Raw genomic sequence first — 111,021 nt, 5'->3', positions numbered from 1 at the left:
CCAGATGTCGACCAGGCCTGGGTTTCCGCTGTGGGGCTCAGGATCACGCGAGGGACTCACAGACGAGCAGGTATCCTGTACCCTAACCTCCTCCTGGCCCTTCCAGGGGGCCCGTCTACACCAGAGGCCCCTCGGCTCCCAGACATGAGCCTCCGGCAAAGACCGTCCTCATCCCTCTGCTGGCGAGCAGCGTCTCTCCCCGGGCACCTGCCCGCTCCGGGGCCTCCCCCTGGGCAAGGCTCCTGCGGCCCCCGCCCCTGTCCCTACCCCCATCTGAGTGGTGCGAGCCCCTCCTCCCTCTCCCTCGTCATCGGGATGCACACTACCCCCCACAGCACATTCTCTATGTGGACCCCTCAGGTCTCCATCCCACCCCCCCGCCCCAGCTAGAACGCACGTGCCGGGAGGGCGAAATGCTGTTTGGGGCATGACTTTATGCCCACAGCCCAGGGTGCGCGCACGCAGTAAACACTTAATAAATCTTGAGTGGAAGGAGATTAATCGGCACAGAACTTCACCAACACACAAGTGGCCTCCATGAGGGACAGGGAACTAGAATTTAGTTCCGCTGCCCAGCTAATAATGGTGGCTGGGCTGAGGACGTCGGCCAGGGCGGAGACTGGAGGTTGGGGGCGAGGGGCCAGGAAGTCTGAGGTCTCCTCCCCTATCCGCCACCCCCCCCCTGCTCACTACTGATGTGACCAGGTGTCCGCCCCAGAGTCAGGAAGGAGAGCCGGCCAGAGGTGACAATAGGGCTCCTGTGCGGCGGGCGGCGGGGAGGGCAGGGACTCAGGCAAATGAGCGGGGCGCGCAGATATAAAGGCGTGTGGGCGGTCTGCACTCTGCTTCCACGGGGTGCTGGCCACGATGGAGGGCGGCCTGAAGCAGCCCGGCCAGGGGAAGGGGCCCAAAGAGGTGGGGGACAGCCAGGCCCTGGCCAAGCTACAGGAGCTGGCCTGGACGTGGTTCATGGAGACCCAGGCGCCCCTCCTTCTGCACGACGGAGCCCTGCCCCCCTGGTTTCACGGATTCGTCACCCGCAAGTAAGGCTGCCCCGTCCACACGCCCAGCAAGATCCACAGCCCCTTGGGGCCACGAGAGTGGTCTGGGGGCCCTGGGACAAGCCTGGCTCCTGGGTCCGCTCGTGGGGGCAGGGCGGGGGGCACGCCGGCCCCCACTCTGACCGAGAGGGCAGGCAGGCGCAGGGTGAGTGCAGACCGGGCCCGGAGAACCGGGTGAGTGACCGGGGACCGTGTCACCCGTCCCCCAACCAGAACACTGCTCATAAGGAGGCCGACAGAGCCATTTGGGGTGGGGGTCGTCCTGGGCAAACCTGGACGTGCACTCACTCCAGAACAAAGGCTGCGGTGTGGGATCTGCAAGCTGCCAGAGCAGGAGAGGAGGGACAGCAGTCCAGGCTGGCCGCCCCACAGCACACACCGGCCAGCAGCCCTCGGGGGTCCCGCGCTCAACTTAGCCCTCTGCGGTCCCCGTCTTGAGATGCTTACTTTTTGAACAAGGGGATCCACACTTTCTTTTTTAATTTTTTGAAATGTTTATTTTTGAGAGAGAGAGAGACAGAGCGTGAGCAGGGGAGGGGCAGGGAGAGGGAGACACAGAATCCGAAGCGGGCTCCAGGCTCCGAGCTGTCAGCACAGAGCCCGACGCGAGGCTTGAACTCACAAACCGTGAGATCGTGACCTGAGCCGTCGTCGGATGCTTAACTGACGGAGCCCCCAGGCACCCCGGGGCCCCGCATTTTCATTCAGTGCTGGGCCGGGTAAAGCCTGCAGTAGGCCTTCACAGAGTAGGCACTCAGTGTCTGGGGAGCAAGTGGTCTACCTACTGCCAAGACAGAAGTTGCTGGAATTTTCCACCACGTCTCCAAAATACTTGGCACCATTCAGGAATACCCAGAGCTGCCTAGGACTGGAAGGGACATGCAGGGGAGACGAGGACCTAGGGGTTGCTGTTGTGACCGGGCTCCAGACATAATAGCACCTCCTCCCTGCAGAAACTTCTTGTGTAGTGCACAACGTGCACAACTGTACAGAGTGGTCCTGTGGCAGGGAGCTCCCCGAAACTAAAGATCTCTAGCTATATGGATTCATTCTTACCACAGAGCCATTCAGGTGGAGAGTGGGTGGCCAGGGTCAGCGGCTATTGTTGCCAGTGAGGCTGCAGTGGAGGGTGGTGCATGGCGGTGGGGGCGGTGGGGGCGGGACTCCAACCCAGCCCAAGAGTAAGGCTTGAGTTTGCCTGACTGAGCCGGGACAGAGCTCAGTCCCGGCCGAAGGTCTGAGAGAGCCTTCTACAGAGGGTTGGAGGGGTGTGCACGGGGTCTGGAGCCCAAGGATGGCCAGCAGGGACTCTGAGGCAGGCCCGGGGCCAGCCAGCTGGAAGGGCACAGGCCCCGGTTAACTGCACATCCTCTGCCCAGGCAGACGGAGAAGCTGCTTGGGGACAAAGCTCTGGGCTCCTTCCTCATCCGCCTCAGCGACCGGGCCACCAGCTACATCTTGTCCTACAGGTAGGAGAGGAGCCGTCTGTGAGGCCCCCGCAATGTGGCCATGCGGATAATCACAGGGGCCCGACAGGCCACAGGGCTCGGCTTTCCCTGGGCGCGGGTCTCCCATCCCGTCCGCCGATCACAGGCTCAGCGGACGTTTCCTGAGCAGCACTGGCCCTAGGAGGCAGCCCCAGCCTTCAAAGGGAGCGGACTGGGAGCGGGAGAGAGCGTCCCCGGGGGGGGGGGGGGGGGGGGGGGCTAAGGGGCTTCCCGGAAGTGAAGCTTGATGAAAGAGGGTACGATGGGAGTCCAGGAGGGCCTTTCCAGCCGATGGGGCCGCACGTGCAAAGGTGCAGGGGAAGGGGAGACTGTGGGCTTGGGGGAGGCGCGGTGGCCGGGGTGGCGGGCTCCTGTGGAGGGGGGCTCGCACGGTTCGAGGGCTCTCCGGCCAGCCTGCGCAGGGAGGCCCAAGCGCCCTGTGAGATGACGAGGGCTGGGCTACGGTACAGGAGAGGGGGCAGGACAGCCAGGACGGAGCGGAGATGGTGACATCAGACCCGGTCCGGAGAGGAGGTTGGGTGGGGGAAGGCAGGAAGAGAGAAGTCCCCTCCCCCGGTCAGGAAGGGGGGCCGGGGCACCAGGGCCAACCTCAGAGGCCTGGGATCAGATTCAAAATTATCGCCTGCTCAGACCGCTGCACCTCAGATCCTAACCTTGCCTCCGCGCCTCTGTTTCTTCATCTGTAAAATGGGAACATCGTAGTATCTTCTTTGTAGGATTGCCGAACGTGTTGGATGCGTTTATACGTTGAACAGTGCTTGGAACATCGTAAGGACTAAATAAACATCAGTCGTTATTCAGACACTATTATTCTACGTGCCCAGTACTACGCTGAGTACTTTGAAACACGTGAGCTCAGCAGTTTTCAAATGTCTTTTCAGCATCAGGGCTCTTTTTTCCAAACATGATCTTTGGTGGACTACTGCTCGGCTCTGGCAACGGATCGATCCGTGGAGCACCACCCGGTCCAGAAACAGTCCCACACATTCGGTCGCCCGATGTACAGCAGTTCTGTGGGGAAGGCAGTAAGTGGTGGGGAAGCAACTACATATCCAGCCGGAAAGCAAGGGCCCGCCCATCCCACACCGCATGCAAAAACTAATTCTAGACGGACCACAGACCCCGGTGAGAAAAGCAAAATAGTACATTTCTCTTTTTTCTAAGTTTATTTATTTATTTTGAGAGAAAGAGCTTGTGTGAGCGAGCAGGGGAGGGGCAGAGGGAGAGAGAGAGAGAGAGAGAGAGAGAGAGAGAGAGAATCCCAAGCAGGCTCCATGATTTCAACACAGAGCCCAACATGGGGCTCAAACTCACAAACCATGAGATCATGACCTGAGCCCAAATCACGAGTTGGACGCTCAACCGACTGAGCCACCCAGGTGCCCCAAAACAGTACAATCCTAAAAGAAAATGGGAAAGTTTTTCAAGACTTTGAGAAAGGCAAACAATTCTTAAGACACAAACCTACTAACCATAAAAGAGAAGGCTGATACATCTGATTTCTTTAAAACTGAGTCTTTTGTTAATCAAAAGATGTCATCAAGCGAATAAAGGGACAAACCAGAGTGTTGGAGAAGTTATGTATTGTAATACATGTATCTAACAAAGGACTCGTACCAGAATATGTCAAGAGCTCCCGCAAATCAATAAGACAAAGACAATATGATAAAGGCAAAAGACTTGACAGGCACTTCACAAAAGAGGATACGCCAAGGACCGTAATATGTCGGCATTCGGCAGCATCAGTGACAGGGAGATACAAATGGAACCCACAACAAAGGGCTACAAGGGAAGGACGGGGGTGCTGGCCCCACCAGCATACTCCTTGGTGTATTCCCAGCATAAGTGAGCGCACACGTTCGCCAAAACACACGTACAACAATGTCCACGGCAGCTGTATTTATAGCACCCCCCCAATCTGGAAAGGACCCAAACGTCCACCAGCATAATGGGTAGATTGTGGATCTTTTCATTAAATGGAATACTACACATCGGTGGGGGAGGAAGGAAGCTAATTCCACGCCGACAGGAATCAATCTCAAAGATACAATGTTGAGTCAAAGAAGAAAAACTGACACGCCGACAGGAATCAATCTCAAAGATACAATGTTGAGTCAAAGAAGAAAAACTGATTCCATTTACGTGAAGAGTCACCACCCGCAAACTGATCTCTGACGGCGGGGTCGGGGCCCAGGCTGGAAGGGGGCAGGAGGGGGTCTTTGGGGAGCTGGGACGTGTTTCCGGTTTTGCTCTGGGTGCCGGTCCCTTGGCGTGTTCATGTGTGGAAATCCGTCGCCGCCCACGGTTGGGACGTGTGTGTGTGTCGCTGTAGAATTATCCTTCCATGAAAGAGGACAGGAGGGGGGCAGGGTCTTACAGGCTGGATTGGGGGTGGGGCCGGAGCCCCATCTTTACAGCGGGGATGGGGGTGGGGGGGACGGACAAGTGAGGCTGAGTGTGTGTGTGCCCAGGGTCGGACCTTGTCTTGTTTTGAGACTTTGTCCATCACAGAACTTCTGGTATTGATTTTAATTTTCTAGAATATTGCCTTACTGGTTGTTTTGATTATGGAGCTTTGTGGTGACTCTTCAAATTCTGCACCCCAGTGAGTGCCCGCCCCCCCCCCTCCCCCCCGCTGCTGGAGCAGGCTCAGGCACTCTCCAGGGGTGCAGACCCTGCACGGCCACCTGCCAGGCTGGGCAGTCTGTGCTGGAGCCCCCGCCCCGCACCCTCGGGGGCCCCGAGTCCCGGCCCTGAAGCCCCCACCCTGCGCCCTCCCGGCCCACAGCCCCAGGCCACATGTGCTTGTGTTGCAGGGGCGGTGACCGCTGTCGGCACTTTGTCATCAACCAGCTCCCCGACCGGCGCTACCTGGTCTCGGGGGACACGTGCAGCCACGGCACGCTGGCCGAGCTGGTGCGCCATTACCAGGAGGTCCAGTTTGAGCCTTTCGGGGAGACCCTGTCTGCTGCCTGCCCCCGGGTACGCACCCCTCTCCTCCTGAGTGGGGGTGGTGGGGCAGGGCGCCCAGGCCTGGGGTGTCCACCGCGGGGACGCACGACTGCCCTCGCCTTCCCCGCTCACCGCCATCCAGGGGCACTCGGTGCCGGCTCGGGGTCCCTATTTGGAAAGGGGAGACCGAGGCAGCATCCCGCCTGAGGTCAGGGGCCTGGTGGGCACATGGCAATCTCCGGCAGGAGGCTGGAGGCCGGCCGGGGGTGCGTGACCACACGCTTGCTGTGCCCCAGCCGGAGGACAGCGATCTGTACGATGCCATCACCCCTGGCCTGGAAAACCCGCCTGCCACGGCGTCCGCCCCGGGGGGCCCAGTCGAGGCTGCCAGCCCCTGCCCCTGTCCAAAGCCACCCGTGTCCTTCCTCCACACAAAGAAGAACCTGGACGCGAGTTCCTGCAGCTTCTCTGAGGACGAATGCATGGCGGTGAGGAGCCTCTCGGGGCGGGGCTGTGCCCGTGTCCCCAGGCCCGGCCCTTGGGCTGCGGGGTGTGAGAGCCAGGCCTGGAGCGGTGCGGGCTCACCCACGCCAGGGCCTGCCTCCGGCCAGCCGGATGTGTTCAAGCCTCGGCTGGGTCTTTCTAGCTGTGTGCCTCAGTTTACCATTCCTAAGGTCCCCTGACGCTTGAATGAGAAAATGAGTAAGAAATGCCCGAAAGGAGGCCCCTGGGGGGCTCAGTCAGTTGAGCATCTGACTTCAGCTCAGGCCGTGATCTCACGGTTGGTGGGTTTTCGAGCCCCGCCTCTGGCCCTGTGCTGTCAGTGCAGAACCTGCTTGGGATCCTCTCTCTCTCTCTCTCTCTCCCTCTCTCTCTGCCCTTCCCTCTCCCCTCTCTCTCGAAATTTTTAAAAATTTGTATACAAAAAAAAAAAATGCCTGAAAATTCCTCTAAACTGTAGGGGAGGTGCCTTCACCTCCTGAGAAGGGCTCAGGGAGATTTTCCTCCTACACAGATCACAGCACACCCCAGGCCTGAGGCCTTCCCCAGGGTCCGTGGGGGCTTCAGCAGGGCTCCTGCACCCCCTCCCTTCTCACTCTTGTCCAGCCTCACGGGCCTGTGGATCTTCCCCGATCACACCAACCTCGCTCCTACCTCAGGGCCTTTGCACTTGCTGTGCCCTTGCTGCAATGTCCTTCCTGCAGATGCCTGCAGCTCGCACTCCATTCCCTGCTTGCATGCCATCTTTCCAGAAAGCCCAGAGGCTGCCCTGCCCACCCGTCATTGTGTCCATCCCATTACCCTGCCTCACTCTTCGTCCCACCGATCCTGACCCGACAGTCAATCACCTCGTGGCCTGTGATCGTGAGTCAGTCGTATTAGATGACGTAACAGGGTGGGTCGTTGCCCGTCTCCCAGCTTAGAGTGGCAATGCTCCCCACGCAGTCCTTGGCACCTGGGACAGTGTGTGGCACACAGTTTGCTCAGTAAACGTTGGTGGAATAAATACCCAAATGACGGACTCGGGGGTGGTCTGTTCTAGAGGGAGGGAGCGGCGCGTGAGTGGGCTCTGGGGCTCTGAGGGACCAGTGGACCACTGTGCAGGGAGGACAGGGCAGGACGAGTCTGGGCGTCGACGGCAGGCCTCGGATGCCAAGGCAGAGGCCAGACTCGGGAGTACGGGGGCGGCAGGGACCGGAATGGCAACGAATGCCGACACACAGCGGGTAGACAGAGCCAGCGCGGGGCTCTCAGCTTGTCCGAGACAGTCTTCCGCTCACCTGAGGGCATCTTAGCGACAAGGCCACCTGCGAGACGCCCAGTTTCTTTCCTGTCTCCCCAGGTCCCTGTCAGGGTGCCTCCCCTCCCTGACAGGAGCGCCCTCCTTCTGGCTGAGTCTTTCGGAAGCCCCAACGACATCATCTACTCAGACCTGAGGAAGATGAACCAGGCACGGCCAGGCCTGGGCGCGGAGGTGTCCAGCAGGCACGGCCTGGGCCCAGTGGGCAGCCTGGCTTGCTCCCCAGGCAAGGGGCCCCCGAGGAGACGCTCGGATGGAGGCCGGGACAGGCCTGACGGCCCAGGGCCCGCCCTCTCTGGGGTGAGCCCAGACCAGGGTCCTGTGGTGCCTCCCGCTTCCCGGGGCTACCTCTCGGCCCCCCTTTCTGAGGCCCTAGGATCCTCTGCCGCCACCTGGAGCCAGGCGTCTCCAAAGCTGAGCCACAGGGCTCAGCCCTGCTCCCAGGACAGCCCGGCAGACGCCTACGAGCTCCTGCAGACGGCAGGTCCCCCACCAGAGCCCGGCGACGTGCCAGACCAAGAAGGCGGCACCTGGGCCCCGGCCCCAGTTTGCTGGGGCAGCTCAGCCGGGCCCCCGTATCCTGGAACAGGCGCCCCGTCCAGCAAGCTGCCAGGATCCACAGTCTACGGTTACGAGAGCCCCTCGGGGGCCCCGGGGCTCCCCGAGCCCAGAAACACCTATGAACAAATCCCAGCAGCCGGGAGCAAGGAGACCGGACGGACACACAAGGTGGGCTCCGTGGTGGGAGGGGGTGGCCGCCAGCCCCTGCTGGTGAGAGGGACCTGTGGCCCTCATGCGTGAGCAGCTCGGGTCACTGCTACTGCCCGGAGGGACCCAGAGTTTTCCAGCTTTGTCATATGCTCACAGGTGCTCGTTTTGAATGTAAGGTGGGGGGTCTCTGGGCCCTTCCGAGGTCCTCCTCTACACACCAGGTTTCCCTGTCCAGGCCACTGCCGGGGTCTCAGAGCCCGTGAGACGCAGATTGGGAGCTGTGCCCCCCACCCCCACCCCACATATCCTGGGACCCAGGTCACCCAGGGCGGGGCCCTGACTCTCCCGGGACCGCAGACCCTGCCTGTGGGCAGGCCCTCTAGGAACCCCGTGGCAGCTCCCCCCACCCCTGTAAAGCCCCTCACCCTCTCTGGCCCCTGTTGGTGCCACGGACACCCCCACCCTACCCCCACCCCCCGGGTACCGGCCCGGCCGCACCCCGGCTCTGGGAGACCCCTTCCTCCCCTCAGCCACGAGGGACAGACCCTTCCTCCAGAACCGGGGACTGGAGGCGGGATTCGGGGCACCGTGCGGCCTTCCCTGGGCTGGGGCCCCAGTCTGCAATCGGCAGGCCGTGCCGGGCCTGCCCCTGTCCAGGGGCCCCGGGCTCCAGCATCTTCTCCCTCCTTGCAGCCCGACAAGCACCGGAGGATCTTCTTCACGGACAAGAAGCCCAGAGCCTGAGGAGTGCCTGCCGGGGGGCCTCCTGGGGAGCCCGCGGCCCACCCCCGCCTCCCCAGTGCCCCCCACTGGCCCCAAGAGGGGTGGAGGCCCGGGAGGTGGGGGACTGGCCACAGGTAGGGTCGGCACCCCCCTCCCCAAGGTGAGCACCCTGAGGCCTGGTCTCGCTGACCGGCCCGCCCCTCCCCCCCACCCCACTGACCGCCACCGAGCACGCGGCCAGCCCGGCGCTAGGGCGGCCGTTCTGTCGGGCTGGGCAAGGCCACGCGGTTGTTCCTGAGACCCAAGCTGGTTCCCTCCTGTGGCCCCGTCAGCAGAAAGGGGCGGCCGGCCGGAGCCCTGGCCTGAGGCAACAGTTCTGACCCTGGAGGGCCGGGCTCCTGGGGACAGCCCCCCTTGGCCCTTCTCTGCCCCCCGCCCATCCCAGCCGGATCATGCAGGCCGGGCAGCCCTGACCCAAGCCCTTCCTGGCGCGGACGGGAAATTCCAGGCCCGGAGGGGAGCGGGAAGCTGCCTGACATGACGCTGACAGCCTGCACACACAGCCCCGTAAAGCAGGCCGGGCCCGGCTGGCTGCGGGGCTCAGCCCGGGTGCACGCCTGGGCCACCCTCACCTGCCCTCTGCCTCCGGCCGGTCTTGGCCTCTCCGGCTAGTTCCAGACCTCTCCCCTGAGACCCAGACCCGACGGGTGGCCCGACCGGGCGATCGGCTCTGGACGCAGGCGCTCCTGTCTCCTGCTCTCCCTGGGTCCCCGCCCACAGGGACCCTCTTGCCCACGTGTCCCCCTCGTGTAAGACTGAGCAGGCGGTGGAGGCAGAAAGCCGACTGACCGTCCCCAGAGGGAGTGCCGTGGCCCCCGCCAGTGTCCCCGAGCTGGCTCAGGCCACGCCTGTGGACTGTGGCGGCCTGTGCCGCTGAGAGGCCCCCTCCAGGGGCCTTGTAGGACAAGGGTACAGCCAGCAGCCCCATTCAGACACATGGTTAGCAAACGCTCCATAAATTGTCACTGGAACGACCACGGTCATGAGGGCAATGGACACGGTTGTCACCTTGGGGATCTGGGGCACCAATGTGTTTTCCTCCCAAAGGCACAAAGGTTGAAATAAAAGTTCGTGCCCAAAGCCGGAGGGCAACACTTGACCCTGAGGTGACGCGCTGGCCGTGGGATTTCAAGGGTCAGGAGAAAGGGGCCACTGAGCACGTCCTAATGATGGCAGGCAGAGCACAGGGACGCAAAAGTGCTTTACTCCCAGAAGTTCACCAGTGTGTGGACAGCACGCACCAGTGAGGGTTCTGTCTCGGGGAATTCTGTCTCGGCGCCCAGAGCCGGGGACAGGGATGGAGCCCTCTGCCCAGCGTCCACACAGCTTCGCACTGGGTTCTGGAGAAAAGACCGCGCAGCTCATAAAACCTTGGTCTCTTTCATTTTTCACTTTGCCCTGGGCGACCAGGACGCCTGCCCAGCACCGGGACGCGTCCGTATCCCCTGCCCCGCGAGGCCTGTGCCTTCCCCCCTCGGGGCAGCCATTTCCGGTGGGGAGAGGATGAGGGTCTGGGGAGCTCGGGGGGGGGGGAACGGAGGAGGGCCTGTGGTGGGGTCTGGGGTCTGGGAAGGGCCCTGCCCTCACACCCCCCTTCCCTGGTTAAGGATTTTTTGCTGAAAGGGCCAAGGAAATGTTGGTATGACCCCAGAGGCCACGGCGTCTTTTCCGGGCAGCTTGGAGGTCACTCGTGTAGACAGCAGAGCCAGAGGGTCAGCTTCTGGGCCCGCGCCCTCAGCAGTGTCCTCAGATCCGGATGTGGAAGGTGCTAGAAAGAGAGGAGGGCTGTCTGGGTGAGGGCCCCTCGGTGGAACGCCAACAGGCCCCTGGCCCGTGCTGGACGGTCCCTTAGGGAGGGTGCAGAGGATACAACTGAGCAACTCCAAGGACAGGCAGAAAGCTGGACACCCAGCTGTCCCCGGGACCCCAGCCCCCAGCCACGGCCGCAGGGCCACACCTGAGGAAGTCGGGGGCCTTGGCGATCATGTCCTCAAAGTCGGCGAAGCCCAGCTTGCCGTCCCCATCCAGGTCGGCCTCCTCGATGACCTTGTCGCACACGAGCACCACCTCATCCTCGTCCAGCTCAGACTTGGTGAGCCGGGCCAGCGTCCGCGTTAGGTCCTCCTTGCAGATGAAGTTGTCTGTGTTGAAGTCTGGGGGCGGGTGGAGGTGCTCAGGCCAGGGGTCCCGCCCGGCACCCCACGGCCCTCAGCCCGTTCACACTCCGGGGCCCCCGGACCCTGTGCCCAGCCGACGGGGGCCAAGGGGGCACAAGACGAACACCACATCCGCCAAGTCGACATCTATGACCCTGTTGAGTCCCCACAATGTCCACAGGTACAAACCTGGTCTGAGACACTTCAGAGTCTGAATCTGAGGCTTGTGGGGACACCAGGACCTCCCGGCCGCACCCCACAGCGGGCCCTGTGCCCCCCCCCCCCCGCCCCGGAGCGGAGGAAACTGAGGCCCAGAAAGGCCAAGTGACCGAATCCAGGTCTGAGGGTGGCTTGGAGGGGGAACCGGCCGCCAGCCGAGCCTGTTGGCCAGTAAGCACACCCTTCCCTAAACTGCACCCTGCAGCCTCCCGCGGGTGCCCCGCCCCCCGCCCCCCTGCACCGCCCGGCACCACGGGCATCAGGACTCAGAAGCCCTTCGGAGGGAGGCCCAGGCCGGCCATTGTGCACAGAGCCGGGCACATGGTTTGATTCTGCTGCCCGCAGCACAGCCGCACAGCTCAGAGAGGCATGTGATCACGGCAGTGACCCCGACACGTGCCCCAGTCTCCAGCCTAGCTCCCAGATGTCTGCCCTTCTTCCGCCCAGACTGGCCCCCGCTGGTCTGTCCTGCAAATTCCTGTTGGTCCTTCAAGTTTCAGCTCAAACGCCACCTTCGGGGGGCTTTCTAGACCTCCGGGCTCCTCCTGCTGAGCCCCCTGCACGGGCCGCACCCAGACGCTGACAGCAATGAAGAGTGTGGCTGCTGGGGGGACATCGCGTGTTCCGCCTCATGCCCCCCTCACCCCCCACCAAACACAAGCTGATTGGCAGGTCCAGCAGAGTCCCCATTGTGCAAGGATGAAGCATTGGGGTCCTGCAGTGACATCCCTGGTCAGCACTGGACCCCAGCGTCTCGCCACGTGCCCACAGCACCGCCTCCGGGACAGGCGGGGGTGGGACTCATCTCTGCCCCACAGGGGCGCCCAGCAAGCCCTGTGCAGATGTGCGGGCTGCTGGCTGGGTTCCTGTGCCCATTTCACGTGCACAGGCTGAGGCGGGGGGGGGGGGGGGTGACCCTCGCTGGAAGTCAGGTCCTGATTCTCCCCAGCACCAAACCCCCTCTGTCCAGAAGCAGGACAGCAAGGGGCCTGCCCCTCCTGCCCAGCTGCACCCCCGCCCCCCGGCTGGCAGACAACAGCCTTCCCCGGGAGCAATGTCGGGGCCCTGGGACTGGAGGGTAGACCAGCTGCTGTCTTTCTGATGTGCGCACACAGGGGTGCATGCGTGGACCCAGACCGGGCCTCTGAAATGGACAAGCTGACTACAACAAAGTGAAAAAGCCTGAGAGGCCCGGGAGCCACCAGCTGATCAAAGGTGCTGAGACAGGAGGTCTGCCCACGGCTCCTCTGGTCCACGATGGGTCCCAGCCCCTCCCTGGGCCTAGGTGTTCCCACTGAGGACCACCGGCCCTGGCAGGCCCAGCTCATGAGGTTCTCTCCCCTGGGGGTCCAGCGCCCTCTGGTGGCCGTGTGACCACTGTCATAGGCTGGGCTGGGGTGAGAAGTCAGGCCGCCCACCTCCCCCTCCAGGGGGTGGGTGGGAGGGCCTGGGAACCTCTCTGCCTGGCAGAGGCGCCCTCCCCTGCCCCTGGTCTCCAGTTCACACCTCTAGGACGCCCAGTGACCTCTCCAGAGCCCAGAACTGTCCTGACCTACCTGGAACCCTGCAGTGGACCCGTAGTCCTGGGCACCAGATTCAAACTCCTTGGCTGGCTCCTCACAGCCTGTCCTGTGACCTCCCTGGGCTCACACCACCTGGGTGCGTCTCACCTCCTCAAGCCTGGCACGTCCTTGTCATTCCCTCCACTGGGCACGCCCACCCCCACTTGTCCTATCCAGGGACACCCCCCCGCCCCCAGGGAGCCAGGACCTCCCTCCCCCCCAGGACCCCTGGTGTCCTCACACACTATCTGTCCCCACAGGTCAGGCACTCTCCCGGGTGCCTGAGCACCCCACCTGAGCACCCCACCACCAGCAGCGCACAGCCCGAGGGGAGCACCCAACCACCAGCACGCAGCCCCTGAGGGGAGTACCACCACCACCAGCATGCAGCCCCTGAGGGGAGCACCCCCAGTACCAGAAGCCCCCAAGGGAAGCACCCCCACCACCAGCACTCAGCCCAAGGGGAGCACCCCCACCACCAGCACTCAGCCCGAGGGGAGCACCCCCACCACCAGCACGCAGCCCCTGAGGGGAGCACCCCCACCACCAGCACGCAGCCCCTGAGGGGAGCACCCCCACCACCAGCACTCAGCCCGAGGGGAGCACGCCCCCACCAGCACGCAGTCCCTGAGGGGAGCACCCCCACCACCAGCACTCAGCCCGAGGGGAGCACCCTCCATACCAGCAGCCCCGAGGGGAGCACCCCCAATACCAGCAGCCCCCAAGGGGAGCATCCCCACCACCAGCACACAGCCCCCGAGGGGAGCACCCCCACCACCAGCACGCAGCCCCTGAGGGGAGCACCCCCACCACCAGCACGCAGCCCCTGAGGGGAGCACCCCCACCACTAGCACGCAGCCCGAGGGGAGCACCCCCTCACCAGCACGCAGTCCCTGAGGGGAGCACCCCCACCACCAGCACTCAGCCCGAGGGGAGCACCCTCCACACCAGCAGCCCCGAGGGGAGCACCCCCAATACCAGCAGCCCCCAAGGGGAGCATCCCCACCACCAGCACACAGCCCCCGAGGGGAGCACCCCCACCACCAGCACGCAGCCCCTGAGGGGAGCACCCCCACCACCAGCATGCAGCCCCTGAGGGGAGCACCCCCACCACCAGCACGCAGCCCCTGAGGGGAGCACCCCCACCACCAGCACTCAGCCCGAGGGGAGCACCCCCCCACCAGCACACAGTCCCTGAGGGGAGCACCACCACCACCAGCACGCAGTCCCTGAGGGGAGCACCCCCACCACCAGCACTCAGTCCGAGGGGAGCACCCCAACCACCAACACGCAGCCCCCGAGGGGAGCACCCCCACCACCAGCACGCAGCCCCCGAGGGGAGCACCCCCACCACCAGCACGCAGCCCCTGAGGGGAGCACCCCCACCACCAGCACTCAGCCCGAGGGGAGCACCCCCACCACCAGCACTCAGCCCGAGGGGAGCACCCTCCACACCAGCAGCCCCGAGGGGAGCACCCCCAATACCAGCAGCCCCCAAGGGGAGCACCCCCACCACCAGCACACAGTCCCCGAGGGGAGCACCCCCAACAGCCGCAGCCGCCGAGGGGAGCACCCCCACCACCAGCACGCAGCCCGAGGGCCCTACCGTAGATCTTGAAGGCATAGTTTGCCTTGAGCTCGCGGGGAGCCGACTCACAGAGCACGGAGAACATGTCCACAAAGTCGTTGAAGGTGAGGTTGCCCTCACCATCCTCTGAAAAAGCCTCTACGATCCTTTCCTTGAAGGGGTTCTCCTGGAGGAAACAGCCACAGTGGTTGTGTGGGTGCAGGGTGACCCCGGACGAGTGACCTGACCCCGAGCAACCCTCCACCCCGTCCCACCCGCAAAGTGGGAATCACCACACCTGCGTGACTGGTTTGTGAGGGCAGACAAAGCACGGGAGGTGTGGATGCCAGTCCAGGCACCGCACTTCGTGTCCCACCCGTCGCTCAGACCTGCACGGAGCAGGGCCAAGGTGTGCTCCCCACTGCCCCAAGGGGTACACAGGGCTGCCTGCCGCCATGGGGAGGAGAAGAGGAGGCCCAGGGCGCAGGCAGCCCTTGGCTCTGCGAGGTCAGGCCAGGGTCCTGCCGGGCAGAAGTGGGGCCCCAAAGGCTCGGACAAATGAGCCCGGACAAGCAGTCAGACCCCGGGCCTCGATCAGCTCCAGGGGGCCCCTCCTCCGGGGAGCCACACCCGACTCCTCCCTCTGATCCCAGGTCTCTGGGGGCTCATGTTTCCTGGAGCCCCCACCCTAGCCCCCACTCTGTGCCGAGCCCAGGAGGCTCTGGAACAGCCGAGGGGCTGCTGCCAGACTGCCCACCCCTCCAGGTACCCTCTGAGCCGTGGCCAGGCCGGTGCCTCACTACCCCTTGGGACAGAGGCGCCGGAGTGGATGCCACGTGGTGCCCTGACCCCGGGAACACACACCCAAGGGCTGGCAGGGGGCTGCTGGCAGAGTTGCACAGCTGTGTGGAGTTGTGCCCCGAAAGCCAACCTTCCCTACTGCGGGACTGCCCTCAACGTACTACAGGCAAGGAGCTCGTGAAATGAAACCTTCGTGTCAAATACCCATGTGGTGTGGCATCCAGCAGTTACAGCCTCACCTAGGAACATGCTGCAAAACAGAATCTTAGTGCCCACCTGCTGGCCCAGACCGGCTGACCTTGACCTGCCGGCCCTGACCTGCTGACCCACACATGCTGGCTCTGACCTGCTGGCCCTGACCCTGAATTCTTGACCCAGACCTGCTGACCCTGACCCTGACCTCCTGACATTGACCTGCTGGCCCAGACCTCCTAGCCCTGACCTGCTGACCCACACCTGCTGGCTCAGACCTGCTGACCCACACATGCTGGCTCTGACCTGCTGGCCCTGACCCTGACCTCCTGACCTTGACCTGCTGCCCCAGACATGCTGACCTTGACCTGCTGACCCATACCTGGTGGCTCTGACCTGCTGACCCTGACCCTGACCTCCTGACATTGACCTGCTGGCCCAGACGTGCTGACCCACACCTGCTGGCTCTGACCTGCTGGCTCAGACCTGCTGGCCCTGACCTCCTGACCTTGACCTGCTGACCCACACCTGCTGGCTCTGACCTGATGGCCCTGACACTGACCTCCTGGCCCAGACCTGCTGACCTTGACTTGCTGGCTCAGACCTGCTGACCCTGACCTGCTGGCCTTGACCTGTTGGCCCTGACCTGCTCACCCAGACCTGCTGGCCCAGACCTTCCGACCTTGACCCGCTGACCCTGACCTCCTGGCCCAGACCTGCTGGCCCTGACAAGATCTGCAGGCAGCCCTGTGCACGTTCAAGTCTGAGAAGTGATGGTGTGGATAGCCGTGCTAGAGAGGCTAATGCCAGACAGGGAGACAGAGGAATCTAGAAAAGCAGACATAAGGTCGGCCATGCACAGACGACCAGCCGTGTCACAAAGGGGCAAGCAGGTGACACAGACTATAGGGCAGCACTGACCACCCGTATGCAGTCCCCACACGTGTGGCTCACTTATTCAGAGAGTACAGGGGAGGAAACAGGCACAGAGAGGTCCAGTGATCCTCTCAGGACCACACAGCCACCAAGGGCAGAGCCGGCTTCCACCAGGTCTGGGTGCCTCCGCTGCCTGCCCCCCAGCCCACCTGCCCAGCAGCAGCGGCCTCTGTCGTACCCGGAGCTCTGGCATCTGGATGATGAGGCTCATGGGCACGTGGACGATGGGGCTCTTCCTATAGTCCATGGGGACGAGGTTGGGGGCCAGCTCGTAGAACCGTGCGTGCAACCTGCGAGGGAGGCAGAGGGAAAGAGCTGGGCGGGGGGGGGGTGGGGGTGTGTGTGCATCCCCTGAGTCCCCCTCGGCCGATGCTGCCCCACCTGCACCCAGCCCCCCCGCTCCGCACAGGCCCCCTTGCCTTGCTCTGTGTGCAGGAAGTGGGGCCTGGGGGGGGGGGCAGCAGGCCCCCATGCTGATAACCGGGTCGTGTCCCCCACCCCCAGGTCTCTGTGTTCCCTCTCTGGGCCCCATAAAGGCCTTCTGTATGCCAGCGGTGTCGCCCCATTAATTCTGCCCCTGGCTGTGCACACAGGTGAGCTGCGCCCCCAGCTCTCAGCGTGGCAAACCGAGGCCTGAAGAGGTTAAGAGCCGTCTGTCCAGGGCCACACAACTGGAAGTACGAGGGACGTGGCTGGAACGAAGGCCTGGAGATCCAGGGCATTTACCCCTCCTCCCCAGTCCTTAAGCTGTCGAGCCCCGGCCGCTTGCTGCTGGGTCCCACGCAGGCTCCGAGGGTTGGGTCTCTGGAATAGCCACCGGCAGCCCTCACGCCCACAGGCAGGCCCTGCCAGGGCCCCAGTCACTCCCACCTCCCGCCCTGCCGGCAGCCCGGTCAGTGCTCAGGTGGCCCCAGGACACAAGCTGGCCTGAACGACCTGAGGACCCTCCAGGGTGTGGGACCTCCTGCCGCTAGCTCACGGGGAGGCCCATCCTCCATTCTTCAGTCCTCTTCTGCCCCTAACATCCGGGAGAATAGCCCCCAAGTCCCGCCCCACACAAATGCAGCTCAGGTCAGATGAAATCGTGTCCAAGACGCGCTGCCAGATGGGGGGACGAGTTCAGGGGGCACCGACCAGGGGCTGAGGCGGGTGACCCACCCAAGGGGGGCCTCGGACTCTTGGGAATTGGACCAAAGCACCCCCAGAGCCCCCGCCCTGCCTGGCCCACTCCCCTAGAGCCAGTGTTCTAAGTGGCTGGCCCACGGACACGGCCCAGGCCTCCGCAACAGGCCCGCAGCCCCCTCCGGCCAAGCACTTTACTACCCGCCCGGCGCACACGTAACACCAGCCCCGTTTAGCGAGTCCTCACTCTGTGCCAGGCTCTGGGTCGATTCCCCCGTGTGGATGACTCCGTTTAATCCCTCAACCACCCTGGGAGGTGGATGCTGGTGTCTCTATCAGGCCGCCCTGGCTCCGCACCGGCGGGGTGAACGCAGAGCAAAACGCCATGAGGCCACTCCCCCAGCCACAAGTCCCCACGACCGTCCGGAATCGCACAGAAGCGCCACCACTGGGAAACACAGGGCTGGAGGGAAATCCCAAAGCCCGGCCCTCGTCAGCAGATACCCGAGTGACAGCATGGGGCCAGGACTCTCCGCCAGGGGCATTCAAGGGCTATCTTCGCTCTCGCTCTCCGAGTTGAGGAAAAACCTGTCCTTGTTTACTGTCCCCAAACACAGAACCAGCACTTGCATATCACGATTTACACAGCTGGCTTCGCGTTCTTGACAGACATGCTAAACTTCTGTTGCATTTCACCCTGCCCTTGACCTTTGACATGTGGGGTGTGATGCTGGGTGCCGTGGGCATTGCCCTCCACCTCCAAAGGCATGCAGGGTGGCCGCAGCACGAGCCGCACGGCAGACTGAGGTCGGACCCCCACGGACCTCCCTATCAGCGAATGGGGGCTGTCCTGCTGTCCTCACACTTGCGGGGTCAGGGAGGATGGCATTAGCAAGGCCACCTGGCCCTCAGCTGCCTGCCTGCCAGGGGCACCCCACCAGGGAGGTGGGGAGAGGGCCGAGCGCTGGCAGACTGGGGTGTCCCCTGGGGCGGGAGGGCCGACTCCTGCCCTGACGCCAGGACTAAGGTGACCCTGCTAGTTTATTTACTTATTTTGTCTAAGGCAAACTCAGAGAGAATTTGGAAGGCTGGATCACTGTGGGGAAACCGAACAGTCACCCCGTCCCAGTACAGGGCATGCTGGCCCTGTCCTAAGAGCCCGGGGCGGAAGTCACACCTGTGCTGCTTCAACTCCCCGGAGCACGGAGCAGTCGGGGAGGCGCCTCCCCGTTCATTTTAGAAACTGAGTAAGAACCTCGCTCGCTGAACCCGGTGGGTGGCATCCGAAAGGGACCAACGATGCGCACACAGATGCAAAACTCTTATGAAATATTGGTCAATCGAGTCCCACGGTATTGAGAGAGTGACACATTCAGGCCGTGTAGGATTTAAGCCAGGAATACGCCGTTGGACTAACCCTTCGAAAATCTGTGACTACGAATCCTATTAGTCGGCAAAACAATTGTCTTGTCAAGTTGGTAGCTACACTTATGACCTGATGGGTGTACGGACACAGGAAAAAAAGGCCAAAATACGCACCACACATTTACACTGTTGGCCCCTGCGAGGTGGGGGCAGGTAGGAGCGAGAAGAAGGGGCCAGCTTTCACTTGTCACTTCACCTGCTCCCAAACTGCTTGAATTTTTAAAGGGGTCACTAAAATATAAATATTTTTAAGTAGTAAGTTTATCAATAATAAAGCTTAAAATCCTCAGTAAAACAGAAACAAAGGGATGCTCTACCCCAAATCAACCCCCAGCACCACACCAGAGCCATCCCCAGAAAAGCCGGAGGCCGCCTATCACCACCGCTACACGGCATCGCCCCGTGACCGCTGGCCACGGTGGTCAGTGCGGGAAGAGACGGTATATTTAAATATTGGAAAGGAGGAGAATTATTATTTGCCAGAAAACCAAAAATAATCAGTTAAAAAACTATTTGAATGAGAAAGGGCTCAGTAGCCCTTCTGCACAAAATAGTTTTCTTTTTTTTAATGTTTTATTTATTTTTGAGACAGAGACAGAGCATGAGTCCGGGGACGGGCACAGAGAGAGGGAGACACAGAATCCGAAGCAGGCTCCAGGCTCTGAGTTGTCAGCACAGAACCCAACAAGGGGCTCGAACCCACGAACCATGAGGTCATGACCGGAGCTGAAGTCAGATGCTTAACCGACTCTGCCATGCAGGCACCCTTTAGTGTTTATTTTTGAGAGAGAGAGAGAGAGACAGAGCACGAGTGGGAGAGGGGCAGAGAGAGAGGGAGACACAGAATCCGAAGCAGGCTCCAGGCTCTGAGTTGTCAGCACAGAACCCAACAAGGGGCTCGAACCCACGAACCATGAGGTCATGACCGGAGCTGAAGTCAGATGCTTAACCGACTCTGCCATGCAGGCACCCTTTAGTGTTTATTTTTGAGAGAGAGAGAGAGAGACAGAGCACGAGTGGGAGAGGGGCAGAGAGAGAGGGAGACACAGAATCCGAAGCAGGCTCCAGGCTCTGAGTTGTCAGCACAGAACCCAACAAGGGGCTCGAACCCACGAACCATGAGGTCATGACCGGAGCTGAAGTCAGATGCTTAACCGACTCTGCCATGCAGGCACCCTTTAGTGTTTATTTTTGAGAGAGAGAGAGAGAGACAGAGCACGAGTGGGAGAGGGGCAGAGAGAGAGGGAGACACAGAATCCGAAGCAGGCTCCAGGCTCTGAGTTGTCAGCACAGAACCCAATAAGGGACTCGAACCCACGAACCATGAGGTCATGACCGGAGCCGAAGTCAGCTACTTAACTGACCGAGCCACCCAGATGCCCTCAAAATAGTTTTCTATGTACCAGCATCAGCCTATTTGAAAATAAGATATAAAAGAACTAAATCACAATAGGAAAAAAAAAAATCACCCCCCCCCCCAACAACAACAAAGTATGAAAACCAAGTGTGTAAAAAGATGTCAAGTGTCTATCTGGGTGGCAAGGCGAGTGCCTCTATTTCCCGTCTCCACATTTCTGCCAAATGAAGACGATCCTAACCGAAACCTGCAGCAGTTTGTTTGAGAACTTGCTGACCACAATCAAAAAGAATGAAATCTTGGGGCGCCTGGGTGGCGCAGTCGGTTGAGCGTCTGACTTCAGCCAGGTCACGATCTCGCGGTCCGTGAGTTCGAGCCCCGCGTCGGGCTCTGGGCTGATGGCTCAGAGCCTGGAGCCTGTTTCCGATTCTGTGTCTCCCTCTCTCTCTGCCCCTCCCCCGTTCATGCTCTGTCTCTCTCTGTCCCAAAAATAAATAAACGTTGAAAAAAAAAAAAAAAAGAATGAAATCGTGCCATTTGCAACTACGTGGATGGAACTGGGGGGACTATGCTAGTCAGTCAGCGAAAGACAAACATCATATGACTTCACTCATATGAGGACTTTAAGAGACAAGACAGATGAACAGAAGGGAAGGGAAGCAAAAATAATATACAAACAGGGAGGGGGACAAAACAGAAGAGGTTCATAAGTATGGGAAACAAACTGAGGGTTACTAGAGGGATTGTGGGAGGGGGGATGGGCTAAATGGGGAAGGGGCATTAAGGAATCTACTCCTGAAATCATTGCTTCGCTATGTACTAACTTGGATGTAAATTTAAAAAAATAATTAAATCAGAAAACGAAGCAAAGAACTTGCCGACCAGATTCAAAAGTCTGTGTGAAAGCACCTGTGTGGGCGGGGGAGGGGGGGCCTGAAAGAGGGTACCCGGGGGGGCGGGGGGGGCGTCTGCCCCTCAGCTGTGACAGCAGAGTCTGAGGGGACAGCCGGTCACCTCGCGGACCAGAGCGGCACAGACACGGCGCAGCACGGGTGTGAGGACAGTCCACGACAAAGAGCATTTGAAATCACTGGGAGAAGCGGATTCTTCTGGAAGTCGCAGTCTGGTTGGTGGTCCACATTTGGGCTCAGCGCTCACGTACATATAATGAAATTAAGTTGAGACAGTAATCCAAACTTTGGTTGCCAAAACTTACAAATGAAAACAGGACACGAAAAGTCTGGACTGGCCCGGGCCAATGAGCGGCGGTTCCTGCAGAGTCCCCCTAAAGCCACCACCGTGCGGGTGGGCCCGACTGGGGGCTAGAACCCCGGGGCAGTCAGTAAATGACTGGGGGAACGGAAGACGAAGACGCAACGGCCAGCGTGACTGAGGAAGGAGGGAGATGGGACCTCACGCAGGGCAGCTGGCAGAGCAGATGGTTCAAAAGCTCTCTCAGGGGTGGGGGGCAATTTAGCAGTGAAAATCAAAAGCCTTAAGAATGTCTATACCAAGAAAGAAAGAAAGAGAGAGAGAGAGAGAGAGAGAGAGAGAGAGAAGAGAGAGAGAGAAAGAAAGAAAGAAAGAAAAGAAAGAAAGAAAGAAAGAAAGAAAGAAAGAAATGTCTATACCTTTCAATTCAGAAATCTGTTAGGAACTTATCCCGGGGTGCCCGGGTGGCTCAGTCAGTTAAGCGGCCAACTTCTGCTTAGGTCATGGTCTCACGGTTCGTAGGTTCGAGGCCCCCCGTCGGCCTCTGTGCTGACAGCTCAGAGCCTGGAGCCTGTTTCCGATTCTGTGTCTCCCTCTCTCTCCGTACCTCCCCCACTCATACTCTGTCTCTCTTTCTCTCAAAAATAAATAAACGTTAAAAAAAAGTTTAAAACAAAAAGAAGAAAAAAGAAATTTACCGCAGGGGTGTGGGGCACAGCCGTGCTGTCACAAGACTAATTACAATGGTCAAGTGCTGAAAACCTACACGTCCAGCCAAATGAATTAAGGATGTGGCAAGATCATGTTTTTAAACCTATTTTTACAGTTTGCTTAAGGAAAAGCAATTTTAAGCACATTATAAAACCACATGAGACACATTTTTGATAAACACACACAGAGGAAAAATACTGACACGATACACAGCAAAACATCAACGCTCATCACCGCCAAGTGACGGGGTTACAGGTAATTTTTGTCTTCTCTCGACTGGCTTCATTTCTGATTTTCTTTTAATGTTTATTTACTTACTTTGAGAGAGAGAGAGAGTGAGCAGGGAGGGGCAGAGAGATGGAGAGAGAGAATCCCAAGCAGGATCCGCACTGTCAGCACAGAGCCCGACACGGGGCTCGAACTCATGAACCGTGAGATCACGCCCTGAGACAAAACCGAGAGTCAGATGCTCACCCGACTGAGCCCCCCAGGCGCCTCTGTCTTCCAATTTCTCTATGGTCATCACGTATCACATATGAAATAAAAAGCTTAAAGTAATTAAACCAGAGCCCACAGAGTCTTCAGCACATTGAGAAACCAAGGTACGAAACACTGGCGCAGGGAAACACTCTGCGGTGCTAGCTGGAGGGCCTCTCTGCACCGGGGGGCAAGGACGCGGGTCCCCTCACCGAGGAGCACAGGCCCACGGGGGGCAGAGGGCAGTCAGAGTGCCACCTGGGACCTGCCAGGAAGAGGGCTCCGCATGAGGGTGGAAAAGGTGCATGTGGGCAACTGGATCCACCTGGCGGTGGCCGGGGGGGGGGGACCGCCGATGGCTATCTGTGACCCAGGGCCGCTGTAAGGAGAACCTGTGCTCGGGTTTCCTCCGCACCACCCACCAGACGGCCTGCTGCACGCTGCCGAGCTGGGCTCCGGGCCTCGGTTGCCCTGCCTGGACCTGAGGTGTGAACGGCGGAGAGGGCTCACCTGGCAGGGGTGGTCAGTCCCTGGTAGGTTTCACTGGCCCTCGCTGGGGCCCAGAGAGAAGGTTGGAGAAAAGAGAAGGGGCCAAAATGGAACGGAGCTATCGTGGTTCCTGCAGGGGCCACAATCCCGCGTGCTGCCTGCTCTCACCACCCCTGCCGAGGATGCACGGGTGGGCCATAAAACCCCAAGCGGCCCCGTGTTGTGCTGAACACAGGGGCCTGCTGGGGGCGGGGGGACAGTGCAGAGACAGGGAATGACCCACAGCAGGCGCTCCATCCCCCGCCCCCTCCCCCTGACATGACCACTTTGCAGAAAAAGCACCGGGTCTGCTCCCTTGGGTCCCCAGTGAGTGTTAACACAGTGGCAGAGCCTGAATGAACCAGGGACGGGACAAGCAGGAAGGGGCATCCAGCTGCCAGAAGGGACCCCAGGCCCGGCCTGGCCTCTGGGTCGAGCTACAGAGGCTGGGGTGCTGAAGGGTTCAGAGTTGGGCAGGCCAGGACTGCGGGGCATCCCCCCATCTGCCTGGGGCTCGTCACTTGCCAGGGGACAAGGGACACCCCAAAGACCTACCATGTTTAGTCTAATGCCTGGCCTTCGGGCCACGTGCCCGGACCATGGGCAACCTTGCTGCTCTCAGTGAGACCACTGGAGGTAGGCATGGGGTGAAGCAGGCCTGTGTCCTTGGCCCTGCTGCTCCTAGCCTGGAATGTTCTCTCACGGCCTTCCTCACCCGCGTGGTCTTCAAGCGCTCACTGGGGGCTACCAGGTGCTGTGCCCAATTACGGGGCAGGGAGGCTGGGGCCCGGCTGACCGCGACTTCAGGGGGAGCCAAGCACATGAGCCAGGAGCCCCTGGAGCATCCAGGACACTATACGAGCAGTGACACAGGGGACACGAGCAGGACACATGAGCTGGGGTGGCACGGACGACCACGGAGGTGGGTCTGGAAGGGGGCACGGGAACGAGGTGGGTACCAGAGGTGAAGAAGGGGCCGCCGGGCAGCGGAGACAAGCTTTCGCTGCCAGAGCAGGAATGGGCACGGGCCTCGGAGGACGAGCAGCCGGGGTGTGGCCTCTCCAGAGGCGGGGGCCCTGCACAGAGGATGAGCGCGGTGAGGCTTGAGTGAGGGTCTGTGCCCGGGACGCCACCGGCAACGGCTGTCGTTACGGCTCTGAGGGCCACCCCGTCCAGACGGGGACCCCACCCCACACATCATTCAAGTCACAGACCAAATCCCACTGTGCCAACGCCGCGCCCTGGTGCTCCCGCCTCTCAGCCCTGCCATGAGGTAAGTGTCACCGCCCCCACTTTACAGAAGAAGCGAGGCTCGAAGCTTGCCCGGGGCCACAGAGCTAGGACGCGGGAGTAGGGCCCAGGTCTGCTGATGCCACAGCCGGGGCTCTGCCCGTCACCCCGCCTCTCCGAGGTGGAGAAGTGGGGACCCCTGTCTACCCGGGGGCAGGCTGAAGAGTGTCCGGGGCAGAGGGGAAAGGCGGAGGGAGCTGCCCGTGTGAGCGGAGTGGTCAGGACAGTGACAAAGCACAGCTCGCCTGGGAAGCTGCTGCAGGCTGTAGCCCCAGCCAGCCCATCGGCCTCCGGGGAAAGCGGTCCTGTGACCTCGCCGGCTTTTAACGCCACCTGGTAGCTCAGGCACAGGGCCCGTGAGGGGCCGGGCCCGGCATCCTGTGGGTCGTGCTCACTGCCTGGGCCTGGGGCTCCAAGGCCGCCAACCCCGTTCATCTCTTCCCTCAGAGCCCGCCTCCTCCATCCCAAAGAAAGGAGTTGTCCCGGAAAGGGAAGAGCCCCTGGCAGGCAGCTGAGGCATGCTGGGGGCATGCAGGCCAGGCCCTTGACTTCTGGGCCTCCCAGGGCAGAGGGACACCAGGGCTGGAGCCAGAGGGCATTTCAGGGACCCCGAGTCTGACAGATCTCCGGACACGGTCAAATAAACAGCAAGGGGCCTGGAGTCAGAGGCCAGGTCTTCAGGCCCCACAGCCAAGTAGGGACAAAAGGTTTTCCCGTTACAAGGTCGCAGGGAGGATAAAATGAAAACGTGCCTGAAACGGCCCCCCCAAAGAGCCGGGCACGCGAGACGGACACACTTGATTCCTGGCAGAAGGGTCTGGGCGCCGGGCGGGGTGGGAAGTTCTCCAGTTCACAGCGGCCTGCGCTTGGCTCCCGACAGGCAGATGCCCCCCTCGGTCCCAGCCCGTGCAGCCAGCCCACGCGAGGTGCCCGGCCCAGCTCCAGCGGGCGAACCGCAGGCCACACTTACTTGAGGATGTCCTTCTTATTGAAGAAGGTGCAGTCCTGTGAAGGGAAAACACACACACACAGTCCGCTGCAGGGCCCACGCCCCGCTTTCCCTCGGGACCTCTCGGGAACCGCCTCGGCCTGGGCAGAGAGCAGCCTGGTGGCCCGAAGCCACCTCCTGAAGCTGTGGCCTGGCCCAGGGAACTGCGGCATGGTGTGGGGGTCTGTGGGGCAGCCTTGGGGGCGTGCACGCACAGGCGGGGGGGACGAGCCGGAGGTGGATGGCACTGACTTGTGGTCTGCTCTGTGGGACGGCGGGGAAAGGGGCTGGGAGACCAGTCAGGAGGTAAGGCCGGCAGGGTCTCAGCTGCAGGGGGCGCCATCCACACTGCAGCGCGAGATCGGTGCCCCGCGTCGTGTGCCGTGTGTCCCAGGCACAGAGATGGAAGGTCCCGGGCACACAGGCTGGGGAAACACCGGCATCTACGTGGCATCTGAAGCCACAGGAATAGAGGGGGTCACACGGGGAGGCGGTGGAGGCCAGGTGAGCGGAAGCGAGGGGAGGAGGAGGCAGGGGGCAGCGGCTAGGACCCTCAGGGTGGGGGCAGCGCTCGGGTCCTAAGGTCGCCCAGTTATAAACTGGTCTCCGGTGTCCTGCCTTGTCTGTGTGACCTGCCTCTGTCCACGGGCGGGCCTGCCTGGTGGCGGTGGCTGTGGTGCCTGGCCACGGTGCGACGTATGGAGGCAAAAACACCCCAGGGATGAAGGGCTTTTGTGCTTATCCTGGCCCTGGCCCCCCGGCCCTCGCCGCCGTTGCCCCTGGGGATGTGCTGACCAGGGGCTCACAGCCGCGGCCCAGGCTTGCAGCCAGCCAGGCCTGCCCCGCGTGAGACCCGGAGTCCCTGGGCACCGGAGCAGCTGTGCCGCACAATCAGGAAGCCCAGAGAGGAGGCGCCTGTGGGAGGGCTGGAAAGGGGGAGCCGGTGGGAACTTCCGGGTCCCCTGTCACCCAGTCTGCCGCCCAGGAGTTAGGTCAAAGGCCCGCAGGCCGCCCTGCCCTTCTCGGACCCCAGGGACTTGTCCTAGGGGGCTAGGCTTTGCCCTAGGCAATAGCTCCTCTGCCCCCACCCTCACCAAGCTCGGAGTCCCTGTCTCCGACTCGGGCGGGGACGGATTTCCTGAAGACCCTGGAGCAGGCCCCAACGGCAGCCTAGCTGAGTCTTCAGGCACAGACCCTCCTCGGCCCCTCCCAACCTGCCTGGTGGGGGTGTCGGCATAACCAGGGACAGGGAGAGGCCCTGGCCTCCCCGCTTCCCCTCTGCTCTCCTTTCTCCCATGCCCTGGGTTGAAAAGGAAATATCTGGGTCCTGACCCAAAGGCCCTACGAGCGAAAGGACCCTGGTCCCTTATCACAACCACTTACACCTGTCTACATCAACCGTCCTCAAGGTGTGGTTCCAGGACTGGCCGCACCAGTATCACCTGGGGACTCAGTGCAAATGCAGGTTCTCAGGCTCCACTCCAGCCTGCTGCACCAGAAATTCTGGGGGTGGGGCCCAGGAATCCGAATCTTTCCAAGATCCTCCACCGGCAGCGATGCTGTTGCTAAAACGAGGGCCTCAGCTCTGGAGCAGAATCACCTGGGGTGGAGCCCGGCATCAGAGTTTGCAGAGACATTCCATGACTGCAACGTGCAGCCCAGGCTGAGAACCACACCCCACCCCGTCCGTGATCACCCCAGGCCTGGTCCGTGGGGGCTCTGGTTATCCAATTTTGTTCAACCCTCGTCCCTAGCCTATGGTGGGGGGGGAGGGGGGGAAGGCAGGCAGGCATTATCTCCCCACTCTACAGATGGGAAAACCGAGGTTCGGTGAAGTTGAATAGCTTGCTCTAAGTCGCACACGCAGCCCAGAGGGCTGACTGCAACCTGGGGCTTTTGCTTCTGTAGAGTCCAGCCATGACCACGTCCACTGACCGCTTCATGTCCTGCCCCGGCCGCGTACTCCACACCCAGCGCCATGGGTGCTCGACACAGGGCTCTGGGACGAGGAACAGGTCTTCCCATGTAAGCCCTCCACACGCTTCACTGGCTGCAGGATGTCTCACAACAGGCATTGGCCCTGCTTAACCGAACTTTCTCCTCGTCCTGAACACGTGGCAGCAGCTGTTTGTAGGTTTTCAGCATTACCACCAAACTGCCACGAACCTGCTCACCCACTAACGTTTTGCTTTTTCTTCTGTTGACCTTGCCTGGACCTCATCCCAGGGAGGCAGCTCCTGGGGGGTGAGCGTGGCAAGTACCGTAAAGGCTTCTCAGGATTCTGGCAGTGTTGGCAGAGAATAAGGTTTTGTACTCGGATTCTAAGTGTCTTGTCTTGCCTTGGATCCTTGGGTGGAGACAGAGGAGGGGGTCCCCAGGTGAGTTACAGGGCTTGCTCTTAACTGAAAATGTGGGCTGCCTGTGAGACTTGAATGGCCAGAGGAGCAGTGGTGGGTTCTGGGGGAGGCTGGGAGCCCTGCTCTGCAGTTTGAGGGGTCTGGGAGATTGATCTGGAGGGCAGAGAAGTCTGGAAAGAAACCTGAACTTGGGAATCACTGGCACCTGAGGACTGAGGAAAGGGGGCCGTAACTGGGAGCCTGGCAGGCGTGGGGCTGGATGGAGCGCAGAGGGCGGGAGACTGGGCCTCTCGGGTTTCGTCAGCTCTCGTTCCTCCCACCCTGCCTGGCTCTGGTGGAGGATCGCAACCCAGCACTGGGACTGGCTCCCAAGTGTAACCCAACGCTAGGCTGGTGTGAGCGGAAACTCAGGCTCCCCACCCCCCATGGGGCTATGCTTCACTTCTGGGCAGGGTCCGCCTGCTTGCCTGTGCCGCCCCCCAGCCTTCACCCACGTGCTCCCCTCCACCCAGACGCCTCCTTCTGGGCCTGCGGGGGCCTACCTTTCAAAGGCCCTGCTCAAGCACTGCATTCTCTCTGAATCTTGCAGAGCAAAAGTTCCCCTTCCCCCCCGGGCCTTCCACGGACCACTAGTACCCTCCTTCCCTGGAGCGCATCGTACTCTCACGAGGCCACGGTTGACCTCTCCGGGACAAAGAGCACACACAGGCCCTGCCCCCAAACAAAAGCAGTGAGCCTTGGATTAAAGGATTCAAATTCCAGTTTGAGCCTGGACTGTGCCAGGCACTGAGTGGCTCCTCGGCCTTTGTCTACTCTTCTGGGAAATGGGGCTGATAATCCGCCCCATCGTGAGGATCCTAGAGGGTATCCGTTCCAATGCCTGGCACACAGCAGTGCTCCATGAACGTGGCTTCCTGGTCCTTCTCAGGGCCTCACATGGAGCTGATAACCATTATTTAGACGGCCAGCGTTTCCGAGGAGAAGGGGCCTCAGAGGACTCACGCTTCAGGCCCATTACGAAAAGAAATATTCATGAAGGCAACAGGCAGCCACAGGAGACACTGCCGATGTGCCTCTCTCCCACAGCACACTCCAAGCAGGCCCCCTCTGCCCAGGGGAGTCGGGCAGAGGCGTCCCAGTTGGGCCTTGAAGGATGAGGGAAATCTGAAGGGGCGTCCCAGAGCATGGGCAAAGGGAGGGAGGAAGGAGGCCAGCGACAGCCCAGGGGTGGCTGCCGCACACAGGGCAGGGAAGGAGCCCCGGAGGCTGGCCAGGGCCCCAGCAAGTCAGGGCGCTGGGCTTCATCCTGCAACCACACAAACCTCCCCATGGCAGAAGGGCTTCGGGGCCTCGGATCTGGGCAGTTTCCCGGCTCTGGAGGCAGCAGGTGCTAGGAGGGTCTTAGCAGGTGGCTGCTGGGGGCTGAGGGACCTTGCAGGGGGGCGTGGGAACTGGCACATGGCCTGCCTTCTTGCTCCAATTATTTCCATGCTGGGGCCAGAGGTAGAGACCCCAAACGGGTAAACAGGACACCTCCAACTTAAATCTGACTTGGGGGCTGATACACCTCACTCCCCACCCAGACAGGCCCCCAGGTCATTTCTGCTCTGCAGAGACTCATTCTCCTGGGCTGATTCCTGGGATCGGGGACCCTCCCTGCAGCCCACGTTTCATGACCCTCCAACTCCGTGCCAAGGTGGGCGCTGGGACAGGTGTCTGGGGAGAGGTTCGAGGCCAGCGAGGGGCCAAGAGTAAGGAGGCTAAACGGGGATGAAAAGGAACGGCTACCGCGAGGAAAGCGCTCTCAACGCAAGGGTGGGGAAACTGAGGCTGCAAGTCACATCCCAAGGTCACGCTCCTACCTGAAGGCAGGGGCAGAGTCTGAACCCAGTAACTGGCTTTGGGGGCCTCGGCACGCGGCCAAAAGCAGGGGAGGGCGGGCGCCGGCTCACCTGGTAGTTGTCCAGCTGCTCCTCCGTGAAGATGGTCTGCTTGTTGCCCATGGCGGTCGCCGCGCCGTCGTCCGGGCGCCGAGCCCGAGCCCGCGGCCACCCGGAGGCGGGAGTGCGACCGGAGCCGGGCGGGGAGAGGCCGGGCGACCCCGCCCCGCGGTGCGGTGCGCCCACCCCGTCAGGGGGCGGCCCCTTCCCTCCGCGGGAGGTGCTGCCCGGCCTCTCCCCGCCTCACTTCCGGCTGGGCGGGGCCAGGATTGGGGCAGGGCGCAGCCGGGACCTCCAGCTGGGCGGGGCCAGAACTCCCTGCTGGGCGGGGCCAGGACCCCCGGCTGGGCGGGGCCAGGACTCCTGGCTCGGCGGGCCGGCCCTCCGCTGCAAAGGATGGGTCAGTGAGTTGGCCTTTCTTTGCAGGGGAGCGGACCTCTGGCCGCTGCGCGGGGCGGGGAGGGGTGTGTGCATCTCGGGCCCTCTGGGTTCCTTAGCGGGACAGGATTCACTAGCCTTTCTTTGCATCTTTGGCTGCACACGAGAGCGAGAAGGATTTACAGGACTTACCGTGTCCAGAGAAGTGTGACAAAGGCCAGGAACTTTTAAAATCTTTATTTGTTTTAGAGAGAGAGCGCGTGCGCGAGCAGGAGAGGGGGACAGAGGGAGAGAGAATCCCAAGCTGACTCTAGGCTCAGTGCAGATGGTCACTGGGCTCCATCCCACAATCCTGGGATCATGGCCTGAGCCGAAATCAAGAGGGTTCCTACACCGACTGAGCCACCCAGGCGCCTCACCTGGGAGTTCTAAGCAAATGCCAAAGACCACAGCAAACAGAGCCACTGCTAAGTCCTTCCAGGAATCCCACCCATACATGTGTTATTTCCAACCCCAGGAGAGTTGATTCTACTGGCATTATCTGCATTTTATAAGTGGGGAAACAGGCTGAGAGAGGATCAGTAACACTCCAGGTCCTACAGCTGGGAAGCAGCGGGACGGGGCTGGACTCAGGTGCTGACTCAGCCTGCTGTTCCACACCTGGACTTCCAGGAACTCAGCATGTTATGCTTTAAAAATAGATGGTTCCTTTCTTTAAGCACGTGGGAGGCTCCACCCCCAGAGTTTCTGACCTAGTATGTCTGGGACCGCCCAGAATGTGGGGGTCTAACAAGATCCCAGGTGTTGCTGGTGCTGCTGGCCCCGACCGCACTTTGAGAATCATCGCTGGAGGTTAGAGACTCCAAGTTTGGCAGAGTTCCCAGGTGTTTCTACATGTTCCTTTTACCTGAGGTTCCTGTTTGGGGTTTACCTAACATTTTGCCACCTTCAGGTGAGAGCAGCAGCTGTCAGCTAAACAGACAAGCCACCCTGTTCAAATCCAAAGAGTCGCGAGAGGCGATCAGAAGGGCAGGAAGCAATCCAGAAGACGTGTGATGGGGTCTCGGCCGTGGGAAAGAAGGCAGGCTATGTGACCAGTAATTCAGAGACTGTGGAACTTTAGAGCAGAGACACCTTTGTAAGAGTCTCTCTGCACCTCCCTTTTCTCCCGTGTGAGAGAGCTGGGGAGACGGGAGCCCCCTTAGACCACACAGCCACTGTTACATGTTTCCTTCTCGTCATCTTCAACGCCACACTGCCCATGAGCAGGCCGGAATTCAGTGTTCAGATCCCGCCCGCTTGCGTATTTGTGTGACATGCGCTCCATGCAGAGAAGCCAGAACCTCTGTGAAGAAGACTAGGTTTTCAGTTCTGTGGTTCTGTCTTCACACCCCTGTGAAAGTTCCCTTAAAACGTCCGTGATCACTATTGCAATGGCAATAGTGGAGGAGGCCCTGTGTCCTAAACCTATTACAGCCGTGCCGTGAGGAGGGCAAGTTACATTCCCATGTTACAGTTGAGAAAGCCTGGGCTCAGAGAGGCAGAGTCACCTGCCTGGAGCCACCCAGCAAGGAGGGGGCAACACAAAACATTTTATCCACGCCTCTTAAGCCTGTAGAGTTGGCCTTATTGCCCATTTCACAGATGAAGCAACAGTCTCAGAGAAGAGCTGCTCAGTTGGTAACAGGTGGATTTAAGTCTTGATTACACGACGATGGGAACACGGGGTTACCACTGCTTCCGGGAGCTCGACTCCTAGTCAGCGGCCGTCTTATAAATGACACGCCCCGAGAAGGTATGCCGAGAGGGAGCTGAGGGTCCCATGGTGGCGCCCGGCGCTTTGCAAGCACTCACTGAACGTTGGCTTTTTCCATTTCTGACTCCTTCCATAAAGTTTAAAAGTTGGACGGAAAACGCGAGGGATCAAAACCCAAGGAGTGAACTTACACAACGAAACACGAATCTCTATCCCTCTTCCCTGTCCTTCCTCCTGCACTAGTTGCCATTCTTTGTGATGAAACGTCCTTGGTCTGCAAGTAGTCTTCTACGACTTGGAGACTGAGGGGACCTCTATGATGGGGACGGAGACGCTGTCCCGGGCCGAGGCCTGGGCGGGATGTCTTCTACGATGAAGACGCCTCCAGCAGACCCGGCCTTTGCTGTCCCGCCTCAGGGCTCCTCCTGGAACATGCTACCACTATCTCGGCTTCTCTATCTTAGTGGCCATTCAAACCTCATTCCTCCCGGAAGTCTTATCTCTGTGCACAGAGCACTGGTCATCTTGGCCTCTCCCAAGCTGCAATTTATATTCTGGGAGCGGTTACTGGGTCCACCTCAATCTCATACACACACCCCTGCAACCGCCCATTTAACCTAACTCAGTCCTAGCACTGGACAGTTTGTCTCCTCATTTCCCCGTATCTCCAGCATTTCGCACATAGATCTTACTACTTTGGGACGGATGCATACACAGCCTGGGGCTGTGTCTTTTGGAGGGGGCAGGTGTTGTTTCCTCTCCAACACTAGGGTTCAGGACGGCTGCAGCACATCTTATCTGGCTCTATCCCCAGGGTCGTCTAGGACACGGTCTTGGTAAATAGCGAATCAACATTCTTTAAAAGCCTGCATTTCCTGGGCCTGTTCACACGTTGAATCAAGTAACTCCCCAAATATTCTGACGTGGAGAAGGTTTTCCTGCTGGAGGTTAGTGCACGGCAAATGAGGTGAGCCCACCTTCTCCCCGAATGGCCCCTGTGGGCCTGTTCCGGACCCTCTGCCAGAAGACATTCTGGATGTGGGAGGCTCCCAGGTGCTTGAGAACGGGACCAACCTGATGGTGACTTCCTGCAAACTGTCCTTTCGGGTGCCTTTAAAATCCTCGGGGAGGGGCGCCTGGGTGGCGCAGTCGGTTAAGCGTCCGACTTCAGCCAGGTCACAATCTCACGGTCCGTGAGTTCGAGCCCCGCGTCAGGCTCTGGGCTGATGGCTCAGAGCCTGGAGCCTGTTTCCGATTCTGTGTCTCCCTCTCTCGTTGCCCCTCCCCCGTTCATGCTCTGTGTCTCTCTGTCCCAAAAATAAATAAACGTTGAAAAAAAAAAAAAAAAGTAAAATCCTCGGGGACATCTGTGACCCCCTCCTTCCCTACCCGTACTCACCCCTCAGCACAGCCTGCTCCAGCCAGAGCCCCTACCTGTAGCACTGTATCCCCATCACTCTGGGATCACTGTGGTGTGTCTGTCAGGAAATGACCAGGGCGGGGCACTCACCACCGGACTCAGTTTTGCCGTGGATCTGACTCAGCTCCAGTGGCGAGCGGCAGACGAGCGGAGCTTTGCTGTTGGAGCGGGGTGGCTGAGACGACACAAGAAGTCTCAGGCTCAATTCTGCGCTGTGGACCGTCACCTATTAGCAAGGAGGTCCTCGGCGGCTACGTAACCTGCTCGGTGAGCACAGCGGACTCCATACCTGTCCTTTTAGGTGTCATAACAGGCGCTGACTCAGTCCAAAGCAGAAGCAACGGTATTCAAGGATCAGGATCCACACAACCTTCGACTCGGGATCAGGTCACTGTGCCCTCGCTCAGCAGCCTGACCCCGAGGCCACGTGGTCCTTTAAGACCAGAGCCCATGGAGTCTCGTGCTCTGTCCGTGGGAGAGGAGAGGCCCGTGGGCGGCACCTAACACACTTGGGGCACCGCTGTCTGAGCCAGGCCAGGTGCTTTGCCCATCCGTTTTGCTAATGAGCGGATCCTCCACTGCTGGGATGGCTTCACACCTCGGAGGCATTGGAGGACGAGCCTCTGGAGTGTGGGCTTCTGGGGAAAGTCTGCCCGCCTCCAGGCAGCTGCCCTCCAAGCACGGTCCCCGGGATCTTTACAGAAGGTCTGTGAGGTCAGCATTATTATTTCCACAATGGAAACCATCGTTCACTGTTTTCACTCTCATCTTCTCACAAGTGCACAGCGGAATTCTCCAGAAGTTTCATGCACGGTGCTGCGGCAGGCTGAACGAAGCAGCAGACACGAGAATCCAGCTGCCTTCCGCTAAATTAAGCCAGGCTTTAAAGACATTGGCAAACATGTGAAACAACGCCACTCTTCTCACTAAATGTTTACGTCTTTAAAAATATTATTTTCCATAGAAATACGTGCACTAAGCTAGCACATAGCGGGTTTATTGTTATAATTGTTTAAAACATATTTTTAAAATAGCTATTGGGGGTTATGTGCAGCTTTAACTTCTAATACGATAAATATTAATAATCTGTATTACCAAAGTTTGGGTCCTCAAATTTTAAGAATAGTCTTGAGACCAAAATGTCTGAGCATCATTACTGTGTGGTTCAGTGAGCCTTTTCTGTTTGGGCCAGATGGGAAAGAGTTCAGGCTTTGCTGGCCCCACAGCCACGGCCTCTGGTACATCTACTCCCCTCTACTGCGGATGCGGCCACCAAACACATGGGCTTGGCGGTGTTCCAGCAAGACATTACTTAGCGACACTGCAACTCCAATTTATATAATTGAAGTCTCACAAAGTGTTACCGACTTTTATGACCTTGTTGATTTTATACACTTTTAAAAGTGTAAGTGTGAAAGCAATTCCGTAACTCCTTAGCTTAGAGGAGGCCGTGGGCCAGAGCTCACCCGTGGCCTGTAGTTTTCCAGCCCCCGCTTTCCTGACACAGGGCCCCCGAAACCTTCGCAACTTCGTGAGGGATAGGAGTGTCCTTTGTTCTAATGAGGTGACCCCGGGTGGGTTCCTGGAGGGGTCTGGTCAAAAGAAAAGTCCAGCCATGATCAGAAGTTTCAAATTTCCACCCCCTGCCCATCCTCTTGAGAAGAGAGAGAGGCTGGAAGCAGTTAGTAATTGATCATGCCTACATGATGAAACCTCCGTAAGAGTCGCACACGCGTGAGGTTTGGGGAGCTTCCGGGTTGGTGAACACGCCCATGCGCCGGGGGGGGGGGTGACACACCCCAAGTCCACAAGGGACGGAAGCTCCTGTGCCCGGGACCCTCCCAGACCCCGCCCTCTGTATCTCTGCATCTGGCTGTTCACCTGCACCCTTCGGCACACCCCTTAACACACCGATGAAAAGAGTTTCCCTGAGCTCGGGGGGCCACTCTGGCAAATGAACCGGACCCAAGGAGGGGAATGTGGGCAGCTCGTGTTGGCAGCTGACTGTCAAGAGGCAGAAGGGACTACCTGCACCCAGTGCTGTCATGGGGACAGTCTTACAGGACTGAGCCCTTGGTCCTCGGGATGTGACAGCTCCAGAAAGATGGCGTCAGAATCGAGTTAAGCGGTAGGACACCCAGCTGATGCTGCAGAGAGTTGCCTGTCGTGGGGAAAACCCCCCATCTGGGCCATGGGAGGCGGGAAGCAAGAGCGGACTACTTAGGGCCTGAGGCACCATGGTCAGAGCGCTGGCTTTTACTCCAAGGGACAGATGTCGCTGGCTGTTCTGAGCAGAGGACGGTGTATTTGTCTCCTGCTTTAACAGGACCCCTAAGGCAGGACGCAGACTGTGAGGGGCAGGGGGGAAGCAGGGAGACCAGCGTGCATGCTATTGCCCTGGTTCTGCCCAGAGAGGACTCTGGCTCTGGGAAGTCTGGCTCTGACCTGGCTCTGACCTGGCTCTGACTCTGGCTCTGACCTGGGAAGGCGGGGAGTGTCTGCCTGTAGCTCAACCTCAAAAAACAGAGCTGACCCTCAGGTCTTCTGACCTGGGCACCTGGGAGACTGGAGCTGCATTTCACGGAGAGGAAGGCTGAATGAGGGAGCTGGTTCCCACTCGTCATCGCTCACACGTAGAAAGAGGTGACAGAGCACAGAAGACACGTTAAGTTTCGATGTATTTTTTCTGACTATTGAACTGTAAAGAATTACCAAGATGCCAAAGAGTCTTCCCAATGGTCACCTTTGAGGGCGGTGCAGCGCTCCGTTTGATTCTTCACCCTAAATCACGACCATTCCCTCATTGACCATTAAGACTGCTTTCCTTTCAATTAACAATATTATAGACAACCCTATAATGAGTACCTTTGTGCCAATGGATCTTTGTGGGGTTTTTCGAGGGACTGATTCTCAGGAACGGATTTACGTACGAGGTGAAAGAGTGAAGACACAGAAGTCTTGAGACACACTGAACTGTTTCCAGGAAGGTGGTGGCGGTACAGTATTTGGGGGCCAGCCAGAACTCAGAGTGTAGCCATTCCACCACCAATTAGACCGTGGAGGACACGAGCATTTTATCCATACTTTCTAATAAAAGGGCCAAAGACGTTTCTAACTTTTAAAAATTTTGCATGTACTTGATTATGGTTAAGGTTGGTTAAAAGTTTCTTGGTTTCTTTGAAAGGATTGTTCGGGTCCCTTGCCTATTTATTTACTAAAGTTCTAATATTTAGGAAAATAAATTAGGGAAACTCTACCGAAAAAAAATTTGTGTTCCTTTTGTAAAAAAGCAAAAAGAAGCATTTGGCATGTGAATAAATATAATGTATTCTGCTGATTTATTAATTTAAAGGCCACCACCTTGATTAAAACCATTTTGTAGAGTACAGCACCGCTGGACGGGGTAGTGCTGTAGTCACAAACAAGAACACACCTTCCAGATCCTTCTCCTGAGTGGCAAGCATACCTTGGTCCCAACACGCCTTGCTGATGGCACGTCTGGGCGCTCCCAAGTGCCAGCACAGGACAAAGGGGCTTGTCCAGGGGACACTGGCCTGCATGTTGGAGGAATGCCAGAATGTCTATGAGCAGTTCTGGAACCTGTGGCCCATCGAGGGAGGGGCTCCCAGATGATGTCTCTCCAGCTGCTCGGGAAGCAGGGAGCACCTTGCCATGGGGGCTGCACCGGGCGACCTCTGAGGGCTGTTTCAGTCTGAGAACCTAAGCTTGTGAGGATTCAACGCTTTCCTGCCTCCCAGTCTTTGCTGGCACCGGTCCGTTCGGACCCCATCTCAGGCTGCTGACATCTTACCTCCTCAAGGACTGCTTTAAACACCATCTCCAAGACGGGATCTTCCCCAGCCAGCCCCACCCTGTCCAAACCCCTTCAAGCACCTGTCACTGAATGTCTGTGTTTCTCCCTCACTAGACTTGGAGGGTAGGCCATGGGCGTATTCATTACTCGTCCTCACCCAGCACCTGATAGGACTTCTCTTGGGAAGCCGTTGTTGAACTGCATGGCCCCTCACAGAAACCTAGCAGTTAGGAGAACTGTCTCAGTAATCAGGCGTCCCAGTGTAATGCCGCCATCACTGCTACTCGCTGTGCCTCGGTTTCCTCATGGGGTTGATGTGAAGATTGGATCTGGATTGGAGAAAGTCCTCCAATCTTTGTCTCAAAGTCACTGAGCAGCTGGATGTGCTGTTTTCTGTTCCGGAAGCAAAGCCGTGAGAGATCCTCTCTGGGCTTGAGGAAGATCTTCTCAAAGACACGTAGCAGGAGAGAATGCCATAAGGTCCCCAGGAGCGGGGAGGTGGGAACCAAGTGCTGGCGCTGGGGTGGGGGGTGGGGGTCCTGAGTAGGGAGAGGGATAGGTGGGCAGGTAGTGGGTGCTTCCCAAAAGAACCAACATCCGAGCTGTCTTAACAAGTGGCTGGAATTTCAGCAGGTGGAAATGGGGGCAAAAGGGCAGTCGGACAGTCAGAATGACATGAGCATGGGGCAAGTAAACCATGGGAAGCATTTGGGGGCTGGCCAGCAGTCCTACTTGGCTGGTGCTCCAGGACAGTGGGGCTGGAAGGAGTGGCGGGACACTATGGCTGAAAATAGCGGTGAGAGGTGACTGCGAGCGGGGAGCCAGGGGTCGGGGAGCCAGGCTGGTCCCTGGATGCAGCTGTGCTTGAGGGCGGACTGTGGGGAGGAAGGGTGGTCAGGTCGCACCTGGGGGAGGGGGGGGGGCGGCAGGGCAGGGTGGGGACGGAGGCAAGGGTCTGTGAACTCTTCAGGGCAGGACTGCCAGGTCAGAGGACAGGAAGGGCCGGCGGGAGGTTGGCGAAATCCCTCCGCCCTGACCAGGCCACAGACGTAGCTGCAGATTATTTTATCCCCGAAGCCTTTGGCGTCATTCCCGCCCCCCCGCCCCGATTCATCACCTCTCTGGGCGCGGGGGCGGCTCCCCTCCGGACTGAGACCTGGCAGGGCAGGGAGGGGAGGTTTCCTGTAAGTCACCCCGGCCGCGGCCCCCCCGCAAAGTGAGGCGAGGGCGGCCAAGAGGGGCCGGTTCCGGCATGATGGGCTGGAGCCGGGTCCCCGGGTTCGCCTCGCGGACCTCCTTGGCGCCGCCGCTTCCCGGCGCGTCCCCGCGAGGCCCGGAGCGCGCGGGCGGGCTGAGCGCAGGCCCGCAACACCCGCGCGTTGGACAGGACCGCGGCGGCGGCCGTGCAGCCGTCTGCGCTCACTACAGACCATCGGACCCCCGGGTCCGTGGGTTACCCGTCGATGAAGCCGGCACACAATAAGCATTTGTGGAACGAGTGAGCCGTCCCATCTACCTGCACAAGACTGCAAACTCCGCGAGAGAAGCCGTAGCCTGAGCCTGCGAGTCTCGGGGAGGCGCGGGCGCCCGCAGCAGGGAGCCCACCGCCCACCCAGACCTGGACGCCGGCAGTCGGAGGCTCAGAGCTCCAACGGATTCCGAGGCCGGCAGCCGCGAGGAGAGGGTGGGGCCTTCCTGGAGACGCGCGCTGGGTGGCTTCCGGGTCGCGCCTCCGCGCGTCACCGCGAGGTCAGCCAGGCGATTGGCCAGCGGAGCCGGCAGGGGGCGGGACGGGGACCGGGGGGCGTGGTCACTCGGGGGCGGGGCCCCGGGCCGTATTGCGCGGTTGCGCACTGCTGCCGCTGCTGTCGTCGCGGCGCGAGGAGGGTCGCGATGGCTGGTCCCGCGTGGATCTCCAAGGTGAGCGCCGGGCGGGCGGCGGGCGGCGGGCCGGGCGGGAACGGTGCGGGCGCCGGGGCCGCGGACGGTGTGGGCAGCCTTGCGCCCGGACGGTCGCACCTGAGGCGGGGCCGGCCAAGGTCACGGCGGGGCCCGGGTGCCCCCGCGAGCGCCGCGCCGGGGCCGGGCTGGGCCTGGCATCGAGCCCGGGGAGGCTCGAGCGCGGCCGGCGGGGCCGGGGTGTGGGCGCGGGGCTCGCGGGAGCACGCGGTGCTCCCTTCGGAGGGCGCGGGGCTCCTGCACGCGGGAGTCCCCGTCCGAGCCCCCCGCCGCTGATGTTGGGGAGAAAGCCGCGACCTCGAGAGCTGTGGTGCCCTTGGCAGCTCGGGGCCGGGGCCGGGGCCGGAGCCGGAGCCGGAGCCGGGAGGGGCTTCAGGGGCTCCCCGCAGTTCCCCGGTTCCCCGGCGGAGCCAGCCTGCGTCTGCGGATGCTGCCGCTCAAGGTCACGCGGGAGTCGGTGTCGGAGCTGCGGGCAGCCGCAGGGGCCTCGCTGCCTCGTTCCCCGCCGCCTACACCAGAGTCTTAGGTTCGAATTCGGGCCGTGCCGCTGATTGGCTGTATGACCTTGAGCAGATGACTTAACGCCCCTGGTCGTGTGTGCACCCACCCATCTGTGAAACACCTATGCTTGCTCCCCGAGTTGTGGAGGTTAAATGGTGTGAAAGCAGCAGCACACAGATCTGAAGCTTTCAGCTCGCCCTCGCCAGCAGACGGCGGTTCTGCTTGGTTAGCCTCTTCAGACCTGGGCTTGTGTGTGACGGTGACTGTTAGGCCACACTTGCTCCAGAGGTGGAGTGGCTTTCGTGCCCCTGTCGCCCCACTTACCACCGGGTTCACCATGCATGCCTTCAGACGGTAGACTGAGCAGCCCACCTGGTGAGGGATGTGCGGGTAAGTGCGCTTTGCCCAGAGTGTGGGGCCCAGCGTGATAGAAGATGTTCCCCTCTGACGTCGACTGGCTGTGAGGCCTTTGACCTCTGTGCCGCCCGCTTCTCCCCTTGGGGGTTGGACCGACGCCCCGGGATGTGGGAGACGCTGAGCTAGGGTGGCTTCAATCAGAGCAGTTCCTTTATTGGGGTTCCATTCAAGTTTTTATTTGAAAAAAGTGATTTCAACTTGAATTGTTTTTTTTTTCCTAAAAAAGGCTCGATTTTGAGAAAATACTAGGTTTCTAAAGACCTTTCTGGTTCTAACATGCTATGATTACAACAAGCCAGTTCCCTGCAGCAGACACTTACTGAGAGAGTACCAGCCATGCGCCCCACACTGTACTTGTATGTCTGAGTTGGGCAGGAAGGTGACAGGAGGTGAGGGGCTGTGACAGGAGAAGGACCGGAGGTCCCGGCCTCAGGCTCCTTATCTGCAAAGGGCCACTGACACCTCTCTCCAGGTTCTGTAGAAACTAACATGTAGATTGTAAAGTACAAGCCAGCCTGTGCTCGAAAAAATCTTGCTTAGAGTTCTGGGTCATTTTAATGACTTGGACGATTCCTGCCTTATTCTAAGATCACATAGGACAGATGACAGACGCCGACCGGACTGGTTGCAAGTATTAGAGGCGTTTGCGGGGTGAGAACTTGGCCGACAGACAGGTGATTGAAGCAGGCTTTTGTTTCTCCAAAAAATATTCATTGAGCACCTGCTGTGAGCCCCCAGCTGCCCTGGGCCCTGGGGATCCCCAGGTGCTTGTGGATCCACATCTGAAGCTGGGTCTTGGTCACGGAGATGGGAGGGGGGCCTGTTCCGGATGGATGTCCTTCCCCTCTTTCTGGGGTGGGGAGGGGTGGGGAGGGGAAGCACTCGGGCAGATCTGTCTTCCAGCAGCCATCTGTCCGCGGGTGAATCATGTTCCAGGATTAACATTTTTGCCAGTGGTTTTGGCATTGAGTGCTCTTTGGATCTGGCCCCATCTTGTATTTTCAGTGCAGGCAGATGACCGTGGACGCCGGGTGGGAGAATACCGCTCGTTCATACCTTCTTGGCTGTTGGTTGGCATCTCGTTAGTAGATACCAGTATCACAGCAAAGGTTCGGGCCTCCTGGGAAGTGACCCCAAAAGGAAACACTAAGATAGGACGTAACAGATGTGTCTTCACTTATGTATCCAGCGTGAAAAAAAGTTACCTTGAAAACTTCTAACGGCTTTTGGTAGCTTTGGTTGATGTACTCAATTTCTTTGATTGTATTCTGTTTATGCTAATGTAGTAGGACTTTGTCCCAGTGTTCAGTGACTGAGTTATTAAAGTTCAAAATGACCTTTTAAAGTTTCTGTTTCTGGTGTCTAAGAGTGTTAAGTGGAAAACAGTACACCAGTGGTACCATCTTGGGCTAGTGGGGTTGGTAGGTGACTTTTCTTTTTTTTGTGTCCCTTTCCCGGCAATTAACAGTAATGACCATGTTACCTGTGTTGTGAGAAAAAATAAGTAACTTATTTAAAATCTTCATTCTGTATGACCCAAGTATCAAGTCAACTTTGTTAGATTTTTTTGTTATTATAAAGAGTAAATACTAAATATTCATGCGAGAAGCATAGGCATAATGTGTAATTAAAGGGGCACTGGCCTGGGAGTCAGGAGACCTGAATTCTGGTCTCTGGTCACTCTGTGGCCTTAGGCAAATCCTGACCCTTTAGACACCAATGACTCCACCTGTGTGATGAGTGACTGGGCTCTGGAGTTTTTAAGGACTCCTCCAGCTCTAAAATTAGTGATTATGTGGTACCCCCACCTTGAAGCAGTAGTCGAGAATGTTGACATAAAACCTTCCAGATCAGGGGCGCCTGGGTGGCGCAGTCGGTTAAGCGTCCGACTTCAGCCAGGTCACGATCTCGCGGTCCGTGAGTTCGAGCCCCGCGTCGGGCTCTGGGCTGATGGCTCAGAGCCTGGAGCCTGTTTCCGATTCTGTGTCTCCCTCTCTCTCTGCCCCTCCCCCGTTCATGCTCTGTCTCTCTCTGTCCCAAAAATAAATAAACGTTGAAAAAAAAAAAAAATTAAAAAAAAAAAACAACCTTCCAGATCATCTGAGAAAAATCCAGTGTTTGAGTTAAAAAGGTATATAGTCTCATTCCACCTTGAACACTTTTTGACAACTCATATGCCTCAAATCCACGTTGAAAGGATTCAGTACTTAAATTTTCAAAGCGAAGGTAAACTGAACACTTAGGTTTTCCGATCTGAGGTAGCTTGTCACATTGAGCTGATACACGAGAAGACTACTCCTCAGAAGTTCCTGAATATACGCGTGCAAACTTGTAACATTGTCAGCCCTGGGAAATGGCCTGGTCTGTGCCTCTCGCTCCGAGTGGTTTCGTTCTGTGAGTGACGTTTCTTTGTTGATGTTGGCGTAGGTCTCTCGGCTGCTGGGGGCGCTGCACAACCAGAAACAGGTGACCCGAGGGTTCGCTGGTGGTGTGAGTACGATTACATCTTTCGTTTTTTCCTTTTAGAAGTTTCTCAAGAAAGGTGCTCTAACATGTTTATCATACGGTCTCTTGTCTCTGTTTACTTCAAATTAAGGAAAATTTGCCATACTTCTCCTGGATACTTAAAGCACTGGCTCACACGCACGAATGCATCAGGCCACTTGCACATTTAAAAGAATTACATCACAGCTGGCTTCGTAAGCCTGTCACGTTAGTATCTTAAAGGAGTCTTGTTAAAAATTGAAATGGCCCTTGAACCTGTTACTTTATTTCACAATCTCATTGTTGTAAGACGGGTTTTTTTTTCAAAACTAGTCCAAGTTGAGAGAAAATTGTTGAGAAGCTTCAAAACCTGCTTTGCATCTCTATTTTGTGGGCTTCCCTGAACACGGTACATGGTCCACTAACGAGGAGCAGCTCACACGTCTGTGAGCCCCGTGGGCCCACGCTCCCCTCCTCGGCCTTCAGAGAGGATCGCGTTAGTGGATCATCCATTTCTCATTAAATCTGCCGCTTTAGAATCCCCGGCGTTAGAACTCGGCGCTTTAAAGGCTGATACCACGTTTTTAGAGCCTTCTAAGACTGTGGGTCAGGGAGTTCCTATTTGGTTTTATTTTACCCCCTGCTACAGACTCTGATTTGGATTTCACAATTCCTGTTCTCCCATATCACGTCTTACTCTGTGAGGGTTCATGAGGTCCTCGTACCTTTTCGCTCCGGTCGCTCTCTGGTCCGTGGAAGAGATGGGGATTTCTTCTGGTGGCCTGGCGACACTTATTGTTACATGTTGGGAGAACAGGAACAAGAAGCCAGAAGGTTCTTTTGGCTCTGCGTGTGCAGAAGACACAGAATGAGGCTTGCACTCCTAGCTCACGGACAGCCAAGCTGGCATTTCACACGTTTTCTGAAAGCTAGTGAGAAGATCATTGCTCTCCGCTATGATTTATTTTCAGGCCGTCCACGTGTAAAAAATATTAGCCTGGTGGGGAGGGGTTTATATTTGAAAGAAACAAGAAGAGGAACTAAGTTTTTAGAAGATTTCTTCACTAACACAGAAAAACTGGGAAACCGTCCACGCGCTCAGTGGGTTGCAGTGGAAGGCGGAAGAGGAGGGAAACTCGAATCAGTGGTTTGAAACAAGGTAGCACAGACGACTAGACCTGGAACGGACCGGGGACCGTCGCCCGGGCCAGACCCCCAGGCAAGAGAAAGGCCCCACCTAATGACATGTAGGGTCTCCAAACAGGGAGAGAGGGTCTGAATATTACCTTAACTCGTTGAAATCCTGTCATCATTTCCCTTTTATTTCTGTGTTTGAAATGCTGGCTTGATTGTTCGAAGCCTTTGAAAAAATAAACCACTGGCGTCACATTACAGACACTCGTGTCCTTCCGCGTCTAACTCAGACTTTGCCGGTATGAGCACGTGTGCTGTTTTTACAGGTGACAGACAAGCTGCGCTGAGCTCAGTTAGGTGACATTTGTCCTCGAGGAGCCGGCTTCACAGAGGAGCTCAGAGAAGCGGGGATCCGCTTGTGACCGGAAGTCTGATTTTCTCTGAGTTCCGAAACAGACCCCAGCAGTGTTCTGGAAATGTGTCTGAAGTGTTTTTAAGACCGAGCAAACTGTGTGAGAAACCTAACTTTCCAGGATCCCAGTGGAGAGGAGAGCGGTTGCCTTCCTGAGAAACTCTCTGAATTTCAGCGAGAGAACATGGTTGAAATTTTTGTTCTCTCTGCTTTCACAGACTTGAATGAATTGGGCTTTTTGTAGCTTGTCTGGAAAAAAAAAATACGAATTAGGAGGTCTACTCTGTGATTTATTTTTGTTTTCTGTAGAGCATCACCGCAGTTTTTTTAAAGCCTCCGAACTCAGGTAAAGAGTAGAATTGAGTCTCTTGACTCTTGCCTCCGTTCCGGTGAGCTCTTGGGAGGCACCCCTATTTTCTTGAAGGCCTTTGGGTCTTCTTGAGACACCACCCCCCCCCCCCCCCCGGCCCCCGTAAGCCGATTTCTTTGTCGGGGATTTTCCAGACCGTCAAAAATTGATTCTTCCTGTCTTCTCTGGCGATCTCTTCCACTCAGGTTCAGACGGTAACTTTAATTCCCGGGGATGGCATCGGCCCAGAGATCTCGGCAGCCGTTATGAAGATTTTTGATGCTGCCAAGGTAAGTGCACTTGAAAACGACCTTTGGTAATGCTCGCAGAAAACTTGTCTTAGCCGGCCGGAGTCCGTGGCCTCGGGATCAGCCGTCCCATCTGGCGACGCGGGAAGGCGTGTGGCCATCGCCACAACACCGACGTCAGCAGCATTCGTGCTGGGGACGGCAAGCCCGTGCGCCGGCTCCGCCGTCTGCCAAGAGGCCAGTGTCGAGCGGCCGTGCGCGTGGGTCCCTGAGCCCTGCCAGGCCACCTGTCTCCTCAGTATGTGCCCTCCCGCCGAGAAGAATAGAACTGATTTTGCAAAACACTGTGTAGGAGATTTTCAGAGGTGAAAACGAATTTCTGATGTGGTGTCACCATCCTGCATGAGGTGTGATTATTCTAGCAGCCCAGCCTTCCGCGCAGGTAGATATTTTAAAATGCTTTCGTTCGGGGGTAGGGGACGTTGGGCTTTATTCGACACGATGCTCAGTTAGGGCAGTTACAGCTGCCAGGTGCTGTCACGTGCAGGGGGAGGACGGGGGCAGGTCTGAACCGTCCATACCCTGCTCCCCAAAGCACGCCCCCCACAGGGGAGATGGAGCTCGCCTGGTGGCGGAGTCCCCAAGGAACTGCACGGTTCCCCCATTTGCTGTGTGCGGTCCAAGCCAGTGGCGAGGCGCACACGAGCCCAGGACCGTGTCTAACTTTAGAGCACCGTCACCACCCAAAAGAAACCCTGGGCTCATTAGCAGTCACTGCCCGTCCCCCACCGTCCGCCCCCTCCCCTCCCACGGCCGGCCCCAGGTGGCTACCCGGCTACTTTCTGCCCCTACGTGTGCCTCTTCTGGACATTTCGCAGGAATAGAATCTCATGCCGTCTTCTGTTGGCTTCCTTCACTCAGCACAAGGACCGCTAGGTTCGTCCGCGTGTCGGGACCGTGTCGTGTTTCCGCCGACCATGTTTCTCGGCTCCTTGCGATATTCTAATTTTAGCCGCATTAAGAGTAGTGAAAACACATAAGTGGGCAGGTGTCGGTGAGGTGTGGACCGGACAGGGCAGCACGGAGAATAACCTCTCTTCCCGCGTGTCAGGAACTTTCCGGACCTTTATTGTACGTTTCCACCAGCTGCACCGGCAGGTGAAGCAGTTTGTAACCAGTGTCGTGTGAGTCCCACTCTGCAGCTTCCTGTGCTCTGTGCCGCCTCTAGGCGCCCATTCAGTGGGAGGAGCGGAATGTCACCGCCATCCAGGGACCCGGAGGAAAGTGGATGATCCCTCCAGAAGCCAAAGAGTCCATGGATAAGAACAAGATGGGCTTGAAAGGTAGTGGATCCGATGGCGACTGTGGCTTTCTGCTACAGCGGTTACATTTTTGAAAGTTTATGCATGTAAGCGAAATACGGCCTGACCGTGTTCAAGTGAAGCCACCCTTTTTTTTGAAGCAATTTACTTATTACTTCCTTTTCCAAATTTTTTTGCCGGAGTACAGCCGACACAACACGATACTGGTTTCAGGCGCGCATCGTAGTGACGCCTTCTCCACGTTATGTTGTCACCACACGAAGCAACTTACAGTGACATGCCGTGGTTTTCATCTGGGGACGTATTTCTCCCCAGTAAAAACACGAAGGTGTTACTGGCCAGTGTCAGATGAAAGTACGTGTTTATCTTCACCTGGGTTTATCTTGTGCATACTTCTCATGTGTTCGGTGCTGTTCTAATTAGCATGCGCTTCAGGTCATGGTTCAAAACACTGGCGTGTGCCAGACGCCGTTCGGCCCAGGCTTTCAGTCCAGACAGGTCCAAGTCGCGATCTCTTGTCTGCCACTGACCGCCGGGAGGCTCCGGCAAGTTTCTTTCTCTTGGTTGTGGTTTTCCTGCTCACTTTTAACTGACAGCAAGGGCGATGTCACCTCCCGGATGGTGGCGAGGGTCATACACTGGAGCCTGGTCCCCCACCAGCGGGTGCACAGTGATGTTCCCGAAAACTTCCGTGCGGATCTTCCTCCTTCACCGGAGCAGAGGGTAAAGCTAGAGACAGATGCCTTCTCCGGAGTAGCCCGGGGGAGTTAGCAGGTGACCCTTGCTCGTTGGGCCCTTTGTTCGTGGGCACGCACGTTAGACCGACCGCACGGCTACTTCTCCCCCGAAGGAAGGACCCTAGCTGAGCTGCGACCGAAAAGTAAAACAAAGGAAAACTGGAATTTCCAGTAATCGTGAGGTACTTGTGTTTAGAAGGAAGAAGGTGTGCCCGCTGGCTCGGTTCGTGGAGCGTGCGACTCTTGATCTCAGGGTTGTGGGTCCGGGCCCCGTGTTCCGTGTGGAGATTACTTGGAAATGAATTCTTAAAAAAAAAAAAAAAAAAAAAAGAACAAAAAGAAGAAACACCCCCGAACGTGCCCTGTTGTCATGCGGGTTCTCTTCTTTATCACAGGCCCTTTAAAGACCCCAATAGCAGCTGGTCACCCATCTATGAATTTATTGCTGCGTAAGACCTTTGACCTTTATGCAAACGTGCGGCCGTGTGTGTCCATCGAGGGCTATAAAACCCCTTACACCGACGTAAACATTGTCACCATCCGAGAGAACACAGAAGGAGAATACAGTGGCATTGAGCATGTGGTATGTTCCTTCCACACTTAAATTCTTTTTTTTTTTTTTTTTAATTTTTTTTTTTTTTCCAACGTTTATTTATTTTTGGGACAGAGAGACACAGAGCATGAACGGGGGAGGGGCAACGAGAGAGGGAGACACAGAATTGGAAACAGGCTCCAGGCTCTGAGCCATCAGCCCAGAGCCCGACGCGGGGCTCGAACTCCCGGACCGCGAGATCGTGACCTGGCTGAAGTCGGACGCTTAACCGACTGCGCCACCCAGGCGCCCCCACACTTAAATTCTTACTGGGGTCGCTCTCTGTGCTCTTGGGACAGTTGTTCAGACCCCCAGTTGTTGAGAACACCCGGCAGAGACGGCTCGCCTTGACCCCCAGGAGGCGAGGGCAGTTGCCTTGGCCCCGCCTTGCCTGGCAGCAGGTGGGGGGGCGGGGGGTGTCCTCTGTTTCAGGTTACAGTCCTCGGCTTCACAGGCGGGGCCTGGGGCCTGGGGCCATCTCTGCACCTGTTTTCCTCATCTGTGCAGTGGGCCTTATTCTCCCTACCTCGTAGGGCCGGGGTCGATGTTATCGGCCCCGGCGACACCCCACGTGCACGACGCGAGCCGTGGCAGCTGGCACTGTGTGAGCACATCCCCAGTGGCGGTGCCCCCTCGCTGCCAGCGGCCTAGTGCGGCCGTTCCGGTGAGGCAGGACCCCCTCTCCCTCAGATCGTGGATGGGGTTGTGCAGAGTATCAAGCTCATCACCGAGGAGGCCAGCCGGCGCATCGCCGAGTTCGCCTTTGCGTACGCCCGCAACAATCATCGCAGCAACGTCACGGCCGTGCACAAGGCCAACATCATGTGAGTCCTGGGCCAGGCAGAGCCCCGCTCGCTGTGGGCAGGGAGCAGAGGCCCGGCTCTCCTTCCTTCTCCCGGTTATGGAGCAGATTGGGGGCAGGAGCTCAGGATCCGGGGTATAAGGCGGGCCTGAGAACTGTCAGAGACGCTGGAGACGGGCTCCCCAGACACTGTGGCTGTTCCGCCGAGGCTGCGAGTCACAGGGCAGGGGCGCTGATGTCCAGGCAGAACCGGGAGCGTTTCTGCGGTGACCACCGAGTGCCGGGGGGTTCCCTCGGCTTCCCCTCACGGGCGAGCCCCTCCCCCACTCCGCCTAAGGCCAGGCGGGTGTGTGCAGAAGCAGTTTCCCCAGGGCGGACGGGGAGGTGTTGAGCATGTATGATAGTAAAACCAACTAAATGATCCGATGAGTTAGTCTTTTAAAGCAATTTTAACACTTTATGAATACACATTTCTTAATTCTTGCTAGACAAGACTGTTAAAAGATAATAGTCTTTATTATGACCAAACTATTTTATATTTGTATCCTTTTGTGCTTCCGGAAACATCCCCAGACATTTTCAGTTTGTGTCTTATTAACTGCCTGAAAAACAATTTTACTGTAATTGAAATCGGACATCTGGGCTTCTGGAACTAACGTTTGTTGACCTTCTTTGATCTGATCCGTTTTCTTTCTGCAAGTCTTTCCTTCAACAGTTTTTATTTAATTAAATGCAGGCGGATGTCAGATGGGCTTTTTCTGCAAAAATGCAGGGAAGTTGCTGAAAACTGTAAAGATATTAAATTTAACGAGATGTACCTTGATACGGTGTGTCTGAACGTAAGTACACCCGCTTCCTTGCCTGCTGCCTTCTGCGGTGCGTCCCGTGCGCGGGCTGTGGCTTTGATCGCTAAACACACCGACGCATTCCTCGTAGATGGTCCAAGACCCGTCCCAGTTTGATGTTCTCGTTATGCCGAATTTGTATGGAGACATCCTCAGGTGAGTCTGACTACGCCTTTTCCGCCTATCGTTTATTTATAAATGTCCTGAAGTAAACGTGGCTTACAGAGTTTCGATCAGGTGCCATGAACTACAGCGTGTGTTATACGGGTCCTCGTGATTCAGGCGGCCGTGTCAGCGATTACACATTGGGAGGGTCACTTGTTTCTTTGCCAAATCGGCTCTGGGCTGTTGTTCCCTAATGATTAGTCCCTTTTCCCGTTTTGAGATGTTTTATTGGTTGAGTGATTTCAGCGTGTTGTCATGTATAGCCACCTAGCGAGTGGTCATTTGTTCAGAATTTTTGTGACACTTGACACAATTTCAGACTTACAGAAAGGTTGCCGGAAGGTACAGGGACTTCTGTGTGCCGGCACCCACAGCCCCCAGGTGCTGACGTTTGACCACACCGACGTTATGGTTCCCCGGCTGCCCTCGCTGCCCGCCCCCCCACAAAGTTGGCCGTCACTCCTACGTTCCTAGCTCCTTCACTTGGGCCTTAGGAGTTTCAACACATTGCTCACAGAAGTGCTAAACCTAGAGGGACAACAACTAACTTTTGACTAAAAGTCATTGCTAAGTTCTTTTATCCCATTATATCATTTAATCCTGACAATTCCATAGCATAGATTTTGCCTCCGTTTTATAAATAAGGCAGCTGAGGCTCAGAGAACCTTAAGTAACTAGCTGGAAGTTTCGGGAAGCCTCGATTTAGACCCCAAAGTGTCCAGCCCCAACGACTGGGCCCCCCTCCAAGTGGGTCCTGCAGGAGGGGCTGGAGGTACGGCAGCGGTGGTCTGTCTTTGAAAAATACCACGTTTGTTTCCCCCTGAGTCTCACTCGTGATGTGGTGGAGGATTTGGTGGAAGAGGGTGAGCAGGAGAAAGGGCCTTTTGGTTGGCGTTGTGTGCGCATAAGCTTGTTTCTTTGCGTATGTACTTCTCCGCTTGGACGCGTGGCCGTCACCGTGGGCGGGACCACCACAGCCATCATCGTATTGGTGCTCGGGTCACCCCATCCTGGCCGGTGCGGGTCCCTGTGAGCTGTGTTGTGTCCTCTGGACGCGGCCCACCATTTGCTTTCCGGTGCAGCAGGATGCCGCGGACTTATCCTGGATCTCTCACTGTGGTCCGGGATTGGCCATTTCTCCGAGGAACCCCGTGCCCTTTGGTGGAGGGTGGTAGTTAAAAACCAAAGTCTGGGTGCTGGGTGAGAAGCTTCACTTTTCAGAACACCCTCAAAATGCTTTTCCGCCCCCAGTGACCTGTGCGCGGGATTGATTGGCGGCCTTGGTGTGACACCAAGTGGCAACATTGGAGCCAACGGGGTCGCCATCTTCGAGTCGGTAAGACCCTGGTGAGGCCTGAGGCGGGACTCACCCGCACAGCCCGGGAGCCCCTGGCAGGTTGGCTGTGTAAATAGGTTCCAAGTGATGGGTTTTCCCTGTTGTCAAAAGAAACTGACGCTTTGTGTAGGTTTGTCATGTGAGCCTGGTTTATTCATTCACTTCCCTCTTTATTTTGTGTCCGTGTTATTTATTGGGCGTCCTCCCTCAGAGCATCTTCCCGAAAGTTGGGCATGATGGTTAGTCCCTACGTTTGCACTTTCTCCCCCTTACTTTGGCTCTTTTTCTGACACTTGCCTTTTCAGACCCGCGTCTGCTGAATGGGCACGGTAGCCATTCAGCGATTCCCCTCGTCGGTGAGGAAAGGTGGCCGGGCCCTGTGTCCCCAGGGGAGTGCTGTCTGCGGGGGCCCCCCCTGACTATGCTTCCATTCCCATGGGCAGGTTCACGGCACCGCCCCGGACATCGCGGGCAAGGACATGGCCAACCCCACGGCCCTCCTGCTCAGCGCCGTGATGATGCTGCGCCACATGGGGCTCTCCGACCACGCCGCCAGGGTCGAGGCTGCGTGTTTTGCCACAATTAAGGATGGGAAGGTATCGGCGGTCGTCCGTGCTTGGGCCGTGTCAGACGCGTCCCCCCGCGTTGTGTCTGCTGCCTGTGCGTTTTCCGTGGGGGGAGCCGCGTGTCAGGTCGGGGAAGGGTTGGGAAGTGCTGACGCGGAGACACCCGGGCAGAAGAGCCATGGCCTGGGAGCCACAGTCAGTTAGGCCTCGGGTCCCGTGGTCAGTGTACGATCTGGGTCAAGTCAGCTCATTTTTCTAGACAGCGTTTCCTCCCCAACATAACCAAGTGTTTTCCCACGTGTACTGTAGGGATAGAGGGGACATTTTGGAAAGCCTCCCTGCCTCCTTTTGTCGCGACCCTGTTGTGTCCTCCTCAGGGTGCCCTGAGCGCTAACCTGGGCCTTGGTCCTCTGGGGTGGGGGCCTCCCTGTCCAGCGGGCGCCAGATTGGCTGGGCCCACATCCCCCTGGGGGCTTTCTGGAAAAGCCTCCTGGCTTTGTTTAGGGTGTGGATCCATTTTATCTTGGCTGTTTTTCTTTTCTCAGAGCTTAACAAAAGATCTAGGAGGCAATGCCAAGTGCTCAGACTTCACGGAGGAAATCTGTCGTCGAGTTCGAGATTTGGATTGAAACTCCTGCGCGTGGAGCCCGCGTCCATCACGCGCACATGCGGTTTGCTTCTTTCCTGACAGTACATTTCTAGATCGGCCTTTTCTCAACCAGATCTCTGTGGAGGGTGCAGGGACGTGCTGGGCCTGCTCTCCGAGGACTTTTCCTGAGGGCCCGTTTTATTGATGACGTGTCTGTCCGGTGTGCGTCTTCTGTAAGCTCTCAGTGGACTCTATCATTGGCCATGTTAATCATTTTACACTTCAGTTAAAACGGTTTTTCCTCAGCTGTAAATACGATACAGGATTAATAAGAGAAAACATCTAACTTTTTAAAGAAAACCCTGTTTTCCTTGGTTTATGAAAAACATAATAGGAATAAGATGGAATATTGGCAGGATAGCACAAGAGGACATTCTCATAAAGCTACACGGCCACAGGAGAGGGTTCCGGGAAGTTCAGGCCACCGCCCACCAGTGAATGCGGCGTTATCTCTTAGTGCTGTGGGAGGTAGATAGGGAGGTGAATTACTGAGTATGAACAAAGACCTCGAATCCAAGAAATCCATACGAGATGTAGACGTAGGTAGAGTGTGGGATAGGAAGACGCACGGGCGTCTGTGTGGATGATTCGGTTTCTCCAGATGTACTCTTCGTAGCGGGAACTTTAATGGCGCGGAGGGGACTTCCTTTCACTGGATGTGCGAGGCGCTGGGTCGGCCATGGGAGCCTGTGGCGTGAGCCTCGCTCGGCCCGGAGCGACCTGAAGGCCTGACCACGAATATTTCGGCCCCCAGTTAACTGGGGATGCTGGCCATTACTTTCCTATCTCAGTGGCTGCCCCTCCCCTTCCCCAAAGCACCGAATCACTGCCACCCACCCCAGCGCTGGTGAGAGAGGAACCCGCAGTGGGGGCTGGGCGCAGCTGTGACCCTGCCCTCCCCCCCCCCCCCCCCCCCCCGCCCCCAGCAGCACGTTGTCCTTTACGGCAGACACGCAGTCGCTATTTTCACGAACAGACTGCCCTTCGTGTGGCACCGCAGGCCCGGGGGCTTCGCAGAGAGCACCCAGATCACAGGGGTTTCTTAGCAAATCTCACTGACTGGGTGCTTTTTTAGGCTCGTAACCAGACCCGAGTCTTAGGTGTCTTTTACTTTGTTTAAGCCGCAGCTTCCTCTTTTCTGTTGCATTGTGCTAATTACCAGTGACCCTCGGGTTCGCCCTAATAAAGAATTCCAGAACTGCCTGGAGTGTACCCTTTCTCCACCTGTTTCCTGGTGAGCCGCCAGAGGCCATCTCGGCTCCAGGCATTTGGGGCGAAGGGGGGGGATGGCGGTGACACTCCGGCACAAGCCGGCGCGTTCTCACAAAGCCCCCCCGGGTGCCGTCCTGCCCGACGGTCTCACGCCTGTGGCACGCTGTCCCCCGGGTTAAACACCCACGCCTCTCGGGACTAGTCCCGCCCGCTCAACTGACAAGAAAAGTCAGGGGCTCGCCGGCAATTCTGTTGAATAGTTTAATATTCAAATTTCGCTCTCCGTACAATCACGTAGGCAGCTGCAGTTTTATCAAGCATCAGATCAGTCGGCAGGTGCGAGTCACGGGACGGCCTGGTGCCCGAGCGGCAGCGCCCGCTAGATCCAGGGCAAGCCGGCCGTCAGGAGGCGCTGACCGGGCTTTCCTGCCCACGCGGAGCGGTTGGGCCGCCCTCCCCCTGTGCACGGCCTGCGCCCCGGCCCGGCTGCTGCAGCCCTTGAATCCTCCTGGCGCTCGGGCCGGGACCCGTGTCCCCCCCCCTGGTCAGCTCCAGGGGGAGAGCCAAGCTCACGTGTCACCTGAACAAAAGGCAATGCTGAAAACGAAAAGTACCCACACGCGAAGCTTCCTGGAATTGTCAGCTGCCGTCGGCAAAGCGTCACTGCCTCACCCTGACCTGGAGACCTCCCAGACCGAAGGGGACCTGGAGCTCGGGATGTCCCCGGGAGGCCTGCCGTCTTCGGCAGAGGCTGGGAGGATGTCCCCCTGTCACTTTTTCTGCTCCTGGTAAAAGGAATCGATGACGTCTTTGTACTTGTCCAGGACCGTGAACCGTCTCAGTTTCAACGTGGGACCTGGCAGAGCGAGTGGAAGGAGGGGTGAGGCCCGGGCTCGGAGAAACCCGGGAAGATGTGTCGTGGGGATCCGCGCCTCTGACGGCAGCTCAGCGGTACCGAGTGCTTACACCCCGCTTCGGCCTCGATGGCTCGGAGGGCACTTCCCGGGGGAAGCCGCTCCCACCCGCCCCGGGGCGGACACCCCAGCGTGCCGCAGCGGAGAGCGGCCCCTGCATCCAGCTGAGGCGGCACCAGAGGCCTGCTCTGGTCTGTGGGCTGTCCCGCGGGGGGGCTCCGCCCCTGACTTCACAGGAGATGCCGGTGGTCTCGCCCCCCCTGGGAGCCAGCTGGCCCCAGCCCAGGCGCCAGTAGGGCCTCAGTGTCGGTCCGCGGGTCCCATTGTGATTTCAGGGGAAATGGTCCCACGGTCGAAGCAGAGTTAAGGGTCGTGTTGGAACCGATCTGTGGGTCCGCCAGCCCACGCCCCTGGCCGGCTGTGTCCTCCCGCACGGCCCCCCCGGAGTAGTGGGGACAAACAAGGGAGCCCCTACCCAGCTCTCCCCCTGCCACGGAGAAGTCCTTCTGGAGAATGGCCCACTTCTGGATGCGGTAGGGCCGGGCGGCTGCCTTCCTGTTGACTCTCTGGATCCCTTCCTCGATGGCCCGGTACACGGCCTCGTCCCTCCTCCCCACGATCTCAGACACGGTGGTAGCGCTGCTCCCCACCCGCCGGCAGAACTCCACGGCTTGCTCGGTCAGGCGGTCCGTCGTGTGGCAGGCGTCTGGGTCCAGCGTGCACTGAATAAGCCAGAGGTCAGAGCCGGCGCGGGCCTCGCCCCGTGAGACGCGAGCCCATCTGGAGGAGGGTTTGCTGGGGCCAAGGATGTGGCTCACTGTGAGCTGTTCCCGAAAGGTGGCCCAGCGGTGGGTAGGACCCCAGCCCGGCTGTGCGGGGCCCATGGTGCGTGGAGCCCGTGGTGGGATGACACCGCACGGCCCTTGGCCAGCACACCACGGTCTAAAACAGGGACCTTCTCCTGTACGTCGGCACCCCGGGCTCTGAGCACGTGAGCGGGGCAGCGCTGGGACAGAGGGACGGTCACAGCAGTACATTGTCAGTTGTCGGGGCTGGGGGCGGTGCGCAGGGCAGAGCGTGTTCCCGCAAGCTACACCACCCCTTGTGCAGGTAGCCAACAGGTCGTCCCAGAGTATAGTCACGAGACCCCACGCGTGTCCCAGCCGGGCATGCCTTCTGCCGGGGCCGGACCCCAGTCCGCCGCCCCTCCCGAGCCAGACGCCCAGACGCACCTTCAAGGTGAGCAGCATGGACAGGAACTTCCTCTGGTCCCCGATCAGCATGGCGTTGCTGACGATGGGCAGCTCCATCTTCACGGCATCCTCGATGGGCACAGGGGGCACGTTCTCCCCTCCGGCTGTGATGATTATCTCTGGGGAGGCAGGGCCAGGCCCCCGGCACAGGCTTTAGTCCAGGACCCAAGCCGGGGCCACGGCCCCTGGAAGCCACACCGGCCACTTGGGGAGGTGCAGCCGGCGCGGGGTGGGGGTGGGGGTGGGGGGGCGGTGCACACCCTCGGAAGCACCTCTGACTCGCCTACCCCCTTCCCAAACGCCCTCCCCTCCCCAGCAGTCCAGAGCGCACCGCCTGCTCTCCGAGGGCCGCTCAGCTCGGGAGGCCCCCCGCCTCGTCCACGCTGGCCCTCCCTCGTCTAAGCTGCTCTCACAGCGTCCGCCCCTCGTCCTGCGGCGGGCCGTGCACGAGCAGGTGCTGGCACTCAGTGCTCTGGTCTCTTCCCGCCAGGCCAGGTGGGGGTAAGCGGACCCTTACTGAATACCCCTGGACTGCTCTAGCTGGATTGTGCCCCCTGTTCTAGTTGGACACAGAGGAATCAGCCACACTGTGTGCGGGCCCCCTGTTGACGTCGGGCGGAGGAGAAGAACGAGACAGCCCCTGGCTGCAGCGAGCTCACCGGGCCGTGGCACAGAGGACGGCCGGGGAGGAAGCCGTCAGGCCGGGCGTGTCTAGGGCAGCGAGAGTGGGCGTCCCTCACCACCCCTGCCTTCCTGCGCTTTCCCCGACCACCCGCTCACCCCCACCTGTGTCTTACGCCGTCAGCACCCGCTAGAAACCCTCGCCAACGGCATGGAGACGAACACCCCCCAAGACCCCACGCGAAACACACTCCAGGATAAAATGTTGACAGTGTCCCTCCCGAGATCAGGAACAACACAGGACAATCGCCGTCCCCACGTCCGTTCACCGCACGCGGCTCCAGGCGTCCTGCCGGCGCAGAGGCAAGAGAGATACAGGAAAGGAACGAAGGAACGAAACTGTCCTTATTTGAAGACCATCCGACCGTGCCCCTGAAGGTTTGGAAGGAACACACAAGCCAGCAGAGTCACATGACTCGTCGAGGCCCCGCCACCCCAGGAGGGCGCGGAAGCAGCCTGTGTGCCCTCGGCAGGCAAGCAGAACGCAGATTGTGTGCGATGCTATTTACGACAGCACCCGCGATAGAATACTCAGGGCAAATCTAAGGAGAGGCGTGCAAATACCTGCACGCTGTGAACGTTGCCGACAGACCTCAGTGTGAGCACACGGAGGGCGGGGGGCACCCGGGGGCTCAGTCGGTTAAGGGTCCTGACTTCGGCTCAGGTCACGATCTCATGGTTCACAGGTTCGAGCCCAGCGACGGGCTCTGTGCTGACGGCTCAGAGCCTGGAACCTGCTTCAAATTGTGTGTCTCCCTCTCTCTCTGCCCCTCCCCCACTCGTGCTGTCTGTTTCTCTCAAAAATAAGTAAACATTAAAAAAAAATTTTAAGGATGCCGAGGGATACACAGGGTCCTTGTTTAAACTGGACCGTGTGACCCCGACTGACACCACGGGGGCTGCGGACACTTTCCCAGCTTCGTCGCCCGCCTTTGCTCGTGGTGGTTTGCCCACTGGTTCGTTCTGTCTGTAATGTCGTGAAAGTTTGTTAGTCCCTTTTCACGGCTCCCATGGTTGGAGCCACAGACCTCCCGCCTCCCGACACGACACAGAATTTCTCTGTTTTTCTGTTTTCCTCCAGTAGTCACGTGGGCTCCGTTCTTTGAGCGTAAATGTTTTATCCTCTCTGTTGTGATCATAGATGGACTAGTTTCTTCCGCGGTCCTTCTAAATCGCCATGCAAACGGAAGCCACGGTTCCCGGTGGTGGTCTTGGCTTTCCGTGTGCGCGGTGCTGTCACCCTCCTTAGGGAGCTGGCTCTCCGTCCCGCGGCCGTGGCCGGCACCACGAACGCTGCGGGATGTGGATGGTGGGCATCCGGTCCTGCTCCTGGCTTCTGGCTTCATTATGCTAAGCAAGTGGTCATCCATTTCTGGTTTTATCCCGTGCTTTTTTCCACGAATGAAGACATTAACGATTCTTGTGAAATACCTTTTCAACATATGTGCAGATGATAAAACTTTTAAGGTTCTCTTAACACATATCCCTGCATTTCCAGAATAATCCCACTTAGTTATGATGGGTTATTTTTTTAATGTGCTGGCAGACATTGTTTGCGAGTATTTTATGCAGGATTTTAGCATAGATGCTCATGAACGTCTTTGGTCCACAGTTTTCTTTTTAAATACAACCTTTTCAAGATTTTGGTATCAATGTTATACTCACCTCACCAAAAATTTGGATTTTTTCCTTCTTTTCTGTGCCCAAAAAACAGTTGAATTGTCATGGGGATTCCTCAGGACACCTGCCGGTCTCTGCGTTTTGTCTTTTGTGTATGTGTGTGGCGGGGGGCGGGGAGGGGCCAGTCACGATTGTTTCCATGGGAGCCGGTCTGTTTAAATTTACTATCTTTTCTGCCAGTAGTTGCATTTTCCCACAAAATGGTCTCATTCATGTTTTCAGACGTGTTTGTCCAGTGTTGAGCGATTGGTACCACGTTTACGGATCGGAACTCAGTGTGGCAAAGAGATATACGTTCTCACCACATCAGTCAGTAGATCCGATGGAACCAAACTCGAAATCTTGGAGGGCTTTTGGAGGCAGCAGGCCTGTTGGTAGCCAGCACCGTCTCACAGAGGAAGGCCACGGCCTCACGTGGACGTCTGGCCGTGTCACAAAGATACTCGGGGAGCTGGTGCGAGTCCAGGCGGGCAGACCAGCCCCTGACGGTGACGCCGTGGGACAGGCGGGCTTCTCGGCGGTGATGCTGGGCGCTGACCTCCAACCACACTGCACCCTTCCCCCGCCATCACCAAGCTCAGCCCTAGAGGGCGCTGTCAGTCCACCCCTGCAGCAGGGAGCTCGCAGCCTGGGCGCCCAGACTCGGCCGAGAGCCCGCCCTCTATGGCCAGCAGAGCCCGGCCCGATGGCACCCCTGCCTTGGAGAGATCCACTCATGGAGCCGGTTTCCCCAGGAAACGGGTGGGGGTTCCTACAGGGATGTGTTTGGGCATTACGTCCCCTCGGGCCAAGTGGGCAAAGCGCCTTTTCCGCGGAAGTCCCCAGCTCTCCTCCTTGGGAGGGCCCCGTTCGTCGTGGGAAATTTGAGGTCTTGTGTTTTATTTTAAATTTTATATCCAATCTGTGTTCTCGATATCATCCCCGTGTTTGCGTGTAAAAATACGTGATATTTACACCCCAGCATCTTCTGGAAAGACTTGCCTTGTTTCTTTAAGAAGTCTGAATCCCAGCTCCACCACTTACTAGCTGAGTGACCTTGGACAAGTTCCTTAACCTCTCTGGGTGTCATCATTGGGAAGTCGGGGTAAATAAAACGATGTCAGCCCAAGTGCAGGAACCTAACATGCGCTCCGTACTCGGGGCACAAACAGCGCAGGCAGTACGCCCCCCGCCCCCCACGCCTGCAGCCACGAGGCCGGCCAGCGGAGCTCACCTTTGAGGCGTCCAGTGACGAAGAGGAAGCCGTCCTCGTCCAGCCGCCCGGTGTCGCCTGTGTGCAGCCAGCCCTCGGCGTCGATGGCCTCGCTCGTTTTGTCCTCCATGTTTAGGTAGCCCATGAAGATGTTGCGGCCCCACAGACAGATCTCCCCGACGCCCTCCGCGTCCTTGTTCACCAGCTTCACCAGGCAGCCTGGCACCACCTTGCCGGAGCTGGGGGCGGTCAGAGGGAGACGGCGCCTCAGGGCAGGGTCAGGCCTCACCTGGGAGCCCCCGGGTCCCCCAGCTCCTCATTCTTGGCCGACGGCCAGAAGGTGTCCCCTCCCAGGATTTGTGTATTGCAACAGGGGACTTAGAGCTGAGGGGGCGCCAACGCCAATAAGAAGCTTTAAGGTGAATGAATGAATGAGCGAACGAACGAATGAATGGAGTCCCAATGCACAACGTCAAGCCCTGTGATGGGCCGGCAGGGAGGGGAGGTCTCGAGGCACAGCAGGTGACCCTCCGTTCACCCCCTACCGGGGGGCTGGCCCCGTCCCCCAACCCCCCGCCCAGTGGAGCCCGGGCCATCAGCCTTGGGGGGACCCCCTCCCACACACCCCCACCCTACTGGAGGGAGGGAAGTCCCTCCGTCAGAACCTGTTCAAGATCCCCCGGGGTATGAGCACGGGCACACGGGCACGCGTGTACCTGCCGGGGCGGTAGTTGGAGAGGCTGGATATGAAGTGGGGCCCTGAGGTCTCGCTGAGGCCGTAGCCGCCATACAAGTGGACGTTGAGGCCCAGGAAGAACTGCTGTGTCTCTGTGGTCAAGGGGGCTGCTCCGTAGAACTTCTTACAACATCTGGCAAAGCCCAGCGCCTGGCGGACCTTGGCCAGCACCAGGTAATCTGCCAGCCTGGCCTTGAAGGACTTCAGGTCACTGGTGGGGGGAAGGAGAACAGTCCACAGGAAGAGCCACACGCTCACATGAAAAAGGTGAGTATTTGGTGGGCGCACGGCGGCCTGGCCACCTGTGAACGTGCACACACACACAGGTGTGATACGTCCTGAGCCCGGAGGTCAGACAGGTTCAGCTGTGTCCAGGCGCACACGCACGTACGCGCAGAGACGCGAAGCACGTGTGCGTGGACACACGAGCAGACACATGTCTGACCCCGTCTGAAGCCCACGAGTGAGTCGTTCATGCGTATTCACGCTCCGTGTCTGTGCAAATGAAGCTGTCGTTGCACACAGGTACGTGTCTCATGAGACGCGATACCGTTTCGCAGACTCACTAGTAATGGAAACTGTTTCTAAATCGGCACAGGCCAGGTTTATGCCACTGACCCTCCCACGGCACCTGTGGGAATGTGATGAGTGGTCAGAGGCAGTGGGGTGACCTCTGAGTGGTCACTTGGAGGCTGGAAAAGCCCTCGTCAGTGTGACCCCTTCCCCAGACACCTACTGAAGTCAGGAAACCCCTCCGGAGACCCAGGAGCCGCTCCGGGGAGGTGAATGCCACCCCAGACGGGGCAAGTTGGTCCCTCCACTCAGAGCACAGAGATGCGGTGACGGAGGTCTCACGCCCAGCACCTGCCAGGGCCTCCGCACCGGGGTCCCCAGGATGAGCCCAGCGTGTCCCATCCACGGTCGCATGGCCCCCACCCGGCCTCCTGTCCCCTTGTCCCGGCCCTCGTGGTACCTGCTGGGACACGTCATGTTCTGCTCCAGGGTCACCGACATGGCCCACAGCAGCAGCTTGCGCCGGATGAAGCCGGACCCAGCCCCCACCTCCTGGATGTGCTCCATTATCTTCTCCCACACCCGAGGCACCCCCAGGTGGGACGTGGGCTCCACCTCCCGCAGCGTGTTGGCCAGGCTCCCCTGTCCACCGCCAGAGGGGGGGCCTGCGGTCAGTGCCAGGAGCCCCCACACCCGAGTCTGTGCGCACACCTCCGAGGCGTCCTGCACACAGGCCCCACACGGGCGCCCACACGTGGACACGTACATCTGCACACGACCCGCCTTGTGTGCTCATGCTGCCAACCCTCCTGGTCACGTGGCCAGAGGCCTCGAAACTCCTGGGTCCCTCCCAGCCCTGGGGGCGGCTCTATCCCCCAGACGTGACCGTCGAACCCCCCGAAGCAATGGACCAGTTTAGGAGCCGACAAGGGACACCGCTCAGGGCCAGTGAGCTGCGGGGGGCCGGGGGGGCCGGGGGGCAGCTCCTCACGGTTAATGGGAGTTTTCACAGCATGGGTGTAGTTTATGGGACTGAGAAGCAGGGCTGTGGCCGTCTGTGGCCTGTCCTCAATGGCGCGTGGACCCGCCCATCCACTCTGGCCCTCTCCTCTGTGTAACCTCGGCAGTCAGTCCCTTCTTGTTGGCCTCGCGGGCCATGCCGATGGCCACCAAAGGAAATGTGACAGATGCTCACAAGCACGTGCGCTCGGGGGGGACAGGGGGTACGGTGCACGGGCCGAGCGGACTGACCTGCAGGGCGTCAGGCTCGGCGAAGCAGATGTGCGCCCCCGACTGGATGCCCATCCACAAGTCGTAGATCTGCGCGGCGATGTGGCTGAGCGGCAGGTAGCTGACCACCACCTCCTGCTGGACTTCCGCCCCCCGGATGTCACCGGCCTGGCTGCAGTAACGCGCCGTCCACGTGATCTGGAGGATGGGCAGACGGCCCCGGCAGGAAGACTCACCCCGGGGCTTCGGCTACTTTGGGGACATCTCTGCGGGGAGCTCCCAGGACAGGCCTCCCCTGCCCCCCTCCTCGCCTTTGCTGGGCTCGGTGCGGGCGGGCCGCAGACCCACGGGCTGTCCTATGTCTCCCGGGCCCCTGAGCTGAGGGGCCAGAGCAACGTCCCCCGGCAGCCGCGCCCACCCATCTGGGCCCCGTCCTACGTTGTCCTGACTCAGCATCACGCCCTTGGGGCTTCCGGTGGTGCCCGAGGTGTAGATCAGCACACAGCACTGGTTGGGCTGCTGGGCGCTGATGACAGCGTCCAGGGTCTCCTCCGGCAGCTCGTCCCCCAGCCCCATGACTTCGTCCATCTGCAGCCAGGCGGGGAGAGCGGGCACTCGGTCAGCTGGGCCGCTGGCTGGGCGCCCCCGTCCCCAGGCCCTCCACCCTTACGGTGTACACGCGGTCCATCTTCCTTGCAGGGGCCTCTCTGTATGTCACTACGGCCTTCAGATGTGGCAGGTTTTTCCATATCTGTGTGGACGGGAAACACAATGGGGTCTCGTTAAAGAAAGTTACCCGCTGACAAGAGCCCCGTCTCCAGGCACTGTGGTCGCTGCAGTCTGCCCGGCAGGCACTGTGGTCGCTGGGTCCCCTGGCTCTGACCTGTGACCCACGGGGATGCTGGCCACCCTTCGTGCATAGCTGTCCCCTCAGGAGGGAACCAAGCACCCCAGGGGCTGGCTGAACCAAGTATGGTTCATCCCACAACAGAGACGGATAGGAAGGAACAAAGGGGACAGCGATGAGGGGACAGAGGGGAGGGGACAGACCGGGGCAGGAACAGAGAGAGGGATGAGGAGGGACAGAGGGGACAGAGAGGGAGGGGACAGACTGGGGGGCAGACGGGGGGGACAAAGTAGGGGACAGAGGGGATGGGAGGACAGAGAGAGGGACAGAGGGAGAACAGAACTTGGTCATCTTGCTGAGTGGAGGTTAACAGAGCCCAGAGTTCAGGAAGGCCATGGGACTGGACACCAGCGAGGAGACACTGTGGAGACAGAGAGTTCTAGAAATCTGTAGTCAGGGGCTCTGTCCTCCCGAGTCCTTGGCTGAGCCAGTGTGCACGGCAGAGAGTGAACCACCAGGGAGCTGGAGGACCACGGGAGGCCACGGGGGCCAGAACCATCCACGTATCTGTCAGCAGGATGCAGGGCCCCTGCCGTGCAGAGCGGAAACCTGGAAAGGTCAGATCTGAGCGCTGGAGCTAACCTAGTCTGAGGGTGAAGACCATATAAACCGGCCCAGAAGGGCCAAACACGAGTCTCAAAGTAAAGTTCAGAGAGAAAAAAGAATCCTGGAAAAACACGACCTACGGGAGAACATCAAGACCCCTGACATACATGTAATTGGAGTCCCAGGAAATTTTTTTCTGAAAATTGAAAAGCAGCCTGAGAAGTTTCCACATTTTATTATAAACCCACCAGTTCAAGACTCACAACGAACCCCAAGCAGGATAAACAAAGGAAAACCACACCAAGATACAACGTAATCAAACGCTGATCACCAGCGATGATGAAAAAATCTTAAAAGCAGCCAGAGAAGAAAGGGGGCCCCTCGTGCACTGTATGTGGGAACGCAAGCTGGTGCAGCCGCTCTGCAAAACAGTGTGGAGGTTCCTCCAAAAACTAAAAATAGAACTTCCCTATGACCCAGCAGTCGCACTACTCGGCATTGATCCACGGGATACAGGTGTGCTGTTTCGAAGGGACACACGCACCCCCATGTTTACAGCAGCACTATCGACGACAGCCAAAGTATGGAAAGAGCCCAGATGTCCATCTAGGGATGAATGGATAAAGATGTGGTATATATATATACGTATATATATGAGGGAGTATTACTCGATGATCAAAAAGAATGAAATCGTGGGGCACCTGGTAGCTCAGTCATTTGAGCATCAAACTCTTGATCTCAGCTTAGGTCATGATCTCATGGTTAGTGAGTTCAAGCCCTGAGTCAGGCTCTGTGCTGACAGTGCAAAATCTGCTTGGGGTTCCCTCTCTTTCTGCCCCTTCCCTGCTCACACACTCTCTCTCTCTCTCAAAATAAATAAATAAACTTAAAAAAAAAAAAAAAAAAAGAATCGGGGCGCCTGGGTGGCTGAGTCGGCTGCGCGTCCGACTTCAGCTCAGGTCATGATCTCACAGTCTGTGAGTTCGAGCCCAGCGTCGGGCTCTGTGCTGACAGCTCAGAGCCTGGAGCCTGCTTCCGATTCTGTGTCTCCCTCTTTCTCTGCCCCTCCCCTGTTCAGGCTCTGTCTCTATCTCAAAAATAAATAAAAATATTTTTAAAACAAAGAATGAAATCTTGCCATTTGCAACAACATGGATAGAGCTAGACAGTATTATTCTAAGTAAAATAAATCAAGAAAGACAAATACCCTATGATTTCACTCATACGTGGAATTTAAGAAACCAAACAAGCAAAGGGAAATAAGAGAGGAGCAAACCAATGAACAGACTCTCAACTACAGAGAGCTCACTGACAGTTACTGAAGGGGCAGGGGTGGGGGACAGGGAAACGGGATGGGGAAGGAGGACACTCGTCCCGATGAGCACCGGGTGATGCAGGGAAGTGCTGAGTCATTATCTGTACACCTGAAACTACCATAACACTGAATGTTAGCTGTGCTGGAATTAAAACAAAAACAAGAGGCCAAAAAACATCAATAAATAGAAGCTGCCAAAGAATCAAGATACCCAAATATACGGAGAGGAACAAACATATGAAATAATAGACTTCTCACCAGAAACTATGTAAGTTAAAAACATTGGAATGGACTCTTTAAAAGGCTAAAAGAATGAAAGAAACCCTGTCATCACAGAATTTTAAACTACATGAAAATATCTTTTGAAAAAATGGAAATAAACATGTTTGCAGACAAAGAGAGGCTGAGAGAATGTGTAACCATCAGATCTGTGTTACAAGAAAAAAAAAAAATTGTTTTTAAGTAGGCTTCACGCCCAGCATAGAGCCCAGAACGGGGCCTGAACTCACGACCCTGAGAGCATGACCTGAGCTGAGGTCAAGAGTCAGATGCTCACTGCCCGAGCCACCCAGGCGCCCAGAAGAAAACTCCTAAGGCAGAGATGACACCAGATGCAAACATGTATCCACGTAAAGGAATGCGGACTGTAGGTGGCAAACGTGGGTAAATAGGAAAGACATTTTTCCTTCTTTCAAAATGTCTGTGGGGCACCCGGGCGGCTCAGTCGGTTAAGCATCCGACTTCGGCTCAGGTCATGATCTCACAGCTCGTGGGTTTGAGCCCCGCACCGGGCTCTGTGCTGACAGCTCGGAGCCTGGAGCCTGCTTCCTGCTTCAGATTCTGTGTCTCCCTCTCTCTGCCTCTCCCCTGTTTGCACTCTGTCTCTGTCTCTCAAAAATAAACAATTAAAAAAAATTTTAATTGTGTTCAAAACAGTGTACTGTAGGGTTTATAACCTTACAGAAGTACGTTGCAAACAGCGCCAAGGACGGGGGAGGAGGAAGTGTGTTGTTGCAAGATTCCCGCGTTACATGTGAAGCAATGTAGTCGTGTGATGGTAAGTAGTACGGCCTGACACTAGGTGGCAGTATAGATCGTGTAATAAAGTGGACCGTGCGTAGTTAAAAAGGCAAAGGCGAACCCCTAGCGTAATAGCAAAGAGGGGGAGCTAAGTAGCCACTGGAGAGAAAACGGAATACCAAAAAACAAGATAAAGTAAAAATAAAAAACTCAATCCAAAAGAACCCCGGGAAGGGGAGAAAAGGGACAAAGCACAGGACACGTAGGAGCAGCAAACTGGTCGATTTACAGTTTGTCCGGTGGGACAGAAAGGCAGGACCCAAGTCTGTGCCGTCTACGGGGGACTTGCTCTAAACCTAAGGACCCGATAGGTTCCAGGTAAAATAAAGCAGAAATACACACCGTGCAAACACTAATCACAAGGATTCTGGGGTGGCTCTCGCAGCATAAGACAGAGTAGCTCTGGGACAAGAATGTTCCTCTTTAGGGACGTTTCTTAGCGACAAAGCGGTTACTGAATTGAGGGGACACACAACTCCACGCAGGTATATATGTAACAGAACTGCAAAATCCCCGAAGCCAACACTGATGGAACCGACAGCAGAAACGGACAAATCCACAATCACAACGGGGGGTTCAGCTCTCGGCCCTGGTCTTCGGTGGAACAAAGAGAAAATCGACAAGGACACACACGATGAAGCCATCAGCCACGCCGACGTTAACGTCGCCGACGCGTGTCCTTTCAGACGTGCAGAGGGAGCAGTCGCTGAGACACCGCGTCATCCTGCCCACCACACGTGTGTACAAACAGGGGCTTCCGGTGGCAAAGTGCCCCAGGCAGTGAGACACAGCTCTCTGTCTGGAGAAAAGTCCCAGCTGGTGAATTAGAAAACCGACATTCTGCCTCCACTCGGTGGTGACCATCAGTGGAGAAAGGCTGGTGGGGACCGTCACGGTGGAGGAGCAGTGCCCGCCCCCGACCCCGCCGCCAGAAGTTGAGGGAGAGGAGGAGAGCAGATAAATCGGGTCTCGGGACGCTGCCCGGGACCGTTGACCCGGCTTCTGCCGCAGGCTGACGGCGACAGCCCCCACGTGTGGTCCCGTGCCGCGCCCCCCACCCTCCGCCCGGCAGGCGTGTTCAGGACAGCGTGCGGGGGCCCCACGCCCCCGGTGTCAGACGCAGCGGGTTGGGGTTTGCATTTCAAGCAGGTTCCCAGGTAAGGACGCTGCCGGCCGGCCAGCCTGGGCTTTGCTCTGAATTAAAGACAGAGACATGGCCACACACGGCCTGTGGCCGCTTCGTGTCCTGATTCAAAGGCACCGATGTCAAAACGGCCCTGCGGCGGGCGGCTGGTGAGGCCACCGGGATCGTGTGAGAGACGTTTCGTGTGCTCGTGGAGAATGCACGCCTACTGAAATACTCAGGGGGGACACGAGTTCATGCCAGAGATTTGCTTCAAAGACTTCAGCGAAAGAGGCAGACTGGCCCACTGCACAACGGAACACGACCCGTGGGACCAGCACACGAGGGCCGGCCACACTCTCGCGGCCTGGTCTGCTCGGAAGCTTGCATGATGCAAATTTTACCTGGGGTGGACATTTCCTAACTCTGGGCCTCAGCGGCCCGACCAGGCGAGTGGATGGGTCCCCGTTGCCCTGTCTTGTTGTACGTGTATGTGTGTGACGTGGGGTTGCCGTGGAGGATGAGGGGGAGGGGCCCGGGAGGGAGGGAGGGAAAAGCCCTTCGTAAGCTGGAGGTCTACAAGGACACCCGGCCCGGGGCCCCCGAGCCCACTTCCGCACTCCCCCAGACCTTCAAGATCTTTTCCAGCTGCTTCCGTGTGTCGACCACGATGATGTTGGCACGGGAGTCGTGGGCGATGTACTGACAGGCCTCCGGGGAGCTGGTGGTGTAGATGCCCGTGATGATGCCCCTGCGGGAGACCCGGGAGGGGTCCTGTCTGAGCCAGTGCAGAGGCCCAGCCCCTGCCCTGGAGGGCCCAGACAGGCAGAGGGGGCCCCCGGGAGGAAGGGGAAGTTGGGGAAAGAGGAAACGACCCTCCTTCCACTTTCGGCCCACCCCCGACCCACCAGAGACCCTGCCCCACCCACAGCCACTCACCCCGCAAACACCGTGCCCACCGCCGAGAAGAACCACTCCGGGGAGTTGAAGCCAAGGATGGCCACGCTGTGGGCCCGCTCCAGGCCGAGCTCCAGGACCAAGGCAGACAGGCCCGGTCAGCCGGCTCAGAAGGGGGCCTCTCACGCCCAGCGGGGCCCCTTCCAGAGCGCAGGGACCAGCCTCCCAGGCACCCAGTCGGAGGGCACCCCGGGCCCTTCCCGCCCAGCACACCAGGCGGCCCCGCTCATCCGAACGCGAGCACAGACGAAAAGTCAGTGCTGAGTGCCCGGCGGGTGATGAGGGCTCAGTAAAGGTAAACCCCTCAGAACGGGGCCTGGCCCACCGCACCCACCCAAAAAGTGTCGGGGGCTCCGCAGGGATCATTTCTAAAGGCTTGTCAGGCGGGGGTCGGGCAGCAGGCCTCCGGGGGCCCAGAGCTGGAGGGCGGGTCTGGGGAGGGGCCCTCACCTTCAAGAAGCCCTTGGCGGCTCTCCGGGCCAGCAGGTAGTACTGGGAGTAAGAGATGTGCTCCCACACGCCCCGGCGCTTGAAGCCCAGGGCGCTGAGGTCCCTGTACTTGCCCAGGGCCTCGTGGAACAGCTGGTGCACGGTGTAGGGCGGCTGTGGGCAGGCGGGGTGGACACGCAGGAGGACGCGTCCGTCAGCCCGGGTGGTCCACAGCGGCTCCTCTGCAGGGGGAGACGGCGGCTGGGATCACGCCGGCCCAGGGTCACCCCCCCCCGGGGCCCCTGGGCCCCGAAAGCGCTTTGGCCGCCGGCAGACAGGCGAGGGATCGGGGTAGGCGGGAGGCTGCCCGGAGGAGGAGGTCTGACGGCCCCGAAGCACGGACAAGGCTTAGGGATGCAGCGAGGAGGTGGAGGCCTCGGAGACGCGGAGGCCCCTGCGTCTGCTCCCGCCGTCATGCCAGCTGGAACTTGTCCCAAGGCAGGGCTCCCTCAGATCCCGAGGTCCTGCCTCTGCCTCCTGAGAACGGGCCGGGGACAGACCGGCTGGACAGAAGCTCAAAGCAACAAGAATGGCAGTCCTCCGAGGGGCTGATCTGAGCCTCGTTCTGTGTCTTTGTTTCTGGTAAAGACCAGGACAGTGCCCGGCCTCACCCCAGCCTCTGTGTCAGGGAGGAACAGGAGTGGCGGGGACTGGGGGGCATGGCCCCGCTGAAGGGGAGGCCGCCCTCGGCCTAGGAAGCTGCCGCCTGGCGGGAATGGATACCAAGGCTCACCCGACGTCTGGGAGTTGTAAATGTCGGCTCACACTTCTAGAAAACACTGTGTGGACCAGGTCACCCATCCTCAGTTCTGTGACCCCAGTAAGTCCCTGGTGGAGCACATCTCAGCCCCCCCCGCCCCCCCCCCGACACTCAGACGGCTCCCAGCTTTCACCCTCGTTCTAGGCTCCCCGAGGGACAGAGTTCTAGAAGTGTTCACTGGATCAGAAGGGAAAAGCTTTTGGACTTTTGGGGGACATTTTCGAGCTCCTTCATCTAACTTCTGCTCTCCTGCACCCGGCGCGGACCCCCCTCCCCGTCAGCGGCCTCACCTCACGGCACCCGCGCTCCCGCTCGAGGGAGGACAGAGGGGAAGGAGGAGAGAAGGGCCCTCTGTCTCTGTGCAGGGGCGGGGCCCGGGGCTCCACCTCCAGCCCCTCGTCTCACCCCCCGGAGTCACTCCCCTGTGGTCAGAGGTCCTGCTTCCCGAGCACCTGCCTCGTGCCCAGTGGAGGTGCGTGTCTTCTGTCACAACCTCTGTTCCGTCCCTGCAGAGCCCATGGGAAGCAGGCCGGGGAGCAGCTTCCGGCTGGGGGCAAAGCTGGGCTTCTGACCCACAGGCCCGTGCTGACCCCAGCTCCTTTGGGAAAGGACTGTCCTGCCTCCTGCCCAAGTCCTAGAAGCCTCAGGAGCCGCGATCCTGGACAGCTGTCACCTGAGGCCACTGCCTCTCCCCATGTTCTGGGGCTCCCGGAGTGACCTTTCTGAACCCAGATCTGACCTGTTCGAGGGCCTCCCATGATTCCCACTTGACCACAGGGTTGTGTCCACACTGTGGCTTCTAGGAAGGCCCTCCCCAAAGGGCTCCTGGCCCCTGTGACCTCGGCCCGCCCCCTTCCTCACGGCCAGCCTGAGCGGTGCTCGGCCCCCCTGCCCCCACCACGCACGGGGGCCTCCCGTCCTGCAGGCCTGGGAGGCCCTGACCTGCTCAGCATCCTCTGGTGCACCTGCCACAGCTCGGGGCCTCAGCCTCCGGTGCCGGCTGCCCAGAAGGAAGACAGAGCATCTCCGAGCCTGGGGTGTCTCACGCTCCCCCCTGTCCCCTCACCTCCACGTGCCTCCACCGCTCAGCCTTATCTCTGTCCAAACAGAAGTCTCTGGACCTTGAGTCAGAAGCCCTGTTCTTAGCAAGGTGGACGGAGCACTCGGAGGGACGCACGTGCCCACAAGCCTGAGCCGTGGACCCCAGCCGTGTCCCCCAACCGCAGGACTGGGCACAGAGCCCAGGCCCTGAACCAGGCCCGCGAGGCCACTGTGCCCCAGAGGCCGCTGTCTGGGGCAGGCGCGCTGGCCTACAGGGTGACGGAGGCCACGGCAGGCGGGGAGCGGAGCCCCTGGCCACCTCCTGGGCTCTTTCCTTCCCTGCCTGTCCTCACGACCGCCTGCTGGGACTGAAGCCGCCGGACCCACCACCAGCCTGCTGACCTGGGTCTCTCCCAAAGTGGAAAGCGTGAAGCAGCAGAGATGTCCCCAGGCACCCAGACGACACTCACTGCCGGGCAGGGTGCTGTGCAGGGTGGGAGTGTGAGCTGGCGCAACCTTCCTGGGGGCAAGCGGGTGACACACGTCACGGGCTCCAAGACGGAGTCACCTTTGAGCCAGAAATCACGCTTCCAGGACGCGCCCACGGGAACCAAGCAGAGATACAGAGACAGTACTGTGGTCACCGATGTCCAACGGGGCTGGGGATCCACCAGGGTGTGGCCACGCCCTGGGCTCTCGGTGGCCATTAAAACAAAGTGTTTAAGGACGTTTAACGACCAGGAAACATCCACAGGAGGACATCGGGTGGACAGTGTGCGTCACAAGTGCAGACATGTGCGTGAGCGTCACAAAGCTCCCACGCTCGGCCTCGGGAACCTCTCCCTTCCTCCCCTAGACTCCGCGCCCCTGCAAGCGCCCCCTGGTGGTAACACGTGTGCCACCCATTAGGGATACCGACAGACAGAACTTTAGCTGGGGGCTAGAGGGCCAGTCGCAAATTCCCACACAGCACGTCAGAGTGAGAAGGCTTGAGTCCCGGAGAGGCAGGGATAGCCAAGGTCACAGCAGGGTAGGGGCAGAAGTGGGACAAGACCTCAGTCCGTCCTGGGGGCTGCCTTGCACCCAGAGGCGGGTCAGTGAACGGGTGTAGGCCTGGGAGGGCCACAGTCCGTTCCCTTGGGGATGCTGTTGAGGGAGGAGAAAGGGTGGCCGAGTCCCCTGACCCTCTGCCACGGGGTGGGCCGCCCGGAACCAAGCAGCAGGGAGGGACACAAGCCATGTGGTCCCCAGGCTGATGGCAGAGACACATGAAGTCAGGGTGACCTGCCAGTCCTTTATTCTTTTCGTTTTTTTTCTTCTTTTAGGGTAGGCTCCACCCCAACGTGTGGCCCGAACTCACGACTCTGAGATCGAGAGTCACATGCTCTACCGACCGAGCTGTCCACGCCCCACCTTGAAGTTCACAGGGACACAGATCTGCCAGACCCAACCAAGCTCACTGCTACAGTAACAGCCAAGGGCACGGCCAGGACCCAATCACGGTCCCTGTCACCCAGGAAGGCGCCCTGGATCCCGGCTGGACCCAGCTCCAAAAGGCAACCAGCCATTCAAGTGACAGAGAACCCAGCCAGCAAACAATGCAGCCCACAGCCCAGAGCACGAGGCAGAGGGTGAGCGCTGAGTGCTGCGGGTGGGCTTTCCCAGGGCCTGCCTGCCCTTCTCCCTCCTCCTCCCCCTCCTCCTCCCCCTTCCACCTCTTCCTCCCTCCTCCTCCTCCCCCCGTCCCTTCTCCCTCCACCTCCTTCTCCTCCCTCTTCCACATCCTCCTCCCCCTCCTCCTCCTCTCCCTCCTCCTCCTCCCCCCTCCTCCTCCCCCCTCCTCCTCCCCCCTCCTCTTTCCCCCTTCCTCCTTCTCCCCTCTCCTCCTCCTCCCCCTCCTCCTCCTCCCCCTCCTCCTCCTCCCCCTCCTCCTCCTCCCCCCTCCTCCTCCCCCTCCTCCTCCCCCCTCCTCTTTCCCCGTTCCTCCTTCTCCCCTCTCCTCCTCCTCTCCCTCCTCCTCCTCCCCCCTCCTCCTCCCCCCTCCTCTTTCCCCCTTCCTCCTTCTCCCCTCTCCTCCTCCTCTCCCCCCTCCTCCTCCCCCCTCCTCCTCCCCCCTCCTCTTTCCCCCTTCCTCCTCCTCCCCCTCCTCCTCCTCCCCCTCCTCCTCCTCTCCCTCCTCCTCCTCCCTCCTCCTCCCCCCTCCTCTTTCCCCCTTCCTCCTTCTCCCCTCTCCTCCTCCTCTCCCTCCTCCTCCTCCCCCCTCCTCCTCCCCCCTCCTCCTCCCCCCTCCTCTTTCCCCCTTCCTCCTTCTCCCCTCTCCTCCTCCTCTCCCTCCTCCTCCTCCCCCCTCCTCCTCCCCCCTCCTCTTTCCCCCTTCCTCCTCCTCCTCCCCCTCCTCCTCCTCTCCCTCCTCCTCCTCCCTCCTCCTCCCCCCTCCTCTTTCCCCCTTCCTCCTTCTCCCCCCTCCTCCTCCTCTCCCTCCTCCTCCTCCCTCCTCCTCCCCCCTCCTCTTTCCCCCTTCCTCCTTCTCCCCTCTCCTCCTCCTCTCCCTCCTCCTCCTCCCCCTTCCTCCTCCCCCCTCCTCCTCCCCCCTCCTCTTTCCCCCTTCCTCCTTCTCCCCTCTCCTCCTCCTCTCCCTCCTCCTCCCCCCTCCTCCTCCCCCCTCCTCTTTCCCCCTTCCTCCTCCTCCTCCCCCTCCTCCTCCTCCTCCCCCTCCTCCTCCTCTCCCTCCTCCTCCTCCCTCCTCCTCCCCCCTCCTCTTTCCCCCTTCCTCCTTCTCCCCCCTCCTCCTCCTCTCCCTCCTCCTCCTCCCTCCTCCTCCCCCCTCCTCTTTCCCCCTTCCTCCTTCTCCCCTCTCCTCCTCCTCTCCCTCCTCCTCCTGTCTCTCTCCCTAGGCCTGACGGCCTGACGGCCTGACGTTATCAATCACCCATTATTCAGGGGGTGGCTGGGCAGGCAGGGAGCTATTTTCCTTGGGACTCTGGAATAACAGCATCTGAATAGCAGAGGAAATCACTCTCAGTTGTCTGGGGAGGAGAACTCAGAGAGGAGAGGCCCCAGGGATGTTTTCTGTGGGAAGTGGCCTGTTGTACAGATGGAGGGGTACGCTGGCCCTAGGAGAAAGGTGGTTCTCGGCCAGGGACAGGTCTCTCTCCAAGAATGCTCCTTCTGACTGGACCCTGGTGTCCCTGCCACAGAGGCCAGTCACGGACTAGAGCCGGCACACTCCCACTCCACACGGGCCCTTGGAAACCGCCCACCCCATGCCAGGCACTCTAGGGGAAGTATAAGAGAAAGAGAAGGACGTGACTGCAGATAAGGAAGGCCGGCCTGGGACAGAACGGTTTGTCTAGCCCTCGTACGGAACACACTAGAATGGAGTGCTGGCTCCACGGTGTCTGAGGTTTCTCAGTGGTTCAGGGGAGACACCCGTTCCGCCTGGTAGCCCGAGGGCCAGGGGCTGTGGACTTGTGGCCACTAAGCGGAGAAACCCTGGGCTCCCTGGGCCTCCGTTTCCCCATCTGAATTGCAATCTGGATCTGCAGGGCGGGGCTGGGGCGGGCTGACAGGGGCTCTGGGGACACGGCGGTGGACGTGCTCCGGAAATGCACAGGGGACCCTGAGCTGGTCTCCACCGGCTGGAGAGAAGAGAGGTCTGGGCCCGGGGTGGGAGCAGCTCAGCCTGGAGCCCTAGGGCACGGGCGCCCCAACCTGACACGCACGGGCAGGGCTGGGCAGGGAATAGCCAGGTAAGGAACATCCAGGTGGGGTCCGGACAATGTCCAGGCAGGAGCTGCATGGCGCCTTGGTCCCCGGGTCCCTGCCTGACACCCAGTGACACCTGCAGGCGCCCCCAGCCTTGACAGAGGTCTCCTCCCTCTGGAAGACCCAGAGACTTCTCAGCCCCACAGAGACCACCTTCAGGGGCACCCTGGGGGCTGGAGCCCAGTTGCCCAAGGCTGCATTTGTGTCGTTTTAGGTTCGAGCCCAGCCTCCTGGCCCCTCCTTTGTGAACACGCCCTGTCAGCACCTTGGGGGAAAGCAATGAGCAGCTCTGGGCCTGGACACAGCCTCTGATCCACACTTGACCTGGACACAACTGGACATATGATTAGGAAAAGTCTCTACAAGGATCCCCAGAGGCTGCACTGTTTTGGGGTTGAGGAGGCTGGGGTTCCCACTGTTCCCGCTTCTCAGGTAAGGATCTACCCGCTCGAGTGTCCTCTGTTCTCTGGGAAGCCTTCCCTCCCATCCCCTCCCCACCCCCACCCCACCCCCACCCCAGGCTCAGCTGAGCTGTCTTCTGCCTCCCACTGTCCCCAGCCTCAGGCTGTGGGCTCCCCAGGTCAAGGGTGGTATCTGTCTCCTTGCAGCCAAAGAGAAGCCATGACCTTGAGCATCTGGGGACGGCAAGACTGAGAGACTGAGCGGGGCCCTGTGTACCCCCTGACCCACCAGGGGCTTCACGGGGCTAGAATCCCCCAGCACCAGAGCTCCCCAGTGGGTGTGGGGGGTTCCTAGGAAGCACGGGTATGGGGAAGAAGCCCCGTCCCCAGCAGCTGCTCTCCCCTGCCCTCCTCCCCTTCCCTGGGGTTTTGGCCTTGCCCTGCTCCAGCTGGAGGTTTGTGCTCAGCTAGAAAGAACTAGAAAGCAATGTGTCTCCAGGCCCTGGCACAAGGCTGCCTTTGTGTAGGGGTCAGATTCTGGCAGCTCTGTGGCCCTATTCAGGGGCTCCCGCCCCCCACCCCCACCACCAGCTCAGAGCCTAGCCTGGACAGGGGCTTGGGGACCTTCAAGCTTCTGGGAACTCAAGGAGACCCAGGTGGACGCTCACTCCTGAAGGCAAGACGCCCAGGGGGGGCTGCTAGCCCAGCAGTTAGCTGGAGGGGAGGCAGGGGCTGGCCAGGCCTGGAGGGGACCGTACTGTCCCCAAGGCCCAAAGAGGCAGCATGGCCAGTTGAGAGTTCTACTTCTCACTAGCTGTGTGACTCTGAGAAACTCACGGGGCCTCTCTGAGATGGTTTCCTCCATCAAACGGGAATGCGAAAGTGCCCGCCCCAGGGCTGCTTTGAAGACGAGGTGAAGAGTGCCAGCGGCACAAAGCCCAGCCCAGGGGACAAGTCCAACAGAAGTCCGCCCTCCTCTCAGGGCTCAATCCGGGCGGTAGCCTCCAAGCCCCGCCCCTTAGGCTCCCACGCAGCCAGCACCTTCCCCAACCTTCCAGAGAGAAGCACAGGCTCCCGCCCCCTCCCCGGGAGTCGAGAGCCGGGCTCCTCAAGTGGCCTGGGAGTCTGGAGAGAAGCCCTCCCCCCCCCCCCCCCGCACCGCCCCGCGCCTGGCAGCAGGCTGGCACCTGGCCGGGCGCGTCTCCGTAGCTGCTCCCCAGAGACACGGGGGCTGCACAGGGGAGGCTGGGCCGAGCACGAGCCGCACGCCAGGCCCGTGGGGGCTCAGGAGGCCTGCCCGGCAGTGCCCTGGGCAGCGCCGGGTCCCATGGGGCGGCTCCTCCCGGTGCCCGCTGACAGAAACGGTGCCAGGAGACCCCTCTGGCCGGCGATGCTCGGCCTGGGAGAGGAGCAGCTTGTCTGATGGCAGCAGGCGCCCCACGGCGGAGGCGACCGGCATTCGCTCCGCAGGGAGCCAGGCGGCCCTGGGCGCCCAAGGAACCCGCCCTCCTTACGCCTCTTCGCGTCTCTTCCAACGGGCATGGCGACCTCCACCTCGCCCTGCCTCTGTCCTCCCACCAGGCCCGTCCCCCCGCCCGGGAAAGCCAGGCCAGAGGCAGTCTGGGGGAGGGGGCCCCGGGCCTCCCCTTCCACCTCTCGCCTGGTTCCGCCCTCACCCGTCCAGGGGTCCAAACACCACCTCACACACTGCGGCTTGCTCCCCGAAACCCACGCCTCAGCTGACCACGGGGAGGACGCCAGGTGGGCCCGGACTGAAGATCATTCTACAGAGATACGCCCGCCACAAAGGCTTCCACCAAAGCCCCGGGCCGGGGGTGGGGGTGCTCTGGGGAGCCCGGGGGACTCAAGCCCGGGAAGACCCGGCCCTCGGCGGGCCGCTCTTTGCCCCCCAGAGGTGACGCCGGACAGGGACAAGACGACAACAGGGGACCACCCCACGGACAGCACAGAGCTCAGGAGACGGCGACCCTCCGTGCCAGGCACTCGCTGTGTCCGTGCTCGTCCAGCTTGTGCTGTGCCACAGTGTTGCCGTGAGCCATTAAAAACGAGCACGCCCTGTGTCACTACCGTTTTGATGACTCTTCGGGGTAAATGGTGACTCTGCCTCCCTCGAAGTGCAATTATCTGAGGGTCAAAGTCTTTAAAAGGGCACATGACTCTCCAAGCCTCCGCACGGACTCTGCTGGCTGCCACCCACCGGCCTCGCCGCAGGCCACAGGGGCTCCACCGGGTCCCAGCGGCCCGGCAGCCCGGCCCCAGGGGAGGCCCCGCCGCCTCCCGCTGCGGCCCTCCCAACCACCCCCTGCCTTCCCTCGCGCTCGGCCCCGACGCGGCCACGAGGAAAGGGTGTGCTGGGCCCCCGGCTCGCCTCTGCCTCTGCCCGCAGCCCACAGCCTCCCGGCCGCTCACCTGAGCAATCCAGCTGGGCACCCCTCGCCTTCTCCAGGGACGAGAGCGGGAGAGCATGGCCGAGGGACTCTTTGGAGAGCGCCTGCCCATCACTCGGAGAGCTAGAGGGGAGGGGAGAAACAACGTGAGGCCCTCGGGGCCTGGCCCGGCTCTCCGGTGCCAGCCCTGCACCCACGTCGGCACCTGGGGGTGCCGCCGGCCTCCCTCCGCCTCGCGGGCTGCTCTGCATCCTCGTGGGGGTCAGGGAACAGGACCTCAGTGGCTGTAGGGCCACCCTCAGCCCACCCAGCCTGTCCCACAGGCTCCGAGGGCTGCTGCACACTCCTCTGTTGTGTGGCTCTCTCTGGACTCGGTGTCCCCGTCCGGACTGGACTCCGAGCACGACTCCAGCGGGGGCCCCCCTCCTCACCCCACACCCACCAGGCCTCGGGCACTGAAAACAGTCACGCTTAGAAGCTCAGAGCAGAGCTGAGGACGGTGCCAGGGCTCCCACGGGCCTCTCCTCCCCAGGAGGGCGTGCGGGGTGCCCTATGCCTTCCCCAGTGGAGAGGACAGGTGTGGGCGAGAGAGCTCCGGCCCACATCCTCCTCGCTTCCCAGGCATGGTGGCCCTGGACAATGATCTCCCTTCCAGCCAGAGAGCCCAAGGGGTTATAGGGCCTCCGTTGTCAACCTATTGATCCACAGCAGCATTCCTCCTCAGGGTTCAACCGGCCAGACCTCAACCGCCTGGGTGATGAGCAGACGGAGGTCAGTGCACACCTCAGCCAGGCAGGAATGTAACCCCACACAACTCCAGGGACACATTTCACAGTCATCGGCTATGCAAACAGTGCCTACTGGAGTTGTGCAGCCTGCAGCCTGCACAACTGGTCACGGCAGCCCTGAGGACAGGACCCTGGCTCCCGTCAGGGTGGGGCTAGTCCCACCCCCACCCAGTTCCCAGGCTGTCGGGCCAGTTACCTGTTTGTCACACTCGGTCTTACTTCTTGCCGGTACTGCAGGTTCAAACTAAGTTTGCGAACACACCCCGGCCCACCTGGAGGCAGTCTGCTTAAGAACCTGATAGGTTTTAAATCGAAAGACATCAGGAGGTGGTGAAGGGAGGGGCGTAGGGACGAGGGGGCTGAGTGGGGGCTGAGTTGGTCCCCTTCTTGTGTGTGAGCAAGGTGGCCTGTCCCAGGGAAGCCACCGGAGGGGTGAAAGGATACAATTTCTGGGGTGGGGCTTCCGCACCAGGCGGCGGGTTCCGAGCTTGGAGCCTGTCCAGCCGACTGTGGGTCATTGGTCACCACCATTACTCTGGGGCCGCAGAGGGGCCCCTCCACATTATACTGATACAAACAGCCCCGAGCTCTGGGCGCAGACACGAATGAGGGTCCCCCACCGGGAGCCCCAACGCGGGTGCCACGAACTTGGTGCAATGTCCGTGCTGTCCCGGCCACGTCCCGAAGACTCGCTCGTCTTCCAGAGGGTTGGCCTTTGACAGCACCCGCTGGGCAGCTCACCCTCGGGCGGGCCGGGGCCGCCACTGGCTGTGATCGCTCGCCATCCGAGCCACCTCCTCACAGACAAGTCTGGAAAGCCTCGCCATCAAAAGGCACAGACATTTCCCCCGCTAATGAAATCTGTATGAACTGGTTCTGCATTTAAAACAGCGAAACGCAGACGACAGGAGAAGACGCCCGCCTAAGGAAGCCGGGAGCCAAACATACTCATCGTGACTAGAGCCTCTGTTTGCTGGGGACCTTGGCCAGTCTCTCGTGACTCAGATGTGCTGACGTCCACTCCCCCATCCTGCTCTGTCCTTCCCTCGGTGACAGGGTGCAGTGGGTCCCCTGCCTCTGCCTGCCGTGACAGGGACACCTTGCTCACGGCCCACGTCGGGCAACAGGTTCCCACTCAGCCGCTAAGCCCTGTGCCCGAAGGATAGCGGATGCCTAATTAAGAGAAGGCCAAATTCCAATTTTCCAAGTGAGGAAAGCACGCTCTTCCCCTCACCAGAGCCCTTGAGATCCCATCTCTTTCCGGGGATGTCACCCTCGCCCACCGACTGAGCCCGACCTTCCCATAACGTTCCTGCTCACTCGGGGCCATAACTAGTAACTGGTGTCCTGTCCACTCAGAACACGCCCGGGAAGGGAGCCACGCCCTGTCGCGCTGGGGTCTGCGCCCTCCCGCGTGGCTGCAGCCCCCATATCAGCGTTGGGGACGCCGCTGCTGTATCATCGCTCACCCTCCCTGCGTTCCTGTGGGGGCAGCCGCTCACCGGGGGCACCCTGGGGTGCATCATGGCGAAGCTGGACCAGCCAGCCTGCTGTCCCCAGACCGTAAGCCAGAGGCACAGCTTCCAGAGTGGGATTCGTCATCCTCAGAAGAGGGCACGTGACATGCGAAGCGTCCCCACTGCTCTGACCCCTCGCACGCACCCGGGCCCTTCTGACTCCTGTGCTCTGGACAGCGTGGCCCCGGGATCCACTCAGGGACCCTCAGGTGAGGTGGGGCCACCGTGATTAGCGCCCCGGCCCGACGCAGGTGGGTAGCACAGTGTTCCCGGCCTTCTGGAACACCACACTCCTGCCCTCACACACCCCATAAGCACCTAGCCCTCTTCTTACACAGAAACCAAATGTCTTTAGCACCTGCCCAGTGGCTCTGGGAGCAAGGAAGCCCTCGAAGGGCGCGTGGCGTGCCTACACCGTGCACGGTGGGAGCTGGGCGGGGGCCTGGGGAGCCTGCGCTCCCTCTCCTGACCATCTCTGGTCAGGTGGTCTCTCCCTTCTCTTCCTGCCTTGCCAGAGGTGCTGATGGGAGAGCCCACTGAGCCTCATTCAGCAACTCCTCCAGGGGGCCCTCAGGGATTATCTGTAACACTCTCACTCTCACAGCCTTTGAACACTCAGGTTTAGGCTCTGAAGGCCACACATAGCTTGGTAAGCTCCGTGGGCCGTGTGTCCTTGGGCCCTGGGGCACACTGACGTGGAGAGCGGGAGTCAGCAGACACACAAGCCCATGGGCTCTCCCATGGGAGCCCCTCCTGGACGGGGGTGCATCGCCTGGCTATTTCTGGGGTCTTTCTTCCCTTTCAGCCTTTAGCAGCCAGGTCACTGTCCTGTACACAACAGGGGCTCAATAAATGCCTTCTTGGACAATATAGCATTGAGGTTCGTCAGAACTGGCCTGCCTGGGTTCAGCTCGCTTCACTAGCTGGGTGACTGTGGGCAAGGCACTGCACCTCTGTGAGCCCCGGTGCTCCGTGTCAACCCTGTGGCGTCACGAGCACATGTGAGCCCTGCAAAGTGCATGTGCATGTCTGCTCTCCTCCTACTTCGGGGCCGTCACGGATCTTTCCGGGAGTAAGGAGAAGACAATGCTTTGGTACGACTGGGAGGGTGATTAAGTGCAGTGACCGGGGGTCCAGCGCCGGTGGAGGAGGCGGGGCCTGCTTCCTTACACGGTCCTCAGGACGGAGCCGGCAGACCTGAGCAGGAGCATCTCTGGCATGGTCCCCGCGGGGCCGCGGCCTCTGGCTCACCCAGGACGGCGCCGGGACCGCAGGGAACTCATCAGCCCGGGGGAGGCCCCGCTCCACCAGACCGCCCTGCAACAGAGACACAGCGCGTGTCACGGCCGAGGCCGCTCGGGCCCCAGGCAGGGCTCACCCACTCCGGGCCTGGCACCGGTCTCTAATCTGCTGCCTCCTGAGTCCACAGGCCACTAGCTTGAGAAACCGACCCGCCGTAGGCCTCTGTCTCTACTCTCAGGCGGGCCCGCTCACTAGGACGAGGCAAGAGACTGGACCCCCAGGCCTCCTGCTACGCAGAGTCCTCACCGCCCTTGGCAGTCCGCCCCAACACTGTTCCCGATGTCCCTCTGCCCAGGGCGCTCAGAGAGCCCAGCTCCCGGACACCCAGTGTCTTCTGTGCAGGGCGTGGCCCAACCATTTCCCCAACCCTGAGAGGCCCAGGCTGGAAGCTGAGCCAGATCACCTCCAGGTGCCCGGCTCCGTGTCACACGGTCGGTCGCAGCCTGCCCGGGTAGCAGCTTCCTCACCGGCTCCCGGACCCCCGCCACAGTGGCCCACGCCCCTGGTGGCCTGTCTCACCTCGAAGATCAGTCCCGGCAGCTCTCTAGGGACCCGGCTTCCAGGCAGAGGACCGCGCCGAGGACTCTGGGCCGCGTGGGCCCAGCGGGCCGTCCCCCTCTATGTTGGCTGGTCCGGAGCGTGTGCCCGCGCCGTTGGCCAAGCCAGCCGTCGAGAGCTGGGAGCCCGCGCTCCCGGTAATGAGGCGGCCGAGGCTGGGCGTGCTTGCGGGGACCCGCCCCGGACCGCCCGAGGCACCGGGGAAGGCGTGGCCGACACCTCCGACCCACCTGGCTCCGGCCCAGCGCGGCCCACCTGCAGGCCTTATGTAAGCAGGTGGGAAGGCCCGGAGGGGCCTGCGGGGGCGGGCGGGCGGCCTGTTGGCAGCGGTCCTCGGCAGGGCGACATCGCTCTGCCACTGGGCCCTGCACCTGGGCCGGCCTGGGCCCCGCGGCTGCCGGAAGCGTAACTTTTCGTCCTGTTTTGTTTTGCCTTTTTAACCGTTCCGGAATGCACGACCGTGCCCAGGCTCTGTGTGCGTCGGCTCCTGGCGCCCTGCCCGCAGCCCCGTGCCGGGGACTTGGGGACAGGCTCCACGGCCCGAGGAGGCACCCACACAAGCCCAGGGGCGCGGTGTCCGTGCGCAGAGGGAGGCAGAGCCAGACGGACGCCACGCCTCCCGGACCCCGCGCTGGAACCAGGACGCCACTGCACCGCGTGCACCCCATCCGCCCACCGCCTGCCCCAGGATGACCTCGCGCCTGCGCCTTGCTCTCTGGTGCTCCTCCAGGGCTTGTCTGGGTCCAGAGACTTGAACCTGAACCTTCTAACACCAGGGCCCCTGCTCCTTGGAATTTCCGCCCCCCGCCCAGGCACCCCTGCAGGCTCGGGATCCCTCACCCCTACTGCAGACAGCCCTACTGGGTGTTAAGGGGAAATTTTAAATCCTATGTGAAGGCCCGGGAGCAGGGCACAGCGGCCGCGACAGGGCTGGGCCGTTCCAAGGCCCTGAACCCAGTCGGAGGGCAGAAGACCCGCAGACCACTCCGCGGAGGGGGTGGGTCGGTGCCAGCGTGCTCACTTCAAGAAAATTCTGCCCGTCACCAAATCCCAACTCTTCAAGTTCTCTGTTCCTTGCAATACGTGACCAGAGCCACCCGCGGATGCCCGGCAGCTTGGGTCTGCGGTACTAGCCCCCAGCCTCCCACGGCTTCCCCCCGTCCTCCGCCCTGGGGTCCCCAGTGGACTTTGGAAACCTGTGCTCTGACCCAACCCCTGAGGACATGTGTCTGTCTCAGAGGATGCGCCTGGCTCTTGGCCTCCCTTACTGCTCTCCCGCAGAGGGCCAGGAAGCGATGTTAATCATTGGACTTGGTGCTGGGCATGCGAGTGGCTGGGAGCCGGCGGCAGAAAGTTCAAGGGCTGGCAAGAACCCCAGGCTTGGCTCTCTCAGCCCCCTGGGCAGCCTCATGTGCCCTCCCCTCTGGAGATCAGTTTCTAAACCGATGAGGAGGCCAGGCAAATAGGCTTAACTCCAGGTTCGGGATGGCTGGGAACACGTGTCGTCTCGGCTTTCCATCTCCTTGCAGTGCCCACACGCTGGCCTGCCCACTGTTCTTCAGATCCCTCCTCTTCCAAGAAGCCCTCTGGGAGGGACCCTCCGGAGCTGCCCTGGCTGAGCCCTCCCAGAGCACTTAGCATAAAGGCTGGGTGTTATTTTAGTAAACACAGTTGTGTACCATGAAATAAAAATCTTAACTAAGCCCACATTCTCAGAGCTGATGTCTCCCTTCCACACGGCCAACGGCTCCAGGAGGGTCCTTTTCCCATGGTGACGACCGGCTTAGCAGCGATCTATGCAGATATGCAGACACTGTGGGGGCATGGGGCAGAGGGACCAAGATCCTGGCTCTCGCCTTGGAGGCTGAGAGATGGTGGCATTGACAGTCAGCAAACAGAGAAGCATTCAAGGTCACTGGGGTCACCAGACCCAGGCTGGGGCTGGGGTTAGAAAGTTGGCAAGGAGCGAAGGTTCGACTATTTTACAAGTGTCCCAAGGCAATGGTGCAGTGGGGGAGGCTGGCCCCAAGGGGGAAGTGCCAAGGCCCTGGTGACAAGTCAGCTCACGGGGGACCTCGGTCAAGCAGAGGTCTTCTGGGGACCCACAGTCTCTCCGAAAAGTGAGGACAGGGCAGGATGGTGTAAGACACGTTCCCCGGACCTGGTGTCTGGGGCAGACGCCCTGCGGCCTGAGCCCCTCCAGCAGTGGGAGCGGGTGTGGGAAGAGGCTTCAGCCTCCCAGGCTGGTCCCGGTCCCTTGGGTTGGCTCCTGCCATGTTGGGTGGGGTCAGCGCCACCGGCCAGTTCACTTCTAACCCAGTTGGCGAGAGCAGCACGAAGAGCGCTGTCAGGACAGATCACAAAGCTGCGTAGAAATAAGTGCATCCGTCCTCAGGCTCTGTTGCAAAAGCCAGAAGGAGCTGGCAGGTAACCCGGTTGTGCCCAAGACAAAGTTCTCTGGGCCTGGGACATGTGGGTTCTAGCCTGGGATCTGCCTCGGCTGGCTGAACGTGGTGAGTCCCTGGTCCTCTCTGGGACTCAGCTTCCTCAGATACGTCCCGGATACCGGGCCTTCCGATTTTCCATCTGTGACCGGATTTGGGTGCCTCACTGGCATTCTGCTGCCCTAGGCAGGGTCCAGGCCACAAGCCTCCGTGCGGCCAGGCCCCTCGGCCTGAGGGGCAGAGGGAAGGGGGTGACGTAATAAACTTACGTGATAGCTGGTACCGGGCGTCGTGCAGTACCTGTCACCCGCCAGGCCACTCCGTCTGCACCTCGTGCACATCAGCACGTCCGACCCTCGGGCAGCCCGATGAGGTGGCCCTCACTACCATTGTCCCTTTACAGGCAAGGAAACTGAGGTACACAGAGATCTTTGTCACTTGCTCAGGGTCTCTTGGTTCGCAGAGTCAGGCAACAGATGCAGACAGGTAGGTTTCAGAGTTTATACTCTTTTTGTTTGTTTGTTCTTGAGAGAGAGAGGGAGGGACAGAGAGCGCCAGCAGGGGAGGGGCAGAGAGAGGGACACCCAGGATCCGAAGCAGGCTCCACGCCCATCACGGACCCTGCCGTGGGGCTTGATCCCACGACCTCAAGGTCATGACCTGAGCCCAAACCAAGAGCCGGAGGCCTCACCGACTGAGTCACCCAGGTGCCCCCGTTTCGCTTTTTTTTTTTTAAGTGCAAACTAACATGTACGGAGGACTTAGCATATGCCAGGCACCCTTCCGATTGCTTTACCTGTATTAAGTCATTCAATTATATCAATAATCCTATAAAGTAGGTACCGGATTACAATATAACCCCCATTATATGGGGCTGAGCAAGCTCAGAGACAAAGTAATTTGCTGAGGGCGATACAGCTAGTCATCAGAATAGTCGGGATTCAAAGCCAGATGGTCTGACTCCAGATTTTGAGCTCTGAGGCACCACATGAGCTGCCTAACCTGGGGCTCGGGACGTCTCTGTACCCAGCTCGGCAACAGCAACAAGGGATTTCTCAGGGCCAACTGACTCAGAAAGGCAGAGCACTGTGGCCGAGACACTAGTTAAAGTCTTTGAACCGACGTACTCCTAACAGATCATCGCAATCTCCAACATATGACAAAAAATGACCAGACCTCTGAAAAAGCAAGAAATGTGAGCCAAAATCAAGACAAAAGGCAGTCAATAGAAACAAAGTCAGATATAATGCAGACAGTGGAGTAAACATGCAGGGACTTTCAAGCAGGTATCAACACGTTTGATAACTTAAAGGAAAAAATGTAGACATAATTGATGAGCAGTGGAGGACTGCCCCATGAAAATAGAAAGGGTAGGAGGAGTACAATCTCCGAAATGAAGAACTTGCCAGATGAGTCTAACAGATTGGAAAGTGTTAAAAAAATTTTTTGTGAACTTAAAGATAGAATAATAGAAATTTCTCAATCAAAAGAATAGAGGGGAAAAAAGAGTTTTAAAGTTAAACATGACAAACCGTTGTTGAAAAAAAAGAATTAAGATCTGAACAAATGTTAAGGCATCTCGAGATCGAGAGCCGTAACATTGTAAGGATGACAATACCCCCCTAAACTGATCTACAGGTCAACATAATCCCCATCAAACCCCAGCTGACGTTTTTTGCAGAAATTAACAAGCTGGTCTAAAGTTTATATGAAAATTCAAAAGACCCAGAATGTCCAAAACAATGTTGGGAAAGAACAAAGTTGGATTGATTTCAAAACATACCGCACACCTACAGTAATTAAAACAATGCCGTGCTGGTATAAGAATAAACACATTAGATGAATGGGGCAAGCTCCAGAACCCAACTTCACAGTCATTTGGTTTTCACAAGGGTGCCACGGCCATTCATGGGGCAAAGAATAGTCTTTTCAACAAATCCTTCTGGGACAACCGAACACCCACACGCAAAAGAACGAGATCGGACCACGTCATACACACAAAAACTTAACTCAAAACATACCAAAGGCTTAAATGTAAGAGCTAAAACTTCAAAACTGTTAAAAGAAAATATAAGTCTATGCGGCCTCGAGGTAGGCACGGCGTTCTGAGACATGATGTCAAGGGTACAGGCAAAAGAGGAAAACAGGTGAGCTGCACTCCATCAAAATTAAGCCTTTTGTGCTTCAAAGGACCTCGCAAAAAGCAAAAAGATAACCCACAGTGTGGGAGAAAATATTGGCAACTTATGTATCCGAGAAGAGAATTACACATAGAATATACAAAGAACATCGACAACTCGGTGATGAAATGACAAATCACTTGATGAAAACAAAGCAAAGGATTTCGACGGACATTTCTGCAAGGAAGACGCACAAATGGACCACGGGCACGTTAACGGGTGCTCCGCAAGGTCAGCCATCAGGAAGCGCAAACCCAAACCGCCGAGACACGACGCCACCCCCGGGGACGGCCGTAATCAAAATGGCAGATAATAACAAGTGTCGCGAGGACGTGAGGAGTCAGAGCCCTCACACACGGCTGCAGGGAACAGTCTGGCAGGTCCTCAAAGGTTACACGATGACCCAGCGATCCCCTCCCTGCGCGGAGACCCAAGAGAAGGGAAAACGTGGCCAGATAAAAACTTATACATAGGCGCGCACAGCAGCATCGTTCACGAACGCCCGGAAGGGAAACCACACCCAAATGTCATCCAGCGGGCAAGCAGGTGAGCAGAATGAGGCGCGCCCATGCTCTGGAACCCATGGCCACTCGAGGAAGGAGCGCCGGCCCACGACACAATGTGGCCGAACCGTGGAAACATGCTCGGTGGACAAGCCATTCACGGCGGATGAGAAGCCACACGAGTTCACGGAAGCGAAACGCCCAGAAGAAGAAATCAATAGAGACAAAAAGGAGGTTCGTGGTCTCCTGGGGTCGGGGGCTGGAGGGGAAAGGGAACTGCTGACGGGCTTAACCCCTGCTAACAGGGTTTCTTGGGGGAGGACAGGAACGTCCTAACAGTGACTGTGGTGACGGCCGCACTGAAGACCGTTGAATTTTACAGCTTAAACGGGTGAATTGTATGACAGATGAATTCTGCCTCCATAAAGCTGTTACGTTCAAAGAAAGAGCAAAGCCTCAGTGGCCTGCGAGACAGTAGCAAATGGTCTGGCGCACATTTCATCGGAGCCCCTGAGAAGAGAAAGAGAACGGGGCCAAAAAAATTGGAAAACATAATGTCTAATTTTCCCCCAAATTTGGGGAAAACACCAGCCTACAAATTACAGGCAAAATCTAGAAATCATACGTGTTGACTGAGCCTAATCTGCATTAAATAAAGTAAACCCACACTTAAATCCATCACAGTGAAGCTGCTGAAAATCAGACCCTGTTTTAAATTTTTTTTATTAACGTTTATTTCTTTTCGAGAGACAGGCAGAGCACGAGCGGGGGAGGGGCAGAGAGAGAGGGAGACACAATCCGAAGCAGGCGCCAGGCTCCGAGCCGGCAGCACAGAGCCCGACGCGGGGCTGGAACCCACGAACCCTGAGATCGTGACCTGAGCCTAAGTCGGACGCTCCACCGACTGAGCCACCCAGGTGCCCCTTGAGTGATTTCTTAAGGCACAGGGTAATTAGGACACTTTCACTGCAAGAAATGCTACAGGAATTTTCAGGCTGACAGGATTGCATCAGAAGGAAACAGGAACCTACAGAAAGGGATGCAGATCCCTGGAAATGCCAACTGTATCAGGAACAGCTAAGGATGTTCCTTCTTATTCAGCGTGATATTGGAGGTGCTAGCCAGTGCCATAAGGCAAGAAGAATTAAAGGCAAAATGACTGGGAACAAAGAAGCAGGTCTATCCTTATTGATAGATAATAAAACTGTGCAAATATGAAAGCTTGGGGGGGTCTCCAAAAAAAGTTACTAGAACTAATAAAAGACTTTATTCAGATCACAGGCTACAAGGTCGGTCATTTAAAAAATCAGTTGTATTACTATATACCAAACAACAAATGTTAGAAAATTAAGTGCAAAATACATTTACGTAGCATCAAAACCCATACAGTTCCTAGAAACAAATTTAAGGAAAGACGTGTAAGGCGTCTACGATGACAACTATAAATCACAGATGAGAGAAATCAAATATCTCAATAAATGAAAATACGACTATGTTCGTGGACCAGAAGATTCTCCCTGACTTGAAATATAGAGTCTGTTCCTTCCCAGTCAAGATTCCAACAGTCTCTTTTGTAGAAACTGACAAGATGATTCTAAATGCTGCACGGAAACACAAAGGAGTGAGTGCATCAGTCACTCGTTGTTGCGTAACAAGTGTCCCACGATGCAGTTGCTGTGGGTTGGGACTCCAGGTGGGGCTTAGCTGGTGGCTGTGGCTCAGAGTCTCCCACGGGGCCGCAAACCATCAGCCAGGCCGCACTCTGCCTGCAGCCCCAACCCGGGGAGGACCTGCCTCCAAGCTTACTCGTGTGGCTGCCGGTGGTTGTTGGACTGAATTCTCCAGAAGTGAGTTGTTGGACTGAATTTCTCTGGCTGTTGGCTGGAGGCCTCCCTCGGCCCTTGCCCCATGGGCCTCTCCCTTGGAGCCGGCAGGAAAGTGAGGGACAGCAATCAAAGAATAAATAAGAATAAGAATAAGAATAAATAAACATTAAAAAAATTTTTTAAGTATCTTTCTGACCTTGGTGTAGGCAGATTTCTTAGAGAGGACACATGTCAGTAACCATTAAAGAAAGAGGCAGATAAATTGGATTTTATCAAATAAAAGATGTTTGTTCATCAAGACACAAGTAAGAAAGTGAAGATAATTTACACACTGGAAGAAAATATTTGCAATACATATATATTTTTTTAAAGGTTTTATGTATTTATTTTTTTAATGTTTATTTTTTTAAATTTTTTTTTAACGTTTTTGTTAATTTATTTTTGAGACAGGGAGAGACCGAGACAGGGGAGGGTCAGAGAGAGGGAGACACAGAATCTGAAACAGGCTCCAGGCCCTGAGCTGTCAGCACAGAGCCCGACGTGGGGCTCGAACTCACGGACCGCGAGATCACGACCTGAGCCAAAGTCGGCTGCTTAACCGACTGAGCCACCCAGCCGCCCCAATGTTAATTTATTTTTGAGAGAGAGATAGAGCATGAGCAGGGGAGGGGCAGAGAAAGAGGGAGACACAGAATCCGAAGCAGGCTCCAGGCTCTGAGCTGTTAGCACAAAGCGTGATGCGGGGCTCAAACCCATGAGCTGTGAAATCATGACCTGAGCCAAAGTCGGACGCTGAACCTACTGAGCCACCCAGATGCCCCTTGACTAATTCTATTTTAATGATTAAGTCCATTCTGTTAAATAAATGCACACGGGAAATATCCCACCTATAGCTCCAATTCAGATCCTGGAGCCTCCACTTGTCTGGTTAGGTTGTTGGTCTGAAGGCTTTCGAGATTCTCTGCAGAAGAAGAAAATGGTCCTGCTTCCTTCTTAGCATTTAGTGTCGATCCTTCTTCCCTAATTAGGAAAAATCTGACGCCTTGCAGAAATGATTGATTCAGTGTATGGCCCCAGAAGATCAAGAAGCTAAATTGAGAATTGCAGGGTCATTTCTAAAGGAAAAGGAATATCTCATTATGGGTTTAGAGAAATCCACACTCTCCTGTGGACATCCTGAAAATAAATGCCACTTTTTAGACCCCTCTGGCTTTGTTTTTTTTTTTTTTTTTATTATTTAATGTTTATATTTATTTTTGAGAGAGACAGAGCATGAGTGGGGCAGGGGCAGAGAGAGAGAGAGAGAGAGAGAGAGGGAGACACAGAATCCGAAGCAGGCTCCAGGCTCTGAGCTGTCAGCACAGAGCCTGATGCGGGGCTCGAACCCACAGACCAGGAGATTATGACCTGAGCCAAAGTCAGACGCTCAACTGACTGAGCCACCCAGGTGCCCCTGCAATACATATATTTAATGGGGGACAGATGTCCAGAATGTATGAGGAATCTCTACAAACAATAACAAAATGACTAAGAACCCAGTTACAAAATGGGCTAAAGGCTTGAATAGACACTTCACAAAAGAATATAAGAAATGGCCAGTAAGCACCTGAAGATACAGTCAACATCGTTATCAGGGAAATTAAAATTGAAACCACCATGAGATCCCACCATTCACCCACTGGAATGGCTAAAGTTAAAAAGAACAACAATACCAGCACTGACGAGGATGCGGGGCTCCCCAAAATGCTAGTGAAGACAGTACAACCATGTGGGAAAACTTCTGGTGACTTCTTCAAACGCATTGATCCCGCAGTGGTAACCCCAGGGATTTATCCAAGAAAGCGAAATATGCACGTATGCAAAAAACTTCACACAAGAATATTCATCAAGTCCCCAAACTGGAAGCGACCCAAAGGCCCTCAACAGAAGACCGGATAATGGGATTGTGGGCCAGCCGCACAGCAGCATCCATCAACAGCACACGGGGACGAGCTGCTAAAACACTTAACACGGGCCTAAGGAGTGAAGGAAGCCAGACGTTACCAGGTATCACTGTGCGATCCCCATCACAAGGTGTTCAGGATCAGCCACAACAGTGTCTGTCAAAACAGGCTGCTTACACAAGAGGGGGCGAGGGTTGCCTCTAAGGGAGCAAAGAAGGTTCCGGGCTGATGAAACGTCTGTATTTCTACAGCGTTGTTGGTTACAGAAGTGCATGCTTTTTGTCAAAAGTCACCACATTCCACTCATCTTTGTACATTGCACTGTATGAAAAATGTGTTTCCATTGATAAAAAACTAAACACACAACTATTAGATTCTGCAAGAATCTAGTCGTATGCTTCCTGCGGCTAGGCTCCAAGCCAGGTCCTACGTGTCCTTCACGTGGTCACGGCCTTGTTTCCGAAGCACCTTCCCAGATCTTAGGTGTCCCTCACAAGTGCCCCTGCAAGGAGCCGGTGCTGCTGGGAGGAGGGACTAGAGCCAGGACCCAGGGTGACGTGGAGCTTTCTCCCAGCACTCTCTCCCTAGACGAAGCCATGTCTTTGCAGAGACAAAGAGGTAAGTAGTGAGTTCCTCATCCCTGTAGGTATTCAAGCCGAGGGTAGGTCGATCATATGTGAATGTTGTGACAGAGTGGGTTAGTGACCTAAAAAACCCCACTGGCCTGAGAGTGTCATTCAGGGGCTTGCCTGGGGACAGAGTGAGTCAGCTTTGGGCCCAGCGTCCTGACTCCAGGCCAGCTTAGGCTGTATGGTCCCCAGGCAACAACTGGGCATCCCCTGCAAGGAACCAGGGCTGGCCTGGGCTGACCTGCATCCTGAAGGCGTCCTGATCTGTATTTGGATGTCTGGGACCAGGGACATGTGCCCTGCCTTTTGTCTGGGCACTCCTGACACTGGCCCCTTGCCTTCCTCTGGCACTTATACTCCCAAGTGCTCTGCCCTGTGCCCACTGGCCTTTCAGAGTCTCAAACATTATGAGTTCCTTCCTACCCCAGGGCCTTTGCACGTGTTGTGCCCTTTTCCTAGAAAGCTCTTCCCCTAATCACCTACGCATCTATTAGGTCTCAGCTTAAATGTTGCTTCCCCTAAAGAAGCCTTCCTCAATCCCCAAGACTAGGGTGGGACATCTGTTACGTTCTGTCCATTACTTAAAAAAAAAAAAAAAATTTACCGACATTCTAAAGATTAAAAAAAACATTTTTTAAAAATCTTTATTGGGGCGCCTGGGTGGCGCAGTCGGTTAAGCGTCCGACTTCAGCCAGGTCACGATCTCGCGGTCCGTGAGTTCGAGCCCCGCGTCGGGCTCTGGGCTGATGGCTCAGAGCCTGGAGCCTGTTTCCGATTCTGTGTCTCCCTCTCTCTCTGCCCCTCCCCCGTTCATGCTCTGTCTCTCTCTGTCCCAAAAATAAATAAACGTTGAAAAAAAAAAATAAATAAATAAAATAAAATAAAAATCTTTATTGATTGATTTTTATTTATTTTTTTAATTTAATGTTTACATTTATTTTTGAGAGAGACAGAGCGTGAGCAGGGGAGGGGCAGAGAGAGAGAGAGGGAGACACAGAATCCGAAGCAGGCTCCAGGCTCCCAGCTGTCAGCACAGAGCCCGACGCGGGGCTCAAACCCACGAGCCGTGAGACCCTGACCTGAGCTGAAGTTGGAGGCTTCACCGACTGAGCCTCCTAAAGAAGGTGCCCCTAAAGAAAGTTGCAGTTTGGCGGCATTGATCACACTCCATCCTTCTTTTTCTTAATTCCTTCGTGGCACCGGTCCCACCACGATTTAACAGGTTACCATACACTTAATGTTCACTGTCGGTCTTCCCCGGAAGTATGCGGACTCCTTAGGTCAGAGGCTTGCCTTGTTTTCCATGATATTTTCCAGTGCTTAGCGCAGTGCTGGGCAGATTCAACAATAAATGATTCTGAACAAACGGGTGTATATTTATGAACACAGAGAAAGACGAGTATAAAAGACGCACTGCCACAGCTGGGTTTCATACGGTGGGGAAGCGGGGAGGGGGTTGGCAAGGCCCAGAAGGCGCTGGATATTCCATTTTCTTGCCAGAACATTGACATTCTCGCTCCTCCCAGGCTTGCTTAACCCCGAGATGGGGAGCTTACCCCTTGTCGCCCTTGGAAAGCTGAGGGAGCAGCTTCCCCCCGGGCGCCCAGCAGCTGCTGAAGTTGCTCCACATCCCTGGCCCCGAGGGGCCTCCTCTCTGCACCCAGTCTTTGGGTGGGCGGTGCTGGGAGAGGCGGCTGGGAGCCCAGGGGAAGTGTGGCCCCTTCGCCACCCTTCCCTGGGCCAGACTCCACCCTCCAGGCTCCGGGCTCCTGCCTCCAGGCCCCCCTTCCGGCTTCATCTCCCCGAAAACTAGGCTCTCCTCTGCCGCTGCTGCTTCTGTGCCCCCAGGGGCTCCTCGTTTCTTCCTCCGGCCCTGGCCGCCCCCAGTCCGGCCACACCGGCCTGTCCAGACCTAGAAGTTAGCCTGGTCCCTGCCTGACCGGTCTGATGGCACCTGTAACCCCTCCACACCCACACGTTCAGTCCTTCTGGTGCCCTTGCCTGCCACCCAGGGAATCCACAACCTTCCAAACCTAGAAGGAAGCACCCCTCTCTCTGGTTCCTGTGAAGGCCTCCTCCAAGCTGGGGGAGAATCGAACAGGGGCTCCGGACATACGCAGCGGTGCCCCTGATGGATGGCACGGCCCGCCGCCACAGCCTCGAAGGGCACAGGCCAGCCCCGGCTGCAGCTCCGCGGGTCCCACCTCTCTGGCCCTGGCCTGGCTCCTTCCCTCCAGACACTGCCCGTGCCGCTCAGCTCCACGGGGGTCGGGCCGCTGGGCAGACTTCCTCTGTGTCCCAGTTCCCGCCTCCCCCTCGACCTCCAGCCTCCCCTCTGCAACCCTGGACAGACATGTCTGCCTCTGGCTGTTGCAGGAACGCAGGCCCGCCATCTCCAGGGCGGTGGCTACAAGCCAAGACAGAAGACGGGCAGGCCTTGGTGGAGGCCTTTGGTGCTGGGCCTGCAGGGCAGAGATCAGAGACGGGTTTTGCAGCAGCTGTAGCCACTTTTGACTTTAGAACAGAGTTCTCTCCTCTCAGCTGCACAAGGCTGACAGAGCAGGAATGTCTTCCCCGGTTGACAGATGGGGAAACTGAGGCTCAGGGAGGCCATCTTGCCCGGGGTCAGAGTAGGTCCGGAGCAGAGCTGGATGGGAACCCCAGGCACGAGCCCAGCACGGCCCAGGGCTGCTCGGAGAGTTCCCGGCCTTGCCAGCATGCTTACCGTGCCCAGGAGGCTGGCCTGCTTCTGAAAGTGGGTGCCATCCACCCCAGCTAACAGCGAATCGTCTCCTGCAAGGTCAGTGGGGGTCAGTGTCCTGTCTTCCCTTGCACAGAGGGTGATGGTGAGGCTCAGAGAAGATCAGTAGCTAACCCAAAGCCCCCAAGCGGGAGAGCAGAGGGGCTGGCCCTCCAGCTCTGGGTCTCCAGGCCCCCTTTTCCCCCGACGGGCACTCTGCCCCATTTGACGGCCTCCCTTTCGCGGTGTCTGCAAAGCGGGCTCAGCCTGTGCGGGCCCTGGTGCTCAGCCCCTCCAGAGCGGCCAGGCCTGAGCCAGGCACAGGACCCCTCTGCCACCCTCGTCACCTCAAAATAGGGTCCTGACCCCCACCTTGACCCTTCACTCACGGGGACAGGGAACCCTCAAGAAACTGCAGAGATAGTTTCTTCCGGCCAAGGGCTGAGGTTTTGGGGCCTGTGAGTGCTTTGCCCCCGGGAAGGAGTGGACGTGGCAGGGCCACCGGTGTCCAGAGCAGTCCAGAAACTGCCCCTGGGTGAGGGAGTCCTGGCCGGCTTTCCTCAAGGGGTCTAGTGACCCTCCCTGTGTGGCCCATGTCCAGGGAGGGGCTGGACCCCATGCCTTCGAGGCCCTGCAGGCAAGGAGCCCCTGCTTCTGGAGACCCAGCTCCCGGCCCTTGGAGGGGCCTCTGTGCCTGAGGCCCGTTGGCGTTCATTCCTCCCCCCCTCACGCCCCCTCCGCATCGGAACAGTGGCCTCCGTGGCCTCAGAGCTGGCGATTACCCTGGCCTTCTTCCGGTTCGCCCTCCAGGCCCTGGGCCTCCCCCATCCCGGAATCCCCAGACTTCTGTCACAGGCTGCCCAGTGCCATGTCGTCCCTCTGCCTGCAGGTGTGTCCTCTCCTTTCCCAGTGTCCTGCCCTCTTGGTCACACGTGACCCGGAGCCAGTGCCCCCGGTTAGAAGCATCTCTCCCGACCCCTTGGCCAGCACCCCTTCTGGGCACAGAGCACGGATGTCTGGACTCTGGGGGGTGTCTGCCGTTCCCCTGCCCCCGGGCCGGGTCCCCTCTTCACAGGAGCCCCTGCTCCGTGGACGGTCAGAGCCTGGGCCAGAGCAGACGCCGTGTCTGACTGATTGAACCTGCTTCCTCTGACTCACAAGTTGGTGGAACATGCACAGTGGAAGGACTTTGGGGAAGCTGCGGCCCAGAGAGGGGCAGGGCCCTGCCAAGGCCACACAGCCAGCGACTGCTGAGCCCTCTGGCTCTCCCTTCCTCGTCCATTATCAACTCCACGGGCCAGAGGGCCCCTGTGTTCTTGTGGACCGAGCGACCCTCCCCCCATCCAACAGCAGCCTCTCGCCCAAGCCCCTGGGGGGCAACTCACTTTTCGGTTGAGCCCCCGTTGGCCACACAGGGGAGCGGACACAACAGCAGCTCCAACGACTCACGTCCCAGCCCAGTGCTCCTTCCAGACGTCAACCAGACCCTTCCCTCCATTTCCCAGATGAGGAAACTGAGGCTCGGAGAGCCAAGCCGCTTGCCCAGGTCCATGAGGTAGAGCCCCGACCCCACACACAGGCCTGACTGCCAGCTCACCTGGCTGCTGAGCTTTCCCGGGGGGCCCGGCCAGCCTGTGGGGCATCTCCACTCTCCGGCACGCTGGGGTCCTCGGGGGCAGCCGCGTCCGGCTTCAGAGCTGCGTGGCATCAGCTGCGGGCACCTGCGTGGGAGCCCAGTGTCCCCCTGGGCGAGGGCTGGCCTCGAGTGGGCAGTGGGGGCGGGCCCAACCAGGCCCTTTCCGCTCTCTTTTTAGAAGCTCAAACTGCTCCTCAGTGGTGACGTTGCTCAGGAGAAAACTTTCCTTTTCTTGGAGGTTTTGTTTCACTGGAGATTAGGGGAGAGAACATCCTCCCTGGCCGTATGGGCCACACCAGGGCACAAGAGCTCAGCACCTGAGTGCACCGGGCCCGCCGAGGCCATCCCAAGCACCCACGCCCTGCGACCTCACCGTCTGCCTGCAGACACAGCCCCGGGAGGGGCTCTCACCTCCGGCCACCTGTCCAGCCCTGGGAGGGGCAGCTCCTGCCCGCAAGGAGCCCCATCTGGGGGAAAGAGAGACATTCCCAACCCTGACAACTGTCCTGTCCGACAAGCATCTGCGCCGAAGCAGACACGACCGTGACCGTGCAGGAACGCTGCCCCCTCAGTTAAAGCATAGAAGGGTGTCAACGGGGGTGTGCAGGCAGCCATGGATAGATGCACGTGGGTCAGCGAGGTTAGAGGGCTTTGTCCGAATACCAGACCCCCCCAGCCCCACCCCTCCGCACTTGGGCTGTGTATTGCTCTCTGAGGGCGGCCGGGACAGAGCACCACAGAATGGGGGGCTCAACACACAGAGGTTTATTGCCTCACAGTCTGGAAACCAGAAGTGTGCGGTCTGGGCACGAGCACCCCGGGCTCCCTCCCGGGCTCTAGGTGAGCGTCTTTCTCCTCTTCCAGCTGCTGGGGGGGGGGGGGGGGCTGTTCTGAATGACAGTAATTCAAGGTAGCCACGCTTTGGGTTCCGTGGAGGAAGACTTTATTAATTATCGGGGAAGGGGATATAAGGAAGTAAAGAATTAGAATAAACGTAAAGAGGGAGAGAGTTCAGAGAACAGAGAAGGGTCCGTACGTCAGGTCAGGTCCTCAGAACATTCAACCTCCCGGCTGGGGGAGCCCTGCGGTGAACGGCCCTGTTGGGGTCCTGACTGAGGGTCCTGGGCAAAGCGTCCTCCCCTCGGGTGAGGCTTCTGACTATTCCTGCCAGGTCAACATAGGCACCGCCTGTGTGTGATCTGTGGTTAGTCACGGAGTTTGTCTAAGTGCAGACCCCAGCCAGCTGGTTTTCTGTTTCTTCGTCTCTTATCACACCGTGATCTTAGCAGCCTGGAATCTGTGTACTCCTGTTCCCTCCCCGATCCATCCCAGGGGCGCATCCCCGTCCAGCTCGAGGAGGAACTCAGGCACATTAATCCCTCTTGATGTCAGGAACAGAAGGGCCCGTTCTGACCCTGAGGTCAGATACAGAGCACAAGCCAACGAAGCCCCCCGTGGGTGTGCACGTGCAGTTCTGGGCAGGAATGCACAAGCCACACCGAGATTTTACACGGAACAGGTGGCTAGCTGCCCTTGATGGCCTGGCTCGTGCGTGTCCCACCCCCATCTCTGCTGTGACTGGCTTCCTTCCTTGTGCCCACGTCCCTCCTTGTCTCCTTTTACAAGGACAGCAGTCATTAGGCCAGGGGCCACCTAATCCCAGATGGTGTCATCCTAATTAACCACATCGGCAGAGACCCTACCTCCAAGTAAGGTCACATTCCGAGGCTCCGGTGGGCGTGAGTTCTGGGGACTGATTCAACCCAGCGGTAACTATATACAGGAGGTGTTGGTGGAGATTCCTGCGAGGCGTCCCCAGAGGGGTCGGAGGGTTCAGCTGGGCCCCCGGGAATGCCGTCTGCACTGGTGGTGGCAGGTGGCTGAGTGCAGCTGAGAAGGAGTCCGGCTGTCTCCAGGGACATTCGGGCCTCAGCCTCGGGCCTTGGGGGGCTGCCTCCAGTGCCGCTGAAGGTATGCAGGACAGGAGGCCTGAATCTTCGCCCACGCCCCCTCCCCTGTGACCTGGGGTGAAGGCCTGAGACTGGCCACCTGGACACGGAAGGTGACGGGGGCCTGCGTTCCTGGGTGGGTGTGCCAGCAAGACTGTGCCTGGCGTGACCTGGGAGCCCCCAGCCAAGGGGCAACGGGGTCAGAGAAGAAAGCTGTTGAATCCTTGGCTAAGACGAAGGCCTGGGAGGGTTTGGAAGGCCGTGTGAGCAGGCCTGGCAGGTGCATCCCGCTCCTCCTCCCTCAGGGTCTTAGGGGTCCTAGGAAGGGGTGCGGGGAGGGGCCTGGCAGCCCTCTCCTCAGAGCAGGCAGTGGACCAGGGGCCCGACTGGGGGGGGGGGGCAGAGTTGAGGGCTGGCAAGAGACGCCGCTGGTGCCCCACGGGGTGTCAGGACCACAGGCACATGCCATGCAGGGGATCGGTGCCGGGCTCGGCGATGAAGGGAGGGGTGGGGAGCAGCCCAGGCTGGTTTAGCTGAATGGACAGTCAGCCTGTCCCACTGGGAAGGGCAGCGGTGATGGTATGCTGGTTATTCTGCTCTGCCCCTCAGAGTCCCTGAGCTGTGTGCCTGTCACTGGGGTTGAGTCAGGCCGACACCGGGGGACACGGGGTGGAGGGAATGGCTGGGGGCTGGCTCCCGTACGTGGCCCCCAGCAGCCCAGGGTAGGGCTGCCCTGCCCTGATCCGTGGCCACAGGCCAACTCTGGCTCTCTGCTGCCCCCTGTCCCCTGGGGTCCCGTCACCTGCCCTCTCACCTCTCTGACCCACCCCTCACGAAAGTCTCCAAGTGCCCTTTGAGTGGCTGTATCTTACTTGCCTGATGTAGGGGGACACGTAAAACATACGAAGGGGGCAGATTGTCGAGTGGGGACAGGGTTTCCTTTAGGGGTGGTGGAATGTTCTGGAAGTAGATAGAGGCCGTGGTTGCACAACATTGTGAATGCACTAAGCGCCGCTGGGTTGTGCAGTTCAAAATGGTTCACTTTATGGGACCCTCACCCCAATGAAAGGTGCAGAGGGCTCGCGGTGAACAGGACCCCCCTTCCCCGCCCCTCCCCCCTTCCCCTCTGTCTCTTGCATCAGGCTGCAGGTGTTCTGGACACGGACAAGGTGGCACACACGGCATGCACACCGGCACCTTGCTTCCTGCACTTGACGATACTTTCTGGAGGGCTCTTTTCGGACGAACGGCGTCTGCACGGAGCCCCAGGACAAGTTCCCGCAAGCAGAGCTGCGGGGGTTCGACCTGCAGTTAAAAACAACAGTTTTCGTGACGCGGACACATTGGACATTCCGCCACTAGGAAGAACTGGGGCAAAGGTTTTAAAACATTTTCACCAAGTTACAGAGAGAGAAATGTGGGTTTGTGGCCAGGGAAGCTGTGCATTCGGCGCCAGCTGGAGGGCCCGCCTCGCCCACCGGGCACCTGGGGGGCAGGGTGGGGTGGGGAGGGCTTGCCGCCCACCAACAGGTGTCTGCAGGACAGGGTCTCCAGGATGCTGCGGGCCCAGTGCGGGAAGACGGGGCTGCGGATGGGGTGGGTATTCTCTGTTGGAGTGTGGGAGGGAAGTCCCTGAGGTCACAGGCCGCGTGTGTGTGTCCGCATTTGTCTGCAGCTTTCTAGGGAGAGGACTCCCAGCCCTTAGTAGACCCCAAGACTACCGGACAGTGAGCCCCAAGCTTTACACAGATCCGGCTTCAGCTTGTGATCTTCGGTTCAGGGGCTGGGCAACCTCGGGAAGGGACTGCACCCCCCAGCCCTGCCGCGGTGGGTGGGCTCGTAATCGCGACTCCACGCTGTGAGAGTCGTGGGTGAGGAGAGAACCACAAGTTTGGGAAGGGGCCCAGCACGGAGCCCGTTGTGCCAATAGCCTGGTCTCTGCGTCCTTAGTTCCCTGAGGAGGACGATGTCCCCGCCCCGCCCCCGCCCCAGTGGCAAAGGTTCCCAGATGCTGCTGACCTGGAACAGGAGGTGAGAAGGGGCACACAGAGCCCCTCCTCCTCCCCAGAGATTAGAGGCAGCCGGGCTTGGGGAAGGGGAGGGGAGGGGAGGGGGCGGGGCCAAGGGGATGGGGGTGTCAGTGCTGCTGGGGTGGGGGTTTCGGGAATGGAAGTGGGGCTTCGGGAATGCGGGGGCGGGGGCGGGGGCAGGGTTGCGGGGGGGGGGGGGGGAGGGAAGGGAGGAAGGGGCGGGGTTGGGGTGGGTCAGGGTTGCCAGAGGGAGGAGTCCTGGAAGGGACCCTGGGGCACGCACTGCGTGGGGAGGGGGGGGGGGTGGAGACCCTCCCTCCGCAGAGGTGGACGAGTGCACCTGAGTGAGCCTTCCTGAGCACAGAGGGGTCTCCGCCCCGCGCAGGTCCCGTTCTGGCTGAAGTCTGAGGGCGCGTTGCTCCTCTGCCAGACCCACCGCAACACCTCCCTTGTCAGAATAAAATCACGGTCTTTACCCTGGTCCAGCAGGCCCGCTGTGATCTGGCCCCCCACCATCTGCCATCACCTCCTACAATGCTTTGCCCCACCAGCCACACGGGCCTCCTGGCTGTTCCCGCTGCCCTAGGGCCTGTGCACGGCGTTCCCTTGGCCAGGAACACACCGTGCCATACACCAGCGGGCATTTCACCTCCCTCAGCCTTGCTCTGGTGTCACCTTCCCAGGAGGCCTTCCCCAGCCACTCCGGCTGGAAGGGCAGGCCCACCCAGCGCTCCCCACCCCCTTTCTGTGCTCCTACCGTCACCTAATTCTGGGATACTGTGGTTTTTATCATTTACCTGTCCACTAGGATGCACATTCCCAGAAGACAGAGATTTCTTTTTTCCCTCTCTACCACGGTACTCACAAACGGTGCCTGGCAGACGACAGGTGCTCAGTAAATATTTGGCAAACGAGTGACCTGTGCCCCATGAATGTAAATGTGGATAGCTGTGGCCCCTGGCCACGGGGCATAATAAAGAGCTCCTTTTGGAGATAGCACCTGAGTGTCTCCCCCTAGAAAGGGGCAGACGCGATGACTCAACCTGAAGGCGTGCTGTTTGATGATTACAGGAAACAAAACAAAAGGTGATTTGGAACACCAAGAAACAACTTGCAGAGGTAAACCTGGGGCAAGTATGAATCGGCAACATTGTAGAGAACAGCTAGTCCCTGATCCTCCGCGGGGGCTCCAGGGGTGCAGCCCGTCTGTGGGGGGTAAGCTGTCTGGACGATGAAGGCCAGTTTCCCAGGCCATCCCAGAGCACTGTCACAGCGTGCACACCTCTGGCATCTGGCAGCCTTAGATACTCTCGCTTTCCCCGACCCACTTTCAAAATTTAGAAATTGCCTCTGGTTTCATCGTAAGCCAGCGAAGATCCGTGAAGTCAGAAAGCCAAGGACTCACCTTGACACACACGTTTCCCAGTGCATGCTAAAATCAATACAAGACTTGCAAAACATGTTTGTATCCACCTGGAATACCTGATCGTGGGACACTTTTGGGATCTGCTACAGAAAAGGCTGGGGAAATGGGTTCTACTTTCAATGAGGATTGGAATTGTTTTTCATTTGAACAACGCCAACATCAAGGAATGCCTGCCAGGAAGATTCCAGTGGGTAAGTGGGAGTGGGGTGCTTGGGACCCCCATGTTACACTGGGGACTTTCGGGTTCCGTGCACGTGGCTGGACTGCAAGGTGGGGGCGTAATAAGCGTGTTTTTAAAGGTGCGGAAGCAGATGATCGAGCCAAAACTCAGAACACAGTGACCGAGCATTGCCAGGAGGCTGGAGGGAGTTAAGTGTTATGAGCTAAGTCACCGTGTGTAGTTTACTGCTGAAAAACCAAGACCTCGAGAGATAAACCTGTGGAACTTTATCAAGAAAGAGGTGTTGCGAACAGAAATGGTTAAAAATAGATAAATGAAACCCACGCAGGCCTCCAGGGCCCCTTCAGCATCCGCTCCCCTGGGCTACTTTTCTGTTACCAGGCATGTGTGTTACTAGGGCCTGGTTTTTGTTTTCTGTTTTTAATTTCCAAATGCTGATCCCTGGGTGGAAGGCTCTGAGTCCAAGTCCAAGCAAAGCCTCAGCAAGTCAGGAGAACTAGAGCCCCGGGCCCAGCGGCTCCCACCGCCCATTTTCCAAGAACACGTCCACCCCGGCAGGATGTTCCGTCAGCCGCCCTGCTGTGCCCTGGACAGCCCAGCAGCCCGAAGCCCAGCGTCAGGGCCCTGTACACCTGAGGGCTCTGTGGCCAGGTCTGCGTCAGTGTCCCCCGGGGCCCCTCTCCTCACTGGACAGGTGGGGTCCCGGGCTCAGAGCGGGCTTTCCTCCAGCTCTGGACAGAACCCAGGGCTCCCGAGGTTCCGACTCCTCTCCCAGGGCCTCAGGCTCTCAGGACTCACCCCCAGGGCAGAGCTTTCCTGAAGCAGGGAGGCAAGAGCGAGGTGTGTTGGGGTTCCGACCAGGGGCACAGGGCTGCCAAGAGCAAGCCCTTTGAGGAAGGAAGTTGGGACGGATGGCAAGGAAGTGGGTGAAGCCAGAGGCCCGCACGGCCTCTGTGCAGGAGGAGACACCTCCTTCCCTCACCGGCCAGGCCCAGACGGAGGGCCGCACAGCCTGTGTCCTCCGGGGCCGGGCGGCCCAGGGCAGAGGCCGGACACCGGTGTGGGATTAGCTACGCGACCCGGGACGAGCCAGCCCCAACCGAGTCTGTTTCTTCACCTATAAAAGGGGGACTCTTGGTTGCAAGGGGCAGAAGCCCCAACTGAAGCCAGCCGGCGATAAAAGGACAACAAAATGTTGCACTCCAGGGCAGGGCTGACAGGGCACGAGGCAGGCTGAGGGGGGCAGCCTGGGCCTCACGCCTCGCCAGCCGGTTCCCTGTCTGTCCCTGACGCCTCGTCTCTGGCTCTGCACCGGCTCCCTCGTGTGGACACATAGGACCCTGGAAGGAGCCGGCGGTGTGTTCCCGCCCGGGGCCTCTCAGCAGAAAGGTTCCAAGTGCAGAGCACAGGGCCTGTCCGGATGTCCCACGGGATGTGACAAAGAGCTGTTTTCTTGTGCAACGGTGGGCGGCTCACTACCTTGTATTTGCTTTCGTGCCTCATTCCCCACCTCCCCCCCCCCCGCCCCAACAGCTGTGCCCTAGGAATACAGAACTAACAAAGTCTTACAGCAGAAGCTTTGCCTTGGGGTCTGTTTCCTAGAGAACCTGGGATGAGATAGCTGCTCATAAGCTGTGTGACCTTGGATACTTGCTTAATCTCTCTGTGCTTCAATTCTCTCATCTGAAAAATGGAGTCATGGGTTACACTGACTTATGGAGTCATAGGAACTCCTATCTCATGGGTTACACTGAGTTAAACATGCAGAAGGCACCGGGAGATGGGGAAGCTTTCTTTTTTTATTTTTATTTTTTTAAGTTTGTTTTTATTTATTTTGAGAGAGAACAAGAGTGAGCAGGGGCGGGGCAGAGAGAGAGAGAGAGAGAGAGAGAGAGAAGGAGAGAGAGAGAATCCCAAGTAGGCTCTACACTGATAGCACAGAGCCCAACGTAGGGCTTGAACTCACAATCCTTCAGATCATGACCTGAGCGGAAGTCAAGAGTCGGACGCTTAACCGACTGAGCCATCCAAGTGCCCATGCCTCTAATTTTACAATTGAGGAAACTGAGGCCCAGAGACAGGAAGTAACCTGGCCAACGCGAGGGAACGGGCAGAGACAAGGAGTATATTGGGGGAGGAGGCACACAGGTCCCATCCCCAGCCTGGCACAGAGCCCTCTGGAACAGACCCCCCCCCCAACATCAGGGAGCCGGGGGGCCCTGTGGCTTCTGCTTGGGTCGCTTGTGTCTGTGGCCTCTCCAGGGGATGGCCGGGAACGGGGAGCATGGGCGCCCCCGCCAAGGCCTCAGAGTCCTGGTGAGTGGCCCAGACAGCCAGGAGCCAGGGCTGAGGCAGCGGTAGGCCAGCACCGGTCACCATGGGGGCTGAACATCCAGGCGTGGAGTTTGCTCTCTGCCCAAACCCTGTGTCCTACTTAATGGCAAACCTCTAAGACCAGGCAGTGGGGTGAAAGAGAGGAGTGTCTTTAGCAGAGTCAGGCTGGGGTCCTCTCAGGTTCTAGCTGACCCTTTCCTATTCCAGGCCTGCTCCTTGATGTCCGGGTGGCACTAGCTGGGACCAAATGACACTCCCAGGTAAGCTCACACTCAGATGTGAGTGCCAGCAGCCTGACCTCCTAAAACAGGAGAGGGGAGCAGGGTTACACTGGGGCCCCTCGTGCCCAGAGCAGCCACATCCAAGGCTGGTGTGTGTCAGGACAGCCCCATCATCGTACGGATGGGGACACTTTGGGAGGATGAGACATGCCAGCGTCACAGCCGGCCGAACAGACCCAGGTGTCCAACCCAGGCTGGGGTATGCAGAGCGGATGTGACCGAACTCAAGGGCTTTATCCCCCAGGGATACACAACCCGAGGGTGTGTTGCAAGCAAAGAACTTTGTATTACTTGTTCCAAGTGAGGAGACAGGGAGATCGCTCTCAAAGCACCGGCTCCCCGTGGGGTCAGCGCAGGAAGCTCTCACCGGGGGGGCTGGGGGCAGGGGCAGGGAGCTTGAGTAAGCAGGTCAACTGTGGACACACGTCGGTGTGCATGCACACGGTGTGTACCCTGTAGGTCCGAAAGATGGTAGAAAACTCCACCCGCAGCAGGGACACTTCGGGTTTTAATGAGCTAAGGGTAACGTCCACCCGGGGGGCTGCTGTGCCGGCCCTTAGCTCGTGCTCACACTGGGGGCCTGGCCCTGGCCTGGAGCTGTTAGTTCTGCAAAACCAAACTCCTCCCTTGCCTTTGTCACTTCCCTTCCCCGCTTCACCTGCTGTTTTCAGCCCTCTGATTCCAGTGACTTCCAGACGCAGCCTAGCTGGCACCCAGGGCTCCACGAACGGTGGGTGGGGGCTCAGAGGAGGCCCACGGACCCAGGGGATGGGTCTTCCCTTCTCGAGCTCCAGGCGCCTGTGGAACTCAGCACAGGGCACAGTCACAGCGGAACGAATGCTGCCCAGGCGTCTAAAAACCTTCTTTTTCTTTTTCCAACTGAGAATCTGATTGCGTCAATAGACTGGTCGGACTTCAAGAACTTCACTCTTTACGGAGGCTGTCCTGGGGCGGGACTGAGACAGACCTTGAGCCCCCAGCCCTCAACACGGCGGAGTGGAGCCCCAGGGGGAGACAGCCCTCATCCTAGCCTACTGGGGCCTCTGGAGCCACCTTCAGTCAGCCCTTTCTGAGGACCTGCATTACCGAGGAGCCCCATCACCCCTGGGACCGTCTCAGCATTCGGAATTGAGTCCTCTCGGGTTTTGCCACCGTTTGGAAAGAGCATTCGCTCCACAGGGCCGTGGGGGCCTGAAGAGTTGAGGTAAAGTTGCAGAAAGTGGGGAGAGCCCAGGGAGAGAGCCTGTCTCCCTCACCCCAGGCTTCCCACACTCACCTCCTCTGGGAAGCCTTCCCGGATGCCCCTGTATTCTCCGAACTTTCCTGGCATCTTCCACGGAGACTTCCTCCCTGCCCCCTCTGCTCGTCGGGGGCCTGCTCTTCCTGGTGGCCCCGAGGCCCGACCACACGCAGTGCAGGGATGAGGAACACTGGTCTGCTTCTATGGGGTTCCGGCCCAGCTGGGAAGGGAGCCTTGGACGTCAGGAACAGCGGAGAAAGGACCAATGTGTAAATCAAGCCGCTGTTTTCCAGGCTCCATGCTAAAGCATGTTACACACATTCTCCACTCTAACCCTCGTGTAACCTTCTAAAACTGCCATGATTATGAGGACACTAAGACACACAGACGTTAAGCTGCTGAGGTCACACGGGCAGCACATGCCAGAGCCCTACTCTGAGCCCCAAAGGGCCACCTGTCAGAGCCATCATCCACGCGTGGGGCTCAGGGGTAGAGGCGGGCGAGGGGTGGCTTCCTGGAGAAGGGGGGGGCATGCGGGCGGGGACAGGAGGGTGGGTGTGGACTGAACCCTAGTTCCCGCGTTTGAGGGTGTGATTGCAGGCTAAGGGTTTGGGGCAGAATTATGGCCCCCAAATGTCCATGTCCTGACCCAACCCGTGAATACGTTAACTCCCACGTCAAAAGGGACTTGGCCAATTTGGTCAAGTTAAGGATTTCAAGATCATCCCGGATTATCCGGGTGGTCCCATGTGGTCCCAAGGGTCCTTCTAGGAGGGAGGCAGGAGGGTCCGAGTGAGGGGAGATGTGACAAGGGACAAAAGTCAGAGAGAGAGCGGAAGCCGTCACACCACCGATGGAGGAGAGGCCACGCGCCGAGGAACCCAAGTGGCTTCCGGGGAAGCTGGGAAAGGCAAGGAAAGGGGTTCCCTCTGGAGCCTCCAGGCGGAACGCAGCCCAGCCAACGCCTTGACTTTCGCCCCGCGGGGCCTGCTCTGGACTGCTGGCCTCCAGCCGCTGGGAGAGAACACGTGTGTGTTCCAACGGCAGCGGCCAGAGCAGACACGGGGCTCGGGACAGCACCGCCCTTCAGAAAGCCAGATTCAGTCCTACCTTCCGTCTTCCGGGCCCTGTGATGGGTCTCGGGGACACAGTGGCCAGGGGGACACCGCCCCGGGCCCGCTGTGCTAGGGGCCCCTCGAGCCGAGCAGGTTATCAGTAAGTGGCAGCCGACAGAGCCCGCTCCCTGGCTGCACGCAGGGCCCCTGTTTATCGGAAAGGGGCTTATCTGGATGGTGGGGCCGGGCTCTGCAGGGGCGAGGCGGTGCCCACTGCTGCCCACACGCCCCGCGGGGGGTCCTCACCGCACCGAGTGGGGGTCTCCACAGGCCTGCGGGGAGGCATGAGGGGTCAGCACCGGCGCCGACACACAAGTGCCCGAACACCGCCCGGCACATCCGCGGCTACACTGGCCCCGAACTGGAAACGACCCGCAGGCCATCCGCAGGGCGGTTCGGGGGCCGCCTTCTGGCTCGGTGGGGCACTAGAACGGCCCCAAAAACATCTGCTAATTCTCATCAGGCTCACACTGAGCCAGAGAGCACCTCTGGCACGACCCTGCTCACGCAGTGTTCACAAGGAGGAAACACCACTCTGCGTGTTGGACGTCAGGTGGGGCTGCCCGTCCGGGCGTGACCGGGGGCGCTGGGCTTCGGGAGAACTGGTGACAGTCCGCTGAGCGGTGTACTCACGGACAGTGTCTTTTCTGAGTGTGCGTTATATTGCGGTAAGAAGTTCATTTTTATTTTATTTCATTTTATTTTTTAATTTTATTTTTTAAATATGGTCATTTTTTAAAAACATTTATTTATTTTTGAGAGAGAGAGAGAGAGGGAGACAGAGGATCTGAAGCAGGCTCTGTGCTGTGAGCACAGAGCCTGATGTGGGGCTCGAACTCACAAACTGTGAGATCATGACCTGAGTTGACATCAAGGGTTGGCCGCTTAACTGACTGAGCCACCCAGGTGCCCCAGAAGTTCATTTTTATTTTTATTTTTTATTTTTTGAATTTTAATTTTATTTATTTATTTATTTATTTAATTTACATCCAAATTAGCATATAGTGCCACAATGATTTCAGGACTAGATTCCCTAATGCCCCTTCCCCATTTAGCCCATCCCCCCTCCCACACCCTCTCCAGGAACCCTCAGTTTGTTCTCCATATTTAATGAGTCTCTTCTGTTTTGTCCCCTTCCCTGTTTTTGTATTATTTTTGTTTCCCTTCCCTTACGTTCACCTGTTTTGTGTCTCGTGAAGTCCTCATATGAGTGAAGTCATATGATTTTTGTCTTTCTCTGACTAATTTCTCTTAGCATAATACCCTCCAGTTCCATCTGCGTAGTTGCAAATGGCAAGATTTCATTCTTTTTGATTGACGAGTAATACTCCATGGTATATATATATATATATATATATATATATATATATATACCACATCTTCTTTATCCATTCATCCATCGATGGACATTTGGGCTCTTTCCATACTTTGGCTCTTGTCGATAGTGCTGCTATAAACATGGGGGTGCATGTGTCCCTTCGAAACAGCACACCTGTATCCCGTGGATAAATGCCTAGTAGTGCGACTGCTGGGTCATAGGGTAGTTCTATTTTTAGTTTTTGGAGGAACCTCCATACTGTTTTCCAGAGTGGCTGCACCAACTTGCATTCCCACCAGCAGTGCAAAAGGAATCCTCTTTCTCCGCATCCTCGCCAACATCTGTTGTTGCCTGAGTCGTTCACGTGAGCCATTCTGACAGGTGTGAGGTGGTATCTCACTGTGGTTTTGATTTGTATTTCCCTGACGATGAGTGATGTGGAGCAGTTTTTCATGAGTCAGTTGGCCATCTGGATGTCTTCTTTGGCAAAGTGTCTGTTCATGTCTTTTGCCCATTTCTTCACTGGATTATTTGTTTTTTTGGTGTTGACTTTGATAAGTTCTTTATAGATTTTGGATACTAACCCTTTATCTGATATGTCATTTGCAAATATCTTCTCCCATTCTGTCGGTTGCCTTTTAGTTTTGCTGATTGTTTCCTTCGCTGTGCAGAAGCTTTTTATTTTGATGAGGTCCCAGTAGCTCCTTTTTGCTTTTGTTTCCCTTGCCTCTGGAGACATGTTGAGTAAGAAGTTGCTGCGGGCAAGATCAGAGAGGTTTTTGCCTGCTTTCTCCTCGAGGATTTTGATGGCTTCCTGTCTTCCATTTAGGTCTTTCATCCATTTTGAGTTTATTTTTGCGTATGGTGTAAGAAAGTGGTCCGGGTTCATTTTTCTGCATGTCGCTGTCCAGTTTCCCAGCACCACTTGCTGAAGAGACTCTTTATTCCAATGGATATTCTTTCCTGCTTTGCCAAAGATTAGTTGGCCATACGTTTGTGGGTCCATTTCTGGGTTCTCTATTCTGTTCCATGGATCTGAGTGTCTGTTCTTGTGCCAGTCCCATACTGTCTTGATGAGGACAGTAGTAGCTTTGTAGTACAGCTTGAAGTCTGGGATTGTGATGCCTCCTGCTTTGGTTTTCTTTTTCAAGATCGCTTTGGCTATTTGGGGTCTTTTCTGTTTCCATACAAATTTCAGGATTATTTGTTCTAGCTCTGTGAAGAATTCTGGTGTTATTAAGTTCATTTTTATTTTCACTTAAAGATTTATTTATTTTTGAGAGAGCGAGCAAGCCCAAGGCAGGGAGGGGCAGAGAGAGGGGGAGAGAGAGAATCCCCAGCAGGTTTCGTGCTGTCAGCACAGAGCCTGACACGGGCTCGAACTCACAAGCCCCAAGATCATGACCTAAGCCAAGGTCCAACGCTTCACTAAGATACCCAGGCGCCCCAAGAAGTTTATTTTTAAAATCACTGAGCATACACTTTGTGATAAGCACCGGATGAAACTAATATAATGCTGTATGTTAACCACACTAGAATTTACAATAAAATAAAGTAAAATGAAACAAAGTAAAATAAAATAAAAAATAACTGAGCATATGCCAGCGATTAGGGTATTTTGCTGGCTCTGCGAAACAGAGGTCTTTGTCTGGAACTGAGGACGCACAGGCTCTGACACGAACCTGCCAGCACTGAGATGCTACGTGACCCTGGGCAAACTGTGGCCCATTTTTGGGTCTCAACTTCATCCAAAAATTGGAAGGGTGTGCATGTGAGTTCTATGATTTTTGTAGAAACTGAGCAAAATGTTTGAACTGCAGCTAATCCGTATCCTCCCAGCCTTGGTTGGGGCTGGACGTGTTTTCCCGTGTCCTGTTGGTGGTCATGTGAAGATTTGGCTCCACTGCCAACCTTGGCCACAGAGACAGGTGTGTGGGCGGCTGGAGAGAACGTGGTGGGCGTTGGGATCCTTCAGATGGGCTGGAGTTTTGTGTGACCTTGGGTTAGCTACTTAACCTCTGTTTGTTTCCTCACTGGTGAAGTGAGTGTGATGGCATCCACTCCACTGGGCAGGTGCAAAGCTCAGGTAGATGCCATGCTTTCCCTACAGCTGGGGAGGACCCTCAGCCGGGTGGGGAGGACTCTCAGCGGGGTGGGGAGGGTCCTAAGGATGACATCTGATCAGTCTGACAGTTTGTTGATCCAAACTAGACAAAGAGAGTAGAAGTGGCCGGGGCCCCTTGTAGGGCAGAGGCCGTGGCATGAGGGTCTCCCCTTGCCAGCCCACGAGCCCTGGGAGGAGCGGAGGAGACGGAGAGGTAGATGCTGGTGTCCTAGGGGCCTGCCTTCGCTCCCTGTGGGACGCTCCCAGGGCCTTGTGGACGTGCCAGTAACCGCAGGGCTGGAGACGCCTCCCTGAATTCTGCTCGGGTGGGGGCCGCACTCTGTGGAGCAAACAGGACCCGGCGGGGCGGGGGGGGGGGGGCGGGGGTCCTGACACACGAGGGACAGCCATGAAGACTGCTGGCTGGGCGCTGCAGCACAGAGAATTTTCTACGGGCCTAGAGTTCCCAGTGCTGCAAGCCAGGGGGCTCTGAACTTCCGGCCTTCTGTGTGGAGGCTGGTGCTTCTCCCAGCCTGTGTCAGAGAATCCAAATCTGCTTATTTTTAATGACGTTTTCCTAATTATATTTTATACAGATGCTCATGCAAGAAAAAGGAAAAGAAAAGAAACACGTAGAAAAGCAAAGTAAGAAAATAAAAATCACCCATGATTTCATCCTCTGGAGACAGGAGCTGTGCACGCCCTTCAGATTTAGGTGCCTCGTGACCAGATATATTTTATTAGTTAGACTCTTTGGTGGCCGGTGGCAGAAGCTGACTCCGGCTATCTGTATTAATTAAAGCACACTTTGCTGGATCGGGAAAATTCCCAGACTGCCACAGCTTCACACAGGGCACATGTATTTCCTGCTGAGAGGCCCCACACAGCTGTTCCAGGAGGTGGAGGGTGTGGGGGCCACCTGGTTTCACTCAGCCACCCAGACGCCCAGGCCGAAGGTGGTTCTGGGTCTCGGGTCCCCCGTCCCCATGCAGCCACGGGCAGAGGAAGACAGCTGGTGCAGGAGGGGTCTCTGGGCGTGGCGCCCAGACCATCCCTTTGCTCTCCGTTAGCCGAATTCGGACCCATGGCCACCTGCCAGGAGGCTGAGGCTCCAGCTTGGAGGGCCAGCGTCCCTCAAGGTGCCCTGGGAGCCATGGAGCGGGAGGCTGCAAAAAGGCAGCCGTCTGTAGCCAGGGAGACCGGCCACCACAGCTGCCAGGGACCCTTCCCAGGCTCTGGGCCCCTCCCGCAGGGTTCAGCGTCTCAGACGAGAGCACTGGCGGTCAAGCCCGAATCCTACCACGTCCCTGGCCTTCCAGTAACCCCGGTGCAGGGGGGAAGGCTCTGCCCTCTGCCGGGGTCGCCCCACTCTCTCTCCAGGGAGAGACCACTCTCTGAAGGGCTACTGGGACAGGGGATTGGTGCCGGACACTCAAATAACCGTCTTTCATATTGTGCACTTCCCTGCGCTGCGTTGCTGGGCCTGGACCCTGTCCTTTGGCCGGTCCCACTCCCTGGGCCTCCCCCCACCATCCCAGAGGCCACAGCTGCCCCAGGGTTTCTACAGGATGGAGGGACGTCAAGGCCAATCTGGTCAGTGGAACTGCCCAGAGGCCTCATGGAAAGTAGCCACATGGAGTCCAAGGTGACTCAGCTTGGGCCACGTGTCACCAAAGTTTCCATGTTACGCCCCCACGTAAACAAGAAGACGTCCCCAGTCCTCCCGTTGCCACGGTGGTGACCAGCCCACAGAAAGCAGCGGGAGGGGAAGGGAAGGAGGGCCACAAAGGCAGAATTCACCTCTCGTTCCCAGTCTGGAGGTGAGTTGTCTTTGGGGGACCTCCCTCTGTGAGTTCCTGGGTCCCTGACATACCCCAGTTGGCATTTGAAAAAAATAAGTACATAACGAGATGCTCGACACGGTTGGTCCTCAGGGAAATGCCGACTGAAGCCTTGAGCCGTGACTCCCTTCACGAGATGTGACTCCAGTGGACAAGACCGGTGACAGCTGGTGTCGGGGAGGCCGCAGAGCCGCTGGAACTCCCGCACGCTCATGGCGGGGCTGCGTGATGGCCGCTGAACAATTATCCCGCGAGCGGCCGGTGTGAGCTCCTCTGTGACCCTGCGGCGCCCTCGCAGGCATTTGCCGATGAGCAGAGAAGCCCTGTGTTCACACGAAGATTGCACGCGGCTTTGTTCTGACAGGCGGGAGCCGGGAACAATGGCACGTCCCTCATCAGGATCAGGGACGAACGAACTGCCGTCTGCTCGCACGACAGAACACCTCTCGTCAACGCAAAGGAACCACTGCCCCCCACACAGCCACGGACAGACCTCAGAAACACGGTGAGCAAAAGCAGCCGGGCCGAAGGGACGCATTCGCGGGGGTCCACCAGACGTGGGTTCGAGGCAGGCAGACCCTCCCCGGGGGGACGGAGCTCAGGAGGAGCAAACTCGTGGGCGATGGAAATGCTCTCCGTCTTGACGTGGGTGGTGGTCACCGGGGTACATGTGCCAGGGGTCATCGAGCCGTCCACTTGTGCTGTGCCTTTGACCACATGTGATTTATACTCTAATAAAGTACCGTGAAAATCTGTGATCCCTTTCTGGTGAATGCTGGGCTTTTCTGACTGTGGTCCCACCTCGGCTGCTGGGCGGGTTGGGGATCCACGAGCCCGGAGGCGGGTGGAGGGGGACCTCGGACCCAAGCTCAGGATGCGGGTCACCCGGTCTCACTGGTCCTGCCTCCTCCGCGAGCCCTCGGCAGGTGAGCACGGGGTGGTCTCTGCTGCACGGTGACCTGTGGCCTCCCTGGTGGCCTCGCCACGCCCCCCACCCCCGTCCTCACTGGCAAAGAGTAACACGGCACTGCTGTTTTAACCTGCATTGCTCTGGCCCGTAGTGACGGGGAACTTCTAAAGCGTGATCACTGACCATTTTCATTTCTCTGTTCAGGGCCTGACGTCTTCTAGGGCCCGTTCCGCAAACCGCTTGTCCGCTACCCAGAAAGGAAAGACAAACGTCTGCCAAGCAAGAGTTTCCGAAGGGATTTTTACTTTTCCCTGCGAGATTGTGCTCCTCTTTTCTGTGCTTCTCCTGGGAGGGGTCCCTTCTGCGGGTGTTTCTTTTGTAACGACGGTGACAACGGAATCAGATGATCGTCAGAGTAGGTAAAACCGGGTCAAATCCCTCAAATCCGACAGCCTCAAATCCAAGCTCCCCCACGGCTTCT

General features: G+C 58.2%; 4 protein-coding genes and 2 long non-coding RNA genes across 15 annotated transcripts; 4 read left to right on the top strand and 2 right to left on the bottom strand.

Annotated features, from left to right (window-relative positions):
• The first annotated feature begins 805 nt into the window (after positions 1-805).
• On the top strand, positions 806-9,915 carry SH2D7 (SH2 domain containing 7). Its single transcript, XM_045448533.1, has 6 exons — positions 806-1,043; positions 2,441-2,530; positions 5,386-5,551; positions 5,818-6,009; positions 7,365-8,051; positions 8,727-9,915. Exons 1-6 carry the CDS (start codon positions 868-870, stop codon positions 8,775-8,777), a joined length of 1,362 nt encoding a protein of 453 aa, XP_045304489.1. The 5' UTR covers positions 806-867; the 3' UTR covers positions 8,778-9,915.
• Positions 9,916-9,999: 84 nt separating this feature from the next.
• On the bottom strand, positions 10,000-29,893 carry CIB2 (calcium and integrin binding family member 2). 5 transcript variants are annotated; one of them, XM_045448535.1, is made up of 7 exons: positions 29,669-29,893; positions 25,342-25,376; positions 24,041-24,157; positions 16,428-16,539; positions 14,411-14,507; positions 10,774-10,969; positions 10,000-10,584 (listed from the first exon to the last, which is right to left on the bottom strand). In XM_045448535.1, exons 1-7 carry the CDS (start codon positions 29,717-29,719, stop codon positions 10,563-10,565), a joined length of 630 nt encoding a protein of 209 aa, XP_045304491.1. In that variant the 5' UTR covers positions 29,720-29,893; the 3' UTR covers positions 10,000-10,562. The 5 variants fall into 5 exon arrangements, with proteins under 5 accessions (XP_045304491.1, XP_045304490.1, XP_045304492.1 ...); XM_045448534.1 differs by having other exon boundaries at positions 14,360-14,507; positions 29,669-29,888; XM_045448536.1 differs by lacking the exon at positions 24,041-24,157 and having other exon boundaries at positions 14,360-14,507; positions 29,669-29,884.
• An 8,938-nt stretch (positions 29,894-38,831) lies between these two features.
• Positions 38,832-52,744, top strand: IDH3A (isocitrate dehydrogenase (NAD(+)) 3 catalytic subunit alpha). 3 transcript variants are annotated; one of them, XM_045448532.1, is made up of 12 exons: positions 38,892-38,944; positions 42,329-42,391; positions 43,846-43,947; positions 44,487-44,570; positions 45,757-45,871; positions 46,983-47,170; positions 47,870-48,003; positions 48,718-48,820; positions 48,918-48,982; positions 50,243-50,327; positions 50,771-50,923; positions 51,439-52,744. In XM_045448532.1, exons 4-12 carry the CDS (start codon positions 44,547-44,549, stop codon positions 51,520-51,522), a joined length of 951 nt encoding a protein of 316 aa, XP_045304488.1. In that variant the 5' UTR covers positions 38,892-38,944; positions 42,329-42,391; positions 43,846-43,947; positions 44,487-44,546; the 3' UTR covers positions 51,523-52,744. The 3 variants fall into 3 exon arrangements, with proteins under 3 accessions (XP_045304486.1, XP_045304487.1, XP_045304488.1); XM_045448530.1 differs by lacking the exon at positions 43,846-43,947 and having other exon boundaries at positions 38,832-38,944; XM_045448531.1 differs by lacking the exon at positions 43,846-43,947 and having other exon boundaries at positions 38,846-38,944; positions 42,329-42,367.
• A 548-nt stretch (positions 52,745-53,292) lies between these two features.
• ACSBG1 (acyl-CoA synthetase bubblegum family member 1) lies at positions 53,293-80,039 on the bottom strand. 3 transcript variants are annotated; one of them, XM_045448527.1, is made up of 16 exons: positions 79,872-80,036; positions 79,221-79,367; positions 76,730-76,828; positions 75,768-75,868; positions 67,332-67,552; positions 66,864-66,952; positions 66,555-66,675; positions 61,624-61,704; positions 61,392-61,541; positions 60,975-61,151; positions 60,184-60,365; positions 59,191-59,421; positions 58,496-58,713; positions 54,901-55,040; positions 54,144-54,390; positions 53,293-53,610 (listed from the first exon to the last, which is right to left on the bottom strand). In XM_045448527.1, exons 2-16 carry the CDS (start codon positions 79,268-79,270, stop codon positions 53,525-53,527), a joined length of 2,193 nt encoding a protein of 730 aa, XP_045304483.1. In that variant the 5' UTR covers positions 79,271-79,367; positions 79,872-80,036; the 3' UTR covers positions 53,293-53,524. The 3 variants fall into 3 exon arrangements, with proteins under 3 accessions (XP_045304483.1, XP_045304485.1, XP_045304484.1); XM_045448528.1 differs by lacking the exons at positions 53,293-53,610; positions 54,144-54,390; positions 54,901-55,040 and adding an exon at positions 55,057-55,891 and having other exon boundaries at positions 79,872-80,039; XM_045448529.1 differs by lacking the exons at positions 67,332-67,552; positions 79,221-79,367; positions 79,872-80,036 and having other exon boundaries at positions 76,730-76,834.
• A 15,210-nt stretch (positions 80,040-95,249) lies between these two features.
• Positions 95,250-97,164, top strand: LOC123581948. The gene is made up of 2 exons (XR_006704098.1): positions 95,250-96,040; positions 96,903-97,164. It is a non-coding gene; the product is annotated as an uncharacterized LOC123581948 (long non-coding RNA).
• A 900-nt stretch (positions 97,165-98,064) lies between these two features.
• Positions 98,065-109,840, top strand: LOC123582375. Of its 2 annotated transcripts, XR_006704352.1 has the most exons (5): positions 98,065-98,909; positions 101,939-101,991; positions 102,897-105,035; positions 108,386-109,609; positions 109,724-109,840. It is a non-coding gene; the product is annotated as an uncharacterized LOC123582375 (long non-coding RNA). The 2 variants fall into 2 exon arrangements; XR_006704351.1 differs by lacking the exon at positions 98,065-98,909 and having other exon boundaries at positions 101,439-101,991.
• The last annotated feature ends 1,181 nt before the right edge of the window (positions 109,841-111,021 follow it).

This window comes from Leopardus geoffroyi, chromosome B3, assembly GCF_018350155.1.
Source record: "Leopardus geoffroyi isolate Oge1 chromosome B3, O.geoffroyi_Oge1_pat1.0, whole genome shotgun sequence".
Classification (NCBI taxonomy): domain Eukaryota; kingdom Metazoa; phylum Chordata; class Mammalia; order Carnivora; family Felidae; genus Leopardus; species Leopardus geoffroyi.
The sequence above is the reverse complement of the archived record's forward strand: the minus strand, read 5'-3'. Positions and strand labels throughout refer to the sequence as shown.

Excerpts from the sequence above, each read along its gene's own strand:
- CIB2 (XM_045448534.1), bottom strand. The coding sequence starts at position 29,719 with ATGGGCAACAAGCAGACCATCTTCACGGAGGAGCAGCTGGACAACTAC. Across the intron at positions 16,540-24,040 it reads CGGCCCCTTCTTCACCTCTG|GTTGCACGCACGGTTCTACG; the intron begins GTACCCACCTCG and ends CCTCCCTCGCAG. Across the intron at positions 10,970-14,359 it reads CTATGCCTTCAAGATCTACG|ACTTCAACACAGACAACTTC; the intron begins GTAGGGCCCTCG and ends ACCCGCCCCCAG.
- IDH3A (XM_045448530.1), top strand. The coding sequence starts at position 38,918 with ATGGCTGGTCCCGCGTGGATCTCCAAG. Across the intron at positions 48,983-50,242 it reads TTGTATGGAGACATCCTCAG|TGACCTGTGCGCGGGATTGA; the intron begins GTGAGTCTGACT and ends TTCCGCCCCCAG. Across the intron at positions 50,328-50,770 it reads GGGTCGCCATCTTCGAGTCG|GTTCACGGCACCGCCCCGGA; the intron begins GTAAGACCCTGG and ends TCCCATGGGCAG.
- ACSBG1 (XM_045448527.1), bottom strand. The coding sequence starts at position 79,270 with ATGCCAGAGATGCTCCTGCTCAGGTCTGCCGGCTCCGTCCTGAGGACC. Across the intron at positions 61,705-66,554 it reads AGCTGGAAAAGATCTTGAAG|ATATGGAAAAACCTGCCACA; the intron begins GTCTGGGGGAGT and ends CCGTCCACACAG. Across the intron at positions 54,391-54,900 it reads CCATGCTGCTCACCTTGAAG|TGCACGCTGGACCCAGACGC; the intron begins GTGCGTCTGGGC and ends TGGCTTATTCAG.
- SH2D7 (XM_045448533.1), top strand. The coding sequence starts at position 868 with ATGGAGGGCGGCCTGAAGCAGCCCGGCCAGGGGAAGGGGCCCAAAGAG. Across the intron at positions 2,531-5,385 it reads AGCTACATCTTGTCCTACAG|GGGCGGTGACCGCTGTCGGC; the intron begins GTAGGAGAGGAG and ends CTTGTGTTGCAG. Across the intron at positions 6,010-7,364 it reads CTGAGGACGAATGCATGGCG|GTCCCTGTCAGGGTGCCTCC; the intron begins GTGAGGAGCCTC and ends CTGTCTCCCCAG.